This window comes from Panicum virgatum, chromosome 9K (genome assembly GCF_016808335.1).
Source record: "Panicum virgatum strain AP13 chromosome 9K, P.virgatum_v5, whole genome shotgun sequence".
Classification (NCBI taxonomy): Eukaryota; Viridiplantae; Streptophyta; class Magnoliopsida; order Poales; family Poaceae; genus Panicum; species Panicum virgatum.
This window is the reverse complement of record NC_053144.1, coordinates 70,239,246-70,346,519: the sequence shown is the minus strand read 5'-3', so window position 1 is coordinate 70,346,519 and position 107,274 is coordinate 70,239,246. Positions and strand designations below refer to the sequence as shown.

The window sequence follows — 107,274 nt, the reverse complement described above, 5'->3', positions numbered from 1 at the left end:
CCCTTCGGGGGGTTCGACAGGCGCCCCAGATCACCGGAGTCAGGGACTGCAGGGATGTGCCGTACAAGCTACCCTCGAACGCGGAGTTCGAGACATCCTACGCAGTGTTCAGGGCCAGTCGAGGGTGCCTAGAAGGGGGATCCCATCGAGGGAGAGCATCGAGCCCTCGAACCCTACCGAATAGGTTCGAGCCCCGCCTAGCGAACCCTCGCAAGCGCTTTATGAGACGTGTCTATGGACCATGAGCCGACCCCTATCGAACGGGGCACGGACGTCCGCTTGAACAACCCGCTAATAGCTCACAGAAGCAGCCATGGCTCGCGGCCCCGGCATGGGTAGCATGGTGCGCTTCACCCCTCCCCCCTGCGGAAGGGCGACGAGGGTCGTAATCGAATTCGAGGGTTTCCCCTGAACGCCTTCACACGGGCCTGGGCTCGGGGGCTCCTCGCACACCACAATTCAAACCACACCCTCGAATAAGTCGACGACCGTCAATCGTGAAGACTCCACGTGTCTAAACCAAACCCTCCGCTGTTGACGTGTGCTCTCCTGATGGTTAAGCTAAGCGCCGGGCCACTGTACCAGCACTGAGAGTGCCGAGGCCGGCTGAAAGAGTTGCTGGACAGCTGCCCCAATAAAGCTACCCAGTGGGACAACGTTCATAGCCCTTGGACGAGCACAAAGTCTCCTCCAAGGCCTCGGGGGCTACACCCGCGGGTGCGCTGACGCGCCCCCGCGAAGGAGACTTCACTCATATTCGAGGGTCGTAACTCTATGTACACCCCTATACCCTCGGTAATCCTCCCCATAGAGGACAAATGGGACTTTATTGCTCAATGCGAATAAAGATTACAAACGGTTACCGGCGCGAAGCCATCGAAAGATACAAACACGTTGCCACCTACGTGGCAATTTTCCCTGTCTTGGGGAGGAGTGAGCGACGAAGAAAGGCACCGAGCCCCTAGCTGACGCAACAGCGAGGCTGCTAGGGATGCGAGGACCAGCCCCCAGACCACACGGGTCCAGCGGGATGCTTTCCTCGCAAGCCTTCTTCTAGCGTCTCCTCCACCGAAGACCATGCGGGGGGTCGAGCTGGCGGACAGCGCCCTCCGCACCGTCTCCCCGAGAGCAACCTTGTCGCCTGGGGGGGCGATGCAAAGAACAGCCGCCCAACCTGGCACGAATGCCATGGTCAGGCGTCTCCATCCCCCTTCAGGCTAGGGGACATCGCAGAAGCAGGACCCCACGGGCCCAATGCTCTTCTGCTGATCCCACTGAACCTAAGGGATGGAACGCACGCCCACTCCGGTCTTCCCCAACCGCTCGCAAGCATTCCTCTAGCGCCAAAAGCCTAAAAAAGCCAGGCCACCCCATCTGGGGGCCGGTCACAAAAAGGCAAAGGAAACATTACAAGAGTTGGGCAACGCTGGAAGAAAGAGCTGGGAGGTTGGAGAGGAAAGGGAACCTCACGATCCCTATTTATAGCTGCGCCGGGCACAAAGCTTCAAGCTTGGCGAAGAGCGGAGGCTTGTGTTACCCGTGATGGCACGGCAATCCACCAGCAAAGGATGCCCTCGGTCACCGCACCGAGACACGACCGAACGAAATAAAGTGGAGCTGAGCCCTTGGACGCTAAGCGGTGCAGCGTCGGCTCTGGCCGGCTGCTCTCGAACGGCGCGCCGCAAGGCGACCAGGAACGCCGGGGCCAAGGCCCTACGTGCGGGACAGCGCGATGAAAGCGCCAGCTGCCAAGCGACGGGCGCCACCGTCGCCCTGGCCCCCCTCAGCACGCGGACACGTCTTGTCCTTCAAACAAACAAACAAAAGGGCACGCGCCTCGAAGTACTCTGCCCGGAGGCGCACTACCCCGTCTGACGAGTTGTCACATCCGCCGGGCCGGCGCCCAGGCGCGCCTGGCGGGGGCACGACAGTCTCCGATCACGTCAAGGGAGAAATCGCCGAAATACCCTTTGGCCGAATCCCTTGACTCGACCAAAGCCTCGGGGGCTACTATCGGGTACCACAATTAGGGACACCCTAATCAGGGTACTAAGATCGCTTTAAAAACACAAACACCTGCTAAAGGCAACTGGGCCCACGAAGGGCCACGGCCTGCTTCCCATCCGGAAGAAAGGAAAGGACTCAAAGAAGCCCAGCGTGCGGCCCATTCACATTCCCCTCGAACCCGCGGAACAATCTCCGCCTCGTTCGAGGGTCCCTCTCGGGTCCGCTGGGCAATCTCCGCCTCGCTCGAGGGTAGCGGAACTACCCTCGAGCAGGTGACCAATCTCCGCCTCGCTCGAGGGTAGCGGATATACCCTCGAGCGGGTAACTCATTTTCTGCCTCGCTCGAGGGCTCCCTTCGGGACCCTCGATCACGCAACACACCTCCTCCTCGCTCGAGGGTAGCGGATCTACCCTCGAGCGGTGACCCATCTCCGCCTCGCTCGAGGCCGTCTCTCGGCACAAGGGACAAACGGCTCCGCCGCCCAACCGCTCGCCGTACGAAGGCATTAAAGGCCAGCCGTCTCGCCACGACGCCCAGGGTGGACGGTGTCAGGCTGCCACTCCCACAGTGGATGTGACCGGGGTCCCATCCGCTGACTTCGGTCACCGCTCCGCCATCCCGAAGGCTGTAGCGACACTGTGGGACACGCGGTGCGAGATAAGACGGGCCCGGCACTGCTCCCGTTCCTGTTCTGCCGACTCTGACCATCCGGACTCGCCTCCCACTGGGGAAGGGGTCCGGCGATGTCATGCGTCCTTCCGGAAGGGGCGCTCATCACACACGGTCGGAGTCCCGGACCTCCCCCCTCCTCTCAGAGGTCCGGGACCTCCACGTGTCCCCCGGGCCTTCTAGTGTGCACGCCTGCACCCCGACCAGGTGGTCCGGGGCCATCCCGCGCCATAACTACCGCCGGAACACTACAGGACGAGCGGCGCAATCCTCACAGGACGAAGGACGATGTCCAGGGCGACAGCGACGCACGCCGCCTTCCCACAGTGTACTTCCTACAGTGTCCGACCACTGTACCCCCACGATTTAGGGGAAAACGACGACTTCCATGCCCCCACTCATGTACGCCGCCCTTCCTTATGACTATAAAAGGAGGAGGTGGGCTGGCCGAACAGGGGGCTCTCGGTTCTGGTTTCTTTCGCTTCTCTCTCAGAGAACGCTCAGGACTGCTGAACACTCATCTCAACCGACTCCACTTCTAGCAGAGACTTGGGAGCTTCCCTCCCTCTCTCGCCTCGCTTGTATCCCCTACTACGAGCACTTCGGGTGCAAGATAATACAGTGCCCTCGCACACCCCCTTTGCTGGACGTACGGCCCCGCGGCCGGAACCAGGATAAACCGTGCGTTACTGTGATTGCCTCTTGCATCATCATCTGGGACGAGAAAACACGCAGCATTCACTAGTTGGGATCCGGGCCCCCGGGTCGGGACACCGACAAGTATATAGCTTTCTACATTTTTATTTCCCATGTCGAGTTTTTTCACAAAAGAATGCAACAAACGAATTACATTTTATATCAGAACGATTAAAGTTGTGTGCACCGCCACCACGCCTCACAAATCGAAGAAATTAGGCACTATGTTATATCTTCTAGCTAGTCCTGTTTGATGGAGCTAGCTAGTGTATATATATATATGTGTGTGTGTAAATATATATAAGCGTATCTTTCTCTTTTTCACTTTTGTGTGCACATGCATGGTATGGTTTTTGTTGTATTTTAGGACCGCCGGGCCTGATGTGGGATCATGTGAGCTCTTGGGTGATACAGTCTGGCCGGCCTCGCTCATCACTGCGTACAGGAGAGCAGGAGGTTGCCGCATGATGAGTGCAGTGCAGTGCAGGGTTAATTTTATATATATATATATATATATATATATATATATATATATATATATATATATATATATTAATTAGTAGTAGTAGGCAGGCAGCTGCTGCTGCTAACACCAGGTATTTATTAATAAGGGCAAGTACAACAGTGTAGACGGTTGCTGTTGTTTTATCACAAACAAACAGCTGAACAGACAGCTTGTACAATGGTCTGCCTGTTTGGCTGTCTGCAAGGCGATTAATTCATCCTTTGACACATCAACTCATGGTGATCTAGTACATAGTTGATATTTGTAGTCATTTTGTTGCATACATAAACATACTCTCTTTGTAATCCCAAATTTTGTCTACATAACTCAACGATTCCACAATCTACTACACCCATCATTGCAACTTAAAGCATAAGAGCACGAGACAGTGAAGTCTTCTGAACTCATCAGAAGCATAATTCACATCGACCTCCTGGCTATGACTTTTGAGAAAACTAAAAGAAGACAGCAGTGCACTGCTTGTTATCCTTAAGCAAGTAGCCTCTTAAATTCAAATTCTATGATGGCTTTTACTTTAGCTAGGTTCGTGTTATGACTCTGAAATTGAAAATTTTGCTACCTTACTTTCTTTTAATATTATAAGCTTTGTTACTCCATTATACTGCTCAAAAAATGGTTGGCATACTCCATTCTTAAGCTATGACGGATACTGTAGATTATACTATACTTATAATCTGCAAATATTGACATTGCTACTAGAAGGCTGATAAGCTATAAAAACATAAAAACTTTTTGGTAGGATTGTAATTCTAAAAATAGAAACAAAAAATGAATCACGTAATATTATCTCTGGTTGCAAGTAGGGAAACATTTGAAACGTATGTACCAACTTAGCTGATGTGCAAGGAGAAAGCCCATTTGTTTTTGTGAGGGCTGTGTAGAAGCAAAGAACTCTGCATACTGCAGCGAAACCTTTATGTTGAAAATGAAATGGGCAGGAAACAGACATGTGATACTCAAGATTTGTGAGATTTTGTATTCCTAAAGAATATTGCAAGGTTATGAAAAACTTGTTATCTCTTCAAGTCTTCATATATTCTAATAATAAGTCTTCTAAAATGCATTACAAGCCAAAGAAGGGGATATTCAAACTGAACTGAACGACACAGTGGGTGGTTCAAGGTTACACAAGGACTTACACCCATTTGGGATCAGGTGTTGCAGTGCAGTCAGCACGAATGCGATTTTCACTTCTATGCAATAACTCCTTCAGCTTCAATATCATAGCTGCAAGGCAAAGATGATATTTGAGTCCATAATGCACTCACAGCAGCTGCTACAATCTTAAATGTTAATAATAATACTTCTCAGAGCACTCTGACATGTGTAATATACATAGATACAGAATGACCAAAGTCAGAAAGCTCTCTGAAAAATTATGTACTTATGTTTTTGGCTGAAAATGTGTGCGCTATCAATTATAACTAACACAGTAAGACAAAATGTCATTTGTTCAAGCATTCCCTAGCAACCGGAATTTCCAGTGTGCTCCTCCAGAGCAGTAGCAAGAATGATTTCACCAATCTACAAAGTGGCAAGAACCATTGCGTCAAACTGAACCAAATCGTGCAGAGATAAGGCAACAATAGCTTGAATGCAAATAGGAATTCATATGAATAACAAATGCAAAGGAAAGAATCGTTTGAACTTTCAAGAACACCGTTCCGCTTAGCCTGGGATCCTTGTTTCCTAATCCTATCCAGTATTGTTTTTTGAGAGATCCTCGCATCTCAAGTATTCTGAACTCGAATGCTCTTCTCAATGATTAAGTTTCCCTAATTCCTCAAAATGCATAAATTTCCCTAAGAACTGGAATGAAACGCAGGTGGAACCAACCGAATCTATGCCAAAGTATATTAAAAAAATCAGCGGTGGTGCTCGTCGTTGATTCGCCTCGAAGCATGCGAGGGAGCCGTCGACGAATGAGGCGACGGCACCATTCTTTCTCTTCACTGATTGCTTGCCGCTGGGTTTTTTTTTGGAAAAAAGTTCTACATGTCTACGGGGTCGTCTCACCGTTGTATTTGCCCTAACTGCGTGCCGGGTCGAGCTTGATTATGTTGGATCGATGATCAGATCGATCTCTCAGCTTGCTGGATATATATATATATATATATATATATATATATATATATATATATATATATATATATATATATATATATATATATATTGATGTTCATATATTAATTGTAAGATACGAATATATATCTCTTTTTTTAAAATCTATTATGACTATACCTTATTACTAGTATATATAAAAATAAGTATATCCATATACTTTATGTATGGTCACATATCCACAATATATATATACCATCATATATAGATGTTCATATATATACTCTTTGTACATTTTTATCAAAGAAAAATACGTTGCATATCATGAGATACACACACCGTGGGAGTAGCTACCAGCGAGCGTATAAATTAAAGGATATATATGCATATGCATGTGTGGGCTTTGAATGGCTAATGATGTAAAGCCATCGTCTCTTTTGCCTCCCCGGCCCGCCCACAAAAATATAGGTGGAGAAAGGTGTCCCCCCCGGACGGGCTTTTTCGCTGTCGCGCGCGCGCACATCCATCTGATCATCTATTCATCGTGGCCGGCCAGTTGTGTGCTGCTGTGTGTATATATATAGTGCTTCTTGTTCATGGCAAATTGGTTTGCAAGTATGTACAAAACAACCGCACGCGCGCGCGCGCTATACTGATAATACACCAGCTATATATATATATATATATATATATATATATATATATATATATATATATATATATATATATATATATATATATATATATATAGCACTTGTGGTTATATATCTTTGATTCATCCACACACTACCTAGCTGTCGCGGCTCCAGTGATGGATGGTCATGGATGGATCGGATGGCCGGCGCCGCCTGACTGCTGCAACGATCATCAACGGGCCGGCTGGCATTAACGCCCACCGTAATTGTACCCCCCTCTCTCGCTCGCTTGCGCGGAACGGAGACGGGGAGCCTCTGTACCCGATCGTAATAATCATGCATGCTGGCACTCAATTCAGTAATCCGTTACTGTCACGACCGGAGCAGTTACTTGCTCCTGGACGTACCAGGACTACTGCTGCTACGTACGTGCTTCTACGGTTTCATTATTTCATTCGCTGCTACTACAGTAGTTTTATTTGAAACAACTAACAGTCAGTAGACAACATGCATGTCAACGTCAACATTTGACTTGGTGACTGTCAGACACCAAGGCAGGCCTGCGATGTTTAAAGCCCAACCCACAAGCCCAGCATCATCCATCATCATCCTCTCTATCTGTCTGTCAGACTCCTTGACCTTCAGGCCCAGCAGCGGAAACGAACGGCTACAATAAAGCCCGGCTAATCTAAGGCCTATTTGGCAGGGCTCCAAAATCGGCTCCAACGCCAGCTCCAGTCGGAGCCCTGCCAAACGGGTGGGCACACGGCATAGGAGCAGCGCCTGAAGCCGTTTTCAGCTTTCACATGGGAGGCGAAGCCACGGGGACGTGGCTCTGCGCGGCTCCTCCTCGCTCTTCCCATCTCTGCCCTTGGGCACGGAGTGCGCGCAGGCACGTTGAAGCGCCCCAACCCAAAGATCGAGGCTAAACCATATATTAATAACCGAAGCAAGTCTCCGGTACAATACATGTTACATCAAGTGGAGTCAAAAGTCATACAGAGCTTTATTCAACCCGTACACGAGGAGTAAAGTGATAACACAAAGCTACCGCAAATAACCACAGGATAAGGAGATGGGGACGGGGTGCGGCGAATGGATAAGAGGAGAGGAGGAAAAAAAAAGGAAGAAAAAGAAAATGAGAGGAGAAAAAAAAGAAAAATAAATAAAGGAAAAAAGAATAAAGTCAATTTAGATATTTTACAACCTCAATACAATGGTGGTGAAGCTGTTTTACCAAATGTTTTCGAAAACGGTTCCAGCTCCACCAGAGAAGTCGCTCCATCGAAGGAGCCAGAGTCGGAGCTGTTTTCAGAGGAGCCGGAGCCCTGACAAACAAGGCCTAAGCATCTTACCCAGCTTGAAACAGTAAACACATGGTCCAGGAACCCGGCACCTAGTTAGCTAGGACTACTCGCTCCCTCTCTGACTCTTTCTTCCTACCGTCCCCGTGAATTTTTGTATAGGATATCTGCCAGCAGGGTGCTTACATGCCATGGCTGGAGGTGGACTCTTCAGTTTGTCCCTAGGAAAACGTAAAATCTCTAGGGAAAGCTGGATTTCCCTACGATTTTTGAAATGCCACTCTAGGGAAGTAAACTTTCCCTAGAGCACTTGAGTTTTTCCTAGGGAAACAAATAAACCATAGGGAAACCATGAGTTCCAGTAGTGGACACTAGTATAGTATGGAACAGATGTAATCGCTCACGGATGCAGCGCGCCCCATGCATGATTTACCACTTACTACTGTAATCATAGGGATTTCTAGTTGATTTTATGTACAAGTTGACTCGAACGAAGTCTGAACCCGGTTCATGCTGATGCTTCCGGAACATTCTGCTGGGCTTTTTAGTGCCTGGGCTTTGGGGCATCAAAGCACGCTGCCTGGATTTGAGCAAGCCCATCTCCCGAGTTAATCCTCTTCGGCCTTGCACTGTGTTGCAGTGAGGTTGAGGCAAACAGGCACGACATGACGATGCTATTCTATTGCTGACGCGACGTAACTGTAAAAGGCTGGTTGGCCTGATCACTCTCCACTCGAGGCCGCACGAGCTGCTGCACTGCCACTAGACGGGCCCGACATGCCTGCCTGCCTGCCTGCCTGCCTGCCAGCCACATTATTCACACTGCTGGCCTGGCTCCGTCTCCACATTATTCATTGGCCGTACGTGCATGTATAATTGGATCGGATCGGAGGAGAGGAGTGCCTCATCAGATCCCTGGCCGGCCGGCTAAGGCTCTGTTCCGTTAGTGTTTAGGAAATGATTTTCAGCAAAGGTTTAATTTTCTTTTTCACAAATTTGTAACGCTTGACGCGGAACGGTCCGCGTTGGTGGGCCAACAGCTAGTTCCTTGGTGCTGGCTGGGTAGGCCTACCGTACGTACCTAATGCTCCTTCTGAATCGATCGATCTACGTAGCTATTTTCTGATAGATTGCCCGTAGCAAGCAGATGATGAGATCGATGTTACAAGTAAAAAAGAAGAGCAGCGTGCAGGAGGTAGTAGCAATAATAATGTTTTCCTCGCTCAGTCCTGACCAGGAGCGTTCCGTTTCCGTGTCGGACAACGGAGCCAGCGCAGCCTAGCACACCACTCGGCGGCGCCGTCCTTGCCTGTTTGCCTTTCCCCTCCTACTCCTCTTGCAGCTGCAGGCAACAGCCAACAGGATGGACGCGCTTGCCTCTGGCTGGCTGCTTGGCTCTAGCTAGGATGAACACGTACGTACGTCACTCTCGCCCCAGCGATCCGCTTGTCTACAGTATATAGATACCACGACGAAGGCAGGCAGGCAGCGATCAGGTCGGCAAGGCCGAGTTCCGAGCCTTCTCTGCTGCACGCTGCTTTAATTTTCCAAACAAAAAATTTAAGTTTTGATATTGTAGCCTATTTCGTTATTATTTGATAATTAATGTCTAATTATGAACTAATTAAACTTAAAAGATTCATCTCGTTTGAAAAAATTATACTGTGTAATTAGTTATTTTTTTAACTGCATTTAATGCTCCATTCATGTGTCTGAAGATTTGATGTAACAGATACTGTAAGATTTTTCTAAAAAAACTAAGGGTGTGTTTAGTTGGTGAAAAATTTGTATTTTGGTATTATAGCATATTTCGTTATTACTTGACAAATAATATCCAATTATGAACTAATTGAGCTTAAAAGATTCATCTCGTGGTAATTAATTAGACTGTGTAATTAGTTATTTTTTTCAACTACATTTAATGCTCCATATATGTGTTCAAAAATTTGATGCGATTCATACCGTAGAAATTTTTTTTAAAACTAAACAGGGACTAAACATGGCCATGTATGGTCGAGCAGCCAGCGGCTGGGCTGGGGTGGTGACGACGGGACATCGGATACCGACGCGATGCCACGATGCGATGCGAGCGCACAGCCGGCGTGTCCGTCCACGCCACGCGAGAGGTCCACATCCCCATCTGTTGCTGTGGGGTTCGTTTGCATTGCATGCGTGCATATGGGGCCGCCGTGCCAGTCGCCGCGCCAGCATCATATACTATGGGTTAATTGGAATGATGTCATTACAATTCTGCGACTTCTCTGATGTACCATTATAATTCAGATATTTGCAACCGTGCCATTGCAATTCGCTCTCTACCTGCCTCATGCCATTTTCTGCGGCCGCGGCGACGTCGGGCCCACCTGCAGGCCGGCGTACCCATACGATTCTTCCGTATGGACGCCTTTGCCCCTCCCCGACTCGGATAGAGCCCGAGCCGAGCCGAGGGTGTCTTGCCCGTCCCCACACCCAGCTCGCATCCCATGTTCTTCCCCACCGTCGCCGTCGAGCTCCCCATGTGCTCCTCCTGCGCCGGTTTGAAGCCATCGATGAGGGGCAACGGGATCTCCATTAGGGCGTCGTCAGGGTCGACCTCGGCCGGTGTCGTCAGTCAGGGGAATCATGTTCGCCTGGAAGATTGCCCTTTTTGCCGTTGCCGCCTGATCTGTATCCGGAGCACGCAACCGGACACCTACAACGAGCTGTTCTACAAGTGCCCGAACAACGTGAAGGTTAGTTTGCTTCGATTTTGTTGCGTCTGTGCCGATTTTGGTGGATCGTGACAATGCTAGGGTTTGGGTACTGTGGTAGGAGGATCCCACAACCTGTGGATTCATACGGTCGGAGCTTCAGTACGAGATCTACTTGCGCAAGCTGGATGCACAGAGGGCACGGTGGAAGCGTGATTGTGGTGAAGTTGAGGCTGCTGCAGCTGCTGCTGAAGAGAGCAAAGATGGTGAAGAGATAGATAGCCAATCTGGCGAGGTGAAGGCCCAGATTGAACAGATGAAGCTTCAAATTGACAGTGCTCTGGGAGAGATTGCGAAGCTGCAGATGCAGATGGGTGAACTGAAGACAAGCATCATGGGAGCTTTAGTGGTACCTGTTGTATGTGTTTGTGTTGGCATTGTGCTTGCGCTGACAATGTTGTGGAAGTGATTCCACTGTCATTGTTAGCTAGAAGTGATGGTAGTGTAGTTAGTCAGCCTTAGATGGTAGTGCAGTTAGTCAGGTATTAGTGTAGTTGTGTCTCGGTGAAGCACCTCATTTTGCAGGTTTGAGTGTGTGCCCTCCTTTTGCTCACTTTGCTGGGACATGTGTGACATGCCATAACAATTTGTGAAGCTGAATGTCATAACATATTGTGGTGCTGAAATGAAATGGATGACTTATTGCCTATCTGAATTCTGTCATGGCACATTTGAATTTTGTTATAACTTATTGTGGTGCTCAAATAAAATGGATGGATGGAAACATGGTGAAATATTCTGCCATAACAGGCTGATCTACATAACAGATTCAATAGCCATATCAGGCTGACCATACAAAACAAGTTCAACAGCCATATCAGACTGACCATACAAGACAGGTTCAACAGCCATATCAGGCTGACCATACAAGACAGGTTTGACAGCTGAAGCTACATAGCAGATTCACAGCTGGAGCATTACAAAAGCTAGACAGTTTACAAAAGCCAGATGCACAGCTGAAACATTCAAGATCCTCCGGCTGACATGTTCAACCAAGCTTTCAGGCTCCTAACAACACTTGGGGCTGGAGCAGGTTCAGCTTGCTTCTGTTTTTTCTTGGCTGGGGTCTTCTTCTTCTTGGGGGTCTTCTTCTTCTTTGGTGTCTTCTTCCTTTTTGGGGACTTCTTCTTCATGGGTGGCTGCTGTGATGGTCCAGCAGTGTCTTCAGTAGGTTGCTTTTTTCTACATTCCAAAGAATTGCAACGTGAGTGATAGGTCCAGAAACAAAATAAAACTGAAAATGACAGATTACTACCTCTTCTTTGGAGTTGATATTTCTCCATCTTCTCCAACCACATGCATCTGGCAAGTCTTGGCGAAGTGCCCAAAGTCTTTGCACCTGTTATATCTGACCTTCTTTTTTGTTGCCTTCTTCTCTAGACAACCCCTAATCCTCTGTTTTCTTGGCCTTCCTGCTGATCTTCCCAATAGAGGAGGGTACACCTTAAAGCCAAGATCCACAGTTGGCCATTGAGATCTGTCAGGCATTGCTTCCACTCTTCCTTCATATGCAGCCCTGAACTTAGCAACTAAATAATACTGATGCACATAATCCCCAATATTCATCCCTCTGTTGGACAAAATCCATGCCAAGGCATGTCTACATGGTTTGCCAGTTAGTTGCCACTCTCTACATGAACACTTGTGGTTTGCCAAGTCCACAAAGTACCTCCTAGTATTGTTCCACTTGTCAATCAGGGTCACCTCTGCAATGTCTTCATCACTTCTGGCAACCTTAACAACCTACAGGTTCATGCTGATTGCATTCAGTTCCTTCATCACATTTGGCAGAATTCCATCTTCCATCTGCCTTGCTATCTTCTTCCTAAGATACCTCTTCTCCATAATCAGCTCTCTCAAACCATCAACCAGTTCATGTAGCAACAGACCCTTCAAATGCCTTATCTGAGCATTGAAACTCTCAGAAACATTGTTGGTCAAATAATCACACTTCGAGAATTCTGAGAATCCACTTCTGTACCATAACTTATTGTGATGCTCCTCCAGAAAATCTATAGCATCTGGGGCAACCTCAAAAATTTTCTTCATGTGCCACCTGAATAATTCCTCTGTGTAGCTTCTGGCAGCTGGATACAAGTGCTCTGTAAACACATCTCCTTGATAGGACTTCATGAAGTTGCCATACAGATGCCTCATGCACTCTCTGTACTCAGCAGTTGGAAAAACAGCACCTACTGCTGTCTCAAGACCTTTACATGCATCTGTACAAATGGCCAGGCCCTCTGGTATCCCTACAAATCTCTGCAATTGCTCCATAAACCAAGTCCAGTTCTCCTCAGTCTCTGAATCTAACACAGCATATGCTAGGTGATACAACCAGTTGTGCCCATCTACAGCAGTGGCTGATGCCAACTGACCTGTGTATTTACCATTCAGTTTTGTAGCATCTACACCTATATATGGTCTACACCCTGCTAAGAACCCATCTACACTTGGCTTCAATGCTACAAAAATCCTCTTGAAGCGCATCTTCTTATTTTTTCCTCTCTAAATCAATCTCAATCAGACTACTAGGTGAACTAAGCTCCATCTGTGCTTTCCAATTGAACAATAACTGAAAACTCTCTTTATATTTACCATGAACTTGCTCTAGTGCAAGTTTCAAACCAGACCAAGCCTTTGAATACTTCAACTTGATGCCATAATCCCCATCTACTTTTTCTTTGGCATCCTTTGCACCCTTGCCAGGATTCTTCTTCACCCAGTCAGACAGTCTGTCAGCAACCCACCCATGTGTAGTCATTTTGCTTTCCCTCAGTTTGGTAGTAGGGCAATTGTGCTCAGCAGGAAGGACTTTTATCTGCAACAACATTAGTTAATGGGTTAGTCAATTATCAGCAAACACTACAACCAAGAGCAACAGTCTTAACAAAGCATATTTACCTCAATTGTCTTGGTACCATTAACTCTAGAAGCATGTATTCTCCATGGACATTTTGTATGGGCACACTTGGCAATGAACCTGGTCTTATCTGTCTTCAGGTCAGTGAACTCAAAGCCCCTCTTCACTGCATAATGCCTGACTGCTTTTCTGAATGTCACAATATCAGGAAATAATGAAACCTTCTCAATATTTGGGTGGTCAGGATCATGTATCACATTGAACTCCTGGGGATCTGCATCATTTACCTCTACCTCAACTGGTCCTCCTCCACCTCCTTAACCTCTTTTCCCTCCTTCACCTCCTTCAGCTCCTTCCCCTCCTTCACCTCCTTCGGCAGCAGGGATATTTTCATGAGATTCAGTTTGTTGTGCATGAGATTCAGGCTCGGATGCTGCTGCAGTTGATGGTGGCACAGGCATATAGATGTGCTCATCATCCGCACCAACATATTCCTCCTCATTATCAAATAAGTCAGTGAATAGAACATATGCCTCCTTAGCTGCAGGCTCTTCTGAATCTGCCACTTTGGATGCAGACACTCCAGTTGGGTTAGCAGGCACCTCATCAGTAGGTGGCACCACACACAAAGGCTCTAACTCATCAGTTAGCACAACCTCTGAAATTTTGGTATTATCTAGGATAGCTACAACCACATGGCAACACATCTCTGACTCATACATCTCAAATATCTGATGCAATTGAAATTCTTCAGTTAACCTAATGTCCTCACCCAACCTCTTGTGATAGAACCAGACTGTGGCAGACTGGGTTGGTGCCCATTTCACTTCATTTTGCATACTTGTCATCAACAATTCAAGCGAAAACGAGCCCATCTCCACATCCCACTTAATCACCCGACCCTTAGAGTAAACTTTCCTACCCATCGGATCCACTGTGAGGAACCCTTCCACCAGAATCTCTAACGAGAACAAATCAACCCTATACAGACGAAGCAAATCAACACAACCTACGATTCCACACGTCCTCAAGTCAGATGCGGGGAGATTTTGGTGTACCTGGACTCCACGCCGTCGACCTCCATCGCCGCCCCCCCCCCCCCCCCGTTGGGTAGGGGGGCGGGTCCATGGAAGGGGAACTCACCATCCGCTTCAGGCCCCCTTCATTGGCACTCCCTTCGTGGCTTCCTCTCCCGCCGTCGCCTGCAGGTCGTCGCCGCCGGCCAGTCGCCTCCTCAGCTTCTAGGGTTAGGGTTCGTCGGGAGGGGGAACGCGAGGTGAGCGAGTGAGAGCCAGGGAGTGAGAGCGACGGAGTCAACGGGCTCTATCCGAGTCGGGGAGGGGCAAAGGCGTCCATACAGAAGAATCGTATGGGTTCGCCGGCCTGCAGGTGGGCCCGACGTCGCCGCGGCCGTAGAAAATGGCATGAGGCAGGTAGAGAGCGAATTGTAATGGCACGGTTGCAAATAGCTGAATTGTAATGGTACATCAGAGAAGTCGCAGAATTGTAATGGCATCATTCCAATTAACCCTATACTATATCATATCACACACAAATCTAAATCTGCTGCCGTCCCGTTTCCAGCCTCCATTCATCACCACCACCCACCGGTCACCGCCACCAAACCCATCTTGGGCAACAAACCCAAAGATGCCTCTACTTCTTGTACCCAAGAACTCCGTAGTCAAGTAGTAGCCAAAGACTAGCAAGCTAGGAAGATGAGCACGCCTGCTTCCTTCTTCATATGTGATCGAGGACCCGTTTCTCTTTCTCATGCCTGCCGTCTGGAAAGTCTCGTTACTGTGGTTAGCGTGTACTACTGTGGATCGACTAGCCAATGCACGCAACAAGGAAAACAAGAAAGGGTGTGTTTAGTTCCACCAAAATTTCCATCACATCCATCACATCTCCTATCACATCAAAACATTAAATATAGCAAATAACTCATGCATGGAGTACTAAATGTAGTTAAATAAAAAAACTAATTGCATAGTTTTGATGTACGTTGTGAGACGAATCTTTTGAGCCTAGTTAGGTCATGGTAGGACAATATTTACCACAAACAAACGAAAAGTGCTACAGTGTGCTACAGTGACTGACGTGACTTTTTCTCCCCCAATTCCCCTCATCTAAACACAGCCAAAGAGATGGAAATGCCACGCCGCCAGATACACTGCACCGCCGGCCCCTATAATAATAAGGCGTTCCATGGGCCACTGCTTTCACCATCACTGCAATTCATTTCTTGGGTGTGTTTAGTTCCCACCAAATTTTCAAACTTTCCATCACATCCATCACATCTCCTATCACATCGAAACATTAAATATAGCAAATAACCCATGCATGGAGTACTAAATGTAGTTAAATAAAAAAACTAACTGCATAGTTTTGATGTACGTTGCGAGACGAATCTTTTGAGCCTAGTTAGGTCATGGTAGGACAATATTTACCACAAACAAACGAAAAGTGCTACAGTGTGCTATAGTGACTGATGTGATTTTTTCTCCCTCTTTTCATCTCATCTAAACACAGCCCTTGTAATGTCCTAGCCACCACGGCCTGTCCCTGCTGCTCCACCTAGCCTATCTATGGAGTAATAACCTCAACTAAGAGAAGCTCACGACCAGCCGCGCGTCACCATCGTCAAACCGCCAATTCCATCTTTCTTCACTTTTTGAAACGGATTACTGGATGGTTGTGCAGTCAACTCGGGATAACCTTTCCCAAAGTAAAGCTAGTAGTTCCTCAAAAAAAAAAGTAAAGCTAGTAGTATAACGCTATTTCTAATAGAGGTTTCATGAGAGTTTTTATACACATTAAATAGAGTGCAATGTCACAATTTTAGATGATGTAGCACTGGCTTAATGAAGAGATGGAGGATAAACTGGATTTCATGAAGAGAGGGAGGATAAAATGGATTTCAACTATGGATGAAAACATATATGCATCATTATTATCAACTCTGGATAAATCTTAAATTAAATAGGATGTCCGACAGTACACCGCCGTCCGCTAGCTTGATTTGATTTGGTGCACCGTCTCAAGAAATATTGCTCGTTAAGCGAGGAACCCAACTCACATAATGTTGCAGGCAAAGATGGATTGAAATGAGTCGAACCCATTCCGATTCACTTGGATCCACCATCTAAACACACGCAGAAGCTTGGGCTTCCCACGGGAAAATCGCATCAGCCAGATTAAAAAAAAATCCACACCGGAATGGAAGGAATCCCACTGCATCTACCTGGAGATTCCCTGGACCATTTCCTCAAGCGGGCCCCACTCAAGGACAGATGACACGTCATCGTCCTCCTTTGCCCATGGCCCACTTCCACTCGCTCTTCCCTCTCGTCTTCCTGCCTCCACCCCACCACTATATATAACCAAAGCCAAAACATTATTGGACTTCACTTGGAGCATCCAAACCCAACACAATCACTTGGGCGCAACTAGCCGCCCACACAAATCCCATTTAGAGGAGAGGAGGAGCTCAAGGGAGAATCGATCTGCTCCGCGCCAATGGCGATGCCGAGGACGCCGGGCACGGGGTCGCTCCGGTTTCTTGGCCTGCTCAAGCAGCTGGAGTCGGGCCCTGACGCGCTGCCGTTCGAGCTCGACGAGCGCGACGTGGTGTGGCCGGCGGGCGGCGGACAGGACGCCCCGCCGGCGCCACCACCGCCGCGCGCGAGGCGCCGCGCGCACACGGTGCCGCAGAGCTTCGGGCTGTCGTCCCTCCTCGCCGAGGGCGGCGCGGGGGTGGCCGTGCCCGTGAGGGCGGTGGCGCCGGGAGCCGCAGGCGCCGCCGCGCCGAGGCAGTCGGCGCCGGTTAGGGTGCCGGTGTGGCCGGGGAAGGCCGCGGCGGCGCGCCGCGCGGAGGGCGGCAGGAAGGCCGCGGACGAGTCCGACGAGGAGGAGGGGGAGGAGATGGTGGCGCCGCCGCACGTGGTGGCGGCGCGGCGCCACGCGCGGTCGTCGTCGGTGCTGGAGGGCGCCGGGCGGACGCTCAAGGGGCGCGACCTCCGCCGCGTCCGCAACGCTGTGCTGCGGCAGACCGGGTTCCTGGACTTCTGAACAACAACAAGCAGCAGATCTCCTCAGCTCCTGCCATTTCAGCAAGTCGCTCTAGCCTTATTTAATGTCTATCGCTCAACACCTGAATCGAATTCAATACATTCAATCTGATTGGTTTGAGAACCCTGCCTGATCTTGTTCAATTTTCACCTGATTGCTGACTGAATGAATACCAAATCGGTCGCAACCATCAAGATGATGATGATGAAGAAGATGATGATGAAATGACCTCTATGATGGATCACGCTGGGCTCATCTGGCACTAAAGAAAGCCGTGATTTTGACACGGGCGGGCATTATACTAATAGGAAGCCCTGCCCTGCATCAACACCTAGAAACAAAACTAGTAGAAAATAGCAGCATGATGCAACGTAGTTTGTTCCCATTCGCCATTGTTTTCGGCCTGAACATGGACGCCAATAGGCTCGCTCGTCAGGTATTCCAATCCAATCATTCTATTCTATAGCATTCCTCTTCCTGCTCCTCTGCTTATCAGCATCAGCTTGTGGTGGTGGGGTTGGTGGCGCACGTACAGCGGGCCTGCATTATTCTACTCGTCACCAGTGGCGGCGTGACGGCTTCAGAAATCGGCGATCGCAAATTCAGATCTCTATCTCTATCTCTATCTCCTCCAGATTCAGGCTACGCATCTTTTTTTCTTCTCCCCTTCTTGTTCTTGTGCGTCAGCAGCGTGTGCGCCAGCCGTCCTTTTTGCCTCTCGTCGTTTGGTCCAGTGTGGGCTGTCCCTGTCATGACTCGTGAGTGAGATGGATCATGGATGATGGGTTAATCTGCCTGTCGTCTTCCTCTTTCCATCCATCAGTGATTGGGTTCTTACCATGCCTTTTATTACAGGCCGTGTTAATCCAATCCGTTTTCTGTGTGAAACTAGCTCTGGTTGGTTGTGGATGAGTCAAATGCCACGGCTGATGGACATGGGAGGGTACTAGTAGTATTGTATGATTGTTCAGAGTTTATACTGCCACTGCGGCTGTTTGGATTGGGATTACGGCGATGGAGGAGTACTATTATTGATTAGACTTGGACAGTGACTCATCTAGAAAATTAAAATTCAGGAGATTGATTCTTTATCGGAGAAAAGAGAAGCTTTGCCATCTGAATCGAAAACAAAAGCGATGTCGTGTGCCACCATGAGATGATAGCAACCGCATTATCTGTAGCCTGCGCATATCCGGATGTACCGTACCCCCGGTTTCTCAGATTTCTACAACTCAACTGCTGCTGACATGCTACTGCCTACGAGGTAAGCACTTAACAATAAGAGGATCACGACAGTTGCGTCCGATCTGATCGACGATATCAGGTTTGCCGCTCATCGTCTTTCCATGTTGGGTGGTCTCACTCCTTTTCAAGTCTACTAGGGACGGGAACTGCCAAGATGCAACGAAAATCACTTTGGCACGTCGTCTTCAGCCGCATTGTTTCCTTTATTATTATTATTATTATTATTATTATTATTATTATTATTATAAGGCATTATTATAAGAGTTCCTGTTGGGCCAGACCCATCAGAAAACAATGAAAATGGCCAGCCTTAGCCCGCCGCACAAGCCCAGAAAAAAACACACAAATCGCGGCACCCATGGCCCAACAGCTCACCGCTCTCGTCTCGACGACCCCCAGGCCAACGGTCGTCAATATCACAAGTTCGAATTCCCATCGCGGGGGCAAATAAGCAGGCAGGCAAAACCTCAAAGCATTCCCGAATCATCTCTCCCCCCAAACGGCAAACTCCATCCAGGAAGCAGCCTCCAGATCCACCTCACTCTCGGATCCAATGGAAGGCGCCGAGGCGCGGTGCCCCGGCGGCGGCGACCTCATGGACTTCTCGTGGACAGCCGACGGGGAGAGCCACGCGCCGGCTTGCGCCAGCCCCGGCCGCGACGAGGAGGACGCCCCGCCCCCGGCGCCGGCTCTTTCGCCGCAGGAGGTGGTGGAGTCTATGATTCTCGTGTCCGGGCCCCGCGTCGTCATGTCCGGCCTCAGGATGGGCGACTGCCGCTCAGGTGCCGTTCCTGTACCTTCCCTTCCTATTAGGGTTCCTTGTAATTTCAATTGGATCGTGCTAGTTTGTTGTCCTGGGTTCGTCGAGCTCGGGGGCTCCCTTGTATAGAGATCTTCAGTTGGTACTTGTTGGAGGTCGGGGGAACAAACCCTAGGCCCAAATCAGTTCCTTCCCCTCCCGAGAATTTAGAAGCTAGCTCCGGATTCGCAGACTCACAAGTTCCGCTGATTCATTTTCTAGAATTATAAGCTTCTGGGGCGTTGTGCTGCACATGGAGCTTACCAAGATCCTTTATAATGCTGAATTTTCATGCACTTAATATTCTTATGCTCAGATTTTAGATTACAAACTTTTTTGTGGTTTGTTATAATATCTTCCAAAAAACATAGCAGCTCTCAATGGATTGATGTGCTTACCTGTTCCTGCGATTCACATTGTAACTGAAACTAGGATATTGTTATGGCTTGGAGTTGGCTGGATTCGACTATTGAACAAGGAAAATGTAGCTTTGATAAGTAAAAGTAGGCATGTTACCAAAGAACTATTCCTGTATATTTATCCATTTACACTTTCGGTTCAGAATATATGATCTCATAATATTGCAATTATGAAATATTTTTACAATCCTGTTTGGTTTCAGTGTCCTAACTGAGTGTAACAGCTGCACAGAATTATGATTATTTTCATAGTTGTATCTGAATCATCTATCATACATACAAAGATTATAAGAGATTGTTCCTGATATCAAATTATCAATGTTAGAATCGAAGTATTCAAGAAACTTTCACTTTATTATGTTTTGTTAGCTATAGGGACCCCTCTTACTCTCCTCTGTTGCCTGTCATGAAGCAGACGAATCTGTTCTCTTCATTAATGCCGGTGGCGGTGCAATTGAAGGCTGTGATTCCAACGTAAAGGTTACCGGTGATTCATTCTTTGAAGGAGGGGATGTGATAGAAACGAATGAAAGCATAATCGAAGGTGGTGATTATCCCTCTATTTACCACTCAGCACGGTATGGCAGTTTCAGCTACAAGTTCAACGCTCTTGCCCCTGGAGACTATTTTCTGGATCTGCATTTTGCGGAGATACTCTACACTTGTGGGCCAAAAGGACTCAGTACATTTGATGTCCTCGTGCAAGATGAAAAGGCAAGTATACTAACTTGTTAAACACTGGTAATCGTGTCTCTTGGTTTCTGTTCAGATTCAGCTAAGACCATCACTTTTCAATCCACAGGTATTGTCTCAATTCGATGTTTATGCTGTGGTTGGTGGAAACAGACCCCTTCAAGTGCGTGATATTAGGGTTACTGTTGAGATGAATGGTGCTCTTATGGTCAATTTCAAAGGAGTAAGAGGAAGTCCCATGGTTTGTGGGATATGCATCCGAAAAGCACCATGTTTAACAGGTAAGGAGCTGATTCGATGCAGTTTACTTATTTTCAGAGAGATTGTTGTCTAACGCTTGTGGCAGCAAACTCAGTTACAGATGGGAATGCCTTGTGCAAAAGATGTTCAGCAGATATTGATTTTTCAAGTACCCAGGTCAGAACTTTCACAGACGGTTAAAACTTCATATTTGACGTGACCCTTATGCATGATCTATGACTATGCAGACTAGGACAAGTAAACTGATCTCAAAGTATGAGAAACAGATTGAGGAGCTAACCAGTCAATGCACTATGAAGACCAATGAATGTTACATGGCATGGTCTTCAGTAGACTCTACCAATCTGGAGCTTGGAAGGCTTAAAATAGAGCTTCACCAGAAGAGTGCTGAAATGGATAGTCTTGGTATGGATTATGCCACTGCAGTGATAATCTTCCCATCCCAATTGTTTGCATAGGCTCACAATTTTTATCCATTTGTCTACAGAGCAAGCTCTTGGTAGAGAGAGTGGCCAGCTAAGAAATGTTTCCCAGAAATACGAAAATGACAAAAAATTGTGGATTGCTGCCATATCTAATTTGGAAAGGAAAATCAAGGTAAAGATGATTTTGATGGAGAGAATAATTGCTCTATTCCTTCAACCCTAGATGGGTGGGTATATATAGATCCAATACATGGGCCTCTAGATGGGTCTCTATACACATGGGCTCAATATACTCCAACACCCCCCCGCAGTCTGAACTACCGGCGCAGCGGTGTTCAAGACTGGACAACAAGAAAGCTAACACCCCCCCCGCAGTCTGAACAACCGACGCAGCGGTGTTCAAGACTGGACAAGATGAGAGTACAAGTAGAGCACAAAAGGGCTAATACCCCCCGCAGCCACAACTAGCCACCGGCTACGTTGAGGCTGGATCGAAACTCCGAGAAGGTCGACGAGGGCAGCCCCTTCGTGAAGATGTCAGCAAACTGGGAGGTAGTCGGGACATGGAGTACCCGAACATCGCCGATGGCGACTCTGTCGCGCACGAAGTGTAGGTCGATCTCTACGTGCTTCGTCCGCTGATGCTGGACGGGGTTGGTGGAGAGATACACGGCGCTGACGTTGTCGCAGTAGACGAGCGTGCTCTTGGCGAGCGGGCTGTGGAGCTCCGCCAAGAGCTGTCGCAGCCAGGACACCTCCGCCACGCCGTTAGCGACAGCCCGGTACTCCGCCTCGGCACTGGAGCGGGAGACAACCGGCTGCCGCTTGGACGACCAGGAGACCAGGTTGCCGCCCAGGAAGACGGCGTAGCCGGAGGTGGAGCGACGAGTGTCCGGGCAGCCAGCCCAGTCAGCGTCGGTGTAGACCACCAGCTCAGCAGAGGACGAGCGGTGAAGTACCAGGCCGAGGTCCACAGTGCCACGGACGTACCGAAGGAGACGCTTCAGCGCAGCAAGGTGTGACTCCCGGGGATCATGCATGTGGAGACAGACCTGCTGAACAGCGTAGGTGAGGTCCGGCCTGGTGAAGGTGAGGTACTGCAAAGCGCCGGCCAGACTCTGGTAGGCTGTAGGCTCAGCCACCGGATCACCCAGATCAGCAGATAGCTTCGCCTGAGTGTCGACTGGAGTGGAGCAGGGCTTGCAATCAGTCATCCCAGCCCGCTCCAGAATATCGAGGGCGTACTGCCGCTGGTGCAGAAGGAGACCAGACGGGCAAGGCTCAACAATGACGCCCAAAAAGTGGTGGAGCTGACCAAGATCCTTCATAGCGAACTCCTGCTGCAGAGAGGAGATGACACTCTGAAGCAACTGCTGACTGGAAGCTGTGAGCACAATGTCATCGACATATAGCAGCAGATATGCCGTCTCATCCCCACGGCGGTAGATGAAGAGAGACGTGTCAGACTTGGCCTCGGTGAACCCCAGTGTCAGCAAGAATGTGGCGAACCGAGAGTACCAAGCCCGTGGAGCCTGCTTCAGTCCATAGAGAGACTTGTTGAGCCGGCAGACCATATCCGGACGACTCGAGTCCACAAATCCCGCAGGCTGAGAGCAGTAAACAGTCTCTGACAAGGTGCCGTGAAGGAATGCATTCTTCACGTCCAGCTGGTGCACAGGCCAAGTGCGCGAGAGCGCAAGTGAGAGGACCGTGCGCACCGTAGCGGGCTTCACAACCGGGCTGAAAGTCTCATCATAGTCCACACCAGACCGCTGAGTGAACCCCCGGAGAACCCAGCGAGCCTTGTAGCGCTCCAGTGTGCCGTCAGCCCGACGTTTATGCGTCCAGATCCACTTGCCAGTCACCACATTGCAACCAGACGGACGCGGCACGAGGTCCCACGTCTGGTTGGCAAGAAGAGCCGCGTACTCCTCTTCCATCGCGCGACGCCAGTGAGGATCCGCCAAGGCGTCGCGGACAGAGGAGGGTACCGGAGAGACCCGCGGCTCTCCCTCGGTGGCGGAGAGAGTCGCGGCCTGGGACGCCATTCGCCGAGTCACCATGGGATGGATATGTCGAGGATCCCGATGGGTGACCGGCGGGTGGTACACCTCCGGCTCTGTGCGAGAGGGAGCCGGAGGAGGTAGCGTCGGCGACGGCTCCGGTGTCGGCGTCGCAAGAGCCTCCGGAGCAGGAGCCGGAGCCGGTGTCGGCGCGGAACGACGCCGGTACACCTGCACCGGCTCAGCGTACCGCTGCGGCGCCGGGTTCGGCGCCGGACGACGCCGGTACACCTGCACCGGCTGAGCGTACCGCTCAGGTGCAGGGGAAGGCACCGGGGCCGCGCGAGGCGCAGCAGAAGACACCGGGTCCGTGCGCGGCACAACACAACCGGAGGTCCGGGGGCCGAGCGTGGCGCGACCGCGGGCACCGGGCCCGTGCTCGGCGCAGCAGGGATCACCGGAAGCGGTGCCGGTGCGCCAGGAAAACCTGCAGGAAAAGGACAGACAGGTAACGGTGGCTGAACCACCGGGTCAGTCGGAAACAGAGACGCGAGCTCGGGATCTGAAGGTGTGGAGGAGGTGGAGTAGGGGAAATCCGACTCGTCGAAGACGACGTGTCGGGAGATCAGAACGCGGCGAGAGGTGAGGTCAAAGCATCGGTACCCCTTGTGGTCAGGGGAGTACCCAAGAAACACAAAACGAGTCGAGCGGGGCGCCAGCTTGTGAGAAGCGGTGGCGGAGGTGTTAGGGTAACACGCACACCCGAAGACCCGAAGGTGGTCGTAGCGAGGAGGGGTACCGAAAAGAGCGTGGTGTGGAGTGGGAGCAGGAGAAGCAGTGGACGGAAGTCGGTTGAGCAGGTAGGTGGCGGTGTGGAGGCTCTCAGCCCAGAAGCGCGGGGGGAGAGAAGACTAGATCAGAAGGGTGCGCACGACGTCGTTCTGAGGAGAGGTATACGGACAAGACATACGCAGCTGAACACCCCGAGACAGGAAGAAAGACCGGGAGGTGGAGTTATCGAACTCCCGCCCGTTGTCACACTGGACGGCCTTAACGGTGAGGCCGAACTGAGTGGACACCCAGACAAAGAAGTGGAGGAGGGTGGGGAAGGTCTCAGACTTAGCGCGCAAATGGAAAGTCCAAGAGTAATGAGAAAAATCATCAACAATGACCAGATAATATTTATAGCCAGACATGCTGAGTACCGGAGATGTCCACAGGTCACAGTGAATGAGATCAAAAGCATGCGCAGCATGCGAAGAAGAAAAAGAAAACGGAAGTCTAACATGACGACCTAACTGGCAGGCATGACAGAGGTACTCAGCAGGAGCCCTAGTACATGGAACATCGGTACTACGGCGGAGCTGAGCCAAAACGTCGCGGCCGGGGTGACCAAGCCGGCGATGCCAGGTGGTGGAAGAAGGCGTCACGGCAAAAGCAGAAGACGAAGAAGCCGAAGGCGAGGCAGCGGAAGCAGGAAGCCGAAGAGTGTAAAGGGGCCCCGGGCTGTCACATCGGAGAAGTGGACGCCGGGAAGCCGAATCCTTCACAGTAAGACCAGAAGAGTCAAATTCGATAGAACATGAGTTGTCAGCAGTAAACTGACGAATAGAAAGAAGGTTGTGAACCATTTGAGGAGCAACAAGAACATGAGGAAGACGAGGAGCAGAACCCACGGCGGTGACAGGAAGGCAAGACCCATCACCAACCATGATAGAAGAAGGACAAGAGGGGTGTGGGGGTCGGACAGAAGAAATGATACCAGCATCGGGAGTGGTGTGGAACGAGGCGCCCGAGTCGGCGATCCACTCGGTGCTGGTCGGCGGCGTCAGTCCCATGGTCCCACCCCCCAGGCCAGGTCGGCTACTGGCTGGGCTGAGCGGGCGGGGTCCAGGACGGCGCGAAGAGTGGAGCAGTGCCAGTGAACATGGCCGCCGGCTGGAGCTGAGAACGAGGCCCCCCTCCAGGACCCTGGAACGGCCACATCGAGATGCGCCCTGACCATGGGTTGCTGAAGGATGGCCAGGGCGTACCTCCAGCGGCAGGGACAGGAGCGGGAGCCGGAGTCGGTGCGCCCCGGCGGCCCCCACCGGTACCGGTGCTCCCAGAAGCAGGGCCACCAGTGCCGCCACCACCACCCCGTCGCCGGCGACGTCCACGGCCCCCCCTCCTCCGGTCTGCCCAGCGGTAGCAGCACCAAGGAGGGAGGTGGCAGGAGCAGCGGAGGAGGCCGGTGGAGTAGTAACAAACGCGGCGGGGGCGGGCGAGGACGATCCGGGTGCGAGACCCTTGGTGATCTCCTCGAGGGCGAGGTCGTCCCGAACCTGCAAGAAGGTGGGGAAGGGCCTCTTGCGAGCGATCCAGCCCTTCAGGTGGTCGTAGGTGCTGCTCAGTCCCCGTAGGACATTGAGCACCAAGACCCGATCGGACACCGGATCCCCGAGGTCGTGAAGAGCATCGGCTATGCTCTTCATCCGCCGGCAGTACTCACCGACGGAGAGGCCCCCCTGCACGAAAGTGCGGAAGGTGGCGTCGAGCTGGAGGGCGCGGTACTTGGCGTTGCCGAGGAACTGCCCCTCGAGCGCCACCCAAGCCTGTCACGCGGTGCCGCCGTGGGTCGTGACGAGGTCCTGCAGATCTAGGGAGATGGTCCCGAAGATCCAGGACAGGGCGACGCTGTCGAGGCGCAGCCACGTCACGTCCCGCGCCTCGATCGGCGGGTCGACGAGGACGTGGTCGTCGAGGGCGTAGCGGCGGAGGGTGAGGAGGACCTGGTCCCGCCAGCGGCCGTAGGAGGAGGATGCGGGATCGAGGAGGACGGAGACCAGGGCCCTGATGTTCGGGACACCGGCGGCCTGGAGGTGGAGCTGGGCGACCATGGGGTCTGTCGGGTCGTACCGGGCTCCAGATCCAGCAGGCGGGGCACGGCGGGAGGAGGAGCTGCCGGGCTCGGGGTCGACGGGCAACTGGCCGGAGGAGATGCGGAGAAAGCGCTCCGCCTCGGCGACCCGGAGGGCGAGGGCGTCGGCCGTGGCACGCTCGCGCTCCCAGGCGAGGGCAGCTACACGGACCCACTCCTGGGCTGCCGAAGCCTCGGACTTGGCGGCGAGGAGGGCCGCGGCGAGAGCGGCGTCGGCCTGATGCCCGCGGAGGGCGGCGGCGGAGATCGGCGCGTCCGCTGGCGACATCCCGAGGCCAGGCCACGCGGGATCTGGCGCGTCGTCGGTGGCGGGCAGCTTCCCGGCGGCGACGGCGACGCGGTGGGCGGCCTGCGCGGCTGCAGCTGCGGTAGCAGCAAGCCCAGGCGTCTCAGGCAGCTGCAGAGGCGCGTGCGGCCCAGGCTGGGGCGCAGGCTGCAGGTCGGGCGTCCCTGGCGACGGCGCCTGTGGTCCAGGCTGCCCCGGCGGCCCCTGGATCTGCGGATCCGCGCCCCCCACGGTCCCCTCCATCTCCGGGCCGGCGCCAGCAGCGGCCGGATCGGGCGGGGGGGGGGCTCGCGCTGCCAAGGCGGCGGCGGTGGCTCTGGGCCACGCGACCGGCGGCGCGGATCCGCAGGCGAGGTGCCGGGCCAGGCGGCGGCGGCTGGAGCGCCTGCGGACGGAGTAGAGGGCTGGGCCCAGGCGGCGGCGGCGGCGGCGGCTGCTGCACCACGGGGAAGCAGGGGCCACGCATCCACGGCGCCTGCAGCCGGAGCAGAGGAGGCGGAAGGGAGGGGAGGGAAAGAGGAGAGGGATAGGGAGGAGGAGGCCGGCCGCCGGCGGCGGGCACCAGAGGAGCCGGCGCTGGAAACAGAGTAGAGGAGAAAACCTAAACCTAAGCTAGTGATACCATGATGGAGAGAATAATTGCTCTATTCCTCCAACCCTAGATGGGTGGGTATATATAGATCCAATACATGGGCCTCTAGATGGGCCTCTATACACATGGGCTCAATATACTCCAACAGATTTAATGCATATGTTAGCACAGCAGCAACTGGAATAAGTTAACTTCAATAGTTTTCACTCCTTAATCCTCAGGCCATGAAACAAGAGCAGGCACTGTTATCTCTTGAAGCACATGATTGTGCAAATGCAATTCCTGATTTGAGCAAGATGATTGGAGCAGTTCAGGCCCTAGGTAATATCTGAAGTAGCATTATTGTGCAGCCTTGCAACTGTTATAAATAAACAATGTATGGTTTAATTGTTGCAGTTGCACAGTGTGAGGATTTAAAACTGAAGTACTATGAAGAGATGGACAAGAGGAAGAAACTTCATAATATTGTTCAGGAGACAAAAGGTGTCTATCATCCTTTCCTTGACCCTGTTTGTTTGAACTTCTGGACACTTTTGGACCAATGGCTTTTGGACATCGCAAAAGCTAACAGCCCAAAAGTGTCCGGAAGCTCAAATAAACAGGGTTTTGTTCAGTTGTTTACACATCTAACATTTAGCTGAGATAATGGATTTCATGTTCCTATTCTATCTGTCTTTCTCTACTATTTCAGGGAATATCAGAGTTTTCTGTCGGTGCCGACCCTTAAGCAAAGATGAGGTGTCCCAAGGTCAGAAATGTGTAGTGGATTTTGATGGAGCCAATGATGGGGACATTGTAATTACAAATGCTGGAACAAACAAAAAGACATTCAGGTTTGATAGAGTGTTCACACCAAAGGATGATCAAGGTATATTAAGTCACAACTTTTGTATTTGAATTAGGCTGTATTTTTTTATGACTGTAGTCTTGTCAATGTGTTCGACATATTAGTCTACAAAAAATTCAATTATTTTAGTTTAACATCACAAGGGCAAGATTGGTACCTGGGTACTTATACATATTTGGCTACAAAGCAAAACTGCTATCTGCTATTAAGTTATGTTGCATTAAATAAATTCCCTTACCTGACTTTGGTTGTCTAATGCGCAACTTCAATTGATGAGCAGATGTTGTGTATGCTGATGCGTCTCCACTGGTCACATCAGTCTTAGATGGCTACAACGTATGCATCTTTGCTTACGGACAGACAGGAACAGGAAAGACCTTTACCATGGAAGGTACTGAGAGGAACAGAGGAGTTAATTATAGAACTCTGGAAGAATTGTTCAAGATTGCAGAGGAGAGGAAAGAAAGTGTCACATACGATTTATCTGTTAGTGTTCTTGAGGTTTACAACGAACAGATCAGGGACCTTCTTGCAGTGTCTCCATCTAAAAAGTATGGAATTTTTTTTTATCCTGTTTTTCATTTACAATAGTATCAGTTTGTGTTAACTCAACATCCATCTTTCACATTTAGGCTGGAGATCAAGCAGAGCAGTGAAGGATATCATCATGTGCCTGGATTAGTGGAGGCCAAAGTCGAGAACATAAAGGAGGTTTGGAATGTTTTGCTAGCTGGAAGCAATGCAAGGGCTGTTGGTTCAAACAATGTTAATGAGCACAGCAGTCGCTCCCACTGGTCGGTCACTGTTTTTATCATTATATCTTATTATTTCTTATATCACGAACTGATCGCTTGTTGTCCAATTGGTTCTTTTCGGCTTTTGACTTTGCTTCAGCATGCTATGCATCACGGTGAAGGCTAATAACTCGCTGAATGGAGAATGTACAAGTAGCAAGCTTTGGCTTGTAGATTTGGCTGGAAGTGAGCGCTTAGCCAAGACTGATGTGCAAGGCGAACGGCTTAAGGAAGCACAAAATATCAACAGATCACTTTCTGCATTGGGTGATGTCATTTCAGCTCTTGCTACGAAAAGCAGTCATATTCCCTACAGGTTTGTGGTATTCATATAACTGCATATGCAAGTATGTAACCCATTTGTTTCTTCACTCACTACTTATTTGCCTTTTCTGATCAGGAATTCTAAGTTGACACACTTGCTGCAAGATTCTCTAGGTAAGATGATCTGCTTGCTCAAGGAAAACCATTTCCGTGATTGAAGTCTAACCATCTCCTCTGTTTATTTTTTCCCACATAGCCATATGATTATTTTTCTTCTGTGCCTTTTGACATTGATAATAGGAGGAGACTCTAAAGCATTGATGTTTGTGCAAATTAGCCCATCCGATAATGATGTATCAGAAACCTTGAGTTCATTAAACTTCGCCAGCCGTGTTCGACGTATTGAATTGGGACCAGCAAAGAAGCAAGCTGATACTTTTGAACTTCAAAAGACTAAACAGATGGTGAGTTTTAGTTGTCATCTTTGTAAGTTAGCTTTCATGATGAACTTGTACTAGCAACCTGCTTGAAGCTGGCTTAATGATATATAAATATATAATTTACATTTTTCCTGCTGAATGAATGTTAGCTTGAAAGAGCTAAGCAAGAAGGCAGACATAAGGATGATTCTTTGAGAAAGCTAGAAGAAAACTTACAGAATTTGGAGGCCAAAGCTAAAGGGAAAGAGCAACTTTGCAAAAACTTGCAAGAAAAGGTATATACTTGATTAGGCAAAAACTCGTCTTTTGTTTCTTGGTTATTGTCTTTCACTTGTACCTGACAGCCTTTGAAACGTATATTAGGTAAAAGAGCTTGAAGGGCAGTTAGATTCCAAGGCACATTCTCAAATTACATCGGAGAAACAGCAGCGCCAGCTTTCTGGAAAACTAAAGGAGAAAGAAGAAATGTGTACTGCCCTTCAGCAAAAGGTGAGAGCAGTAACTGTTGTTTGCATACAAGGAGCATGGATAGTTATTGTTGTTGTAGCTTCTTAATTAGGAAACTTCAAATTTATTTGTACCCATCTTATCCCTTTTCAGATTGTGGAGTTGGAGTGCAAACTTAGACAGCCACGCCAATCAGACTCTGAGGTTGAAATTCTCAAGCAAACGGTAATTTGCGAATAGTTATCAATGAGATTCAGCAGCATGCTTGGATTGTTTTTATATTTTTTCTTTTCTTTTCTCAGATCAAAGAGCTGGAGCTCAAGTTGAAGCAACAAGAGCATGACCGATCAGCTGTGGAATTAAAGGTGACTCCTATAAAGATTTGCTATCTTTGGCTTTGCTATATGAAATGGTATTATCAATATTTTTATTTGTTTTGTCAGATCAAAGAGCTGGAGCACAGGTTGAAGGAACAAGAACACGAGCGATCTGTTGCGGAACTAAAGGTGACTCCTTGAATGATGTGCTATCTTCAATTCTACTATATGATTTATTTTATTACCAATATCCTGCCTTCTTTTTTTTTGCAAAAAATACCATTCTAATGTAGCAGTAGCCATCACTGATATTTGAATTAGTTTTGTTGAATTGTGACCCCCTTTTCCTTTCTTAGATCAAAGAGCTGGAGCTCAAGTTGAAGGAACAAGAACACCAGCGATCAGTTGCGGAACTAAAGGTTTCTCCTCTAAAGATGTTGTACTATCGATCTTTGGTTCTACTACATGTTTTCAGATAAGGTAATTGACCTTTTTATGCCCCCAAAAATGTAGGCACGGGAAATAGGACATGAACTGTTGGAAACACAGAGAACGGAGGCAATGCTTCAGATTAAGGTAGCCTTGTTTCTCAAAACTGCTAGATTGTAGTACCCAGTAGTGCATTTATTTGAGCATGGGGAAAGTAACGCCAAGCTTGACCTTTCCATATTTCAGCTGAGAGATCTTGAAAGCAAAACCAAAGTGCAGGAAACAAACATGACACTGGACACCGCCATTGCTACTCCTCGAGAGGCGAAGTTGCCGCCATTTTCTAGGGAGGAAGCGATGAGCGAGAAGGAGAAGCACATCCTAAGGAGCTCGAATTCCCTGAACAAGCAACAGCCTCCCAGCGAGAACTCTTGTGTTCCCGATGGTCCTGAAGCAGCGGTCAACGAGAAGAAGAGAAAAGGTGATGCAAGGAACGCGTCCATGGGTGGTGAACAAGAGAACAAGGGTCCTGCAGCTGGTCAGAATGTTGGCAGGAAGAGGAGCCTGCCGGGCGAGCGTGAGACGAGGCTCAAGAGGAAATCAACCGAACCTCAAGTGAAGAATCTCGGGAGGTCGACCGCGTCGTCAAGGGCCGCTGCCGCTGCTACACACAAGGCTGCTGGTCCTAGCTCCAGAGTCCCCAGGCAGCAACCAGGCGGGACCAAGACCAGAGGATGGGTTCGGTAGAAGATGATGCCTAGCTCTAGTAAACGCTGGTGTTTTATTCGGGCCCGCAGTCTATTGTAGTTGTCGATTTCCATTGCGGTAAGACAGTCCGGATGTGGATGTGTTGTCTTGGGAGGGAGGGCGGCTCAACTTTTTGCTGAGTCCTGCTGCATCCTTAGAGTTAATGTAGACCAACAATCCTATGTTGGACTGTTAGGTGTAGCGTACTACTACGTTTGCTGATTCAACAGGGAGGGAGAATTAGCTTGTGTGGACATCATATTATGCTGTTGATGAGTGGTTATTCTTATTCCTGATGCTAATGTCACCCTGTTGAACAAGAACAGGATGCCAAGTTTTGTTTGTTGTAGATGCACGGCCTGTTGCGAAATACCCTGGACTGGGATCGGCAAACAACAATGGGGAAAAAACAGAATTTGGCTCCGTACAGCGGCCATGGCCGTCACGTGTTGCTATGCAGCTCCAAACTCGAAAGGCGAAGTTTTGGCTTCACTCCTCTGTCTCAGACGTCAGCTAACACCTCTAGGTATAGGAGGAGGAGTACATGTACATCTCCTACACGGGACGCAGGCACCAGCTGTGTCAGTGCTGTCCCTGACACGTGGGTCCCACACACGCAGGCCCACCTGTCAGTAGCCCAACTGCAGGCTGCCGAACTGCAGCTGATCCCTTTCCCCGCGCCAGGCCGTCCCGCAGAAAAGGACGAGACGGGGCCAAGACGAAGCAGGCATCGAGAGCCAAACCAAACGAAACCGTGTGCTCCTGCACTGCACCCCGTTTTGTTTGCCCCCCGCCCCCGGAGGGAAACCCCGTGCGCGACGCGGAAAACCACGAGCCCGTCGTCGTCTCTCTCCCCGCGCGCCCACCGGAACCCACCCACGACTTCTCCCGCGCTTTATCACCAACCCTGGCAACCCACCCACACGGCCACACCCAGCAACAGCAAGCTACCGAGCCATGTGCCGCGCCACCACGATGGAGGTCGGCCGCCCGACGCCGACCCTCGACATCCGCGCCTTCTACCTCCGCCTCTCCTCCCCGGCCGCCCCGGTGCCGGCGGACCTCGCGCTCGTCTACCTCCCGGCCATCGGCGGCGCCGCGCTGGGGCTCAACGGCCGCGCGCTCCCGCCCGCCGCGCCCGCGGAGGTCACGCTCCGCCAGGTCGCGGCCGACGCCTACGCCAGTGCCGACCGCGTCGCCGCCGCCGAGGGCGCGCGGTTCGAGGTCTACGCCGGCAAGGAGATGGCGGCCGAGGGCGTCTTCAGGCGCCGCGGGGAGCTGGGCTGGCGCGTCGAGTGCCGCCGGGCGGGCCCGGGCCCGGCCCCGGTCGCGGTGGCGGAGGTGGTGGTGCTCGCGGAGGGCGGCGTGCTGATGAGGGACAGGGCCAGGGCGACGTCCAGGCGTGGGCTGGCCTGCGGCGGGGGCACCAGGCTGGAGGGGATCCCGGAGGAGGCCACGGACCTCGCCTGGGGGTGCCACTGCGGCTCCTGCGCCGATGATGAGGACTGGGAGGTGGTCTCCGACGACGGCGAGCCGTGGAAGGACGAGGAGGAGGACGTGGAGGTGGAGACGGTGAGGTGGGCGATGGAGATGGGGGTGTGGGCCGTGTGCCTCGGCGTCGGCCTGCTCGCCACGGCCAGGCGGTTCCGCCGGAAGCGCGCCTTCTGGTGAGCGCCTCCGGCCGCCGCTCCTTTTTGGCACCGTCGTCTCGTCCCGCCAGGACTAAATTTTTGCCTGTATAGTAGTTTCAAGTGTAAACTCCAAGATTTAGTGCAAATTTCTCCTTGATTTCACGAGTGTGCATTGCATCTGATCAACGAGGACAGACTCTTCTGCATCTTCTGGATGTACAGTACAACTACAACTGTGTGACTTGTTCCAATCCAAGCACAGTCCCTGATTCCTGCAAATTTCTGCGTATTTAGATGACACATCGGTTGACACGACGAAAATCTGTCTGTAGTTTCAAGCGTATATACAAACTCGGAATTTCATACAGCTTTCCTAGTGATTTCACCTCTGTTTTACAATGTACATTTCCTGATCAACGGAGATTCTTCATCCTCTGACAGTAGAACCATGTGGCTTGTTCCAAGCACCATCGCTGGTTCTTCATCCTCTACCTGTACAAGTACAGCCATTCAACTATTAGATAGGATCCAATCTAAAAGTATCTCAAAGGTGACCTCAAACATCCGAGTTTTCTGGGAACGATCGCCATCGCGGTGCTAGATTTTTTAAGTACGCTAGTATATCAATCGGCAATTTTGCTGGGTCCTTATCGAGAAGGTAGCAGACAGGAGAACAGAAGGCTTGCAACAGCAGCAAGTCGTCGACACCTAAAAAATAGGGAAAATTCTTTGGATGTAGACTCTTTAAAAACACGCCATTAGAAAAGATTCCTTTTCCATCATTTTGACTCTGAATTGGCCAAACCCACGTTAGCGGCCACAGCTTACTAAAAAACACACATCGCCCCGACCTCGAGGTCCAGTTCCTCCATTCACATCACAAATATCTTGACAAAGCAGGCAACTTTTAGAGAAAAGCATGCAAATGCCACAGCATAATATGAATATTTGGTGCAAGTGGATTTCATCCGAGCCTGAGTTGTTTCGGGAACAGACAATGGATACCACAACATCAATTGCATGTTACTATCTAATTTGTTTAGGAATCAGAACCACTGTCTGAGTCGGAATACAGTTCATATGGTCTATTCCTGTTCGTGTTTGCTTCTAGCGGTGGCAGATCGTCATCTTCATCAGAATCTGGTCCCTCATCAGTCTGCACAGTTTGTGCTTGTGCTCCAGCATCAGCCTGGGCAGTTTGAGCTTGTGCTCCCGCCTCTGAACTTTTATTTGGTGTTGACTTGAAAATAGCTGGCCTGATATAAGAAGAGATGAAACGATCAGAAGAACAATTTGAGGATGAACCACTAGGTTCAGTAGAGCAGAGACTAGCACTCCAGTGCTGATACAAATGCGCAGCTTGTGGACTGGTATTTTATAAGGTCAATAAACAGCTTAGGATCTCTAATCCTAGTGGGGTTTTTTTTTCTGTGCCATTGTTACAAAATGCATCACGAAATTCAGCTCTTTCAAAAAATAATTCTCTCGTGGACACTTGACCAAATAAAGCTTGAATTGACCAACATGTGCTGTTGAAATTTTGTTAATCAGTGACCCTGTGTTATGAGGGAAGTGAATTGCATATTCAAGATGCAAGAGAATTAGAAGGTAAATAATGATGGCACGTTGTAGAAACAGTATTTTGGTTCCATGCCAGCGACATATGACACCATACCCAATGTGCATAGTAGAGAAGTAAGCAGTAAAACAACCACTTTGTAAATTGGTGGCACACTAACATTCATATAAAATTACATATGAGATAAACTGGGATACATTGCCACCAGTTTCAATAACAAAAAGAAGTTTATTGATCTAAACCTAGATGGGTCTCGGTAGCACAAACTTTCCAGTGATGTTGCTTATCCCGCTCAACACAACCCTTCAAAACCGGAGGGTTGGAAACAGGTGCAAGTTATTTCATACTGATTCTTCCTTTTGTCAACTCTTAAGCCAGAGCTGTTAGTACTTGACTAGCATCATTGGACCAGGGAACTTACCAGTTACCAGACTTGTCCAGAGCTCGAACTTGTTCGTGGAAGAGGACTTGCGAGACCACACACGCAATCTTGCTCCCTGATTCGAGGGCCTGATCCCTCCCACTAGCATCCACAACCACGAAACTCCCTGCGCATTCAGTGCAGCCACGGTCTCAGACTAGTAGCGACCGGGAGAAGTAATCAAATCCTGGTGAATTTAGGGTTACTCACCGCTCTTGATCCAGAAGCTCTTCTGGAACTTGGCCGGGAACAACGCCAGAGACTTGACGCCCTCGCCGTCCATCACCTAGCAAAAGCACGTCGCTGAGAACAGACGTGGCGCGGAGCCGGAAGCCCGGGGAGCATGAATCGATAAGCGCCGCGTACCTCGATGACGTTGGAGCCGCGCAGCGTGAGGACCTGCATGATGCTCTCGCCCTCGGCGAGCGTGACGGCGGCGCCCTCATCGCACGCCCGCCGCAGGTTCTTCCTCCCCGCCTTCATCTGCTCCGCCCCCTTTTTCGACGGAGCAAAGGGAGGCGGATTTGCTTCGAGGGGATGGAAGCACGAGCACGAGGGGAGACACGGCGCGGCGGCGGCGGCGTAGTAGTAGTGTGCTCGGGGGATCTGGGAAGGTCTCGGCTGAACAGAGCAGGCCCGTGGTGTTGTCAGTTGGGCTGTGAGCCTCCTTTGGTCATCAGGCCCATAAGATTATGTTCGTGTTGGCCCACGTTATTATTTGGCCCAAGTAGTAGTGAGCGCCGCGTTGAAGCCAACGCTTTCGGAATCCCCAGTGTGGGCGGGTGCCAGTGGCAGGGCAGCAGATGCGCCATCGCGGTTGACGACAAAGGGCGACGGCCGATGTTGTTTGGCACGGCAGGAAACGTCAAGAATCTTTCTTTTCTTCGGTGTGATCTACGTACTCCCTCCATTGGACCCATCAAGTTTTGCTGCTTCTTTTTTGGACCCATGAATGAATGGTAACCAAGCAAATTTCACCCGGTCATTCACTTGCACCGATCCGTTTGGGAGGACTTTTTACCGGCTTCGATTTCATATACTTTACGCAAGTTGAGGTAAACTGTTTCGTAAGTCTAAGATAAAATTGAATTAGAAACCAGATAACATTATTATTTTTATTTTACCGGCTTTAATTTCACAGGTAAAATTACGTATTTTTGCGGCAACCATGCCGGCTTGCACATGGACGCGGTCCCTCCCTCCTCCACGGCTCCAAGTGGAGGCTGTGACGCGATCCGCCTCCGCCGCGGCGGCATCCCAGGCTGGCTGGCTATACTCGTAGTCGGCAGGCCGCCCGCCCGAGCCGCAGCAACTGTGCTGTCGATTTCGGCCCTGTTTGATCGGTCCACGAGAATTCTAGTAACAGTGCGGGCATATTTTTCGAAAAAAAAATCTCGTATGCATGAAGTATTTAATGAAATCTATTTGCAAAAAATTTTTAGAGATGAGTGTAACTTTTCGCGACGAATCTAATGACAGTAATTAATCGATGATTGGCTACAGTGATGGTACAGTAACCATCCTCTAATTATGCGGTCAAAGATTTTATTAGATTCTTCAGATTTTCTAGCGCAGAGGTTCTGGAATTAGTTTTATAAATTGATTTTATTTGACACCGTAATTAATGGTCAAAGTTAATAAAATTTCTAGCCCACACTTTCCTGTAAAAACCAAACGGGGCCTTCGTACGAGCGTACTCGGCCGTGGTACCTCGCGAGCCGCAGCCGGTCCGCTCTCCACGAGCCAGCCGGGATCCTCTGTCTCTGGGCGCTCAGCTTTGTCACCCTTCCGTGTCTATTTGACTAAATTTTCTAACAAGTTTGCACACACTATTGTATTATTATTTGCTACCAACACTAACCAACCACATTCTTTTCGCTATCAAACATGCAAATAAATACTAGTACTCTCCGTTTACCATTTCAAAAGGTGGAAGATTAGGCGTAGTAATGAGGAAGAAAGCATCTTGGCCACAGAAAAGCACCGCGCACGCGATCCTGATCACAGACCAACATCGGGAGCCGGAGAACAGTCGGCTGCATCTGCCGCTCCGATCCCAGTCCCACCACCCGCCACTTGCCACTGACATCCTGGTCCCACGCTTCCGGTTCACCACGCTCCAGGCCCGCCACGTCACGCCAAAATAATTTCTCCTCCCTCCCTTTCCCAACCAAAATCCCCACTCCTTTCTTCTCCTTCTCCCAATCTCCCCCAGCTCTTTCTCTGTCCACTCCCCAGCGCGCGACACGGGTCAAGCTCTCCCCCGCCGCCGGCGATCGCCGGACCTAGGGGCCCGTCCTTCTGAGCACGCGCGCCACAGAGCCATGGTCAGGACCGGGAGTATGCGCCGCTCCTCCCCGCCCGCGCCGGCGGCGGTGCCGGCGTTCACCGCGTCGCCCGAGGACTACCGGCTGCTGGAGGAAGTCGGCTACGGCGCCAACGCCGTCGTCTACCGCGCGCTCTTCATTCCAACCAACCGGACGGTCGCTGTCAAGTGCCTGGATCTCGATCGGGTCAACAGTAACCTTGTGAGCTCCTCTGCAAACACTGCTTCCGTCCTAGCTCCATTCCTAGGGTTCGGTAGTCAGGATCGTTTTTTCTTTCATGATTCAAGTGCAAGTGGATTCGACGCACCTGATGTCCTGTGCGATTAGTTGAATGATCGATCCAACTGTCGGTGCTTTTTTTCCCCCTTCCTTCCGTTTGTTGCTCAAGCTTAAGGTTCATAATTTATCAGGCTGTAGACTGTTGTTAGCGGAGTTGGGAATACTAGTTGACAAAGTTGACCGCTTCAATTCGTAGTTTTGTTTTCAGTTTCCGGTTGATTGGCTTCTACCATTGACGCTGGCCACAGTTATGGTTGCAGCTGGTTGCAGATATCTAGAATGGGATGCAGTTACTTTCTGATCGATCTGGATTAGATGTGCGACAACATTCTGTATCCTGTTTGAATGTATTTCTCAAGGAAAAAAAATCCCCATCGCTTGGGTCATGATGGCATCTTGTGTTAGCTGGCCTAACATCACCAGAAACACTATTTGCTTGCTTTTGAAGTGCCAAACTTTATTCCTCTCCATGAAAATGCTTTCAGAATAAATGAATTTGCACATGTACTGTTTCACTCCAATTTCGGTCTCTTGCTGTGCCCCTTTTTAAATTAACATCTCACAGTAATAGTATCTATATATTGTATGCAGGATGATGTAAGAAAGGAGGCTCAAACTATGAGCTTGATAGATCACCCTAATGTCATCAAGTCTTACTGCTCATTTGTTGTGGATCATAATCTTTGGGTGGTAATGCCATTCATGTCAGAGGGTTCATGTTTGCACCTAATGAAGGTTGCATACCCTGATGGTTTTGATGAGCCAGTTATCGCCTCTATTCTAAAGGAAACACTCAAAGCTCTAGAGTACCTCCATAGGCAAGGACATATTCATCGTGATGTCAAGGTTAGCTTTCCAACTCTAGGGTTTGTCTGGGTTTATTTTGTTAGTGCCTTTGCTCAACATATCATTTTGTTGCAGGCAGGTAATATCCTTATTGATAGTCCTGGTGTAGTCAAGCTTGGGGACTTTGGTGTCTCTGCTTGCATGTTCGATAGAGGTGATAGGCAAAGGGCTAGAAATACATTTGTGGGGACACCATGCTGGTAATTATGTTTCTTTTCTAGATCATTCCCGCTAATGGTTCAATAGGTACTAGTTTTTTTGCATATATTTTTAACACGTTTTTGGTATCTTAATCTTATTCGGTGTTTAGGATGGCTCCAGAAGTTCTCCAGCCTGGAACTGGATATAATTTCAAGTATGTGGTGAATCTCAATAACTACATTTTATTTGCTACTGTAGACCATTTTTGGATACACTGTATATTGCACATGCCTAGTTTGATTGATCATAATATGACCACTGCTTCATCATACAACCTCGATCGATTTCATTAATATGAGAAGAAATGTATATCAGGTTACAGGCCCTAATCACCTGCACAAAACATATAATGTTCCTCACCACACATGAGAATTTGGCGACCGGGCAACCAGAACAGGAAAAGAAAAATTCCTATTGGTCTAAATTTTAAAAGCATGCATAGGTCTTTTGCTCTGGCAGCGGACAAGGATTTAGCACCTCCTGCAAGATCTTATTGGGTTAGGTTAAGCTGTTGTAGAACAGAGAACCAGACCTCCTAGGGCACTACACAAGATATGAGGAGGTGCTGCATATTTTCTTCTGATTGGACACAAAGAGGCCATCTCCGGATGCGCCAGCCCTCTCTGCGATAGGCGATCTGTGATCCAACATCAGTTCAATAGGGCAAGCATAAAAAAGATTTTGCAGCACATAGGTGCCCAGCAGTTCCAAATCCTGAGTGACCACGGGTCGTCTTCTTTGCAGCGAATAGGAGTGGCATAGCATTTTTATATATATCGGTCTTTAAGCCAGATGCTAAGCCAAGCGATGTAGCAATTACGTAATGAAGGTCAAATCTGCAGTTATGTACTGGAGAAACAGCACCATGTCATCAGCATAGACCAATATTTCAGTCGATGTGCAGCTAGAGGTCATAGTACACCATTAGCATCAGCTCGGTTGACCAGTAGTTTCAGAACATCCATTACCAAAACAAATAGCATTGTAGAGATTAGGCCACCCTGTCAAAAACTACATCTATGATCAATACCCTTTCCTGGTTCGCCATTACAATACTCGAGTCAGTTTGCACCATCCCGAACCAAAGCCGAGCCATCTGAGAACTTCCAGCATGAAGATCTGGACAGCAGACAGACTTGCTAAAAGAGGCCTTAACCATCCACCAAAATGTCCACTTTGTGATCAAATTGAAGAAACAATAGACCACCTGCTGGTTTCTTGTGTCTTCACCCGGCAATTCTGGTTCATCATCTTGCAGCAATTTGGGTTACAAGCTGCAGCACCACAGCTGATATCTGCTTTGTGGATTGGTGGGGAGGAGTTAGCAACATGCTTTCTGGTCAGGGTAAAAAAGGAGTTAACTCTATCATTATCTTAGGGGCCTGGTTAATTTGGAAACATCGCAACCGTTGTGTGTTTGATGGTGAGACCCCCAATGTTTCCCGGGTTGTGGAAGCCTTTAGAGAGGAGGTCCAGTTGTGGTCTGTAGCAGGGGCTAGAGGAGTTTCATATCTCCTCGCCTTAGCTCCTTCTTAGCTGAAGAGGGTGTGTGTTCGTGTGGTCTGGTCCCTGTTAGTGTCCAGGTTTTAAGAGGGAGAAAGTACTAGTTTTTGAGGGTGTGTTACAGACCCTTTATCCCTGTAACATTTTTTTTGGGGTGGGGGGTGGGGGGGGGGGTTTACCCCCACAATCTCTTCTTAATATATTGATGCGCAGTTCTCCTGCGCGTTTGAGGAAAAAAAAGATCTGGGAAACCAAGTCAAAGGACAATGGGCAACCTTTTTTTAGAAGTTCGATGTGAACTTTGAGCTAGTTCTATGAAACAGCATTGTTTCATGAATATAATATCAAGCAAATGTTGTATTGCAATTTAGTTTTATGTGACATTAAATATGATTGGAGCACATCATAAAGTCAAAAATCTTCCCAGAAACTAGGTGACGATTGGTTTCTTGGCAAATGTTCCTATTGATTTGTTTCCACTTATTCCGCTTATGATTGTACTAATGTAATGTAACAATCATGTTTATTAATGCATTATAGCTTTTGTATTTCTACTTCAAATTTTCTTGATTGCTATTGTAAGTGAGATCTTCTAACAACACATGACCCTTTGCGCAGAGCTGATATATGGTCATTTGGAATAACTGCACTGGAGCTAGCACATGGACATGCTCCCTTTTCGAAGTACCCTCCCATGAAGGTAACAGATCATTTGCTCTATGCAGATTAAGATGTTAGGACCTTTTCCCTTTTACTCTTACAGAATAGAACATTGTGCAACAAAATGTTTCTGGGAAGCTTGAAAGCTTTGCATTAGTTTTCTTGAAGTTGAAATTTCACCAAGTAGCCTATCTTGAAAAGTTACAGTGCAAGTATGTGTTCTTAATCATTTAGCTATCCCATATGCTAAAAAATACACTCTTTTTGCCATCTGGTAATTTCTCTTTATGCTGCAAGCTACTGCCTACATGTGCACACATTCTTTTGTAGTTTTGTAAATACTTATTTGGACTTACTGATTTCCAGCAGCTTGTGAAACTTTCATAAACACGAATAGTCAAATCAAGATGTTGGTGATCCAACTTTACAATTTTTTTTGCTCCAATAACGATTTCCATGAATTAACGTTTGTGTATTCAATGTTAACTGAGGATTTCCTGGTGGATCAGGTTCTTCTCATGACGCTTCAAAATGCTCCTCCAGGTCTCGACTATGACCGTGATAAAAGATTCTCAAAGGTAGTACTAATCCTTTTGGTTAATTCTTGGGTAGTGAATGCTTTGCAATTATAGTTTTCTGGCACTATCTTTATGTTCTAGAATGCTGTTTCTGTCATTATTTACAGACTCGACATTAGGTTATATTATTGGTTTTGCTCTTCTAATGGAAGTTTTCAGTTGTAATCAGTCCTTCAAGGAAATGGTTGCCATGTGCTTGGTGAAAGATCAAACAAAAAGACCAACAGCCGAGAAATTACTTAAGCATTCTTTTTTCAAGAATGCAAAACCTCCTGAGCTGACTGTTAAGAGTGTTTTGACTGATTTGCCCCCTCTATGGGATCGTGTTAAGGCTATCCAGGTTTGTTTGTATGTACTCTCGTCGTGCTTCTTTTTGTTTAATGCTTGTGACAGTGTTTCTTAGTGAATGACTGTATTTCCAGCTAAAAGATGCAGCACAGTTGGCTTTGAAGAAAATGCCTTCTTCAGAACAGGAAGCACTTTCCATGGTTCGTGAAAGTGTACTTTGCCTATTTTTCTCTCCACGATTTTTCCCCCTTCTTTCTCCCCTGAAGCAGGCTTGATGTATCCATTATATAGGTGAAATCTTCTGCTTTAGTTTAGTTGGATGGTTGGACCATGTTAGCATTAAAGATGCTTCAGTTAACAGATTTGGCTTGAAAACAAACTTTATTGAAAGACAGTAGGAATATATATCACCTAAACCATAGCCTTATGGAGAATGAAATTTGGATGCCAATAGTCTGCACGAGTACGTTGGTATTTCGCAATGCTTATTGGATGAATACTAAAACATGTTTCAGCGGAAGCATCACTGGTCTGTATAAAATATATATTTAGCTCGTCAGGAAATTGCAAACTTCTTTTTATCCAGGGAGAAACATCTATGCCCCACTACTTCAGAGTTGCAGAATTTTAAATCACAAACCAATGGTAGATTTCAGAAGCTAACCCGTTGAACACTTCAAGAATTGCACAACTACAGTCAGGACAGAGCTAGGATCATATAACGAGGGGGGCCACCTGCTAATCCATGTATCTTGAAGTGGCTTGAATATCAGCTACATCCCTGACTACAGTATATGAACATGGTGCTCACATGAGTATCAGCTATTTATTTTAGATATAAAAAATTAGTTAACATTAAACTTAGTTACTCACAAGATATTTTTGCCTACTGTATTGTTCAATTACATAGCACACTATTATGTATTTTCATTGGCATAGACACAATATTTACTCCTGTCCACTATGTTTTATCTGACAGAGTGAGTACCAACGAGGTGTTAGTGCATGGAACTTCGACATTGAGGATCTAAAAGCCCAAGCATCGCTGGTAAAGCAATATGTTTTGTTCTGATACCTTAATTGTATGTTTTAAAAATGGATGCATTTTTTCCTCACAGTAAGCTGTATAACTTTGCAGATTTGTGATGACGATCCACTTGAAGTAAAAGAACATGATGACAACGCCAGTATAACTGACATTGATAAGGTTTGCTTGACTCCATTTTCTTTTGTTTAAGAAAGACTTTAGCCCTGTCCACTAGTAATAATAAAATAAATATGACTTAAGCTTCATAAGAAAGCTACAGAGTCATTAAATTATATACATATACAAAAAATATTATATGTGTATCGTGACCAGGGAAAAGATTACCATGCATGTCTTAAAAAAGAAGGGAGAAGACTAGTATATTTTGGATTGAGACACTAAGACATGTTTAGATGGGGCTAAAAACATAGAATCCTAGAACTGCTTCTGTGTAGATCTGTGAATGTGTTTGCAGACTCCTTTATTACATTAATTTTTCTCATCTGGGTACATATAAAAGATCTGCAACCCTTTACTTTTGATACTTCACAGTTTCTCGCTATCTTGAACAGCAAAAAAAAAGCCTACTCTGTTGAGTTATAAATGTGTTTTTATATGCAAGACAAATATGTACACTATAGGTTGATGTAAGCTGCTTCTGAATTCTCTATTGCCAGGATACGTCTTCTGACAGTCATTTTGGAAAGCCGACACAGTTGAATGGAAATCACAGCAGGTTTGGTAAAATCTATAACATTTTAGCATCCTTTGGTTTTCAATATAACTTTTTTCCCCAGTTGATCTCTGGTTTTTCATTCTCCGTGTTGATGATGATCACTCAAAGTTTGCTTATAGGGATCAGTGAACCTCCATGCATATTACAATTGCTGTATATGTTTCATGTCTCAGTATGGGTAGCTCATTCATAGTCTTCTGTTACATTTCAGTGAAAGAACTTCTGCTGCAGCAAATCAAGGTCAAAATGGCCCCCAAACTAGCAAAGCATTGTCTTCCAACAATGGTAGTGCCGATAGTGAAAGGAAGGTTGATGGACCTAGAAACCAGGGATCAGAAATTGATCCCTCTACATCAAAGCATGACCTGGATGGGAAAAAAAGTGGAGTCAGACAAACACAAAGAACATATTCTGGTCCAATTCTGCAATATGGTCAGCATAATAGTTCGTTGACTGAAAGGGGTCACATTGTTGAAAGGTATGTTTAACAAACTTTGCTGAATGTGTTCCATTCTAATTATGTGTTACTTTAATCTGATCTATCTTCTGTTAACCAATATTCTTCCATTTCAATTCTCAATAGTTCTTATTAAATATTGTCCATGGCCAAATTGGATATCTGAGTTATTGCTAGATAATTTTGATATCTGAGTCTTAAAGAACGGAACACCTTTTTTTTTTAGTTTCTTGAGAAAAATACATGTTTTAAACAGTTAGCTTACACCTTGTTCTTTGTATATTCCAAAATTCTTTTTATCATCATTGTCACTTGACAGGGATGCAGGAGGTCAATCTGGATCTGATAAACAAAAGAATGGTACAAGAAGAACCAATAATCTGAGCGGTCCTCTGTCACTTCCAACTCGCGCTTCTGCAAATAGTCTTTCTGCTCCTATTCGATCATCTGCAGGTAGGATATAACCTTCAATTGCTGACTGATCCTATTGGCTATGTACATGATAGACCTGCATGCACATTCTTATTAATGTAGCATTGCAGCATATTTGCTGTTCTTGACTTTTGGAATGTAATTCTAACCCTCTGTTTATTAAGTCAATTGCTCTAGTTATTTTCGCATTGAAAAGACATGATGTTCTGTTGATTGTTACAGGTTATGTAGGCTCTTTGGGTGATAAGCCTAAGCGTACCATGGTGGAAATTAAAGGCCGCTTCTCTGTGACTTCTGAGAATGTGGATCTTGCAAAGGTAGGTTGCCCTCCTTTGACTGAACGAGATCACTTTATAAGTAAATAATCTAATAGTCTGCTTTGTAGGTCCAAGAAATGCCGGCGAGCAGTGCCTCTCGCAAATTGCAAGAGGTAAGCATTTAGGAATGCTTTATTGGTTATAGAACACTATTACACTCTACTGAGATGTGTCCATCATGACTAACACTGGAACTTCTCAGGGGCCTTCACTGAGAAAATCAGCGAGTGTTGGTGATTGGTCAGCGAATGCCAAGACAATGGTATCGTTTCTCATTCTCGACTTGTACCGTTTCTTAGAAATGAGTAACTTCTGTATACTTACTGTGGTAATAGATTTACATACTGATTTTTAGTTTTTGTCTTGGAGACGTTGGAGACATTAGCCTAGATGGGCAAGTGGTGGTCCAGAAGGATACTTTTCGGTATTTAGGATCGGTGCTACAAAAGGATGACGACATTGATGAAGATGTTAGGCATAGAATTTCAGCTGGCTGGTTGAAATGGCGGCAAGCTTCTGGCATCCTTTGTGACAAGAGGGTGCCACAAAAGCTAAAAGGCAAGTTCTATAGGACAGCAATTCGTCCGGCGATATTATACGGTGCTGAATGCTGGCCTACAAAAAGGCGACATGTCCAGCAACTGAGTGTAGCAGAGATGCGGATGTTGCGGTGGTTTTGCGGGCACACAAGGAGGGATAGAGTCCGGAACGAAGTTATTCGGGATAGGGTCGGGGTGGCACCAATTGAGGAGAAACTTACCCAGCATCGGCTGAGATGGTTTGGACATGTCCAACGAAGGCCTCCTGAGGTGCCGGTGCGTAGTGGAGTTCTTGAGCGGGTCGATAATGTAAAGAGAGGTAGAGGTAGACCTAAACTGACGTGGGATGAGTCGGTTAAGAGAGACTTTAAGGATTGGAATATCTCTAAAGAGATAGCTTTGGATAGGAGCGCTTGGAGACTAGCTATCAATGTGCCTGAACCTTGAACTTATTTCTTTCGGGTTTCATCTCTAGCTTACCCCAACTTGCTTGGGAAAAAAGGCTATGTTGTTGTTGTTGTTGTCTTGGAAGCGATGCTGTTGGGATTTTTTTTATTTCCTGAAGCAAGACTGCTTCCTCTCTGTTGAAGGGAAAACACTCAGCTTTGTGTAACTGGGATTTTGTTATTGCAGTCTACTAGTCATCAGCGGAAGGAACTCTGCAATAACTCTGTATCCACATCAATTCTGATTCCTCATCTTCAAAACCTTGTAAAGCAGACCACGTTTCAGCAGGTATGCAACAAACTTAATATACTCAACAATTGGGAAAATATATCCTCCTTCCAGCACCTTTTAACAATCAGACTGTGCTTTAACACACGACATCCCAGTCAGAGGGGGGAATGGTCAAAAGAAACTCGTTCCATTGAAGATCTTTTACAAAGCACTTTCAAAAATGTGCATGATTTGTGCAATGCAAGTCAACTTAGAAAGAGCTCTTCTTTTTATAAAAAAAAACACTTCTCTCTCAAAAACAAACCACTTGCTTGGGTGGGCCGGAAACAACCAAGTAAGTATCGAATCCACTTAAAAGCCAGATTAAGTAAAGAAGTAAGTGGAATTCGAAATCGTAACTTTCGAAACAACAAATAAAAATTTAAAGAAATAAAAAAGAGCAGCCCGCGTTAATAAAACTGAGAAAAAAGCGGATTTCTCCCTAAAATATCATCATCGTCTTTGTGAAAGTATGGAATTCTCACCAAGAGCTGCGGAACTCACGACTCTAAGCATCCATTTATCTATAGTATGTAATGATTTCCTATTTCCTCGCTCCAGGGTCTGATTACAGACCTACTAAGCAACTTGCAGCAAAATGAGAGAGTTGACGGTAAGTACTTTCCTATCTATTGTTGAATGCTCTTTTTTTTTCTTTCAATTTGTCATTAAAATAACCATTGATTTTATCCAGCAGCCCAGTCAAGAGGCCAGAGTATGGGGAGTGATACAGCAGTAAGAACCTCAGCTTCATACCATAACCCCCCCCCCCCCACCGCAGTTTTTTTTATAATTAACTCATAAATCTATTCCCAATATTTTGGCAGGTTGAAGCGTCTACGGCTGAGGGAGAACGGTCCTTACTGGTTAAAATTTTTGAATTACAATCTAGGTAGGTCCATTATGTTTATAAGGGGCAATTACATCTTCAAGGATTTTCAAAACTTCGAATTTAACTTTCCTCTTGTGTATTTACCGGCCTCATTCCATGCTTCTACCTGCCATTTCGGACTCACTCTGCCACTTCATGGTATTAGTCACCATAACATGATATAGTGAACTGCTGCTTTTGTTTACCTGTTTGCTTTATCATTAGTCAACCCAACTGCCCCACATTGTCATCTTGCCTCGCGTTGCCACTCACTTCATGCCATTGTATGTACAATAGTTATCAGAAATCTGGGTCAACCAGGTCAAGGAATGGGGTCGCACTATGCCATTTGATGCTATCTTCACCTTGCCGTTTTTCATTACCTCCTTTGCCACTAGTGGTTGCACCTTGTCATTTTTGCTGCCTGCTAACACTGACATTTATCTCCCTCCCCATACTTGCCGTTTGTAGCTTTGCTACCTTGAATATGTCTACACACAGAGGCATATGCATTCTGTATCAACTTTTCTCTAGTCACGGGCATTTTGGTTCAGTTTCACACCATAAACAACTTAGTTACGCACCAACCTAATTGTTTATAAGTTTGGGGGTATTGTTTATCTGGCAAAATAGCTTTTGCATTGGAAGGATTAATACACACAGCAAAATGCATTGAATTTGGCTATTTAGGATGATAATGCAATGGCATAAAGCAAAGAGCTCAAGTTCATGACATCTTGATTGTTAGTTGGGAACATATCTGGTGCAAACCACAACTTTGTGAAAACCCGTGCAAACCACGGCAAAAAAGTCGTCTAAATTCACCAAAAAAATTACACATGTAGATGATATGATGCTATACAATCTTGTAAAATATCTTGTCCAAACTTGACTTCATGCTATACAATCTTGTAAAATATCTTGTCCAAACTTGACTTCATTTGTGAGATATAAAAATAACAAATTTCAAGCCAGAAAGCTGTCCAAATGATTTGTTAGAAATTTGTTATTTTTATATCTCAAAAACGAAGTTGAGTTTGGACAAGATATTTTACAAGATTGTGTATCATCATATCATCTACATGTGTGATTTTTTTGGTGAATTTAGACGACTTTTTTGCCGTGGTTTGCACGGGTTTTCATGAAGGCTGTGGTTTGCACTAGATACGTTCCCTTGTTAGTTAGCTAGGAATCTAAGATATAGTGGATTAGTTTCTATTTTATCTGGGTTAGGAAATCATGTGAGCTTTAGTGGGTTTGGGACTTGTATCTCGAACTGATTTCAGATCAAAATGGTTTTAAGTTACCTGTAGAAATTGGTCCTCCGAGGTCTTTGAGACTTTGAGAGTGCCTGCTAGCATACTCTACAAAATACCATGACTCACAAAACTCCTTGTTTCTAAGTTAGCTATGGTCTAGAACCTCCAATCAAGATTTGATTGAGATGCTTCTTTTTTCCTTCTTCACTAATTGCGCCATTTCATTGTAATGAGTATATGTAATCAATATGTATTTTATCTTGCCCCCTTGCAGAATGATTTCTTTAACTGATGAATTGATTGCGGCAAAGCTGAAACATGTCCAGGTCTGTATCTGGCTATTTCTGGTTATTTTTCTTGATTATGTTGGAACTTGCAAGCACATATGTTTTTATTATTCACATTATTCAATAGACCCTTCAAGAAAATCAGGAATAGTAACAAACATTGTTTTGCTGTGGACTAGGGTTGCTTGTGGAGAATCTTTACCCATGCTAGTACGATACTCCATTTCTTTATGGCTCCCAAACACATGTCTTCAGTTATACCTAATAGAACTAAAATGTCAAATACCCTGGTACACCGTAAGTGAATAATTTAGAATACATGTGCTTATTGATCGCTTATGATCCCCTGTGTTGCTTTCAGCTTCAAGAAGAGCTAAATGTGCTCTGCTGCCAAGAAGAAATAGTCGACATGAGAGAGGAAGAGAATGAATAAGCATGATGAGTTAAAGCTGGCCTTTCTTACTACTAGTAGGGAGGGAGCTAAAAGAAATATATTCTGAGCTCATGCAAGCGACGCTTGGCTAACTTGCCTGCCCTCAAGGTTTTTAAGGTGCATTGGTGCTGAGCCAGCTTAACTCCGGGTCTCATCAGAGCAGAAAATGTTGCGCAGCTGAGAAACTGCAATGAGTTTGAAGGAGAGGGGAGAGGTCTTCGAGGTGTAAGATCATCGATGGCTCGGCTTGAGATCTACCGGTTGTTAGGAATATGTGTATCGGTCGATCTGTTTTGGTCCGGGTTTAGTTCTTCAGTGAGTGTTAGCTGTTTGTTGCGGTGTGCGTTCATTTTTGGTCGCACCGATCGCTGAGATGGCGGGTGGCCATGCTGCCAACCTCTAATATACTAGTATAGCAGTATAGCACCATTGTACCGCAGAAAAACTACGAGAATAATCGCATCGCATCTAGGAACAGCGTGATGTATATGTAATGTAAAAGTTAGCACCTTATTTTTGGAAATACAATTCCGGCTGTACGGAAACAGCTGTTCGTGCATCACGCACTGTTTTACTACCTCCTTGTACCAAGCGAAAGTTTACTGCAGTAATTATCTTATTTCGTTTGATCGAAGTCATAACCATAATGTTTTTTTTTGTAACCATAACCATAATGTTTGTGTCAGACTATTCAGCAAACCATGGCCATTGATTAAGCGGTACGGATGCTATAGTGTTTAATCGACTAAACCCGTTCCTTTCAACGTGCCGCTAGGGCGTGGACTAGCATGCGGATCGGTTAAGCGAACATTTCAACACCTAACCCGCGTCCAAACCCATCCGTGGCATTGAATCGAATTGAGCTCATCCTGGTCCGTGACCTGTCTGAATCCTGTTCAGGACAGCACGATTACATGCCTGTGCCGCTCTGCACCCTAAGGAATAGGCATGCAGCGATCTAGTAGGAGTGACCAGCAGCAGCAATCATCATTCAGGACAAAAGCTTGTGAAAAGCTGTGAAAGAAGGTGAGGATTGGTGTGCCCGCCTGACGAGCAATCCTTTGCATTCACGTCTTTTCAGGTTTCAGTAGATTGTCTCATGCCTGCCGATTCCACCAGAGATCAGAGATCAGTAGGCAGGCACGACCCAAAAGAAAAGGCCACCGCGTGGCTTCTCCGGTGAAGAAAGGCTGCCTAAAATTTCGAGTTCCGTCAGGCCCCCCCCCATGTCTGGTCATCATGGTAATTCCTGTTCCCCAAAAGGTCTACATTGGATGGTTATGTACTATGCTTTTGTGCCACCTTCTTCTGGTACTGGTAGAGTGGTAGTAACTTACGGCGGACGTCGAGCGTACACCGACTCTGACAGATTTCATTCAATATATGGTCAAGTGCCACGATAGAGATTGTTTAGTGTGTAATCGTACTAGTATTATTTTTGTGTAATTGCAGCTCCCTGACAATGCAAAGTTTCTTTCTAAGACCTCTCATCATCCCCTTCATGTCATCATGTGTAAACAAACTTGACCTACAGATCATGCGCTCGCTCGCAACCCTCCTTTTTCTTTTGTGCTGCGCTGCGCGTGTATGAAGCAAGCAGGCAGTGAGCTTTCCAGTTCACAAACAAAGCCTCGACACCTGGAACAGCTAAACTGATGCTACAAACCATATACAATACAAGCACCATCCAAAGCGAACAGGCAACCTTGTGTAGATGCATGGTTGGGCAATCATTCACTCACAAAACTAGGCCCCAACCAATCATTAGCGGTACCCCAACAGTTAATCCAAAGTAATCTCACTGTCTGTCCTGTCATCACGAAACAGAACGAAAGAGCTCCTCCAGTCGTCCGACCGCTGGAAACATGGTTCAGTTGTTTGTAGCTCGGATTCTCTCCGTGCGCGCGGTGCCGCCGGACGGCGACGGCGACGGCGAGGCGGCATGCGCGCGTGATGAGTACATAGCCCATTATAATTAGCCTGGTCCCTGCGGAAAAGAAAATGCAACGGCCGCGCGCGGCTGCCTGGTGGAGTGGTGGTGGTGCCGCGCTGGACGCCGCGGGAGTCATCGCTGTCGGATCAGGCGCAAATTGCAGCAGCCGGAGGAGGCCGGAGGCAGAGGAAGAGGGAGAGGCAGCGCGCGTCGACCGGTCTGACTCTGACGGGCCAATAAGTTGCAGGCAAACCCCCGCGATGGCGATCGAGTCAAATTCCCAACTCAATGCAGCTGATGGGTGTTTGGGGGTTGGATGTTGGAGCTGGAACTAGTGATATTTTTTTTTTGAGCGGGCAACTAGTGACATTTGCTCCACCAGGAAGAACACGCCCCTGGCACGGCGTCATCTTTGACGTAGATGCCACACCAAGTGATTACTTTGCATTTCGCAAAAAACAAAAATTCAGAGCAAATTTCACGAACTTGTCCCATTTTTGTCCACTGTTTTTCTTTCACGCTGATTGACTGACTGTTAGCTCCTGCAGCTGAAACCACACAAGACTCCCTAGCATTTCTATCTTCCATCAATCGTATTGTATCATATTGTATGTCTCCCCGGTCACTAACTGACTAGCAGTGTAATAGTAGTAAATTGTAGTCAAAAGAAAAGAAATCAAAATCCTTTTTTTTTTTGGCCTGGCCACCACTACAGTCTACAATTCTACTAATCATCAATCACCGCTCCCTGTCGTGGTTGCCCGGCGTCGGCGGCCCGTGCGCGTCGGCTTCCAGAGGCACGACGCCGGAGCCCTCCCTCCGGCTCTTGACCTTGATCAGCCCGTAGAGCTTCTTGAACTCCCTCATCGGCGGCGCGTCCTTGCCGAACACCCCACCTCCCGCCGGCGTCTCGTCGGCTTCCGTGGAGTCCGCGCTGGCGCGCGCCGACTGGTCCTCCCAGTGTGGCCCGGTCCCGGACCAGCTCGTGTTCCGCCTGGGCGGCGGCGCGCCTGCTGCTGATCCGGCGGACACGCGCTGGAGCTTGGTGATGACGTTGCGGAGCGCGCGGCTCGGGGAGCCGCGGTTGGCGAGCATGATCTCGCCGAGCTCGGCGGGGCTGAGGCGGGCGCCGGCGTGGTGGAAGCCCTCCTCCACCTGCGGGTAGAGCTTGTGGTCCTTGAGCCCCAGGTAGTTGCTGGCCAGCGTCTTGAAGGCCTCGAAGTCGCAGAGCGTGAAGTGGATGTGCACGTCCAGCCGCCCCGGCCGCACCACCGCCGCGTCCACGGCGTCCTTGCCCCCGCGCATCGTGAACACCATCACCCGCTCCTCGCCGCAGCACGAGGCGACGCCGTCCATGAAGCTCAGCACCCTCGCCGCCCGCGCCTCGCCGTCCGCGCCGGCGGCCTGCAGGTACCGGTCCAGGTCCTCGACCAGGATGAGCGACCGCGGGGTGGTGTGCAGGAGCAGCGCGCGGAGGTCGTCGCTGCCGGCGCGGGACAGGTCGATGTCGTAGACGTCGTAGCCCAGGAACCGCGCCATGGCCGCCGCGAACGTGGACTTGCCGGTGCCCGGCGGGCCGTAGAGGAGGTAGCTCCGGCGCCAGACGCGGCCGAGGCGGTGGTAGTAGGCGCGGCCCTTGAGGAAATTCTCGAGATCCGCGCGGACGCGGGCCTTGAGGTCCGGGTCCATGGCCACGGCGTCGAGCGTGGCCGGGTGCGTGAAGGGCGCCGACGCCCACCGCGGCGCGCCCGTGGCCCCGTCCACGCCGGTGTTGGCGAAGAGGCGCAGCTCGCGCCGGCGCTGCTCCATGTCGTCGGCGACGGACTCGACGTGCTGCAGGTAGGGGCGCAGCACGCGTGTCCGGTCGTGGCGGCGCACGCGCAGCACCAGGCGGCCGCCGTCGGCGGCGTTGGTCCACGCGAGGCGCGCGCCGAGGAACGAGTCCCGCGCGGTGTGGCCCGGGCCGAGGTGGAGCGAGAGTCCCCCGTTGGTCCTGGACGCGGACGAGAGCACGGAGGCGGCGTCGGCGTCCTCGAGGGACGGCAGCGCGGCCACGTACGCGGCGGCCTTGCGGAAGAGCGGGTTCTCGGCGCCGTCGCAGGCGAAGCGCGGCACCTCGTGGTACTGGTACGCCTGCGCCCACTCGTCGGCGCAGCGCCAGAGGCGGCGCAGCGCGTAGAGCGCCGACTTGTATGAGAGCAGCAGCCGCAGCGCCGCGAGCGCGAGGGCGGCGTAGGCGACGGCGCCGCCCAGGGCGCCAGCGCCGACGACACCGCTCGCGGCGAGCAGTGGCATGACGCCCTTTTGCCTGGTGTCGTGTGTGCGAGCCCTGCTGCTGCTCCTGTTGCCGAGACGAAGACAAGGGGCCTGCTGGGATTTTGAAGAAGAAGAAGAAGAAGAATTGATCGGAGGGGGTGGGCGGGCCACGGCGTCCTCGATCGCGCGGTCAAACAATGTGGGGGACTGACTTGGATAGAAAAACAAAGGCAGCGGCAAATCCAGGCAGCCAGCGTGCGTTTCATATATCTATATCATTAAGGTTTCAGACTTTCAGCTCCACACGGGCTTGTTTGATTTTTTTCTTTTAAATGGTATGCTCAAATTGACACACAAATGTGATGTTGTAATTTGGTGGAATGAGTTGGAGAGGAAGGAGTTGTATCTATTCTAACCGGCCTACAACTAGAATAGAGATGGTGGATACGTTTGTCAGGGATCGGATTATATTAGTGGCAAACATACCTTTGGTTGTTCTACCTAATAATGGTCTTGATGATGTGGTGTAGTTCCTAGTAGGAGTACTACAGTTTAACATGCAGTTCTGAATGGGTGCCTGCTTATCACCTTAAGATTTTTTTTTTCCGTATCAAACATGGATGGAAAGAAAAATCTGATGAGTAATTACAGATATGTGGAGAACACAGTTGGACGAAAACATCCAGTGACAGCAAACCGTACCCTGTCACTTTAATTTGGAACGCATGAATTTCCCTCGCTATCTTCTAATTCCCGTCTGATTTTAATCTACTCCGATCCGTCCGTTTGAAAAGAAAAAAAAAACTTGGTTTGCTTTGCCAGTACAAAGCCTATTTATTTCATTCTCTCCAGTATGCTTCTTTATTTGGTTTGGTATCTTGGTTTATGTACAGTACAGGGCAAATTATTAATTCCTTCTAGTAGCACGGGTGTATATATGAACTAGAAAGTCAAGGAGCATGTCATTTGTTTTTCATGGGAGACCTGGTGATGGATTGGAGGCACGTGCCGTCCAGGTGTTATGAGACTTGGCAAGCTTCAAACAAGTCTGGCTGCTGGTCAGACTGGAACTCTTCTTGGGTCGCCTGCCGCATGGATTCTTCAACATTTTTCTTTGATTCGTGTTCACTACTAGGGACTGCTTGCGATGGTTGTGCACGGCAGCAATTATTCCGAACCAAACAGTTGCATGCAGTCAAGTGTGACCTGTTCCGGCACCTGTCCACATTTGCCAGCAGTTTCGGATGGTTGTGGGGCTTCAAGGTGACAGTGGTATTTGCAGCTACTAGTAGTAGCATCTCTCAAGAGTGCAGAAAGCAGATGTATGGAAATGGAACAACCTGTCGTCCATCCCTTGTACAGGAATTGCCAATTGATCCACATCAGATACGAAAAGAAATTAAGGACATTCAAAGAAAGAAAGAAAAAACTGAATACGGTGGTATCGATCATATGACATAGCTAGACATGAGGACGTTATGATGGATGGAGTAGTCAACCGCATGCCTTTTGGTATCAGGAATGAGCCGGACGTCTCCAATGCATGATATGTACTATTCTTGACTTTATGCAATGCATTGACATTGCACATCTAGATGACAGCGAGACATACACAGCTAGAAAATTGGCTATTTGTACCGGTCATGGGACTTTGTTTGTAACCGGTATCAGTTGACCGGTACTAAATGCAGGATACTTTAATACCGGTCACAGCAACCGGTACTAAATCCACCACCCAAAGAAGAAAACATACAAGCAATTGTGAGAATTTGAACTTATGACCTCAGGCCTTGCGTGTAACTTTCTTTGTCATCTCACATATACATCACATGTGACTATGTGCGAGATATTTTCTTTTTAAATAAGCCGTGAAGGCCTATTTGTACCGAGCCAAGGCGTCGACCGGTACTAAATGTTACCCTTTAATACCGGTCGGTGTCATTGACCGGTACTAAATGACCGCGCCATTTTAGTACCGGACCAAAACACCAACCGGTACTAAAAGATGACTTTTAGTACCGGCTGGTGTTATGGTCTTGTACTAAATGGCATCAGGGGGCGTCAAAATTTAGAGCCGGTACTAAATGCACCCTCCAGATCATTTAGTACCGGTCCTAAATGCGACCAGTATTAACGCTGCCATTGACATTCTGGACGTTGTCAAAGGCGGCGGCGGCGGCGCAAGACCAGGGCGCCGGGGATCGGCCGGCGGCCGGCGAGCTAGTCAGCCAGCCCCAGGAATTGAAGTTGCAATCGCCGTCGGCCCTTATGGGGTAGCTTGCCCCCCGGTTATTACTAGTGATTAATAAATAAAACTCGGCATCTTGCATATATGATCGATCGGAAGGGAAGCCAGCCGGCGGCCGGGACCATCAATCACGCATCTTCGGCCATGCATGCCCCGCACGGCGTTGCATGTTTTATTAGTGCGCGCCGCCCTCCGATCCCGGGTCCACCGGCCCTCCGCTTAATTCCGCGCATAATCATCGATCTACAGATCACAGTACTCGAGCTGTGATTTAAAACTGCAAAACATGACAGCTACATAGCAGAGTCTGATTTCCACCCACAAATGTACTATTGCAAAGTTCGATTTTTAATCTCTAACTACAAAATCGAATAGTAGATATTATCCAACTATTAAAATCGGGCAAATTTGGCCCTGATTTCGAAGATGGTTGTGTATTTTAAAAACAAACTAAAATTTTTAATTAGATTTAAAAAAATCAAAACTAATTCATTTTCAATCAAAAATATAAAACTACTATAAAAAAATTTCAAAAAATGTAACCTTTCTATTACTGCTCTATTTGAATATTAGTTATTCAAAAATAATAGGCATAATTGCAAACAAGCAAATGTTATGAACATAAAAAAAATTAGGTCTAAATAACTGACAAGTATCGTGCCAATAGATTAGTTATATTTTTAGAAAACTTTCGGTACCTGTTTCGTATTTTTTTATTTAAAATAAATTAATAACGAATTTTGTAGTTTAAATTTGAATATTTTTAATTCTCACAAAATGGAAAACCACCTTTTAAACCATCTAAGGGTCAAATTTGCTCGATTTCAACATTCGGATAGCCTCCGTTATTTGATTCCGTAGTTCAAAGTTAAATATTGGAGTTTTGTGATAGTTCGAGGGTGTAAACTAGATCTTTCTCTTATTTTAATTAGATTCTCTTATAGACCAGCTGATGATGACTAGTAGCATGCCGTGTGAAAAAAAAGCAACAACTCCAACAATATATAACCCTGCGCTACAACTACATTGGCGAATTTCAAGAACGCGTGGTTGGAATTCCCCGGTCAGCTTTTAATTTGGTCTAAGATAAAATTCCCTAGTCAGATAAAGCAGTTGGAACGGCTTTATTTTTCGCAAGGTCAGCAAAGAATCTTCGGCGCGTGGAGTGGATGGTTTAATTTTGCAAAGACATCTAGAACGCCGCCGCGGCACAACCGCGTTTTGATTGACACGACTGCCGCCAAGATGGCAAGGGTTGCTGTCGCGAGGGCACACGGCCGGCGTCAAGGTATCCCTCGCTAACTGCCATGGAGCGCCAGCCACCAACGGAATTGGATAGACTACCCCCCCCCCCCCCCCCCCCCCCCGTCAGTGTGACAGTGACACAGGGGAGAAAAGGAAAAGGGCACAACAAAGGGGCTTTGCTTGCTGATACTCCCTCCTTCCCCGTTTATAAGGCATGGTGGAACATGACACGGTCTTCTAAACAATACTTTGACTATTTATTTATCATATATTATATCACTTTTGATTATAAACTTATAATCATTGTAAACTATGTTTGATTATGAATCCAATCATATGAAATTTGCATTATAAAAATAAAAATTTAATAGTCAAATTATTGGTCAAAGATGAGAAGATTTGAATCTTGATATACGTGTATGCCTTATAAACGGGGAAGGAGGGAGTAATTAAGATAGATGCTTTCATTGATCAAGCTGAGATGCTAGCTGCAACATACATACATACATACATACATACATGCATGCATGCATGCATGCATGCGCTGATGGAGTGAGTATACGGCATAGCCATCTCCATCCTCGTGTAGTCAGAACAGATTGCGAAAGACGCCCATGCGAAGTGAGATGCGTCTTTCGGCCCTGTAGTAGTATGGGCCGTCTTCTATTCTGTTCTTGTCACGGTTTTCTTGGGCCGCGGCCATTTGAAGGTAAAGCTTTAAATTTGAAGGTAAAGGTGTCAGAAACTTGCATGCACTTGAGGTCTGTCTGAATATGATGATGGTTGGATCGGTTCGGTTCTTCCGATTTGTAATGTTTTATCCATCCTCCGTGCAGGAGTGCTTCCATTCCGTTGGTTGGGACCACCGAGAGGAACCCATCATCCCCCCATGGAGTCAGCCCGCCTGCTCATACCGGCCGCAAACCCAAATGATGGACAGATTACGGATAGAGCTACAGGGGGTGTTCGGCTGATCCGAAAGCCGGCTGATTTCGGCTGATTTAATAGTATTCTGTGAGAGAAAACAAGCCGAAACAAGCCGGGACAAGACAAGCGAACAGGCAGTCATGAGGAAGTTAAGGGGTGCTGCCGACAGGTATCGCGAAAGGTCGAGAATCTCCGACTCGACTCTGCCTGACTGTGCTTCATTTTGATCGTCGATGCAAGATCCGACGGTGCTAAAATAGCAGTGCCCAATCTACTGCTGGGTGGTGCTGCTTTCGTTCTTTAGAGATTGGTCCGTCTGGAATTCCGGCACGGTTTGACTCCATAGCGATAGAGTGGCCTACGGCCTACCATATAGTTAGCATACCAGCTACATATCCATACTATATATGCTATGGGTATGGGTGAAAACTATATGTATATATTACACATTATCATGCTAAACATATCTTATATAAGTATATGATCATATACTAAGCGCTATTTATTCTATTTCTTATATATCATTAAAAGAGTAATAATATCTGAAATAGGGTTAAAACATGAAAGATATGAGTTTCTAAATTTTGGAAAGATTTCTATAAAGAATAGGACCGTGAGTTGATTCATGTAAAAGTCAAAGCCTTTTATTTAAAAACCTAGAGCAAGCGGTTGACATGTTTTTTTTTTTGGTATGGACGGATCCCTGACGCATGGGCCGATCACACGCGTTAGTGTAAATCATGTACTAGTTTCTTTATTCGATTCGGATAAACTGACAGAACAAAAACAAACCGTACGAGCGTAACAAGGTGGGCGGGAGGTTGACCCAATAGGCAAAACTCACCAAAGATTGCTTGCATGCTTTAGAATTAAGGAAATAAACTAGTAATAGATAGCTATGCACAGGACGACTATTAACAAAGACACTCTATTAGTAGTAATCGAGTCTATACCACATATAGTTGCTACAGTAATCAGCCGCTGCAGTTTACACCCTCTCACAAAAACAGCTGCTACAGTAACAGCCGGGGCAAAACCACCAGCCGAACAGGCTGTAAGACGATGTGGATTTGACCTCCCTTTACTACTGCTCAAAAAAAATCACCCTTTACTTGTCCGGGCATGCACCGGCGGCCGTCAGGTTTGGGTACAGTACAATCATCGGCACGCCATGGGCCTAGCATCGCATCCCAAGGGCCGACGCAAACTATATGAATGCATTAATTCCCCCGTGACAGAGAGTGAGCAGTGCTGCCAAGGTAGATCCGCCAGCCAACCGCGCCCTCGGTGGTATCTTGGCTGCGCCGACACGCAGTCCAGGTGCCCCACGAACCCTATGGCAACTGCAATACCTAACCTTCATGTAGAACAGCCACAATTAGGCTAATACTAAACAAGCTCTTTGATTGGCTTCTGTTTTTAGAAGAAAAAATAGGTCCAAAAGTCCAACCAAATACACTTGAGGTTGGTGCTGATTTACTGTGATAGAAAAATACTGCTGGTTATCTGGTGGCTGGTGCTAATTTGGTGTGGGCCGCTGCCGACAAACCAGCAGAATAAGATTCGCAGCAAACCCAAGGGAACCAAACAAAATCCCTGCACCAACCTGATGAAATCCCTGCACCAACCTGATGAAATGAAATCACACCCACCCACCACGGGACCCCAAGCACACGCCCACGTTGGCGGGGGCAGGCAGTGGCGCACCCCAACAGGCTAGCAGGGTGCGGGTGCGGCCCGGCCGAAGATTTGGCGCAACCACACTGCCACTCCACTGCCAGACGAAGAATTTTCACGCGCACTCTGCTCGCTCTGCACACAAGAGAGAGGCGAGGCGCGCACCACACCACACCAGGAATCATCCAATCCCCGGCCTGGCACCGGCCGTATAAATCGACGCCAACCAGTCGCACCGCCACCGATCCATCTCCCCCTCCCTCCCCGACCGCCGGCGCCGGCAATGGAGGTGTTCTACTACGTCGTCTTCGGCGCGCTCGCCGCCGTCGTGGCGGGGCTCGAGCTCGGCAAGAGCGGCAAGGACCGCGTCGCCACCACCTCCGCCTTCAACTCCTTCAAGAACAACTACGTCCTCGTCTACTCCCTCATGATGTGTTCGTAACGTCGTCCCTCCCTCTCTTCCTTGGTTTAGATTAGATAGATTGATAGATCTGCGAATGAATCAATGCCCTGCCCTGCCCTCCCCTGCCCTTGGGGGATTCGTCAATTTGTGCAGCCGGGGATTGGCTGCAGGGGCCCTACGTCTACTACCTCTACCGCCAGTACGGCTTCGACAAGGGCGACATCGGCCGCCTCTTCATCGCCGGCTTCGGATCCTCCATGCTCTTCGGCACCATCGTCGGCTCCCTCGCCGACAAGCAGTACGTCTGCGCGCCCTCTCTCTCCGATTTCCCCCCAATTCTTCCGATCAAGGGAATGTGCCTTTAAATTCTTCAATTCACCTGACGAATGAATCCGCCCCGCCCTCCTCCAGGGGCCGCAAGAGGGCCTGCATCACCTACTGCATCAGCTACATCCTCAGCTGCATCACCAAGCACTCGCCCGAGTACAGGATCCTCATGATCGGCCGCATTCTCGGCGGCATCGCCACCTCCCTGCTCTTCTCCGCCTTCGAGTCCTGGCTCGTCGCCGAGCACAACAAGGTACACTAATCAGTGCCCCAGATCTATCCCTGCCTGCCTCTCACTGTCGGTCTACCTAGCCCAATTGAATTACTGATGCTTTAATTCAAAGGATCTCTTTTCTTGCTCCTCTATCCAGAAGCCACATAGTAGCAGTTGTACAAAATATAGGCGTATGTGGAATGTGTTTATCTTGTGCAATGCTTATTCCATATCCTTGTCGTGAATAAATTACTAGCGTGGGAGCACCCTTTGGATTCATCCACATGCTTGTCCTCCAAGCCAGCTAAGAGTATTGGATCCTGTATGTTTGACTGCTAATGCAATAGGGCACTTATAAAATCAACTGACGTAGTACCGTACTCCCTTCTTCCATTTTTATAAGGCACAGTATAACATGATACAATCTTCCAAATAACATTTTAATCATTCATTTATCATATCACTTATGGTTATAAACTGAAAAGACTGAAATCTTGCTGGATGCAAGCTCGAGTCCATCAATGTCCAATGTTATGTTTGGTTTCTGCTTGCAATTTGTGTCGGTGGATCAGGTGGTTGACATCTGACATGGCCAAGAGGGTGAGCATTTAACAAGCATGGCCCAGTCTTTTTGAGAATTGTCCTTTTATTCTGCCCTGTCCTGTCGGCATTAGTCTCACTCACTTAATAATTAATTAATTATCAATAGAATCCAAGGGTAGCACAGTATCTGCTGCCTGTGATACAAAACGCCATGTTCTTCCACATGTGACAAACTCTACCAACATGTAATCTTACATTTGTGAACTCTGGGGTTGGACATATTGCTTTACATCATGTATTATATATGCATAAGCAATGCCCATGTTTGCCATTTCTTTTTACGCAAACCGGCGGGGAGGCCCTTTCTGAATGTGAGTATTTACCCTGCTCTTGTGTTTTACAGAGAGGTTTTGATCCGCAATGGCTGTCCATCACATTCTCCAAGGCTATCTTCCTTGGGAATGGCTTAGTTGCCATTGTATCTGGCCTATTTGCAAACCTTCTTGCTGAAAACTTGGGTTTCGGTCCTGTGGCTCCTTTCGATGCGGCTGCATGCTTCCTGGCGATCGGGATGGCTATCATAATGTCATCATGGAGTGAAAACTATGGAGATACATCTGAAAGCAAGGACCTCATGGCCCAGTTCAAGGTTGCAGCAAAGGCAATTGCTTCAGGTACGATTAACTCATTCATCATCAGACTGCAGAAGAATGAAATGTGTACGGAACTGACGTTCCTTTCTAACATTGTCCACTCAGATGAAAAGATTGCATTGCTGGGCGCCATACAGTCATTGTTTGAGGGCTCAATGTACACTTTTGTCTTCCTATGGACTCCAGCGTTGAGCCCAAATGAAGAAGACATTCCTCATGGTTTTATCTTCGCTACATTCATGCTATCATCCATGTTGGGTAGCTCAATTGCGTCACGCCTGTTAGCCCGGAAGCTTAAGGTTGAGGGTTACATGCAGATTGTGTTTTCAATATCAGCTGTTACCCTTGTGCTCCCTGTTGTCACCAACGTAAGATCATAAGTCATTACTCACTACTACTGCTTGTTTATCCTCCGTTCCTGAAACACAGCTAATATTCTATTTGTTTGGTAATATCTGAACAGTTTTTAGTGCCACCATCTTCTGTGAAAGGAGGTAGCATATCATTTGGAGGCTGTCTTCAGCTTCTCGGTTTCTGCACCTTCGAGGCATGTGTTGGCATATTCTGGCCATCAATCATGAAGATGAGATCACAGTACATTCCTGAGGAGGCAAGGAGTACGATCATGAATTTCTTCCGTATTCCACTGAACCTGTTTGTTTGCGTGGTGCTTTACAATGTAAGCAGAAGTTCTTTACTTATCCAACTATTCTCGCCTGCTGTAATTCTGTAGGAACGAGCTACACGGAGATTTCAGCATAGTAGTAACACTTCACTTGTGTAAACTGTATTTGCAGGTGAATGCATTCCCTATCACTGTCATGTTTGGAATGTGTTCTATCTTCCTCTTCATGGCAGTGATCTTGCAGAGACGGCTGATGGTTGTTTCTGACCTACACAAATCATCTACAAGTATGCTAAGTCCCTTCTTCTATTCCAGCAATCCAGCACTAATGAAGGCTTAAGTTGTTTGTTCTCTCTGATCGAGATATTCAGATATTCTGTTTATTTCGTTGCTAACCATGGTGCAACATTCCTTGCAGAAGCACAAGAAATGATCGGGGAAGATGAGCCACTAAATCCTTAGATGATGTCAACAGAATCATACATGACACAAGTCAGATATGAAGACGGCATCCATACTGCAATTCATTTCCACCTGTGGAATAAGATGAAAACCCTGTAGTAGAGTCCGGTTGTTTTCGTTTGTAGTTTCATTTCTGTAGTGTAGATTTGACCAGGCTGTTAGTCTCCACCAACTTGGATCTACTTGTATCCATAGGGCAACATATAGTTCAGCAAGCATTGAGCTATTCCTGTGTCCCGAGATTAGATGAGTTGGTGAATCGATATGAGCTCTTCGCATTGTCGTTTCTTGCTATTATTTCAAGTGTGACGCTGTCCGATTTAGACGATATGATACGTACTCTAGAAAGCTATATTACTGCATATGATAGCAATGGTGATCGATTTATTGTAGAAGAAAAATCTGCTGTATCTTCAAATTACCTGTAATGTCAGACGAGATAGTTATACCTAGTTGCGATGGTTTTGTTTGTTAATTCTTCTGCGTGTCACTTTTTTGAAGTTCCTGACAAAGCCATGTTTGGCATGGCTACAGTTTTAAGACCATAGTCTCCATTACGGCTTCGAAGTTGAAAGGCTCAGCCTCGAGAGCTTGTTTGAATTGCAGGGAGAGTTCTGAATCCCTGATGAAGCAATGCAACACCAGTGGGACAGAAAAAATGCCCAGAAAGCAGCAGAGCCCAAACATTTGATGCAGTACAGATCAACAGAATGGATCAGAAAACAGTCGAGCTTGCTTAACCAGCTTGCCTATCTGTCTCGTTAGGAAATCAACAACATTGGCATAACGGCATCTTTTCAAAAAAAAAACATTGGCATAACGGTAACTGCAATAGTTACTTGCAGGCGTACGGTGATCAACTGCAATCTGAAATCAACCCAGACCGACTTCCACCGTGAAATCAACCAAAACCACACGAGGCTAAAATAAACTGGTGCTGAAATACATCAACTGCGGCACAGTTCTACTGCTGAAATAGGGGTGATGAAGACTTGTACAGAAAGCTCTTATGGCAACAGCACCTCCCAAATCAAGTCCAATCCAATGGGTTTCTTTTCTCAAATGGAACAATGTAATGGTCAGCGCAGAATACTGATATATCATGTGAAACATCACATCACTATTTTACCATATTCAGAACATCTGGATATATTTGCAGGTGCAGTAAGAATGGCCAGGATCCAAAATGGGGGGAGAAAAAAAGGGGGAGGGGGTCATAGTTATGAAACACTTCTCGAATGATGTCTTGTCACCTGAATGACTTGCTAGTTGCTACCAAAGTACCAAACCGTGCATAAACTCATGTACAACATTGCTTCCTTAAACATTCACTGACAGATCAAAACATGCCCTTTTCATAAACAATCGTTAGGCAAGCCATTTCATCTCTCGAGAGTAGAGAGAAACAAAAAACAGTGATAATCTAGGAAAAACTACACTACACTGAAAGTTACATTTCACAATGTCATGGGTTTCTCCAGCATAATGCAAATGCAGTATTATTTTGTCGATACCAGCTAGCTAATGTTACATTGCAAGGCAGACCAAAAATTTTCTGATCTGATCCGATCAGATGGTTTACATATAACAGCATAGGACTGTCAATATATAGAGTAGAAATGTTGAGAAGAACATCACTCTTCTCAATCAAATATTAACCAGCAGAACAAGAAACGAAGAAATGACATCATCGCGACGAATTGATTGATTGATCACAGCAGAGAGAGTACCGTACGGAGGCATCAGAGGGCGGGCACGTATCTCTTGCCAACCTGCTTGGCGGCCGCGTCGGCGCCGGCGAGAACCCCTCCAACGGCGCCCGCGACGGCGGCTGAGCGCGGCCCGTTGGCGGCCCGGAAGAGCGCGCCGGTGCCTAGCCCTGCCGCGACGCTATTGATCCAGTCGTCGCGGTCGCGGGCAGCGACCATGGCGCTCTCGATCCCGGCGTACATGAGGCCTATGACCCCGAGTGTGTTGCCGAAGCGGCGGCCCGAGCTCCCGCAGGAGTTGAGGACACGGTTGGCCCGGATCTTGGCGGGCTCGCCGGGCTCTGCGCCCCGCGCGGCGTCGCGGAGCCCCAGCGCGGCCCCGGCCACGGCGCCGCCCAGGTAGCCGATACCTGTGTAGTAGGTGAGGTTCTCGCCCCAGGAGCGGCGCTGCGCGATGGCCTCCTCCTGGAAGAGGAACTCCGGGGAGGTGGGCAGGTCGTAGAGCTGCTTGTAGGGGATGTTGAGGTCCTGGTACGGGTTGTAGAGGCGGCGGCCGGAGTCGTCGCGGCGGTCGTCAGATCCCGACGGGAACAGCCGCGGATCGGCCATGGCGGAATGCGGCGGCGGCGGCGTGGGAGGCAAGAAAGAAATGGGGGGAGGGTTTGGGTTTGGGTGGGTCACCAAGCAGCCCGGGCCTCGCCGTGTATATTTGTGAAGAGGTCCCCGTGCCGTCTGATATTTATGCTCCACGAGGCCCTTGACGCCGCCGTCGTTGCAATTAGTGGGCTGGGCTCTTCCCCCCTCTTTTGTCGCTGGTACAGCCCATCATAGATAGGCATAGCCCTTGACAGAAACAGAAATCACCAAGCGATCTGTACTTTCTACGGTTAGCTGGTCTCTCTTCATTAAAATCGACTGAATCCGGTTCGGTTTTCACGCAATTTTCGTTCCCAACAACACTACGTGGCATGACTGGATTGATTCAAAATTCGATTGAAGGTGAAACGGAAATCATCAAAGTAGAGCAAACATTACTGCAATAACAATAAACAAACTCCCCTCCTCTACTGACATCATCCGAACCACGAGTTCAAAACATCCCGGTTGACAACACCAAAGCCCACGAACCAAGTTCTAAATTAAGTAGTACACTATCAATCCAGACAGCAGGGCAGGCTGACGTGATGATCAACTTATCTTACGGTGACAATATCATCAATCTTCAAGATCATTCTAACGCACTCGCAAGCTAGCGTAATGGCGCTTGTGCTCACCAGCAAGGGCTGCACAACGTTCTCCTCCAGGATGTTTGTGATCTGCCCTTTCCTCACATTGATGCCTGTGTTCTTCTCACCTCTAGCATGGCGGTTCCTGAGCTCAGTGACAATGGAGATTGGGTTAAGCCCTGCATTCTCAGCCAGCGTGTAAGGGATGACCTCTAGTGCCTCAGCAAACTCCTTGATGCAGTAACTCTCCATCCCTTGAAGCTCCTTTGCCCAAGCAGCCAGTTGCATTGACATCTCTATTTCTGGAGCACCACCACCGGCAATCATAAACCTCTTGTTCACCAAGCACCTGAAAAGGATAAGTATTAACCAATCAGAACATCAAGAAAAAACAGTATCTGCCAATTATGATACAAAACTCAGTTTACATGGTTTAAGAAAATTCCATACAGCATCACTACCGCAACTGTTTAATAGTACGTGGGAGACTGTTTCGAGGGGAATATAGTGTGGCATTGCACTGACCTACATTGTTATGAAACTTATAGCTAGCCTTAGTTAAACAGGGAACAAAGTGTGAAAAATAATCATACTGATTTTCTCTGCTTCACAATCTCCAGCTATACTAAAGCAAACTAGAAAAATGGGTAGACAAGCTCAAAGCATCCAACAAGAAAAGACTGCATCAAAGCGTAGTGCCAATACAGATATGCTGCAGAAAGCAATTGTACAAGGATCACGCAATTCCCGGACCTCTTTGTCATGAACTAGGTGAAAGTATCCAGAAATTGCTTGGAACCATAAGAGTGCACGAAAATAATCATTCTCCTAATGCAAGTAGCCTCCCACAAGCCTCTTCACTACAGCAACCATTGAGGAATAAACCAAAGTAGAAGGGTTTGATTCGATGTCTATCTAGAGGTAGAGCTTAAACCTTATTACACCCACACAAGTTCAATCCAGGCTGCAGCATATACTACTAGAAAGAACCAATCATTTTGTCACAGGGCCTACTGCTACTATATGCGACCAAAGAAAAATATTAACCAACACTGTGCATACACTCGTGCTAAGAAGCATTCCTGAGTCCTGTGTCCTGACCAAACAGGCATCAAACACATTTTTCATACCACAAGCCAGCTATTGTTAGCATAAGGCCAAACTGTACAATGCACTGCTAGGATTTGTTTCAGGAAAAGGGAGCAGAAAACCTCAGCAGCACAGTATAGCATGATACTACCAAATAGAAAATATAAGTTACAAGGGTGTTGTTAATTTTGAGATAAAAAAAGGAGCAGCTGATGCTTTGCAAATTCAGTTAAGGAATGACTTTAAATTTAAAGAATGCTGAAAGGAAAAAAGCAGCAGCATTTAGTTCATGGGAAAAAAAGGATCCTAGACGAAGCAAATATGAAAGTTTGAAGCATACTCTTGATGAATTTGAACGAAAAGACCTTGTCTGTTTAATTTTGGACAGCTTTTTGAAATCCTATTCCGATGCTACCCAATAACCAAAAGCATATCACATTTTGGTGAATTTATAGCACTGATGCCAAGAATTGGCCCAAACAGTATACAAAAAGAACTTGAGAGATCAGATTACATACAATTCAGAAGTAATTAAGCATATCGTGGTTAAAATGTTAGATTATTATTATCTCAACGGAAGATGCGATTTACCTGATGACGCAGAGGGCATCATGGAGACTGCGTTCAGCTTCATCAATGACCAACTGGTTTGACCCCCTGACAAGTACAGTTGCGGTCCTCCCCATGTCCTTGATACCAGTGATCTTCACGACCTTGCCCTCCCCAACAGAGACTTCCTCAACAAGATCAGCATACCCAAGCTTATCGGTGCGGAAGTGCTCAATGTTGGCAATGGGAAGGCAGTTCAAGGTCTTGGTGATAAACTCAATCTCATCCCTCTCCACATCCTTGACCACCAGAATCTTTGCCTTAGCAAGATAGTGCAGAGACAAGTCGGTGACCGCATCACGCAAGATGCTCTTCTGAATGAGCAAGACATTGCATCCAGCAGCCCTGATCTTCTTGACCATCCCGAGGATATAATTGCGCTCCTCACGAAGGATGCGGTCCATCTGTGAATAGTCCGACACAATGACGCTCTGCTCAATGTCAGTCTTTGGTGGCGAGATTTGGAACTGGATGACAGCGATCTTTGCATTCTCCATCCGAGTTGGTCCCCCGGCAGCGTGGCTAGCCTTTTTGTCGAAGATGAGGCCATGGACGAGCTCAGTGTCGTCTATAGTTCCACCAAGTTTCTTGACGATGCGGATGTCACGGAGGTCGAGGAGGTCCGGGTGAGCGGGATCGACGACAGAGAGTGCGGCATCGACGGCGAGGGGTGAGAGGAGAGTGGAGTACTGGGAAACAACCTTGGAGTTAAGGGCAGTGGAGGCGGATTTGACGAGCGATTCCCGGTCGGAGAGCTCGATGGGGATGGCCATGGATTGGAGGATGTCGACGGCGCGCGTGGAGAGGCGGTGGAGGGCGTCGGCGGCTGCGGTGGGGTGGGCGCCCGCGGAGAGGAGCGACTGGGCGCGGCGGAGGAGGGATCCGGCGAGGACGACGACGGTGGTGGTTCCGTCCCCGGCGGCAGCGTCCTGGGAGCGGGAGAGCTCGGCGAGCATGCGGGCGGCGGGCTGGACGAGCGCCATGCGGGAGACGATGGTGGCGCCGTCGTTGGTGATGATGACCTCCTGGTCCCCCGAAGAGATCATCTTGTCCATGCCACGGGGGCCCAGCGAGGTGCGCACGGCGTCGGCGACGGCGCGCGCAGCGGCGATGTTGGCGCCGCGGACGTCGTCGCGGCGCTTGGTGTCGGTGTAGGTCTCCGTCTTGCGGGACGGCGCAGGGGCGGCGGCGGCGGCGGCCATGGCGGAAATCTGCTGCTAGCTGCTGGATCGGGAGATTTGGATGCTAGGGTTTTCGACTGGAGGCTAGGTTAGGGAGATTTAGAAGAAGAAGGGTCCCCCACCGTCATTGCAAGTATGGGCCGGGCTTTTCAGAGCCCACAGCTGAGATTCGGCCCAACTCCAGACATTCCACGGTAGCCGTCGTCAACTTTTTCGACGTGGTGGGCCCACTCCACGTGCCGCCCCCTGGATTCTGGCCAGGCCAAGGCCAAAGCCCAAAGGCACGCCTGGAACCAAAGCAGAGCCCCCGTTTGTATCAAAAAAAAAAAGCAGAGCCCCCGATGTGATTAGCCATTTTTTTATGGAGGGCAATGTGATTAGCCGTTGGTTAACGAGGAGATGGATGGACCACACCACAGCACAGCACAGCACAGCACAACCGGGCCGGCCGGGGATCCCGGCCGGCCGGGCACATGGCTCGAGCCGCGACAGCTCTGCTCCATGCCAATTTGTCACCCGCTGCACTTGCGCCCGCCCATCCAAGCTCATGCTCAGCTCCTCCGCCCTCCCGTCAAAATAAATACCAGCGAGCGAGCAAGCCCCCACCGCCGCACGCAGTCACCGCTGCCGTCGCCGTACACGAACAAGAGATACTAGCAGCAGCAGTCCCGCAGCCGGCAAGGCAGTAGAGTAAAGCAAAGCAAAGTTGCCAGGACAGGATGCGTGCACGGGTGGCCTTGGCATCGGCCGCGGCGGTGCTGCTGCTGCTGGTCCTGGTGGACGGCGGCGCCTGCGCCATGTACAAGGTGGGCGACCTCGACGCCTGGGGCGTGCCGCCGCCCTCCAAGCCCGACGTCTACAAGCGCTGGGCCAAGTCCATCCACCTCGCGCTCGGCGACTCCATCTGTAAGCAGGCTTTAGTAATGGTGGACTGCTGTGCTAGCTACTTGACTTCCGGGAGTAATGGTGGACACTGCAGGGTTCCTCTACCCGCCCAGCCAGGACTCGGTGCTGCAGGTCACGCCGCAGGCCTTCGCCGCCTGCGACCTCTCGTCCCCCGTGCTCAAGCTCGCCGACGGCAACTCCCTCTTCAACCTCACCACGCCAGGCCGCGCCTACTTCACCAGCGGCGCGCCGGGGCACTGCCTCAAGGGCCAGAAGCTCTGGGTCGACGTGCCCATGGCCAACGGCACATACCTGCAGCCCTCCGCCAGCGACCTCGCCGCCCTCGCGCCCACGCCGGCGGCCCAGGCACCCGAGGGGTCCTCCCTGCAGGCCTCCGCTCCGGCAGGCGCCCACCCATCGCCCGCGCTCCGGGCCGCCGCTGCGGCCGCTCTCTCCTTCGCCCTCCCTCTCCTGCTCCTGTGACAGTCGCACCTAATTTTCCTTCTTTTGCGTTTGCGTTTTGAGATCTTCTCCATTGGGACCAAGTGAGTTGAGCTCTTGATTGGGGGCATTCCATCGGATGATCAGACTGACCTTGGATCTCCATTTTTTTTTATTAGTTTCTATCTAGATCTCTCTCTCCATTACATTGGAGTACAATGCAATGACAACATGGATCATTTTGCATCGATCAACCACGCTTCATCAGCACATAGCTGAAAATGAAAAGCTAGGCTGTCAGCTGCTGGGACAGATCAACCCACATGTGGATGTTCTGGTTGGTAGTAGACGAGTGGCCTGGTAGTGATGAACAGGTGCTCGAATACTCGATCGTGTCGGTGTGCTCACGCACGCAACACAGGACAGATTCCATGGGCGGGCGGGCGGGCGGGCGGGCCTGGAATTGATATCGCCATCTCCAACAGTACCCGGCTCTCCGCGTTTGCCTGGGCGAAATGGGAACTGTTCCAGGAGACACTGGAGCAGTGAAATTGGGGGCATTCAGCTACCAACCAATGAGAGCATGCTGATAAGGCGAGCTCCAATGGAGCCCCGGACAGCTCCCCCCACCCTAGGTAGGGGGGCTTGGGGGAGCAGCGCTCCAACAGCTCCCCCTAAAGCGCCCCTGCGTAGGGGGAGAGATGAAACTCCCTCCACATTTCTTCGCGAGCGTTTCTTTGCGGTATCTCTAATCACACCGTTTCTTCGCGATATTAATCCCGTTTGAGCCCCGTAACACGATGATAATGTGTATTATGACAATACAAATACTGTATGATTTTTTAAAAATTCAAAAACGTTAAATAAATAGTTAGTTAATGAGTGATAGTATATAGAGGGAATAGATATGGGGGAATGGTTGGAGAGAAGTAGTTATAGGGGGAGGAATCTTTTGGAGGGAAGTAGTAAAATATAGTAAATAGTACGTTTGGGGGGAGTTGGATGGGGGGAATGGTTGGAGAAAGCCTAAAAGCTGAGGACAAGCACGGATCTCAGATTCTCAGAACAGAATGGACAACGATTCCCAGTAAATAAAACAGTGCGCAGAACATACGTGCAGATTTAGGTTCAGGAAAACCCTGGCCTATAGAATTTCATTATTGCAGTTCCAGCCGATTACAGTTGCCGAATTCAAAATTCAGTTTGAAAATTTGCATAAGATAGAACTTAGATTCTCGGTTACCACCAGCTTACATACAAAAAAGGGAAACCTGAATAGAGTTTTTTTTTTTTTGAGACTGAAACCTGAATAGAGTTGGAGCAACGCAACGTGCCGGCATGCCAAAATCACAATATTCATCGACCGACTGCGTTAGAGCAGGACTGCGTGAGGAATATACAACATAGCACTATAACAATTCATGCTCAATAACATGAGGGGAAAAGATGGAAACAGTCAGAACAATATTATTCTTAAAAAAAAGAAGAAAACACACTACGTATGAACCAGCTACTGCTGCAGAGGCAGCTTCTTTCAACCGCAATGAAAAGAATGACGTGTGATCCTCGTTAGGCACCACCTCATCATCGTGGCATAACGATGTTCCAGTCGTACACCTTCACATCGAAGGTGCTGGACTCATCAAGTGCCTGCCTAAGTTCTTTAGCACAGCTAGGGTTCTTGGCGAGCAGCAGGGCGAAGCCACCACCACCACCACCGGCTCCAACCAGCTTGTAGCCGCTGCAGTAAGGGTCGGAGAAAGCAAATAGCTCATCCACAAATTTGTTGCTGCAGAAAGGGTCCAGCTCTTGATGCAACCTCCAGGCCTCCAGCATTATGCTGCCGAGCTCATCTATATCACCATTCATCAGGGATTCCCTCCCAATTTTGGCCAATTCGGCAAGCCTCTTAATGCTGGATATCAAGATGTTATCACGGCGGAGGTATCGAGTTACAACTTTCTGCAGGACTTGGTGGGCAAGCCTTACCTGAACAGTAGTTAGATTCATTTAGGGGAACAGTAATGTGGAAAATGTTGAAAAGATGACACATGAATATTATAACAATAACTGGACTAAGATGTTATTTGCACTTTCAACATTTCAGCCATCAACATTACATGATTTTATTACATGACCAAAGTGTAGTTCTTGGCTTATAGCTATAGTGCGCGCAAGGTCACAAGGAATGGACTCGCAAGAATTTTATGCTTGAAAGTAGAAGGGATGGACTTACTTGGCCAGTGAATACAACCAGGAGACGCTGTTCTAATTCCTGAATCAACTGAGCTGACGCCAACAGTGGAACAACTTGCAACCGCAATGGTTGTCCTGGAAAGCTCTGGGTGCACTTGATTCCAGGATATAGGCCACCGATTTGATCCTGCCATCCACCACCGGTTCCCATTATTTGTTCTACCACTAGAACAGCTCTAGCAACATTGTCATCACTTCTGTCGGTACCCTACAACTGGGGTACCCACTCCTACTGTGCCAAGACTCGCGTAGTTATCCGTAACTACGCCCTAAGGAGCTGAGCAGCCGGACTCCTGGGTTCCGACTCCATCTCACCGGACCAACGGTGTCGGACCCGCTTCCCGTTTGGGGACGGGTCCGGTGTCACCACGTGTCCCAGAGGTGGAAATGCTCAGCACCTGTGGCCGCGGACCCGGACCCCCGCAGGCGGGTCCGGGACCTCCACGTGCCATCCGGACTCCCGCAGGCAGGTCCGGGACCTCCACGTGCCTACCCGGACCCCCGTGAGCTCTCGGCTCAGCAAGCTGCTCGGGTGGGGTCCGGAGCCGCCACGTGTCACGCAGACGCGGGCGCGGGCGCCAGCCTTCCGCTGGAAGCTCCCTCACCCACCCGCATTAAGTGCGAGTGGTTGAGGCGGGATCTGCTGCCTCTGGGCACGGGGCAGCTTTTGTCAGTCCACACTGTGGATCGCCAGATACCGAGACAAGCATTAAAGACTCAGCGCTGCGCGCATGAGCGACGAGTCATGATGACCAGCTACTGACTGAAGCAACAGTGCACGCTGCTACAGTAGACTGAGTCAGTAGTTCGGCGCTTCATCGTGACCTCGACGCGCGACTGCAAAGGCTAGACTCTACTCTGACAGGACAACTCAAGACCATCCCTGGTCAGAAGCTACGCACAGAAGCCGACGACAAGATCTCCGGATCTGAGCCATTGAAGGCCAAAGTGTAGTTTATAATACATCGCCGGGTCCACATGTCGGGGCCCCGCTCAGTGTACGTGCTCCCCTTGGACATATAAAAGGGAGAGCACGCCCGCTAGAACACAGGAGGTTCACACATCATCTCCACAATCCAGACTCAAGCTCTAGCGAACTTCTCACTCTCGTGGGAAGGCAATACAACACACAGTGGACGTAGGGTATTACGCTCCGGCGGCCCGAACCACTCTAAATCCTGCTGTGTTCATCGTGTTCTTGAGGAAGATTGATCTAAGACTAGCTAACCCCCGAGTACACACCCTCTGGGCTAGGGCGGGTGCCTTCCGCCACCCGGCTGTGGTTTGCAGCACCACGACATTTGGCGCGCCAGGTAGGGGCGCTAGCTGGTCGCATTTCATCATCTTCTTCGTCCCCATGGTTCGCGTGGACGACGTGGAGATGACGGAGGGGGGTGGCGTCCTCCACGCCACATGCCTCTCGCGTTCCTGCTCCAGGGGCAACTGTGCCTGTGGAGCAGCCACCGTTGGCGGCGGCGCGCGCCGCCCGCCGGCAAGAGTCAGGGCACCCGTCAAGGGCCCCCTCACAAGCTGCGAGCGGCGGAGCGACAAATCCCAGCTCACAGCATACCTCACTCATGAGAGGAAGCCCGCTCCGGCGGAAAGCCGACTCCGGTCGCACCAAGCCCGCTCCGGCGGACTGCCGACTCCGGTCGCACCAAGCCCGCTCCGGCGGAAAGCCGACTCCGGTCGCACAAAGCCGCTCCGGCGGAAAGCCGACTCCGGTCGCACCAAGCCCGCTCCGGCGGAAAGCCGGCTCTAGTGGCTCTCTCCGGCGGAAAGCCGACTCCGGTCGTACCCCCGACTCTACATCTCTGTAAGTCCTACTCTTAGAGGCCCAGCAGGGAATAAAATCTTTTCCTTTGTAACTATGTAGTACTTCCGTGTGGTCCAGTCCGGTGAGCCTCCCCCGTGGAGGGGTCCGGACCTCTGCGAACCAGGTTCACTCCGGTGGCCCGCTCCGGCGGAGACCGCTCCGGTGGCCCGCTCCGGCGGAGACCGCTCGCCCCGGTCGCTCCAAGTCCACTCCGGTGGCCCGCTCCGGCGGAGACCGCTCGCCACGGTCGCTCCAAGTCCACTCCGGTGGCCCGCTCCGGCGGAGACCGCTCGCCCCGGTCGCTCCAAGTCCACTCCGGTGGCCCGCTCCGGCGGAGACCGCTCGCCCCGGTCGCTCCAAGTCCACTCCGGTGGCCCGCTCCGGCGGAGACCGCTCGCCACGGTCGACAAAAGCCGGGTCCGGGAAGTAGTGCTACCCCCTGAGCGATCCGAAGTCCGTGTAGCCGCTTAGCTTGGTTCCGTACCCTAAGCCTACACCTTCATCGCCCCGTGGAGAGCACTCTAGTACCTAAACCAGGCAACAAGCATACCGGCCTCAGGGGTCCGGGATGCCCATTCTCTCCAAGAGCACACCAACGCAATCAAGTTGCGTAGGAACACATCACGGTGGTGGCCCCACCCGCGGGTTCGGACCTCTCCCGAGGTGGGCCCGGGGGCCACTGTCGGTACCCCAGGACTGGGGTACCCCCTCTTACTGTGACTAGGCAAGGGCCTTTGTAGTCATCCTTGACTACAACCAAACAGCCGGACCCCTGCAGTCCGAAGTCCTGTCCTCCCGACAAAGGTCCGGACCTGTTCCACGGCCGGGGAAGGTCTGGGAACGCCACGTCCCAGGAAAAACAGGCGCTCAAGCGCAAGCAGCCAGGGCTCCGGACCTCCCAAGGAATCCGGACCCCCGCGGGGTTCCGGACCCCTCATAGGGTCCTGGATAGCAACCGGACCCCTCTCCAAGGGAAAGTTTGGACGCCCCGCCTCAGGGTGGTCCGGGGCCGACACGTGTATGAGGCCCTTGGTCTCCATATTGAGGTCCACCTACCTTCGCATTTATTGCGGTAGGTGGACGTCCACTTTGATATAGTGGAAGCCGAGGCGTTTGACTGACCAGGGGGCACTATTGATCGCGTATTACCAAGGCAGTGGAGCCGATGGCGCCGCCCATGCCGCGTCTGCCAGTCTGCCGTAACAGTCGGATACGACGGCTCGGCTTCACCCATTATGACGCTACATAATAGCCTCAGCAGGCCACGCCGCAAGCTACGCTACTCCAACGGGCGCCTCGCTGACGGGACAAGAGAAGACCCCCTGTGTCAGAAGAGCAGCAGTACGCATATCGAAGGAAAGATTCGCTATCACTGTAGCCACAGTCACGTTGGGCCCACCTGTCGGGGCATCAACGTTCTATGTATCCACCCCCCTTTGATCTATAAAAGGGGAGAGCGCCGTTAGAAAACCTCAGGCTGGGTAAGAGCCAAGACCAGCAGAGGATAGATTCATTCACACAACCAAGACAATACATCTCCCAGTGGACGTAGGGTATTACGCTCCGGCGGCCCGAACCACTCTAAATCGTGTGTTCCTGAGTCCCAATCTCAGCGTAGACCTAGCCCCATCGCCTAGTACTTCCCCGAGTACTCCCTCACTGGGAATAGGCGGGTGCGCTCCGCCACCCGGCTGTGGGTACCCCTGAAAATCCCCGCGACAACTTCCATCATCTTCCATAACTTGAAATAGTCCCTTAACTACAGCAGCTGCTAATATGCTAGAAGTTCCCAGTCCACTTCCACGAGGAACATTTGCCCATGTCCTAATGTTCAAGCCTGACTTTGAAAATATTTTATGGCCAAGGATACCAGTAACAATAAGAGCAGACTTGACTAAACGAAACGTGTCACTTTCTTCAAATGGAGATGAAATAGATGCCAGATCATCAATATAAACATTCCTGCCAGCATCATCTTCGATTGAAACTCCAAGGTGATCTTCTGTTGTCTCTATCATAGCGCCAACTGGAAGACTTCCTTCCAAGCTTATTGCCATATTCAAAACACAACCTGGACGCTCCAAGCTCCATGGGGGTGTATCACTCCACCCCCCAACAAAGTCCACACGGACTGGTAATTCTACAAAGGCCTTCCTAGGATGCAAGTTTCCATGGGTTGAAGACATGGAACCGCTTGATGTCTCTATAAAAGAATGAAATGTGTTAACGATATTAGCAGTATATTATCAATAGTGCAACTTGTAACAACAGCCACAATTAGCTCATTGCATATAAAGATATCATGGAATTTAGAGAAACGCTAATATATGCACAACAATTACTTTTGGAAATACAAGATCTTTTAGTCATCGTAAATGTTTTGTAGTAGCTAATAAGCACCTTTTGATCCATATTTTATCGCTGCTGCAGTTTCACTCGCTATGGAAGCCCATACTTTCTCTTCAATGATACATGCAGTGGAAAGATCACCGGAAGCTCTAAGCAGATCCATCTTGACCTGATATTCTCTGCTCTGAGGAAGAACCCCAGAATACTGATCCCCATGACTAGGAAAAATTGAAAGCAATTCTTCACAGAGTGTTAAACATGTATCTTTTAGTAACACTTCCTCGCAAAGTTGAAACAGGTTACGTCCAAGTAAGCCATAGTTCATACAAGACTTGGCTATGTCAGCTGCAAGATCTGATTGATGCTTGCTTGAATCCGTGCAAAGCTGACTGTAGTCGATAGCACGATGCAGCTCTTCCAAGCTGACCCTCTGTGATTTTCTCCACAAGGTAGCTATTTTTCCATCTGGGTCGCATGCTGACCCCATAAGCCACATGCCTACATTCAGCATTTCAGGGAGAGATGTGACAGGAAAAAGTCTTGCAGTCCATAAGCACTTGTCCTGGCTGGTTGAGTTCCAAAGATCCATATCCTGGATTCTAAGATCTTCCAAAACATTTATCCATGGCTTGCCACAGAATGTGCCATCCCTCTTAACAGAAACTTTTGGATTATCATGAAGACTGCAGTAAACCAAAACTCTTCCTGCAGAGTTTACCAAAGGTACTTCCCAGAGGCAATGTCGATCAGGTAATGTAAAACAAGTGCTGCCATTGATTATCTGAGGACTATACCCATGAAACTCACTTATATTCACCCCAACAACAATGGATTGCGAACCAATCCGTATTCTACCACAAAGTACTGAATCATAAACTAATGAATCCTCTCCTACTGAGACCCCAGAAGAAATTTTGGTAGACAAAATAATAGCTGTCGCTGCAATATCACAAGCAGTGGTCTCTGGTAGTGAGCACATGTGCCTTCGACCTACAAGTCCTGAATAGGAACCCGCCAAGTGATCAAGAACCTCCACAGATGTACCAAAATGTAAAAATGAGAAGTCATCTGGAAAAAAAATCACAACTTAGCATTTCAACTGCACGACTGAAAGGAATGATGATAGGATAGAATCTGTTACAGCAGATGAAATTTTAATAATTACTCCATTTTGTGATATGACATGTAGGACAAGTTAATTGGTCAGTACATACCTTTTAAACAATGGACTAATGGAGGGAGTTAATGAAAACAGAAAACTTGAAGGCATAACCCTAGACCAAAAACCAAGATAATGCACTAGCTCGAAGCAATGATAGCTACATAATAAGTAGAAACGTACATGAACAGAAGCTGAAAATCCTTTGTTTTCCTAAAGCAGCAATCAGTTTCTTGCCCAATGGACGGTTTCTCAACCATTCATGCTTGGCTGGTACCCATGCCGCAACAAGATCTTCATATAAGCTCAACTGCAGAAATTGGAAAGCATGATCGTACAAATCAAAAGCTCAAGGTACATATGCAGTCAGAGAAATGTGCCTAATAAGAAGTAACAAAGCGTCAGGAGTAGAGTTTAGAAAATACTTTTGATATTTCGGGTCTAAGTTAAATAGATATACTACTAGAAGATAAGATTAATTGACTTCTGAAAATCCACTCTCAGCATGGGACGACAAGTGGACTAATATATAATTATATTAATGTCTCTTAAGGAGAGGCAAGCCATTGCTTCTGATCAAGAATACATATTCAGTTTCTACCACAGTACATGTTTGGGTGCTAGAATATCAAAGTACAAAATGAAAAAACAGATTGGTGGTGTCTTAAAATAATTATCTTAAGGGTTAGAAGGCTATTCAGAATGTACAATAAGGAACATCCTGCACTGCAATTGAGTATTCAGCATTCACAGTAACCATGACTTCAAAGGGATGTTGAAGATCAGAGGACCAGCATTTCTAACTGGTAAATATGCGGAAATTATATTGCTAGAATAATCATATTTTCTTAATTTAATGGGCATAATTCAATAGATATGAATTAACTAGCTGTGCAGCAACCAAAAGTGTCTTAGGAAACCATAAGAAAGGAAAGTCCTGCTTGATAAATGTTATAGCTCGCAATGCTGGAAATGGTAGCTTGCCTCTTTCTTACTAGTCATGAGCTCCTTGATCATGGTATGGCCAGATGAGTGTGCAAGCGTGACAAGGTCCTGCCATGCTTTACCCCTTGCTGCTATTATTCCCGTGTCAAGTAATGCTCTCCCATCATCCAGGATGGCATGGCCCTCTACAAGCTCGCTCACTGTTGGCTTCTGCATGAGATTATCAACCAGGCATAGAGAATAGTTCTCCCGATCAATCCCGCCATCCTTTGATGCTACAACCACTCCATGATTAGCGGCAACATCCAGAGTGGTGGGCACCGTCACAATGCAAGCAGCATCTTCAGGAAGAACTAGGTTTGAGGCATCAAAGCAGGGGAGAACATCCCCTGTCATTATGAAGATCCCACCTGGTCACCTATTGGAAATTAGAAACAACACAAAAGTGGCAGTGCCTTTTTGTGGACAATAGGTTCTAGTCATTTTTCTCTATAAGCTACAACCTTGATTGTTGAAGGCTTGCCTTGCGCTTGATGAAATCGCGAGAATGTGATCGAAGAGAAGTGGAACGGGTCCATCAGGATTGTCCCCGGCCAGGTAAGGCAGGGGCAGGAAAGCCTTCCCCATGGGGTTCGCCCATGGAACCCTCTTGCTGTCACCCCCGGCGTGAAGTAAGAGCACGTGCTTCTTCACCATGAAGCTCGCTGCCGCGGCAAGTGTGGACTCATCCCCAGAACAGCCATTTGCTTTGGGAAGGAATTCACCTATATCTTCCTGGGAAGCCTGCAAAATTTTTTTTTCAGATATCGTGATTGGTGGAGCAAGTAGCAGGTGGCTAGTAGCTGCACGATGAAGTTATCGCTAGGCGGAGGTAGTAGGACCTGGGCGGCGAGGTGGCGAACGAGGGAGGCGACGGCGTGGAGCGTGGCAGCGCCGGAGCCGATTCGGGCGCCGTCTGGGTCCGGGACGGCGATGGCCGTGGTGGAGGCGGGGAAGCGACCGAGGCTCCGGGCGCGCTCGAGCTGGCGGTTGTAGAGCGCGGTCTGCTCGGGGCTGGCGGCCGTGAGCAGGACGGCGTCCCAGGGCGGCACGCGCGCCGGGTCCCGCGCCGAGAGGCGCAGCCGGCACCATGCCTTCCGCAGAGTCGCTGCCGCCTCCTCAGCCGTGTGCGCCCTCCGACGGAAGCGGCGGCTCTGCCCCGACGACGACGACGACAAGTCCATGGCCTCCCGCCGCGTCGCCCCTCCCTCTCGGATCGGACGGGGGCGTTGGCTTGGTTGGTTAGTCCACTCCGCTGAGATGCGACTGTTTGGCCCCAGATTGCCGACTTGCCGTGACACGTACTGCACGCTGCTGCCTGACCAGCAGATCCTGGTAGGCTCCGTGGATGATTACTCTGACCAGGTTCAGTTCATGCATTTCCAAGGCTCTGGTCATGTTGATTAAGGTTACTGATCTCTTCAGTGATGTGCATTAATCAGAGAGTTTGGGCATTGGGCATTGGGCATTGCTTATTTACATTGCCAAGGAGGGGTAAAAAACCAAATCTGAATTAACTGATCAAGAAACTAGACAGCAGAATGCAATCATTTACAGCCTGAAAGCACGCAAGATTGCACGAACATTACATGTTGCGGGGTTTTACCGGTTCGTCAGCACCAATATGGAACTTCTGCATATTAACTGTACAGCTAAAATACAGAACTTGAAAGCAGGGCTTCTGCCCCTGTCGTAATGATCATATACTGGGCTTCTCCTATCATACACTGCTCCATCACGGCGATCATAACGCCCGCGCCGATCATAATTTGGGCTGCAGTCCCTTCGGCACCTTGGGCTAGGACGCCTGTCATGAGTCATGACCACCTCGCTTGGGGCTGCTGTATCTTTTTTTTTTTTTGAGATCAAAGCTGCCTTCCATTAATTATGATCAGGATTACAGGGCTGTTGTATCTGTCATCCTTCATTGTCATCATCACGGAAGGCGTATTCAACTGTCACCACCCTGTCCAATATTGTGCTGCGCGGCAAACAAAGGAATACACCCAATCAGGGGAAATTTGATGTCCTACAAGGACAAAGAGCACTATGTTCCATAAGTGAACCAGCCTGGAATGCCAGAAAAGGAAATAACAGGATTCTGGCAACTTCTAGAAATTTAAGATCCGAAAATTCTGGCTTTCATTTGAAGGAAACAATGCGTGTGCAAATGCATCAACTGGCTATCAGAACAGAAATGATGCAAAAGAAGAACAAGTATCACTTCAAGGAAAAAAATGTCCGTATCCATTTGTCAAATAAATCTGTAAGGCATGCACAGTAATGCTCAAGGATACCGAGCATTCTGGAGGGCATAAGCAGATGCAATGTATTTATTATTTCCATGTTGACTCTAATCTTATTTATTAAAGGAATAAGGTACGTTGAGCAACTACATTAGGGAGGAGGCCATTTGGGCAAATCAACATAATGTTATTCATAAGAAACCATCATCAAAATAAGTAAAAATATCCAGGAACAAGGGATAATATCTAGTTCATTAAAAAAAGATTGTCCTGGTTATAATGTAGAAGCAGCTTCTGATTCAGACCAAAATGAAGGCTGTGGGGAGAAACTTTAAGCATGGAACTGGGAGTAAGAGAAATCGAACAACACACTAATGATTGGAAAATGGGCGAACAGCCAGGGGCAACATATGGAAGCATACATGCCTCTTATCAGTGTTCTTGACAGCAGCACTAGCTTCCTCTTGTGTCTCGTACTGTACAAACACAAAGTACCTTCTAATACGAATGTTTGTAATCTTGCCATATGGTTCAAAATGCCTCTCAATATCTCGAATTTTAGTGCGTATAGGGTCAAAATTGATAACAAAGAGAGTTCTAGTTGGCTTTACTGTAGGAATATGGGGGCGCAAAAAAAAATTTCTACCCCATAACCAGGAACTACTACTGTTATAGATCATGGGATTACCACTAGACGCGCGGATGCGAAACTTCTGTCGCGCGTCGATTTAGTCGAACAGATGGAAGCCGGCAGCGCAGTTGCGAGAACCTCCTCACGTGCGGCCTAGGGCTTGGGCGCGAAGGAGGGGAGGTACTGTAGCGCCCCCTCTCCTCTATTTATACAGCCCCTTAGTTGGGCTGCCTTAGGCCCCACCTTGGGCGCCCACTTTTGGGCCGAAAAGGCCCATTAGTGCACCTAAGCCCAGTCTAATTCGGATCTCATTCTTATCAGACTTCTTTCCCTTAAGTGTGTGACCCTATGGGCTCACATGCGAATAGACATGGCCCGAGTACTCTTACTCGGCCAAATAGTAGACAGTGACCTCTAGCAAGACATGTCAACTCCTATACGCACACAAAGATCATATCAGACGAGCCGCCACAATATCATATACATGTTGTTCCTTTTGCCTCACGATATTTGGTCTAGCTCCAAGCCAACCGCTCTTTCTCGATCCTGTGATTCGGAATCCTTGGTTAACTCTTAACCCCAGCATGGTCATGCATTTCCTGATCCGAATCACTCGAGGGGCCCAGAGATATCTCTCTCTTGTAGAGAGGGGCAAATCCCATCTTGACCGACTATGTCTCACAGCATGCTTCTTGACAGACCCGAAAGCCACCTTTATGACTACCCTGTTACGGTGCAGCGTTTGATGGCTCCTAAGTAAGTCGGTTCACATCTTGAGTACATACGACGATCTCAGGTCTTAGAACACAACGTACATATTGTGTAATGAGAAGTCATCATCTCGTGTTGGGTCAGTTCAGACTCATATCCCACATGAGCCCACATTATTAGTTTGACATCTACATGTCCATGACTTGTGAAACATAGTCATCAACTAATACATGTGCTAGTCTAATATCCATGTGTGTCCTCACATGAACTCCGACTAGGAACAGCTTTAGAATAACCATACAAGTAAAGAGTCTCACAGACAATTCACATAATTGTCAATCAATACAAGTTGCCTTTCATGAATATTCAAGGAACACTTCATTAATCATGAATACAAGGAAATATGATCATCTCTATGATTGCCTCTAGGGCATATTTCCAACAGTCTCCCACTTGCACTAGAGTCAATCTAGAATGTATCTTATACCCATTGCTCTTGTATGCGCCTCATGCTTGGACTGCGGGAGTGGCTTTGTCAACGGATCTGAGACATTCAAATCTGTATGTATTTTGCATATCTTAATTTCACCACGTTCGATGAACTCTCGAAAGAGATGAAATCGCCACATTGAAAGGCTCCTGTTTGATTTTGGTAATTGAGTGACAACTTAGGTGGACTAATAAGTGTTTATGTTGATATACAAAGGAGATTAGTCCACACAAAGACACTAGTATGAGCAACGTGTGCCATGGAGGAGAAATGGCTAAAGGTTGATGCTATGCTCATATAGTGTGATCGAGGAGCTCATTGCATATGAGACATGACATGGAGTTATGTGACCAAAGTGGAGAAGATCAAGACAAGGCTTGGCTTGATGGACCGGTTGCAATGGAGAAGGGCAAGTCAAGGCTTTGAAGCGAGGGACCGCGAGGCGGTGAAGCTTGGGCAAGATTTGGCGCCGATGGACCAAGGCAACGGTGAAGAGCGAGCAAGGTCAAGATCGATGGACCAAAGAGGTCATGTAATGATATGGAGTGAATCATATCATTCAAGGAAGATCAAGCCAAGTGTTGACTCATGAAGATGATCAAAAGGCTTGATGGAGTTTGGTGCTTGTGTGGCATCAACATTTGGGAAGATGAAATGGAATGCGCAAGGCAAAGGTATGACTTGTAGAGCATTTCATTTCACCGGTCAAAGGTTGTGTAGAGAAGTGCATGACCGGATTTAGGATAGATGGCCGTACTATCAAGAGGGGCAAACTTGTTTGCATATCGGTCATCTAGTGCCACTTGAGCGATCTAACATTGCGATGTTGCTAGGATCGAGTGACGTGGTGAGATCAAGTGAAAATCCTTTGAAAATGATTGTGAAATGCTAACACATATGCATATGGTGTTGTTCACATGATGGTGTTGGCACATTTGCAAAGGAGAAAGAGTTGGAGTTGATGTTGATCAACTTTGGGAAGCAAGAAAGGTTTTTCGATTTTCTCCGGAAATTAGGTTGTCTCTTGGAGTGGAATACTGCTTTGATCCATTGTGTTTTGGATTAAGAATTCAGTTGGGTTGTGTAGCCCTCTGAATTAGCTTTCCATAGAGTCCAAGATCACCTAATTTGGACATCGGAGCTAAGAGTTATGGCCGTTTTACCGAGGTACATTTCTGCTGGAAATAGACCTGCGGACGGTCCGCCCTAGACCTGCGGACGGTCCGCCCTTGAGGTGCGGACGGTCCGCCGTTATCTCGGTTGAGCTCAAACAGAACCGTTTTTGGCTCTGTGGGTGGTCCAAAATGACCTGTGGACCGTCCGGTCCATGGGGGCGGACGGTCCGCCTTTAAAAACTGGAACGGGCGCAGAAACTTGGTTGTTCTGTCTTGGGTGCCCAAAATGACCTGCGGACCGTCCGGTCCTTGGGAGCGGACAGTCCGCCTCCTACTGAAAATTCTGGGACAAAAACACTGCGGTTTCTGTGTGTGCTCTTGTTTTTAACTGCGGACAGTCCGCCCCTGGGGAGCGGACAGTCCGCCGGTAACTTCCAGATTTAGTCAGAGACGTTTGCAAATCGGTTGGTTCGAAGTTTTCAACCGCGGACAGTCCGCCCCAGGGGCGCGGACAGTCCGCCCGGGGCTCTAACGGTCGACTCTGACACATAATCATTGCAGTTCTAGCCGTTGGTTTTAAATGGCGGACGGTCCGGTTTTTGTGAGGCGGACAGTCCGCGAAAACTCAGTTTTCACGGGATTTGAGTGTAACGGCTAGTTTGGGGCCTCCCTCTATAAATAGAGGGTGTGGCCGGCCATTTGAGGTGAGAGAGCACCTTGGGGACTTGGTGTCCATGTGTGAGAGTGCTTGAGAGCCCTCTACTCACTCTAACTTGATAGTAATCATCCGATCGAGTGAGAGAGCGATTCTAGTGCGATTGCTTTGAGAGATTGCATCGAGTGGCACTAGGTGATCGTGTTGCAAGCCGGTGTGCTTGTTACTCTTGGAGGTTGCCACCTCCTAGACGGCTTGGTGGCAAGAGACTCCGTTGAAGCCCGCAAGAAGTTTGTGCGGTGCTCCGGAGAAGAGTTTGTGAGGGGTATTGTGCTCACCCCGCGGGTGCCGCGAAGAGCAACTCTAGTTGAGCGAGACGTGAAGAGCAACAAGTGGTCCGGCCGGATCATGTGCTAGAGCTCGGTGTGAGCACTCCACGTGGGAGAGTGTGACTTGAGAGTCACCACTAGCAAGAGGATCGGCGGCAACCTTGGAGCTTGTCTCAACGGGGATTAGCTTGGTGGCAACCAAGTGAACCTCGGGATAAAAATCACCGTGTCAACTTTGTCTACTCTTCTCGGTGGTTTGCATTCTCCAAATCACAAGCATTGTATTTACATTCTTCTATATCTTGTGCTTGTGTAGTTGCTCTCTAGTGATTAGTTAGTTTGTGTAGCTTAATTAGTTGCTCTTGCTTAGATTGTGTAACTAAGCAAGTTGAGCTCTTGGATTTGGATTGTGTATCCTTGTCCTTGAGCATATAGTGAGCTTAGGTTGGCTTTGTGCTTTTGCTCATTAGAATTGTGTAGGAGCACCCCCGGTTTGTGAAGTACTAGTGCTTAGGCTTGTGTGACTTGGCATTAGAATTATTAAGAGAGATCTTACTAGCTTGGCACTCCATTTGCTTTGTGTAGGATCTTTTTGGAGGTGCCTTAGAGTTATAGTTAGAGGGGTGTAGTCTTGGCTAAGCGAATAGTTTCAATTCCGCATAAGTTTCGGTTAGCCGGCGCAATTAGTTTTAGAAAGGACTATTCACCCCCCTCTAGTCCGCCATCTCGACCCTACACACATAACGTGTTTGCTCTTCTGGTGATTCCGAGGCTCCTTTGCTTGCGCAATAGCACCACTGTTGTCACAGTAAAGGTCCAGCGGACTGGACGCATTTGGAAACACACCAAGCTCAATAAGGAACTTCCTTATCCAAACACCTTCCTTCGCAGCTTCCGAGGCTGCGATGTACTTGGCTTCCGTTGTAGAATCGGCCACGGTCTCCTGCTTGGAACTCTTCCAGCTTACAGCACCACCATTCATTGTGAACACATAACCTGTTTGGGACTTTGAATCGTCTTTGTTAGTTTGGAAACTAGCATCGGTGTAACCCGTTACAACGAGCTCCTCCTCACCTCCATAGACAAGAAACACATCTTTAGTTCTTCTCAAGTACTTAAGAATTTTTTCACAGCTGTCCAGTGACCTTCACCTGGATCAGACTGGTATCTGCTCGTAACACTTAGAGCATAAGAAACATCTGGGCGTGTACTTATCATTGCATACATAATAGATCCAATTGCCGAGGCATATGGAACTTTGCTCATGCACTCCCGCTCATCAGCCGTCCGAGGACACTGATTCTTGCTAAGGTGTATGCCATGTGACATAGGCAAGAACACTTTCTTTGCCTCCTCCATGCTAAACCGCTTTAGCACTTTGTCAATATAAATATCCTGGCTTAATCCTATAAGTCTTTTCGATCTATCTCTATAGATCTTAATTCCCAAAATGTATGCTGCTTCCCCTAAATCCTTCATCGAAAAACTATTTTTCAGTGAAGTCTTTATGGAATCAAGCATAGGAATGTCATTTCCAATCAACAGTATGTCATCCACTTACAGGATTAGAAATGCAACAGAGCTCTCACTTGCCTTCTTGTAAACACAAGCCTCTTCTTCATTTTTAATGAAGGCAAACCCTTTGACTACTTCATCAAAACGAATGTTCCAACTCTGAGATGCTTGCTTTAATCCATAAATGGATTTTTGAAGCTTGCATATCTTTCCAGCATTGGTCGGATCGACAAACCCTCGGGCTGCATCATATACACGTCCTCGGTCAGATTTCCATTGAGGAAAGCTATTTTGACATCCATCTGTCATATTTCATAATCGAAATATGTAGCAATAGCTAGAATAATCCGAACAGATTTAAGCATTGCTACGGGCGAGAAAGTCTCGTCGTAATCAACTCCTTGAACTTGTCGAAAACCTTTTGCGACAAGTCGAGCTTTATAGATGTGAATATTTCCATCCATATCTTTTTTTTCTTATAGATCCATTTGCACTCTATGGTTCTCACACCATCAGGCGGGTCTATCAAGTTCCAAACTTGATTTTCCTTCATGGATTCTATTTCGGATTTCATGGCATCTTGCCATCTCTCGGAGTCAGGGTCTGCCATCGCCTCTGCATATGTCGCAGGCTCATCATTGTCTAACAATAATAATTCCCGTGCTGCGCGGAGCCTTACTGACCTTCGTGGTTGCGGAGGTGCTTCTGTTTCCATAGGCGTCTCAACTTGTTCAGCTACATTAGCGTCACTTGTAGAGTCTTGTCCTATTGGCTCATCTCGAACTTCTTCGAGTTGCACCGTTCTTCCACTTTTTCTCTCCTTTGAGAAACTCTTTCTCTAGGAAAACTCCGTTCCGAGTGACAAACACTTTGCCCTCAGATCGATTGTAGAAGTAATACCCTAAGGTCTCCTTTGGGTATCCCACGAATATGCACTTATCCAATTTGGGTGCAAGCTTGTCAGACTGGAGTCGTTTGACAAATGCTTCACAAGCCTAAATTTTAGAAAAGACAAACTGGGAGACTTGACAGTCCATATTTCATATGGTGTCTTGTCTACGGATTTTGACGGCACCCTGTTCAGTGTGAAAGCTGCTATTTCTATAGCGTAACCCTAAAATGATAACGGTAGGTCCGACTGGCTCATCTTGATCGAACCATGTCCAACAGAATTCGATTACGTCGCTCAGACACACCGTTTCTCTGAGGTGTTCCAGGCGGCGTAAGTTGTGGAACAATTCCGCAACTCTTTAGATGATTGATAAACTCGTGGCTCAGATATTCGCCTCCACGATCAGATCGTAAAGCTTTAATTTTCTTGCCACACTGATTTTCAACTTCACTCTGAAATTCTTTTAACTTTTCAAAAGTTTCAGACTTATGCTTCATCAAGTAGACATAGCCATATCTACTCAAGTCATCAATGAAAGTTATGAAGTATTGGAATCCACCTCTAACAATCGAGCTCATTGGTCCACATACATCAGTATGTATGAGTTCCAGTAAGTCTGATGCTCTCTCTGGAAAACCTGTGAATGGCGTCTTGGTCATCTCGCCTAGCAAACAAGCTTCGCATGTCTCGTATGACTCAAAATCAAACGAAGTTAGAAGTCCATCCAAATGGAGCTTCTTCATGCGTTTCTCGCTTATATGACCGAGACGACAATGCCACATGTAGGTAGGATTCAAATCAGTAAGCCGAGGCCTTTTAGCAATTATATTACAGACATGTGAATCATCAAGATTTAGAATAGATAGCCCATTCTTAATGGACGGCAGAGCCACAAACATGTTATTCTTAGAGATCACACAACCATTGTTTTCACTCGCAAAAGAATAACCATCCTTCATCAAACATGAAGGAGACACAATGTTTCGACTCAAACTTGTCTGCAACTGGTCCAGGTTTAGCCTTGGGAGTTGGGTTCGGTTTGGGGTTCACAACCTTAGCCTTGTCCTTCTTCTTCCAAGAAGAATCTTTCTTCTTGAAGGTAGGCTTATTCTGGACAGCCATCATCACATGGCCGCTGCATGTGCTCTTCTTTATGTCACACTCTGCTGTCTTGAGCATGCCACACAGTTCATTCAAGCCCTTTTCAGCCCCGTGCTTATGGTAGTTCAAGATGAAGTTCCCATAGCTCGGCGGTAAAGAAGCAAGAATGAAATCAGCGGCCAACTCTTGGCCAAGTGGGAAGCCCAGCTTCTCCAACCTCTGTGTGTAACCAACCATTTTGATCACATGTGGTCCCACTGCTGCGCCTTCTGTAAGTTTGTATTCGACAAAGGCCTTGGACACATTGAACCTTTCAGTCCTGGCCTGAGTCTGGAACATATTCTGAAGCGCCACGATCATATCGTGCGCCTCATGGTTTGTTTCGAACTGTATCTGCAGCTCGGGTTCCATGCAAGCTAGCATGAGACAACTCACTTCAAGATTGTTGTCACATGCTTTCTTGTAAGCATTCTTTGCAGCAGCAGGTGCATCATCAGCAGGCTCTTCTAGTAATGGGGTATCTAGAACATCTTCCTTTTTCTCTGCCCTGAGAACAATTCTCAGGTTGCGGATCCAATCCGCATAGTTAGTCACATTCAATTTGTCCTTCTCAAGGACCGAACGCAATGAAAAGGATTGGGTGTTATTGCGGACCATGATCTACAACAAAATAATAATACAAAATACTAAGATAAACATATTCATGATGGAGTAAATCATATTAAACAATTTAACAGAATCTACTCCCACTAAAATTAATATCCCTCCATTGATTCTTAGTGATTCAAGACCCACAACTATCAAGTCGACTAGTGAGCTTTAGCATCACCGCTAGAGGACAAGGTAGATCGGTAAGCAACTCTTTGCTAATCATATCTCATATGACTCTTGTTGTTGGGTGACATCTCATATCTCGGCGCCCAACCTTTATGCCCCAAGGTCCTTAACCGTTAAGCTAACCTTGTCAAGCTAACCAACCCTTATGCGTGCATGTATCCGATACAGCCTGTCTAGTCAAGGAAAACCAGTGGCGCCCTAATTTCATAGACCCACCACCAATCGTACAAGACATGTGACAGTGCAAGGTTTAGTTGACAGGGCATGATAGCTCGAAATTTGTGAGGGATCGTTCTACTTCTACTATGACGCACGTAATAGTAAAACATCAAGAACGGCAAGCACATAATTGTGAATCAGTATGGCCCTTGTTCTTCTGGTGATCTCCATCTCCATAGAATTTGTTCGCCATGTAGATCTCCATCTTCATGGAACTTGTTCACCATGTTGATCTCCATCTCCATGTACATGTACACCATCCTTCATGTGATGAAAACTCCAAGAACTAGAACTTGCTATTACACCTAATAGCTAGTAAATAAAATTACATTCACGACTTGGATCATCATAGGTTGGCACGCAGGCTATTACATTGTAACACCCCTGTGTTAATTGTGCTCGCTAATCACGAGTTAACTCGCTAATCGTGGACTCAAGTTTGCCATTAGCGCTAATCGCGTTCGCATAGTAAACGTCTGCTTAGCGATGTTCGATCTCGTTTTTCTCCATGATCCGAGATCCAAATCAACTTTCGCCCGAAACAAAAGTTGTAGCTCTTCTTTTGCTCTGCAACTTTTATTTTGGCCAAATTTCAAGTTGTTATATGAAATTTGGAGTTTTATTTGGTCAAAATCAAGTCAAATTCATTCAACCGGGGCACTGTTCCTCCACTGTGCTCCACTGTGCTCCTCCTGTTCGACGCTGTGCGCGCCCGACGCCCATACCGCCGCTGTGGCCGCCGGCGAGGCGAGCTTCCACGCGTCGGCAATCGCGCTTGATGCCGCTCTTCTCCTCGCGCAGACGCTATAAGCTTCCGTCCCGACCTCTCCTTTCCCATCCTCGAGCTCGCGAGGAGCCAGGACGAGCTCGAGCCACCGCAGAGCTCTGCGCCGACCATCCTCGCCGCGGCAGCTCGTCTCCTCGCGCCCCAAGCCACTTCACCTCGCCCTTTGCCTCCTCCAAGCATCGCCGAGCTCGGCCGAGCCACACCCCGGCCGAAATCGAACCGCAGACCGCCGTCCGCCATCGCCGTCCGTCCCGAGCTTCGCCCTCTCCGTCGAGCTCCTTCTCCCGGCCATCCTCTGCCCCAAATCGAGCCTCGGTGAGCTCCCCCGCAACCCCCTTATGCTCCCCGTCCGTTTCCCCTTTCGATTTCGGCGCCGCCGACGCCGAATCGCCGCCGCGGACACGCCGCCCGCCGCGCGCGCACGATGCCAGCCCTCCCTGCGCGGGGCCGCACGCCACCACCGCGCGCCCCGCAGCCGCCAGCCCGCCGCGGACGCTACCCCGCCGCCTAGCCCCGCCTCCGCCGCCGGCCGGGCCGGAACGGCCGCGCGCCGCCGCTGCCCTGCCCTGCCCCTGCGTTGCCGTGGGCAGCGCTACGCGTGTGCCCTGCCGCGTCGCCGCGGGCGCCGGCCCCGCCGGACTGCCTAGGCCGCGGGCGAGCCAGGCCGCGCCGCCGGCGAGCCGCGGGCGGGCCAGGACGCCGCCGCCGCCGCGGTGCAGGCCGCCTCGCCGGCCACGGCCTTGGCGCGGGGCAGAGCAGAGGAGGTGGGGATGGGAGCAGCTGGGCCGACGCCCACTGGCAAGTGGGGCCCGGCTGTCAGCCCCCTCTTTTATGTTTTTTTAGTTAATTCGACTGATAATTCGTATTTGCTTAGAAATTCACAGAAAAATGCGAAAAATGCCAAACAAATTTTGTTAGGTTTATAAAATTAAGATCTTCAGAGGAAAAATACTTGTGCATGTGAAATGTCACTTTTGCCCCTGATGAAAATTCAGTTTGTGTTTAAGCTAGTTTAATTATTCCGGGTTGTTCTGTTGCTCAAAAATTTATGAAATTTATTCAGTAGCTTACTCTTGGTATATGTAGTTCACTTAAAAAGTTTCGGGTGCTTAGCCTTTGTGCATGTTTGTGGATCTATTATTGCTTGTTTTCCTTTTCTAGGGCTAAAGAAATGCTTTTCTATATTATCAGGTGTTGGTAATTTATTTATGCACTCAGTATCAGCAGCTTTTCATGATATCAAAGTTGTGCTAATAGATCCCTGTGGCATGTTAAGTTTTGATCTTTATTTAGTTCCTAGCTTCAACTTTATCTTTTGTCCTTGTGGTTAATTGATTATTATTTCACGCATGTGTAACCCCAGCAAAGCAAGAGTCTGTCTTAATCCCTGCTACTCTGAGTAAGTTTAGGAGATGTTTTGAAGGAAACACTTCAGGCTAAAATGAGTTGAACTTTGGAATCACATCATAAGCACTCATGCATCGCACTGTGTCTAACGGTTGCATGGCATATTTTTATTCGTGTAGACGTCCCGAACGAAGCCGCCTACGAGCTGATTGCTGAGCCGGTCCAGGAGCCGCAGGCGGGAGAGCAGCTGGAGGACGACGTTGAGCACGCTCCAGAAGATCTCGTTAACCCCGCTGACCTGCAAGGCAAGCCCCAGAGCATAACCCATAAATTCAGTATATCAATGTTTATTTAAGTATTTGTGCATTTAAGTTTTAGGAGTTGTATGAAACCCTAGTATGCATATTCTCCATAGGTACCTGTGAGTCCATACTAGTGTGCAGGTATCGTTAGCAATTCTTTGCTAAGTAGGATCTCGGTAAAAGTCGAGTGATTACTGTCACTCGCGAGTTTTAGGATCTTGATTCCTTAGCTATGGCTTTGAAATGAGTTGTTGAGTAGAAAGAAATGGAGACCGGGCGAAAATGAGTTGGAGTTTTGGTATGGAATGGATGAAAGGAAATCTCCGCCTGTGTCGATTGAGGACCGTACCGTTGTTGGCAGTGTTGATCGAGGATTGAACAGTACTAACCACATGCCGAAAGTAGGAGGTAGTCGAAACCGGTAAGCTAATTACCTGATTTGCAACGATACTTTGAATCGCGACCTGCTACTCTGGGAGTGGAATGATGGCGGGTGTTGGATAGTATGTCGCCTTCGGGTTCTCTGGGAGTTCGCCGTGAGGGACCCTTCACCCGGGTTTTGGCAGGCGTGATTCAGACGTCGGGGTGATGATGGGAACAGTTGACGTGTGTGGCCCGACGGGGTTTTCACGTGTCGTGTGAGTTAGGTCCACCTTGCAAGGTTAAATCGGATCGATTCGCCGTGACTCGCGGATATGAGAGCCTTGGTCACTTTGTCACATCGTAGTAAGAAAGTGGAATGAAAACGGAATGGAAAAGGCTGGTTTGTGAGTTTTTGAAGGATAATCTGATCCACCATGTGTGCTCTAGATGTTTAGACGAATTTAGTTAATACTCGCTATACTAAATGGAGCTAAAATATTGAAAGTAAGGATTCACTCCTAGCAGCCTTTCAGCAATAGAACTCCAGGGCCAAAAAGCCTTGCATGTCTAAGTAATGGGCTAAGTATACCCAAAGTCGGGTAAGACTTGCTGAGTATTAGTATACTCAGGGTTGTTGTTGAACCCTTCCGAGCAGGTTGTGTTCCCGCTGACTTCGAGGAGGTCTGCGCGTCCTGGATTGGACAACCACTTCCTCCTGGGTGGACCGTTGAGTGGGCCCCGCCTTCCTCGTGAAGATCGGGCATGTTGGCGTCACATCGGTGGGCAGGATGTGGAGCTCACCTTGTATCGTCGTCGTGGTTACCATATTGTATTTCGAACTCAGTTTTTAAACTTCCGCTGTGCTTTTGAACTCTGTCGTTTGTATTCGAACCTTTTATGTAAAACTCGTGTTGTAAATTAATTTGAGGTTTTCTGTATGCTGGTATCACCTGTGCTCGTCTTCGTACGGGTCTAAGTGCAATTGTGATCCTGGAGTACAGTAGTTTAATCGGGATTTTACCCGACAGCCTGTCAGGTTACACCGTTTTAAGTGCACAGTAACTTGATTAAGTATTAAGATGATGGTTAGTGCATTTAAGCCGGTTTAATTTGGACGGTGCTGCTACATACATCAAATGCAATAATTCATATGGCTCCAGCCGAATTGTCATAATCACGACACGCAGGTCATGGAACAATTACACACATGCATCACATACACATAGGGACAATACTGATCACAAAACCTGAAAACAGAGTTATGCGATTCCGACGTCCGAACTTAAAACGCCGAAAATTCTGGGCCGAATTTCACAAATCTAAATTTCGCGAAAACAGTTACATTGTTCTGAACCAAGTCTAACTATTTCTGTAGATACAAATCGATATAAAATTCGCCTAAATCCGAGTTCGTATGCAAAAGTTATGACTGTTTTACTGTAAAACACGCTTTTGCAACAAAACGAAATTCGCAGTAGATCCAATCTACTGCCCTATGCATCTCATGCATCTGGTTTATGCCCTAAGTTTCGATTCGACCAATCACATTGATCTCCAACCGCAGCGACCGGGTTTATGTGAATCACTTAACTCCGATGGCGGAAAACCGACCGGTAGGAGTATGTCGTTGCACAACCTTCGCAGCTAGTTTACGAAACTAGGTCATAGATCGATCTGAAACTACGCATATCTCCATATGCACATATCCGAATCTATAACGAGACAGCACTGGCTCTTGATACCGCTGTAGGAATATGGGGACGCAAAACAAAAATTTTCTACCCCATAAACAGGAACTACTGCTGTTATAGATTACGGGATTACCACTAGACGCGCGGATGCGGAACTTCTGTCGGGCGTTGATGTAGTCGAACAGATGGAAGCCGGCAGTGCAGTTGCGAATAGTAAACCGTCTAGAGTTTAGGCGCCCCCCTCTCCTCTGTTTATATAGCCCCTTAGGTGGGCTGCCTTAGGCCCCACCTTGGGCGCCCCCTTTTGGGCTGAAAAGGCCCATTAGTGCACCTAAGCCCAGTCTAATTCGGATCTCATTCTTATCAGGCTTCTTTCCCTTAAGTGTGTGACCCTATGGGCTCACATGCGAATAGACATGGCCCGAGTACTCTTACTCGGCCCAATAGTAGACATTAGCCTCTAGCAAGACATGTCAACTCCTATACGCACACAAAGATCATATCAGACGAGCCGCCACAATATCATATACATGTTGTTCCTTTTGCCTCATGATATTTGGTCTAGCTCCAAGCCAACCGCTCTTTTTCGATCCTGTGATTCGGAATCCTTGGTTAACTCTTAACCCCAGCATGGCCATGCATTTCCTGATCCGAATCACTCGAGGGGCCCAGAGATATCTCTCTTGTAGAGAGGGGCAAATCCCATCTTGACCGACTATGTCTCACAGCATGCTTCTTGACAGACCCGAAAGCCACCTTTATGACTACCCTGTTACGGTGCAGCGTTTGATGGCTCCTAAGTAAGTCGGTTCACATCTTGAGTACATACGACGATCTCAGGTCTTAGGACACAGCGTACATATTGTGTAATGAGAAGTCATCATCTCATGTTGGGTCAGTTCAGACTCATATCCCACATGAGCCCACATTATTAGTTTGACATCTACATGTCTATGACTTGTGAAACATAGTCATCAACTAATACATGTGCTAGTCTAATATCCATGTGTGTCCTCACCTGAACTCCGACTAGGAACAGCTTTAGAATAACCATACAAGTAAAGAGTCTAATTGTCAATCAATACAAGTTGTCTTTCATGGATATTCAAGGAACACTTCATTAATCATGAATACAAAGAAATATGATTATCTCTATGATTGCCTCTAGGACATATTTCCAACATTTACATCCCCAGCAGGCCTATCACGGCTCCTTGACACTGGTTCAACTCGCTGGAATTAAAACATATGAATGATGCTGATTGAAACATTCATTAACGTTTGGTCATAAAGAAATGAAAATGCAAAAATATGACAGTTGGGTAGAGACAAGAAATTACCCTCGACCATTCTACAGAGAGCCTGCGCCTGTTATAACCAAAAGAAATATTGTCGAGACGCCTTATAGCATCCTCTGTTGGCTTCAACCTCACACTGATCACACACACCCCTTTATGGCTGCCGGTTTAAGATGAAGGAGAGGAAGAGAAGCAGGAAGAACACACGTGGAGTGGTGCTGCTTAAAACCAGTGAGCTGCGGCTGCCCTTTTCTTTTATACACCACCAGTCAAAAAAGAGCATTTACAAGGCATGGGAGCCTGCTACTATTACTACTATGCTGCTACCATAACTAGCTACTGCTGCTAGTCAGCATAGCTGCTACCATAACTAGCTCACTGCTGCTAGTCATCAATTTAAGTACAGGTGCAAAGCAACCCATAGCTGATCCACGCCGTGTGTGAGTAGGAGCAAGACTAATTACCCATCATCCTCTACATCGCACTCATATTCAAAGTAAATGAAAGCATAACCTACAACGGATAAATTGATGAAGAAATTGAGCAATGACTTTCAGGATTTCCCCTCCCCACCCCAAAACTAGTAGTCAATACACATTATTTAAGGACGAATACGAAGTTGCAAACATGCAAATGCCCAGCCAGTGGCAACATATGCGCTGGATGATTAGTGATTAGGCATTGTGGTATAGCAGGGAGATAATTGGACCATACGTATATGCTGTAAATAGGTCTATAGCAAGACTGGTTTCGGAATTCTAGGATACAGATTTTCATACTCTGTTCATAACGGATTAGATTCAGAACGCGCAGATTTAATATTGTTAATTAGGCACTTGTGTAGGTGGCGAAACACCTCTATTAAATTTGAGCACCGGAGAAGTAGGGAGGAGAGGCAGGGGAGGGATGGGATCGGATACCTGACTTCATGTCGATGGGGGCGGATGGCGCCGTAATTGGAGAAGAGACGGGGGCGTCTATTTGTCGCGCGAGCGATTGGGCAACGTGCTGTCGCAGAAGAACCGGCTATTCATCTTCCGCCCGGAGCTGCTGCTCGCCATCCTCCGCGCCCAGCGCTGCTGCCCGCGCTGCCACCCTCCTCCGCGCCATGCCGGTGCCCTCCTCGGCGCCCGGCGCTGCTGCCCGCATCATCGCCCTCCTCTGCGCCGCGCCGGCACCCTCCTCCGCGCCCGGCACGGCTGCCATCCTCCCCGCGACCGCGCCCGGCGCTGCTGCCCGCGCCGCCGCCCTCCTCCGTCCACGCTGCTCCTCCTCCCTCGGGCCGCTCGATCCGTCGCCGGAGAAGGCGGAGGAGCGCCGCTGCTGGATAGAGGAGAGGGAGAGAGAGAGAATGGACAGAGGGAGTAGGGGAGAGAGAAACCGGAGATGGGGAAGAAGACCGGAGACGAGAGCGAGGGTCCTTCAGCGATGGATCAGATTCCAATAGCTTGCGCGAGGAATAGACGGCCCCGAAGAGACCCTCCAGGTCGTACTGGCGCGTGTCGTAGTCGAAGTTGCCGCAGGAGACCGGCCTCATCGTGTCGCCTCCTCCTTTCGCAAGTCGCAACCGCACCTGACACTCGTGCCCCAAAACCCCTCTTGTCCCCTTTGGGCGGCGAGCCTACACAAATAAGATTACCAGCGAATCGAGCAACGGAAGTCCACGGGAGAGGATTCGAGGGCGCAGATAAGGCATGGAGCTCGATAGATTGGTAAGCACCAACCTGCGGAGACGCCCGCGATTCGGAAGGCATGGGGCCGAGAGGCGATCGGTATAAACCCTAGACCGGAAGGGGAGGCAGCGAGGGGGAGAGAGAGCGGTCGGTTGGGAGGGCGCAAAGCCTCTCTGCCGCGGCAGGCTGTAAAACGCACGCGGAGAAGGGGGAGGAAGAGAGGGAGCGAGAGAGGGGGACAGAGGCTGGAAAGGAGCGGTGACCGCCATTGAATCCCCGAGTCGATCCGAGGCGTCTTGGCGCCATGGGGATGTTGAAGTTGAATCGGCTCCTGACCATGGAGCGGCAGAGGCGTCGTCGCCAAATCGAATACCGCAGTAAGCTGCCTCTTAACATTTGGTCTTCTGTGTGATGATTTTTTTTTCCTGGCATCCACAGAGCGTTAGGATATTCCTGTACACTCGCTCAGTGTTTTTTCGTATGAAAAAAGTTCCCCTTTTTAGTTCCGTCCGGGGTTGTATTGTTGCCTTACTTTGGTGGGCACCAAGATTGCTCTTTTCTTCTGATCGAGTAGACCATTTGTAGAACCACATACTTTCTTGTTACAACTTGATGTGGTTTCAACAGAAAAATAAAAAAAATGAAACCGATGCCTGAACTTTGTGAGGGATGAGAGCAACAGCAATTCAGAAGGGATATCCTACTGGCCGGTCGCTGATGGGATCTGTTCTCTTGTTCCATTGGACTAGTCAAATTTCACGAGGCTTGTGTTGGTTGCAATTTTCGCAAAAAATATCTATGTCTCTATGGCCAATTGGACCTTTACTCGATTAAATTGAAAAAGTTGTTTTTTAAAAAAAAAAACTGTTAGTGTTCTTGCGTGCAAGCTTGGTAAGAGAAGCATATGGGATTTGTGCACGGATGATTGTACTTGTGCTCTTTGTTTTCTTCTATTGGTGCTAAATTATTCATAACCCCAGATGGTGGTTGCAGATGGATCCATTGCTTCACAGGCTGAAAGGAAGGGTTCAGTCTGTCAACAAGATGAAAATTCTCTGGGTGGTCAAATAAAGGGACGTTCAGAGCCAAACCTTCTAGAGGTACAAAATAGAATTTTGATGATCGTAGATTTATGTTACAACTAGGATACCACTATGACATCTAGAACTTCACTAACTAACAGAAGTTTATGAATTGATCTCGTAAGCACTACAACTGCTTGAACTTCACTAACTAACAGAAGTTTACGAATTGATCTCGTAACGTTTAATCTCCTCAGTCCTGCTAGTGTAGTAGTGTGTTTTCGCCCAACTCTTGCAGTTCTTTTTTTTTCAATAAAAAAACTCCCCTGTAAAAAAACAACCATACTTTGTTTTAGTTGTGCACATCATTTTTGGGTCTCAAATCCATAAATAATAAGCATTTCCTATATAGCCAAGATGTTGTCTTCCATCAATAATTTCTAGTATACTGTTGTTTAGTATAGCAGCATTCTGTGCATTTTACTTGATACAAGTGCACAGAAGCCAACCAATCTAACACCTTGAGGTGACTTCTCCATGTCTACAAACCATTCCAATGCTCTATCCGTCTTTGTAACTCAACGTATGTTCAGCAATCTTGCACAGGGGTTGTTTTTCTTGTTGAAATGACAAACCATCTGCCTTTACAATTCCAGCGCTGTTTTTTTTCTTCTCGTGTGCTCATGCAGGACATCTGGTGTCATATACATTCCCTAATGCCAATGCGTGATGCTGCCTGAGTTGCCTGTGTGTCTCGGGCCTTTTCTCGTTCCTGGAGATGCCATCCCAAACTTGAGTTCAGTGAGGAAGCATTGGGCTTAAATGGAAATCAATATGGAAAGATTGAAAAAGCAAGAGATTTCACCAGCAAAGTTGACTACATTCTGGAAAAACACTCAGGCATTGGTTTGAAGGTACTGAAGCTTCAGATTGCTTCAGTTTATGATGTGAAAGACTGTTGTCATCTTGATAGTTGGCTTCAGATTGCTGTTAAACCAGGGATTGAAGAACTGAACCTTTGTCTACCTCGGTTGAAGGCAAAGTACAACTTTCCATGCTCACTTTTATCTAATGGAACAGGGGACTCACTTCGGTATCTTCTACTTTCCGGTTGTAACTTTCATCCCACAGTTGAACTTGGGTGTTTGATAAGCCTGACTAGACTACAGCTGTGTATGGTGAACATTACAGGATATGAAATAGAGTGTCTTCTTTCCAATTCTTTTGCTTTGGAGCAGTTGGAACTTAAGCATTGCAGCGATATAATTTGCCTCAAGATACCTTGTCTGCAGTGGTTCAGTCACCTTGAGGTGTTAGATTGCATTAGGCTGAAAGTGATAGAGAGCAAAGCGCCGAATCTCTCAAGTTTTCGCTTTGCAGGTCGCCGTGGTGTACAGCTCCTACTTGGAGAAACATTGCGAGTCAAGAGATTGGAAAGGATCTGTTCTAATGGTGCCTTCTATGCTCGTACTGAGCTTCCATCCAGCATGCCAAATCTTGAAACTCTTGCCATATACTCGGAAATTGAGGTATATATTCTTCAACTTTATGTGTCTGTTGACTATCAATATGCATATAATGCTATCATAGCTGACATTGATTGGAATATAATTAGATTTGACATATTTTTGCAGAAGGTCAATACACCAATGGTCCCCCTAGCAGATTTCACCACCTCAAGTTCTTGAGTATTTCTCTATGTGGACAATCTTATGATTATTTTTCTCTGGTTTCTTTTTTTGATGCTTCTCCTTCATTGGAGTCTTTCTTCTTGAATGTAAGTCACTATTCTCCCAGCAAAGGTAGAGTATGCAACTACAGTAGAACTGTTAATTCTAAGTTTGGCTGCTCATCTTTAGGTATTCCCGGGGCGCTTCCCGGGACGCATGGGGCATGTCTCGATTTTTGAAGATTCCTTAGATCTGAGGAAGATGCCAGAGCACAGTTACAACAGACTCAAGTCCGTGAATATAGTCAATTTCTCTTCTGCCAAGAGCTTAGTTGAGTTAACATGCCATATTCTTGAGTCTACAAGATCGCTGGAGTGCCTTACATTGGACACTACTGATGGTGTGACTAGATGCTCGTCCAATAAATCTGGCAAATGTTTTTTGATGCGCAAGGACACCCTCGTGGAAGCCCACCGAGCACTCTTGGCTGTCCAAACATACATCGTGCCGAAAGTTCCCTCCACAATTAAGTTAGATGTTCTGGAACCGTGCCGCCGGTGCCATGTTGTTGAAGATTAGGTGCAAAGTTATAATTTATTCGATGTTGTTGTCTAATCAGCAGGACTCAGTTAAGTCTCATGGTATTTCATAGTGGTATATTCGTCATTAATTTATGAGCACTGTAGATTCTGGTCTGTAACAATACATGGGTGGTATGGCCAGATGAGTGCAAGCGTGACAAGGTCCTGCCATGCTTTACCCCTTGCTGCTATTATTCCCGTGTCAAGTAATGCTCTCCCATCATCCAGAATGGCATGGCCCTCTACAAGCTCGCTCACTGTTGGCTTCTGCATGGGATTATCAACCAGACATAGAGAATAGTTCTCCCGATCAATCCCGCCATCCTTTGACGCTACAACCACTCCATGATTAGCGGCAACATCCAGAGTGGTGGGCACCGTCACAATGCAAGCAGCATCTTCAGGAAGAACTAGGTTTGAGGCACCAAAGCAGGGGAGAACATCCCCTGTCATTATGAAGCATTGAAGATCCCACCTGGTCACCTATTGGAAATTAGAAACAGCACAAAAGTGGCAGTGCCTTTTTATGGACAATAGGTTCTAGTCATTTTTCTCTATAAGCTACAATCTTGATTGTTGAAGGCTTGCCTTGCGCTTGATGAAATCGCGAGAATGTGATCGAAAGAAGTGTAACGGGTCCATCAGGATTGTCCCCGGCCAGGTAAGGCAGGGGCAGGAAAGCCTTCCCCATGGGGTTCGCCCAGGGAACCCTCTTGGCTCTTGCTGTCACCCCCGGCATGAAGTAAGAGCACGTGCTTCTTCGTCATGAAGCTCGCTGCCGCGGCAAGTGTGAACTCATCCCCAGATCAGCGCGGTGGCAGATCTGCAATCTGCTTGTGTGCGCGCGACCATCATATTCGAGTACTGAATGCGAGCCCCAAATAGATGGATTATCTATCTGCCAGAGGAACTAGTTATCTGACCAGGATATAGAAAGAGTTCTGCGTTTTCTGGTTCTCTTGCCGTCTGCATCCAATTGGCAGCACCTCTTGCATAGAATCATGTTTATCTAATCTTGGATTAGCACTAACCCACAAAGGAAGGATTGTAGGCATTATTTGCCATCAACCTCAGAAACCGGTCCCTGATCCAAGAAAAAATAAGCAATGATATCAGTGAACTAACATGGGATAATCAATATGAGCTCGTTTTTTTTAAAAAAAGTGAAAGATAATTACCATCAACTTTTTATCAAATCTTTCAGCCTCCATCTCTAACAACCTAGCAGCTTCTTCCATCCCATGTGCAGTGTATGCCTGAATCATGGTGGCATGAGTTACCTTGTCAGGCTTGCATTTCTTGTCCTTCATAAGCTGCAGCATTTCTTCCATTATTTTGATATCTCCAGATTTTGCATATGCGCTTATAACACAGTTGAAGAATGGAGTATCTAAGACAACATCAGTGTTCTCAGTCTGCCGAATAATTCCTGGAACCTTGTCAAGAAGTCCAGCTTTGCTGTACCCGTTAACTAGAGAACAGTAGGTGATGGGGCTGGGTTTCACACCCTGAATTTTCATAAGCCGGAAGTAGTACTCCATCTTTTCAATGTTGCCAGCACGCCCAAAACATTCTATTACTATGTTGAAGGTAACCGTGGTCGGAGAGAAGAAGCGTTTCTTCATATATTTGAATATCGACATCATCTTGTCATACATGCCAGCCTTACCATAGGACTTGATCATGATATTAAACGTCTTGGTATCTGGCTCAATACCCATCAACTCAAACTCATTGTACCACTTCTCCATTTCATTTGTCCTTGCATTGTTCCCATAAGCCCAGATGATAGAGTTCATCGTGTAAATGTCAGGCACATTGTTCCCACTCTCAAGCATAATGGAAAGTGCACTCTCCATCTCCTCAAGCATGCCGGCTTTACCGTACCCGTTGATTATCGCATTGTGAATAACAGAATTGCATTCAAGCCCCAGGTACGACATCTCATCAAGAAGAGCAGGAATCAGATCGAAGCGACGCGACTTAGCGCAGCAATCTATGAGGACAGAGAACGTGTACCCATCCGGCTTGCAATCAGCAGCACCTTTCATCTGGTCGATGGTGGCCAGCGCCTCCTCCAGCAGGCCGCTGTAGCCGTACGCGCCGACGAGCGCCGTGTACACGTCCACCGTCGGCCGGAGCCGCTCCGAGAGCGTCGCCTTGAAGAGGGCGGTGGCTGGGCCGGGCTGCCGGCACTTGCCGAGCATCATCAGCAGCCGCGCGTAGGTCTGCGACCTCGGCTCGTACCAGTGCTGCTTCCGCAGCAGCTCGAAGATCTAGCGCAAGCAGGAGAGCCGTAAGCATCGTTGGGACCAGCACACCAGCCCGCCCTGGGGAAGAGGGGCAAACAAAGCTAACGGAAACGGGAGGGAACCTCGAGGGCGGACTCCCAGCGGCAGGCGGCGACGGCGGAGTCGAGGGCCTCGAGGACGGCGCGGGGCCAGAGGCGGGTGGACTGCTGCCGCGCGGCCGCGGCCTTGCGGGAGACGCCCGAGACGGCGGCCTCGGTGCGGAGGATGCGGGCGAGGGCGTCCGGCGGCTGCTCAGCGTCGGGAACGGACGGGGAGGAAGGCGGCTTCGGCCGCTGGCGGCGGCGGCGGGCAGCCGGAACGACGGGAGCCCGGGACGGCGTGTTGGTGGGCGGGGGCGGCGCCGGCGAATGCATGGCGCAAGGGGTCGGCGAAGTAGCGAGGGCGAGACGGCGATAAGGTCCTCCGGAGGGGAAGAGAAGCGATGTGACCAAGGGAATTCAGCAGAGCCGTCGATTCGTTACATAGCCACCAGTACCGTTGGATGGCAGAATTGAGAACATCTGACCACAAGTCTGCCCCTCAAACATTTCGAACACCAGGCAAAGGAAAACGGACATCACCAACATATTGGGAGATGCTCATGCATAAGTTCTCAGAAGTAAATTGAGAAATGTGAATGCATTGATTCAGAGTAGAAGCTGGTCAGGAGACATTACATTTCCAATGTCAGCGCCAAAAATTATCCTTGAAATAGCTAGGCAAGGTGGCAACGGCAAGCAATCCATGTAACATACGATATTTGTTCCTATCAACAACAGAAACTACAGAACCACATTACACTGTTGCGCTATTTTGGACACCAAGGCAGCTCCAAGTATACTTGGCACAGAAAAATCATGTTGCCTGCCACTTCCTCCATGGCACAACTTCCTTACTGGGTTCTTCAGGACCAACCAACTACAAAAGATGCTGAGCAAAGGTTAAAGGCAAAACCAAAGATGATAAAAGAATTAGACATAGCGAGATGGTAAGAAATAAGCGCACTTCAAAGTTATACCAGTTGGGTAAGGGGTGGGCAGACCTCAGCATTTCAGCATATTAACTGTAAGGCTAAAATATATAACTTGAAAGAACTCTTCTTACCTAGTATTGATCATAACCAGGACTTCTCCTCCTATCATAGCGATCATAAGCAGGGCTTCTGCCCCTGTCGTAACGATCATATACTGGGCTTCTCCTATCATACATTGCTCCATCACGGCGATCATACCCAGGATAACGCCCGCGCCGATCATAATTTGGACTGTAGTCCCTTCGGTACCTTGGGCTAGGTGAGCGCGTGTAGGGGCTACCGTGATGCCTGTCGTGACCACGCCGCTTGGGGCTGCCACCATATCTGTCATCTCTTTCATTGTCATCATCCCGGAAGGCGTATTCTACTGTCACCACCCTGTCCAATATTGTGCTGTGTGGGAAACAAAGGAATGCACCCAATCAGGGGGAAATTTGATGTAAAAAAGTTTAAGCAAGTAATCAGAACTACAAGGATAAAGAGCATAATGTTCCATAAGAGAACCACTATGCCTACTATTGCTGGAATGCAAGAAAAGGAAACAGCAGTATTCTGGCAAACGTTTAGAAATTTAAGATCCGAAAATTCTTTCATTTGAAGGAAATAATGCATCAAGTCACTATCAGAACAGAATGGGACCATGCAAAAGAAGAACAAGTATCACGCCAATTAAAAAATGTCTGTATCCATTTGTCAAATTATTTTGTGAGGCATGCACAGTAATGCTCAAGGATACTGAACATTCTGTAAGGTGTAACCAGATGCAATGTATTTATTATTTCCATATTGACTGTATTCTAATATACAAAAGGAATAAGGTATGTTAAGAAACTATAGTAAGGAGGAAGCCATTTGGATAAATCAACATAATGTGTGACATTTATTCATAAGAAACCATCACGAGAATAAGTAAAAAAAAATCCAGGAACAAGGGATAATATCTAGTTCATTAAAAAAAAAGATTGCCCTGGTTATAGTGTAGAAGCAGCTTTTGATTCAGACGAAAATGAAGGCTGTGGGGAGAAACTTTAAGCATGGAACTGGGAGTAATAGCAATCGAACAACACACTAATGATTGGAAAATGGGCGAACAGCCAGGGGCAACATATGGAAGCAAAGCATACATACCTCTTATCAGTGTTCTTGACAGCAGCACTAGCTTCCTCTTGTGTCTCGTACTGTACAAACGCAAAGTTCCTTCGAACACGAATGTTTGTAATCTTGCCATATGGTTCAAAATGCCTCTCAATATCTTGAATTTTAGTGCGTATGGGGTCAAAATTGATAACAAAGAGAGTTCTAGTTGGCTTTACATCCCCAGCAGGCCTATCACGGCTCCTTGACACTGGTTCAACTTGCTGGAATTAAAACATAGGAACGAGCGATGGTGATTGGCAAATTCATTAATGTTGGTCATAAAGAAATGAAAATGTGAAAATATGACAGTTGGGTAGAAACAAAAAAATTACCCTCGACCATTCTACAGAGAGCCTGCGCCTGCTATAACCAAAAGACACATTGTCGAGACGCCTTATAGCATCCTCTGCATCGCGCTCATCTTCAAAGTAAATGAAAGCATAACCTACAGCAGATACATTGATGAACAAATTGAGCAAGGACTTTGAGGATTTCCCTTCCCCGCACCAGACAGAACTGGTAGTAAATACACATTGCGGATGAATACGAAGTTGTAAACATGCAGATGCCCAGTGGCAGCATATGCTCGGGATGATTAGGCATTGCGGTATAGCGGGGAGATAATTGCACCATACGTACGTATATGTTGTAAATAGGACTAGAGCGAGACTGGTTTCGGAATTAATTCTAGGATACATAATTGAGTAAAATGCACTGTGAGTCCTTAAACTAGTTGAGCCGTTCTGTTCAGGTCCATGAACTTTGAAAATGCATTTTTAGGTCCAGGATCTATTTAAGTGAGTCACTTGAGGTCCAAAACGCCTCCGACTGCCTCTGACCGTCTACGTGGACGGCCAACTCGGATCTGACATGGACTTAGATCCAACGTGGACTGCCTCTCTCTCTCTCTCTTCCTCCCCATCCCCTCCTCCGGCGTCCTTCCCGTGCCGCTGCCCCTACTCTGCTCCCTCCCTCCTCCGCCGGCGGGGGCAGAGAGCACCGCGTGGCCGTCGACCTCGTGCGCCGGTGGCCCGAGCGCACGCCGCCGCCGCTCCGCGAGCCCGCCGTGGCCCGAGCGCGTGCTACCTCAGCTCCGCGAGCTCGCGGCTCGCCGGCCGCGCCTCGCCTCGCCACGCCTCCACTGCGAGCGGCCGGCGCGCGCGCGCAAGCTGAGGGGGCGGAGGGGGACGAGTGGCGCCGGCGATGGGGGCGCCTCGCCTCGCCTCCGCTGCGCGACGGAGGGAGCAGGGGAGGGCGAATGCCGGCCGCCATGGCCCCGCGGAGGACAGGCTTGACGGCGGAGCTCGGCTATGGCCGAGCGCGAGCAGGCGGAGCTCAGGCGGGCACTGCGAGGACGGCGGAGGAGGAAGGGGGCGGCGCGTGGTCTTCTAGGAGCTCTGCTCCGCTGCGCGAGGGAGGAGGAAGGTGGTGGCCGTGCGGATCCTCGCCGGGGAGGCCGGAGGAGGCGGTGGCCGTGGAGGCCGGAGGAGGCCACGGCGAGCGTGCGCGCGCGGGCCGAGCAGCGAGCAGCGGCGTGCGAGCAGGGGGCGGAGCGGCGGCGTGCGGGAGAGCTCCGACAGAGAGAGAGGGGCGGGGAGAAGCGGACGGAGAGAAGGGGGTTGGGACGCCGCCGGAGCCCGCCGCGGCTGCAGCCGCGCCCCGGCCCGCCCGCCACCGCCCAAGCCCATGGCCGCCGGGAGGAAGCGCCGGGAGGGAGGGAGGAGGAGGGGGCGGCTCTGCGCGGCGAGGAAGGAGGGAGGAGGGGCTGCGCGCGCCGCCGTCGCCGCCATGGGCCTGGGCGCGCGCGCCGCCGCCGCTGGCCCTGCGCGCGAGCCGCCGGCGGCGGCCCTACGCGCGCGCTCGCCGCCGCGGGCAGCGCGCGCACTCGCCGCCACCCCGCGCCCCTGCCGCTGGAGGGGACGGGACGGCTCGCGGCCGGGGCAGGAAGGGAGGGCTGGGGCAGCTCGCCGGCAGGGAGAGAGAGGAGACGAAGGGAGGGAGGGCCGGGCCCCTGCTCGCCGGAGAGGGAGGAGGCGCCGAGAGAGCAGGGGGCGCCGCCGGCTAGAGGGAGGCGGAGGCGGAGGCGTGATGGAGGGGGAGGACGGGGAGAGAGAGAGGGGTGAACAATAAAAAAAAATCCACGTCAGAGCCGACTTGGCGATCCACGTAGACGGTCAGAGCAGGTCAAGGGCGTTTTGGACCTCAATGGCTCACTTAAATAAATCCTGGACCTAGAAATGCATTTTCAAAGTTCATGGACCTAAACAGAACAGGAGAACTAGTTTAAGAACCCACAGTGCATTTTACTCTACATAATTTCATACTCTGCTCGCAACGTGACTCCAGACACTGCATTTTAGTATTAGGCTCAAGACGCACAGCTCTAAGTAATTAGGTACTGCCAATTAGGCACTTGTGTAGGGGGGTGGCGAAACAAGCAGCATTTTCCCCACCTCAATTAAATTTGAGCACCGGAGTAGCAGGGAGGAGAGGCAGGGGAGGGATGGGACCGGATACCTGACTTCATGTCGATGCGGCGGATGGGGCCGTACTTGGAGAAGAGACCCTCCAGGTCGTACTGGCGCGTGTCGTAGTCGAAGTTGCCGCAGAAGACCGGCCTCATCGTGTCTCCCCTCCTTGGCGAGCCTACACAACAAAAAAAAAAAAGATAACCAGCGAATCGAGCAACGGAACTCCATGGGAGAGGATTGGAGGGCGCCGATAAGGCATGGAGCTAGATAGATTGGTGAGCACCAACCTGCGGAGACGCCGGCGGAGAGTCGAATGGTATAAACCCTAGAGCGGAAGAGGAAGGCGGCGAGGGGGAGACGAGAGGCAGGGAGAGCGCAAAGCCTACCTCAGGAAAAAGTGGTGAAGAAACTGGCAGGCTGCTGCGACCTGCGATGCGATGTGATGTGAGACCAAGTTGGAAAAGGGCCACCTGTTCATGGGCCGCGGCGCTGTAACTTTAACGAAAGCTCTGGGCCTGCAGCCCATTCGTCTCTAGGCCAAATTCAAAAGCTTCCAATAATAGGCTCTAGACATGTATGTTCATCGTTCCTGTTGCTACAAATTAAAGGGGCTGTTTTTCAAAAAAAAACAAAGTAAAGGGACTGTTTTTCAAAAAAACAAAATAAAGGGACAGTTTTTCAAAAATAAAAAACAAATTAAAGGGGCTGTTTTTCAAAAATAAAAAACAAATTAAAGGGGCTGTTTTTCAAA

The 107,274-nt window shown here is 48.5% G+C and overlaps 14 protein-coding genes, 1 long non-coding RNA gene and 2 pseudogenes across 26 annotated transcripts; 7 read left to right on the top strand and 10 right to left on the bottom strand.

The window, feature by feature from the left end:
• Window positions 1–12,392: 12,392 nt before the first annotated feature.
• LOC120648284 lies at window positions 12,393–13,139 on the bottom strand. The gene has a single exon (XM_039925006.1). The coding sequence runs from the start codon at window positions 13,137–13,139 to the stop codon at window positions 12,393–12,395; it is 747 nt and encodes a 248-aa protein (XP_039780940.1).
• A 203-nt stretch (window positions 13,140–13,342) lies between these two features.
• On the bottom strand, window positions 13,343–14,040 carry LOC120648918. Its single transcript, XR_005665123.1, has 2 exons — window positions 13,554–14,040; window positions 13,343–13,470 (listed from the first exon to the last, which is right to left on the bottom strand). It is a non-coding gene; the product is annotated as an uncharacterized LOC120648918 (long non-coding RNA).
• A 2,897-nt stretch (window positions 14,041–16,937) lies between these two features.
• Window positions 16,938–17,785, top strand: LOC120647583. The gene has a single exon (XM_039924416.1). It carries the CDS (start codon window positions 17,032–17,034, stop codon window positions 17,581–17,583), a length of 552 nt encoding a protein of 183 aa, XP_039780350.1. The 5' UTR covers window positions 16,938–17,031; the 3' UTR covers window positions 17,584–17,785.
• A 1,471-nt stretch (window positions 17,786–19,256) lies between these two features.
• On the top strand, window positions 19,257–31,813 carry LOC120647582 (kinesin-like protein KIN-14E). 2 transcript variants are annotated; one of them, XM_039924415.1, is made up of 22 exons: window positions 19,260–19,610; window positions 20,462–20,760; window positions 20,849–21,020; window positions 21,095–21,156; window positions 21,228–21,405; window positions 21,488–21,597; window positions 27,448–27,547; window positions 27,623–27,709; window positions 27,918–28,094; window positions 28,354–28,624; window positions 28,706–28,867; window positions 28,968–29,183; window positions 29,268–29,305; window positions 29,432–29,595; window positions 29,721–29,846; window positions 29,935–30,060; window positions 30,172–30,243; window positions 30,321–30,383; window positions 30,462–30,524; window positions 30,692–30,754; window positions 30,849–30,911; window positions 31,011–31,813. In XM_039924415.1, the coding sequence occupies exons 1-22, from the start codon at window positions 19,382–19,384 to the stop codon at window positions 31,509–31,511; spliced, it is 3,342 nt and encodes a 1,113-aa protein (XP_039780349.1). In that variant the 5' UTR covers window positions 19,260–19,381; the 3' UTR covers window positions 31,512–31,813. The 2 variants fall into 2 exon arrangements, with proteins under 2 accessions (XP_039780348.1, XP_039780349.1); XM_039924414.1 differs by having other exon boundaries at window positions 19,257–19,610; window positions 20,459–20,760; window positions 21,086–21,156; window positions 30,321–30,524.
• A 497-nt stretch (window positions 31,814–32,310) lies between these two features.
• On the top strand, window positions 32,311–33,348 carry LOC120647579. The gene has a single exon (XM_039924412.1). It carries the CDS (start codon window positions 32,469–32,471, stop codon window positions 33,180–33,182), a length of 714 nt encoding a protein of 237 aa, XP_039780346.1. The 5' UTR covers window positions 32,311–32,468; the 3' UTR covers window positions 33,183–33,348.
• A 682-nt stretch (window positions 33,349–34,030) lies between these two features.
• LOC120647580 (probable RNA-binding protein EIF1AD) lies at window positions 34,031–35,755 on the bottom strand. The gene is made up of 4 exons (XM_039924413.1): window positions 35,509–35,755; window positions 35,353–35,428; window positions 35,143–35,269; window positions 34,031–34,398 (listed from the first exon to the last, which is right to left on the bottom strand). Exons 1-4 carry the CDS (start codon window positions 35,623–35,625, stop codon window positions 34,182–34,184), a joined length of 537 nt encoding a protein of 178 aa, XP_039780347.1. The 5' UTR covers window positions 35,626–35,755; the 3' UTR covers window positions 34,031–34,181.
• A 1,570-nt stretch (window positions 35,756–37,325) lies between these two features.
• On the top strand, window positions 37,326–49,473 carry LOC120647578 (serine/threonine-protein kinase BLUS1-like). Of its 4 annotated transcripts, none has more exons than XM_039924410.1 (22): window positions 37,328–37,670; window positions 38,340–38,594; window positions 38,670–38,794; window positions 38,905–38,949; window positions 40,917–40,998; window positions 41,468–41,536; window positions 41,706–41,876; window positions 41,959–42,024; window positions 42,804–42,872; window positions 42,963–43,031; window positions 43,529–43,587; window positions 43,799–44,065; window positions 44,364–44,497; window positions 44,699–44,793; window positions 44,862–44,906; window positions 44,996–45,055; window positions 45,966–46,067; window positions 46,611–46,662; window positions 46,747–46,784; window positions 46,877–46,941; window positions 48,454–48,505; window positions 48,828–49,473. In XM_039924410.1, the coding sequence occupies exons 1-22, from the start codon at window positions 37,467–37,469 to the stop codon at window positions 48,897–48,899; spliced, it is 2,196 nt and encodes a 731-aa protein (XP_039780344.1). In that variant the 5' UTR covers window positions 37,328–37,466; the 3' UTR covers window positions 48,900–49,473. The 4 variants fall into 4 exon arrangements, 3 of the variants coding, with proteins under 3 accessions (XP_039780344.1, XP_039780343.1, XP_039780345.1); XM_039924409.1 differs by having other exon boundaries at window positions 46,744–46,784; XM_039924411.1 differs by lacking the exon at window positions 46,611–46,662.
• Window positions 49,474–51,297: 1,824 nt separating this feature from the next.
• LOC120647577 (AAA-ATPase At2g46620-like) lies at window positions 51,298–53,479 on the bottom strand. Its single transcript, XM_039924408.1, has one exon. The coding sequence runs from the start codon at window positions 53,125–53,127 to the stop codon at window positions 51,571–51,573; it is 1,557 nt and encodes a 518-aa protein (XP_039780342.1). The 5' UTR covers window positions 53,128–53,479; the 3' UTR covers window positions 51,298–51,570.
• Window positions 53,480–59,180: 5,701 nt separating this feature from the next.
• LOC120647576 (molybdate-anion transporter-like) lies at window positions 59,181–62,864 on the top strand. The gene is made up of 8 exons (XM_039924407.1): window positions 59,181–59,619; window positions 59,742–59,886; window positions 60,000–60,168; window positions 61,076–61,346; window positions 61,431–61,693; window positions 61,789–62,004; window positions 62,123–62,237; window positions 62,369–62,864. Exons 1-8 carry the CDS (start codon window positions 59,469–59,471, stop codon window positions 62,410–62,412), a joined length of 1,374 nt encoding a protein of 457 aa, XP_039780341.1. The 5' UTR covers window positions 59,181–59,468; the 3' UTR covers window positions 62,413–62,864.
• An 880-nt stretch (window positions 62,865–63,744) lies between these two features.
• LOC120647575 (mitochondrial import inner membrane translocase subunit TIM23-2-like) lies at window positions 63,745–64,819 on the bottom strand. Its single transcript, XM_039924406.1, has one exon. The coding sequence runs from the start codon at window positions 64,728–64,730 to the stop codon at window positions 64,155–64,157; it is 576 nt and encodes a 191-aa protein (XP_039780340.1). The 5' UTR covers window positions 64,731–64,819; the 3' UTR covers window positions 63,745–64,154.
• Window positions 64,820–65,128: 309 nt separating this feature from the next.
• Window positions 65,129–68,301, bottom strand: LOC120647573 (T-complex protein 1 subunit delta-like). The gene is made up of 2 exons (XM_039924404.1): window positions 67,028–68,301; window positions 65,129–65,696 (listed from the first exon to the last, which is right to left on the bottom strand). Exons 1-2 carry the CDS (start codon window positions 68,245–68,247, stop codon window positions 65,315–65,317), a joined length of 1,602 nt encoding a protein of 533 aa, XP_039780338.1. The 5' UTR covers window positions 68,248–68,301; the 3' UTR covers window positions 65,129–65,314.
• Window positions 68,302–68,689: 388 nt separating this feature from the next.
• Window positions 68,690–69,806, top strand: LOC120647574 (mavicyanin-like). Its single transcript, XM_039924405.1, has 2 exons — window positions 68,690–69,132; window positions 69,206–69,806. Exons 1-2 carry the CDS (start codon window positions 68,946–68,948, stop codon window positions 69,592–69,594), a joined length of 576 nt encoding a protein of 191 aa, XP_039780339.1. The 5' UTR covers window positions 68,690–68,945; the 3' UTR covers window positions 69,595–69,806.
• Window positions 69,807–70,867: 1,061 nt separating this feature from the next.
• On the bottom strand, window positions 70,868–79,468 carry LOC120647567 (bifunctional fucokinase/fucose pyrophosphorylase-like). Of its 4 annotated transcripts, none has more exons than XM_039924397.1 (8): window positions 78,959–79,220; window positions 78,601–78,860; window positions 78,117–78,487; window positions 77,316–77,442; window positions 76,025–77,041; window positions 75,347–75,827; window positions 71,789–72,002; window positions 70,868–71,541 (listed from the first exon to the last, which is right to left on the bottom strand). In XM_039924397.1, the coding sequence occupies exons 2-8, from the start codon at window positions 78,653–78,655 to the stop codon at window positions 71,137–71,139; spliced, it is 2,670 nt and encodes an 889-aa protein (XP_039780331.1). In that variant the 5' UTR covers window positions 78,656–78,860; window positions 78,959–79,220; the 3' UTR covers window positions 70,868–71,136. The 4 variants fall into 4 exon arrangements, with proteins under 4 accessions (XP_039780331.1, XP_039780333.1, XP_039780332.1 ...); XM_039924396.1 differs by having other exon boundaries at window positions 70,892–71,541; window positions 78,581–78,860; window positions 78,959–79,468; XM_039924399.1 differs by lacking the exon at window positions 78,959–79,220 and having other exon boundaries at window positions 78,117–78,495; window positions 78,601–78,732.
• A 143-nt stretch (window positions 79,469–79,611) lies between these two features.
• LOC120647572 lies at window positions 79,612–96,517 on the bottom strand (annotated as a pseudogene).
• On the bottom strand, window positions 79,979–106,970 carry LOC120647570 (serine/arginine-rich splicing factor RS31-like). Of its 3 annotated transcripts, none has more exons than XM_039924402.1 (6): window positions 106,811–106,969; window positions 106,570–106,698; window positions 104,385–104,497; window positions 104,044–104,273; window positions 102,987–103,308; window positions 102,493–102,812 (listed from the first exon to the last, which is right to left on the bottom strand). In XM_039924402.1, the coding sequence occupies exons 2-5, from the start codon at window positions 106,673–106,675 to the stop codon at window positions 102,987–102,989; spliced, it is 771 nt and encodes a 256-aa protein (XP_039780336.1). In that variant the 5' UTR covers window positions 106,676–106,698; window positions 106,811–106,969; the 3' UTR covers window positions 102,493–102,812. The 3 variants fall into 3 exon arrangements, with proteins under 3 accessions (XP_039780337.1, XP_039780336.1, XP_039780335.1); XM_039924401.1 differs by having other exon boundaries at window positions 102,493–102,800; XM_039924403.1 differs by lacking the exons at window positions 102,493–102,812; window positions 102,987–103,308 and adding an exon at window positions 79,979–80,145 and having other exon boundaries at window positions 106,811–106,970.
• On the top strand, window positions 96,557–99,782 carry LOC120647568 (annotated as a pseudogene).
• LOC120647569 (pentatricopeptide repeat-containing protein At3g53170-like) lies at window positions 99,655–102,298 on the bottom strand. 3 transcript variants are annotated; one of them, XR_005664831.1, is made up of 4 exons: window positions 101,966–102,298; window positions 100,770–101,867; window positions 100,180–100,675; window positions 99,655–100,066 (listed from the first exon to the last, which is right to left on the bottom strand). XR_005664831.1 is itself a non-coding variant. In XM_039924400.1 (3 exons), exons 1-3 carry the CDS (start codon window positions 102,254–102,256, stop codon window positions 100,646–100,648), a joined length of 1,419 nt encoding a protein of 472 aa, XP_039780334.1. In that variant the 5' UTR covers window positions 102,257–102,288; the 3' UTR covers window positions 99,668–100,645. The 3 variants fall into 3 exon arrangements, 1 of the variants encoding a protein (XP_039780334.1); XR_005664832.1 differs by having other exon boundaries at window positions 99,668–100,074; window positions 101,966–102,288; XM_039924400.1 differs by having other exon boundaries at window positions 99,668–100,675; window positions 101,966–102,288.
• Window positions 106,971–107,274: the final 304 nt, after the last annotated feature.

Excerpts from the sequence above, each read along its gene's own strand:
- LOC120647573 (XM_039924404.1), bottom strand. The coding sequence starts at position 68,247 with ATGGCCGCCGCCGCCGCCGCCCCTGCGCCGTCCCGCAAGACGGAGACC. Across the intron at positions 65,697-67,027 it reads GATGCCCTCTGCGTCATCAG|GTGCTTGGTGAACAAGAGGT; the intron begins GTAAATCGCATC and ends TATCCTTTTCAG.
- LOC120647570 (XM_039924402.1), bottom strand. The coding sequence starts at position 106,675 with ATGAGGCCGGTCTTCTGCGGCAACTTCGACTACGACACGCGCCAGTAC. Across the intron at positions 104,498-106,569 it reads CCGCATCGACATGAAGTCAG|GTTATGCTTTCATTTACTTT; the intron begins GTATCCGGTCCC and ends TATCTGCTGTAG. Across the intron at positions 103,309-104,043 it reads GTCAAGAACACTGATAAGAG|CACAATATTGGACAGGGTGG; the intron begins GTATGTATGCTT and ends TTTCCCACACAG.
- LOC120647569 (XM_039924400.1), bottom strand. The coding sequence starts at position 102,256 with ATGCATTCGCCGGCGCCGCCCCCGCCCACCAACACGCCGTCCCGGGCT. Across the intron at positions 101,868-101,965 it reads GCTGGGAGTCCGCCCTCGAG|ATCTTCGAGCTGCTGCGGAA; the intron begins GTTCCCTCCCGT and ends TGCTTGCGCTAG. Across the intron at positions 100,676-100,769 it reads GATTTGATAAAAAGTTGATG|GGACCGGTTTCTGAGGTTGA; the intron begins GTAATTATCTTT and ends TTCTTGGATCAG.
- LOC120647580 (XM_039924413.1), bottom strand. The coding sequence starts at position 35,625 with ATGAAGGCGGGGAGGAAGAACCTGCGGCGGGCGTGCGATGAGGGCGCC. Across the intron at positions 35,429-35,508 it reads GCGGCTCCAACGTCATCGAG|GTGATGGACGGCGAGGGCGT; the intron begins GTACGCGGCGCT and ends TGCTTTTGCTAG. Across the intron at positions 34,399-35,142 it reads CTGGACAAGTCTGGTAACTG|GCCAGCTATTTTCAAGTCAA; the intron begins GTAAGTTCCCTG and ends TTCTTATATCAG.
- LOC120647582 (XM_039924414.1), top strand. The coding sequence starts at position 19,382 with ATGGAAGGCGCCGAGGCGCGGTGCCCCGGCGGCGGCGACCTCATGGAC. Across the intron at positions 29,847-29,934 it reads GCAAAAACTTGCAAGAAAAG|GTAAAAGAGCTTGAAGGGCA; the intron begins GTATATACTTGA and ends AACGTATATTAG. Across the intron at positions 30,525-30,691 it reads GATCTGTTGCGGAACTAAAG|ATCAAAGAGCTGGAGCTCAA; the intron begins GTGACTCCTTGA and ends TTCCTTTCTTAG.
- LOC120648284 (XM_039925006.1), bottom strand. The coding sequence starts at position 13,139 with ATGCGCTTCAAGAGGATTTTTGTAGCATTGAAGCCAAGTGTAGATGGG.
- LOC120647583 (XM_039924416.1), top strand. The coding sequence starts at position 17,032 with ATGGCGATGCCGAGGACGCCGGGCACGGGGTCGCTCCGGTTTCTTGGC.
- LOC120647574 (XM_039924405.1), top strand. The coding sequence starts at position 68,946 with ATGCGTGCACGGGTGGCCTTGGCATCGGCCGCGGCGGTGCTGCTGCTG. Across the intron at positions 69,133-69,205 it reads CGCGCTCGGCGACTCCATCT|GGTTCCTCTACCCGCCCAGC; the intron begins GTAAGCAGGCTT and ends TGGACACTGCAG.
- LOC120647577 (XM_039924408.1), bottom strand. The coding sequence starts at position 53,127 with ATGCCACTGCTCGCCGCGAGCGGTGTCGTCGGCGCTGGCGCCCTGGGC.
- LOC120647578 (XM_039924409.1), top strand. The coding sequence starts at position 37,467 with ATGGTCAGGACCGGGAGTATGCGCCGCTCCTCCCCGCCCGCGCCGGCG. Across the intron at positions 46,663-46,743 it reads GCAAAATGAGAGAGTTGACG|CAGCCCAGTCAAGAGGCCAG; the intron begins GTAAGTACTTTC and ends GATTTTATCCAG. Across the intron at positions 48,506-48,827 it reads CAAAGCTGAAACATGTCCAG|CTTCAAGAAGAGCTAAATGT; the intron begins GTCTGTATCTGG and ends TGTTGCTTTCAG.
- LOC120647579 (XM_039924412.1), top strand. The coding sequence starts at position 32,469 with ATGTGCCGCGCCACCACGATGGAGGTCGGCCGCCCGACGCCGACCCTC.
- LOC120647575 (XM_039924406.1), bottom strand. The coding sequence starts at position 64,730 with ATGGCCGATCCGCGGCTGTTCCCGTCGGGATCTGACGACCGCCGCGAC.
- LOC120647567 (XM_039924396.1), bottom strand. The coding sequence starts at position 79,300 with ATGGACTTGTCGTCGTCGTCGTCGGGGCAGAGCCGCCGCTTCCGTCGG. Across the intron at positions 72,003-75,346 it reads GTTATGGAAGATGATGGAAG|TGATGACAATGTTGCTAGAG; the intron begins TTGTCGCGGGGA and ends TACCGACAGAAG. Across the intron at positions 71,542-71,788 it reads TGGTTGTATTCACTGGCCAA|GTAAGGCTTGCCCACCAAGT; the intron begins GTAAGTCCATCC and ends ACTACTGTTCAG.
- LOC120647576 (XM_039924407.1), top strand. The coding sequence starts at position 59,469 with ATGGAGGTGTTCTACTACGTCGTCTTCGGCGCGCTCGCCGCCGTCGTG. Across the intron at positions 59,887-59,999 it reads GGCTCCCTCGCCGACAAGCA|GGGCCGCAAGAGGGCCTGCA; the intron begins GTACGTCTGCGC and ends GCCCTCCTCCAG. Across the intron at positions 62,238-62,368 it reads CCTACACAAATCATCTACAA|AAGCACAAGAAATGATCGGG; the intron begins GTATGCTAAGTC and ends CATTCCTTGCAG.